This window comes from Mytilus galloprovincialis, chromosome 1 (assembly GCF_965363235.1).
Source record: "Mytilus galloprovincialis chromosome 1, xbMytGall1.hap1.1, whole genome shotgun sequence".
Classification (NCBI taxonomy): Eukaryota; Metazoa; Mollusca; class Bivalvia; order Mytilida; family Mytilidae; genus Mytilus; species Mytilus galloprovincialis.
The window spans coordinates 35,196,373-35,299,999 of NC_134838.1; the positions used below are offsets into that span (position 1 = coordinate 35,196,373).

A 103,627-nucleotide genomic window follows, 5' to 3' on the forward strand; every position below is an offset into this window, starting at 1 on the left:
CAGAGATGATAGCGGATATGTTCTTGACGTCGAAACTACAATGCCGTCCCCTTTTCACGCATGTGACCTACCGAATTAGACTTGTTACCGGGTTTGTACTATGAAATGAGCAACACGACGGGTGCCAGGCACATGTGAAACAGGATCTTCTTACACTTCCAGAGCACAAGAGATCATCCCCAGTTTTGGTGGAGTTTGTGTTGCTTTGACTTTATGAATTAGTTTACTATTATGTGTTTTGTGTACTATAATTGTTTGTATGCTTGTCTCTTTTTAAGCCATGGCTTTGTCAGTTTATTGTCGGTTTATAAGTTTGAATGATTCTCTGGTACTGTTTAGATGCTTTGGATTGGTAATCAGTTTTGGGATTGAAACTACGACAAAAGCATTATACATGTAATCAAGTTAAAATGTCGCCCGTAAAACTTTCTAAGAAATGATTAATTCTACATTTGATAGCCCTTGTATTAAGTAGCTTCCTTGCAAGCAACCGTTTACCAAGGAATTCCTTATATTAAGATCTTTTCGTCCTGGAATAAAGTTGAATCAGTCTGATGATTTTTCCCTTTCTAGTTTGTAGTAAATATAGTTTTGGACCAGGATGTGAGCGACAGTGTTCATGTAAAGAGCCAAATGAACAGTGTGATATACAAACGGGGGCATGTTCATCCGGGTGTCAGACTGGTCGTCAAGGAGTAGACTGTCAGATAGGTTTGTATTGAATAGCAAGAACATCTGGGTGTCAAACCGGTCGTCAAGAAGTAGACTGCCAGATAGGTCTGTATTAAAAAGCAATTACATCCGGGTGTCAGATCGGATTGTATTGAAAAATTAATTAATATCTTGATTTAAAACAGTGGTCAGCTGGATATCTGGTAATGTGACTTTTGCTTTGGAGAAGATTTATTAAATCGCAAGTTCGTAATCCAGTGTATTTTCTTCTTGTTTTTTGCCTTGATTTGTTTTGAGATTAAATGATTTAAAATTACTTTTGTCTTGTGTTACAAAGAACATGCTTACTTGCAATGGATTACAAAAAAGGCGTATTATTTGATGCTGAGTTCATTGATTTTGACGTACGACGATGCATGTCATATGTACCAATAATGATTAATAATTTAACTTTGGTTTAATTTACAGAATGTCTTGGATCTTATGGTCCAGGTTGTTCCTATAGCTGCGGTCATTGTTTAAATGGAACTAGCTGTGATTCTATGTCTGGATTCTGTCCAATGAACAAATGTGATCCAGGCTGGGAAGGCAGAACATGTCATAGAGGTAAAGTAAGAATCATGAGCCCATGGCTATGATAATGAAAAGCATTAAAGAAGCATATCGATGTTAGTTCGTATATGATACGTCAAGGTATACATTTAAAAACTTGGGAATGTAAATAATTCGGAATCGCATGAACTCGTAGCAGGCTCCGTGTTTAAGATCGTACTTTGATGGTTTACTTTTTTCAAATTGTGACTTGGACGGATAGCTGTCTCATTGGCACTCATTATCAAACATGCCAGTAGGGCGTTCATTAAAAACAGAATATAGCAACACATGACCATACCAATTACATAGAATGTAACATGTATTTGTAAGATAACCTTTCATTTGTTGAAATAAATTAGTACATTAAATCTTCAGAGAATAGTTCTAACGATCTTATCATACAAAAAACTAACTTGTTTTTATAATGACATTGGCCCCTCTGAAATATCTTTTGCTGCAACTCATCATACAAACAACTAACTTGTTTTTATAATGACATTGGCCCCTCTGAAATATTTTTTGCTGCAACTCATATAAAGCTTTCTACTGCGGATAAAAAGGAAATATACTAGGCATACTTACTGGAATTGTGATGAGATGTTTAAATAGTTATCAAAGGTACCAGAATTATAATTTAATACGTCAGACGCGCGTTTCGTCTACATAAGACTCAGCAGTGACGCTCAGATCAAAATAGTTACAAAGCCAAACAAGTACAAAGTTAAAGAGCATTGAGGACCCAAAATTGTTTAAAAAAAAATGGCTCTTTTTCTTGGTTAATATTTATGTACGTTTCAGAAATAAAGTTTATCGTCTGGTTAAAGTTTTTTTCATTGGACACACATTGTGCCCTTTTTAAAAATAACAGACTTATTTTATCATTGATTTTTGATTTTGAAAAATAAAATAAATATACAGTTATGAAAACTTATGGTGAAACATTTTGTTGATACTTTATACTTATGTTTTGGCATTGCAGAAGGTCAGCTTTTGATTTTTTTCATATTTTGCCATGCCGGGTCCTTTTACGAAAAGCTCAATCCTATACGGTACATGTGTTGTTTATCGTTTAAGATCGTACTGCAACTGTTAGACCTGTCGTTGATTGCGTACTCGTCCCTTGATCTCTGGTAGATGATGTCTTATAGGAATATTTATTTTAGTGTAAGTGCTTTCAATTCATACAATGACTAGACAAAATTACGGTCGTTTTATCCATGTGTATAGTAAGTGGATGAAATACATTATACCATTGAAACGATTTTATAATACTGTTATATTTTTATTTACTACTCTAGAATGTAAGGTCGGTTTCTATGGATACAAGTGTTATAACAGATGTGGGCACTGCAGCGATAACTTGATGTGTCATCATGTCAATGGAAGTTGTCCTAATGGATGCCAAGCTGGATGGAATGGAAAAACCTGTATGGAAAGTATGAAATACAGCTTGGTTGTAGGACTGTGTGATATACCTTTACTATGTCGTTCTTATAAAAGTTGTTTATAATTTTCCTCCAACGAAAATATTTGTTTTTTCAAGACAATAAAGGACTCATTGGATGTCGTCTCGTACGTTATTCTGACTGTATCTCATTAACCAGTGAAATTACCCCCATTAACCTTTTATTAGTTATTCAGTGGTTGATATTTTATTGTTTCACATAGAAAACGTGGCTGTTTGGTATTTTTATCAAATTGAAATGTGCACGTCCAACCTCATCTCTTAAAAAAGGCCACATCAGCATACCGCTAATCAAAGTTTTAAATCACTTTAGTGAAAACAAAGCCGGGTTACAAACAAAAACCTACGGAAATTATAAGAGGAAAACAAAAGAATAATAACAGAAAAACTGAAGTCCAACAAAAATAAACGCCAACATACATAGAAACAAACTATTTAATAACAACTGCCATAATCCTGACTTGGTACTAATTTTAAGAAACACAGTATGTTGAATTTGAGGTTTTTTTGTCTAGCCAAACCTCCCGCTTATATGGCAATGTTAAAAATATGGCTAAAATGACACTACATGACATAAATACAGCACAAACTCACGCAAGAACACCCATCATCGAGAAACGCACATGTCATCACAAACAGTGACCTATTTTTGTGACGAATACTAGTATGTGATCTTGAAATTCATACAATTATTCTCACTATACTATTTCAAACAATCATCATGTTAGGGACAGTATTGAATGGCTATTTTATAATTATTTGGACTACAAACGATAAGACATAACACATTATTTAACCAATTAAAAATAAGTTTACGTTGATGAGACAGCAAGACAACAGACCAAATAGTCAAAAGACATCTTTGTAGGTATACTAACATAAAATATATTTCAAAAATTTAAATGGAATTTCAGAATGCAATACGACTCATTTTGGTAAAGATTGTTTACAGTCGTGTGGAAACTGTTTTGATGGATCATGTGACAAAGAGACTGGAGAATGTACATCTGGGTGTAAGCCTGGGTTACAAGGGGACAGATGTGATACAGGTATCGGCATATGTTTACTAAGTGCAATGATAAATGTTTTACACTTATGTGATGACAGATAATATTTATTATATTTGAGCATGCAAATATTTTAAATAGTTTCATATTCTACAGTACTATACTTATGTAAGTATTATGATTGTGCAAAATTTTCTACGATAGTATTCTAATTTTATTAATATGACCACAGTCTTAGTCATCTTTTCGTGTAATGGAATTCTTACGAATTGTTATAATAAGGTATAAAACCCTGAGACAGTTAGAAAACCTAAGAACAGACAAAACCCTGACAGAAAGTACAAGCAGTAAAAACAATCAACAGGTCATGCATGTATAAATAATAAGATTTTGTATGATGAGTATCAATGAAACAGCTCTCCATCCTACTCACAATGTATAAATAGTTTACAATATAATAGGTCAAATTACGGCCTTCAACACAGAGCCTTGGCTCACACCGAATAGCAAGCTAAAAAGGACCCCAAAATGACTAGTGTAAAATAATTAAAACAAAACAACGGTTTTATCTACAGTATATAGAAACGAGAAACGAGAAACACTTATAAACAACACTTAAAAAACAAAGATTAAGGAAAATGAAGTCCCCTAAAACTTTGATGAAAGTAGATCAATATCAGTATTAATTGCTGCACAACCATATCAAATACATAGTTCTACGAAGCGACGGATGCTTAGTTGAGAATCTTCTTATTCCAAAGATTCAAAATGTTCAGTTGCTCTAGATAAAAGTTTAAGGCGAAACAATGAAAGAAGCATGAGTGATCAGTTTAGTCAGATGAATTAAAAAAGCATTGACAACCTTGTATTCTTTTTCTATAGAATGCTCTCCCGGTAGTTGGGGTTTAAGGTGTGGAGAATTGTGTGGCCACTGTCGCAAGAAAGGTTGCGGTCTTGTCAATGGTACATGCAATAGTGGATGTGCATCTGGGTGGACGGGTGTTAAATGCTTGGAAGGTAATTAAAAATATCAAAGGAAAGCTCAAGTTTTAGTATAAAAACAATAAAGAAGAGCCAAAAGATACCAAAGGGACATCCAAAGCTATAAGTCGGAAAACAAACTTACAACGTAATGACAAAAAAGAGACTTAAAGACAAAAAACAGTACCCAAAACACAAAATAGAAACCAAAGATTGAGCAACACGAACCCTACTGATCTCAGATGCTGCGGAAGGGTAAGCAGGTGCTTTTAAAGTGTACCATGAGGTACTTTGAAGCCTGGATATCCCTAAGACATATAAGTCTATTTGTCATGAGTTTCTCCACAAAATGACTGGATTGATGATGTCTATGCATAGCACCATCCAATCATACCATTATTCCATTTCAAAAATTAGGATGGAAAACGTGAAAAAAAAGATATTTTGATAAGGTTCAGTGTGAAATCAGATCAGATACTAAATGATTAAAAAGTAACTATTATCTAATCATCCTTAAGGCATAACAAGTAATAACTCCATGTTTATGCAGTGATGTATGTCATGCTGATATCAAAATTAAACCCACAGTTGGAAGTATTATCAGCATTTATTAAACTACTGTATGCCTCTCTTTCCTGTAGGATCTTATTTTTGATAAATCAAAGCATTATAAGCCAATTCACAAATTAATACAAAACTTGTATATAATTGACAACTACATTGTATTACAGAAGTTGTAATCTCTGATTTAAATGTAGGTTTCAGTTTTATACAATATTGTTAAAATAACATCCTCTCTTTTGTTACCCAACATGCATCTTTAATCACAAGGTGGTTATTTGAATAAAACATTGTTTTCTATAGAATGTCCGAGTGGAATGTTTGGAATGAATTGTACAGAGATGTGTGGGAAATGTAAAGGAGCTGTGTGTAATGCTACTGATGGGAGATGTCTTCATGGGTGTATGGATGGATTTACAGGCGAAAATTGTACACCATTGATATCTGCAGGTATATATTTAAGCGTTACAATTTTAGGCATACCACAATTATATACATCTCGCCATAAGTTAAGCACCACCTTAATATAACTTGCAATACTTGTTTAACTATTGTGAAAAAAATATGAATATTTGGTGTTATGAATTGCCTACACTATACTCCGATAAACCTGACAAGCAACTTTTTATTAAAGGTCATCTGCACTTTTACAAATACAACATTTCGAAACCTTTAAATCAACTTTCTACTGTCACGCGTACAGGTGAAATGTGACCTTCATCAAGTCATTCTATAATAGGACAAGACGTAAGTTAACTGTGTCTAAAAGATGGTAAGCAATTGGCGTGTCAAATGCCGGTAAGAGTACTAGAGGCATAGTTAATCATTTCAATGTAAATGACACCGTCATTGTCAGACGTTTACAACGTCATGTAATTGACACAGGAACTGTAAATGATAGACCAAGGTACGGAAGACCTCGTTTAACTACCCGTCGTGATGACAGACTGCTTATTCGTCATGATAAAGCCAGCCCATTTGCTCCTGCCACACAGCTTAGACACAACTAGCCTCAAGGTGGTCGTAACAGTGTTCGCTCATTGATCCGTCGACTTCATAGAGGCAACCTATGAGCACTTCTTGTTGTCAAGAGACCTGCCCTAACAGCCAGGCACCATATAATCAGGTTTCAATGGGCTCATGACCATTGACGCCGGAACACGAGAAGCTGGCAAAAATTTCATTGGTCAGATGGGAGTTTGTTTCTGCTACGATCAGGAGACGGCAGAATACGGGATGGCGGGAAAATAAAACTGCCTATGACCAAAACAACATATTCTCAACGACTGCATTCGGTGCTGGTGGTGTAATGTATGGGGTTGCTTTTCCATGTTTTCATACTGTTGTAATACGGGTATGCATAATTTGCAAGGTAACATGAACTGACAGACATACAGGGATTTGGTGCTTAGTCCCTCATTTTGACAATCTTCTACTTGTGTCAAGACCCTTGTACATTGACGTCAACGCTAGCCCATACAGGGCAAGTATTGTAACCGAGTATAAAGAGCAAGAAGCCATTGACACTATTTTTTTGGGCTTCTATGTCTCCAGACATGAACCCTATCGAACATGTCTAGGATGACATTGGCAGAAATCTCAATCGAAAAGATCCACCACTGCTACATCTTGGCGATTTAAGTGTGGCAATTGTTGATAAATGGAATAGTTTTCCTCAACTAAAGTTCAGAAGACTTGTTCAGAGTATGAAACTCCGTTTTAATAACAGTACCGAAAGAGAGGTGGTGACACATCATATTGACTCAAATGAATGTAACCCTTATGTATTTCCCTCTAGTTAATTAACCTATCTCTTTTTTTTTACAGTCCCTGCATTCGAAGAAGAAACCACAAACACATTACAAGTATTTCTTGGTGTAAGTGTAACCGTAGTGATCTCCGTTATGGTCTGTCTAATATTTTGTCTTGTTTCCAACTGGAGAAGAGAAGATATTTCTAAATATGATAGACAACTTGTAGTAGACGATAAAGACATCAGACTGGAAGAAACGAGACATTTGAACTGTAATGGAGATCTTCGAAGTTAATAAAGCAACATCTAAACTTTCTATTATGATTTGTGATGATTATTTTGATTCCAGTTACTGCACACATTTTTTATATTAACTTTTATTGATTGGTAGCGATGTGATGGCTATGATCACTTATCAACTATCACAACCAACATAATCTTTTATTGATTGGTGGTGATACCGGTATTAGTGGGTAAGATGCATTATCAAATATCAATACCAACACATATAAAAGCTAAGATACATTAACATAATAACATAATATACTATCACAACTAATGTAATTCTCCACTGAGTGGTAGTAATGTAAAGACGAGGATATACTAATCAACTATCGCAACCAAAATAATCCCCTACTGATTGGTAGTGATAGAAGGATATGATACACTAATTATATACAACTATTACAAGCAACCGTTACCAACATAATCTGTTATTGAATGTCAGTGACACGATGGGTATCTCTGAATGACAGTGATAACGGTATAATGAGTATTTTTTACTGAATACTTACTTACTTATCCCCTTCAACTTTAGTGGGACACAAGGCCACAACTAACTGGCTACACTTTTCTCTGTCCTTAGCCATGTACTGGGCTTGACCTCAGGTGTAAATAAACTCATCATAGATACTAGGATTGAAATTTTATAATTGCGCCATACGCGCATTTCGTCTACAAAAGACTCATCAGTGACGCTCGAATAAAAAAAGTTTAAAAGGCAAAATAAAGTACGGAGTTGAAGGGTATTGAGGACCTATTTCTTCCAATTTTGCGATTACTGTTCTACGCCAGGTAATTTTGGGATCTCTGGTTTCCTTTTTCTTGGTGGAGTCAATTAAGAGTTGTTTTATGAGTGCGGTGTTGAGGCATTCTCAGCATATGGCATAACCATCTAAATCGTCGTTGTTTGAAACCTGCTGATACGCTCTTTGCATTACATTTTTCCAAAAGGCTCTTGTTGCTGATCTCATTTGACCAGAATATTCTATTGAACTTTCCTAGGCAGCTAGCATGGTATGCATCTACTTTTTAAAGTGCACTTACTAAAGCACGGCAAGTTTATGAACAATAAATAAGGACAGATTTTACATTGCTGTTGTAGATTCGCAGTTTGGTCTTGGTTGGACTTCCAAATTGTATGAAGTCCTTCAAATGTTGCACGTGCCTTATCTAATCTTTCCTTAATAATGAGTTTACATTCTTTCTTGTCCCTATTGTCTTCACTTATGATGCTTCCAAAGTAAACGAAGTCTTCAACACTGTCCACTTGCAGATAACTGATGATAATTGATGTTGTATTTCTGGTGTTTATTGACATTATATTGGTCTTCTTGTTATTTACATTCACACCAGTTTGCTCTGCATAGTTGTTTAGTATGTTGGTCTTCTCCTGGAGGTGTTCGCCTCTTGTTGATGATATGGCTATGTCATCAGCAAAATCAAGGTTTTCTAGCTGGTTAAACATGGCCCACTGGAAACCCATGTAACCTGTCTGATGTAATTTACCTTTGTATGTAGTCAAGGGTCAATAAAACAGGATTGGTGACATGATGCAAAATATCTTGAGTATAAACCAAACTCTTCTGCACCTAGCACACAAGTGTAATAATCAGAATACTTTATAGATCTAACTTTCGTTTCAACTTAACTTTCTTGGTTTGTTATATTTGCATATGGTATTTTGTATTATGAAAGAATATCATCCCTCTCAAATTGCCACAATTGCGTAGATTTCATTCTTTAGTAATTTCACAATGAGGCCTTTGCTCCAGTCTGGTAGTATGTTGCCTTCTTTTTAGATGACAAGGAAAAAATTGTGAAGTAATTTGGATGATGTATCTAAAAGTCTACCTTAATACCTCAGAGTAGATGGAATCAATACATTGTGTTTTCAATGATTAAATGATATTGCTTACTTATTCTATAGTTGGTGGTTCTGTGTGGTAATTAAAGCATCTTCTTGTGGTTCGGGGTTAGCTATGACATCAAGCTCAGGGCAGTTTAAACCTCTTTGAAATATTGAACCCACCTTTCTGCTTGTTCCCCTACTGTTTCAACGATTTGACATTTATTTTGTCGTTTACAACAGCGGTCTGGGCTTTTTATGTTCTACAAAGATGATTTGTTGATTTTGTAAACTGTACTCATCAGCGAGAATGGCTGCCTTTTCTGCCTGTTTTGTAAGTCATCCAGATATTGTCTTATCTTTTCTAGCAATTCTTTTAACTTCTTTGTTTTATGTTTTGTATGTTACTTGTAGTTGATCTTATACCTTGTTGACTTTAACATTTACTTGTTTGCAGTTTTTCTTTTTTTTTAATTTTGAGACCAACTGTCTCTTCTGCAAATCTTTACATTAACATCTTTGTTGTTATCCCCTTACTCTTGTAAAGGAGGAGCGAAAGATTCCAGAGAAGTCAAATTCATAAATCGAAAATAAACTGACAACGCCATGGCTAAAAAAGAAAAACACAAACAGACAAATAACATTACACAAGACATAACATAGAAAACTAAAGACAAAGCAACACGAACCCCACCAAAATCTGGTGTGATCTCAGGTGCTCCGGAAGGGTAGGTAGATCCATCTCAATCCTCAGAGATGTTTAGCATACTAAACAAATTTTTCAGTTCTAAGCAAAATGCTTTCTTGACATTGGTGACTTTATCCCTATGTGTCTAGTCACTTTCTGCTCTGATTTTCAGTTGGTCCCTTTTCAAGCTTTAAATAACAGGGAGCTTCAGTAAAACTGTTTACGTCTGCATCCTATAGTACTCGTCCAAATGATATAAACTACTTGGTATTCACCAATATGTGGTCAATATGGTTTACTGTCCTTCCAGTCTGTGATTTCCACGTTAGCTTATAGATGTTTTTATGGAAAAAGATGGTTCCTCCTATCAACAATTTATTGCAAAGACAAAGATCGAAAACACGTTCCCCATTTTCGTTTTCAACATGCCTTCGAATGCCATTTTCCGTATCAGTGTTGTCTGTCCCTACTTTTGCATAAAGAACTCCCATTATTACCAGCATGTCGTGTTGAAGTACATAAGCAATGGCAGTCTTCAGCTGTTCGTAAAAATCATCTTTTGTTTCAACTTGGGCATCGTTTGTTAGTGCGTAACACTGTATGGTAGAAAGCTTCCAACATTCTAAATTAATCCTGGTTGTTACTTATCTTTCACTGATTGGTTCCTGTTCTAACAATGTTTTCGATTTTCTTTGCTTTTAATGATTGCTCTACAACAATATGACTGTCTTTCTGTCCAAAATGTAGTATACTGTTTCAACTATTTGTTCTGGTCTTTCCTGAGCCAGTCCAATACATTCGCTCACGTAAAGAATGTCCATCATGTAGAGCTGCATTTCTTCGATGACCTATGTAGTCTTTGATGTTTCATACATGGTTTGAACATTCCAGGATCCTATATTTATTTGTGCTTTGTGCCCCAGATGACTCTAGATTGGAATGTTGGGCATGGGTTTAACTCGCCATCCTTTTAAAACTAATACAGTTACAAAAACCACGACTAATGAAATAAGATTACCCTCTGTTACAGGTTCAACAGGGGAGTCAAACAACAGCAAAATTACTTCTCCTAGTGAAAGCCCTATTGTGAAAATAGGAAAATGAATATCGGTCTTCTTACTGAATGGTAGTGACATATAGAATAAATGCAACAGTAGTATATCGCTGTTCAAATGTCATAAATCGTTTGAGAGAAAACAAATCCGGGTTACAAACTAACACCGAGAAAAACACATCTACTATAAGAGGAAAACAACGAAACAACAGAACACTGAAGTGCAACAAAAAAAAAAAAGAGAATTCAACATACATAGAAACGAACTTTAAGATAACACCTGCCTTATTCCTGACTTGGTACAACACATTTTAAGAAAACTAGTTGTGGCTAGCCAAACCTTGAAGACACTTTTCTTCTATCAATGCCAGCCAAAATCAAATATTGGTAATGGTATAATGGCAAAAGATCACCAAAAGGTACAATTTTAAGATGAATCTACTGAAAATTGTGAACATCTAGGAATGTTGTATACAGACCACTTTCCTTCTTACTGTAAACAATATCTTATCTCAAATTGGAAAAGAAAAGATACAAGGTTAATATTTACGACTCAACAACGTCATAAAATACTAAGAAATAGCCAAAACATTATCAAAAACAAAACGCTATTGTTATACTTCATCTTGATCAATGACTGGAAAAAAGAATTCAATGATAAACGAAAGAATATACTATATAATACACAGTAACGATAGTCCTGATCTTTTAAATGATTTTCCTAGAAAACTGCTGCATAAATCATGTTACTAAATAAATTTTATTTACAAACATATATTTATAAGTAAAGTTGTTCGTGTTTGTAAGATATGAGTCTTGTAATATATGCAAATGAGTTTCATAATTTTAAACCAATCTGATTTTAAACCAATCTGATTCAGGATCTGACAATGATCCAATTAAAGTACTGTAAATTCAGAAATTATTGCGAGCATTTATTATTGTGATTTTGTCATTTTAGACTTTAATGCGATTTTTATTTTTACGATTTTGAGAAATATCCTGTTTAATTCATATAAAACATTTCAAAATGCGAGTTTAAATTATTGCGTTTACAAAAGAGGGACGAAAGATACCAAAGGGACAGCCAAACTCATAAATCGAAAATAAACTGACAACGCCATGGCTAAAAATGAAAAAGACAGACAGACAAACAATAGTACACATGACACAACATATAACACCAAAGAATAAGCAACACGAACCCCACCTAAAACTAGGGGTGATCTCAGGTGCTCCGGAAGGGTAGGCAGATCCTGCTCCAAATGTGACACCCGTCGTGTTGCTTATGTGATAACAAATCCGGTAAATAGTCTAATTCGGTAGGTCACATTCATGAAAGGGAAGGGGATTGTAGTTACGACGTAATGATCATATCCGATATCATTTGTGAAACGGTTATTTTATAACGGTCAACCAACTCGTGATAGCGTCTGTAAAATTTACGAAGGGGTGATTTCAACTTCACCATTTGGAACTCTTGGTTAAATAGCTTCCTTGTGAGCAGCAACCCTCTATCAAGAAAATGATGATACGAAATGCAAGCACGGGAATATCGTATCAATTTAGAGATATATACCCCGTATGCAGGTGCTGCTGGAATGTTGCTACTTAGAAATGGAAAGTTCACAATTGGAAAGCTGAAATCATCTCTTTTGTCGTAACGTTTTGTTTTCAACCGACCCTCATTGTCAATTTCTAGATGTAAGTCAAGATATGAGGCCGACTTAACTGTATCTGTAGTATCCTTTATCTCTAGCTCGATTGGATAGATGCGTTCCACATAGTCACCAAATTTTAAATTATTTAGTAAAAGAACATCATCTTTATAGCGGAAAGTAGAGTTAAATGATATCGTTAACTTCTTATGTTTCTTCCTAAGAAGTTCCCGCATTAAGTCAGCCTCATAATAATAAAGAAACAAGTCGGCAAGTAGAGGGGCACAATTTGTTCCCATTGGAATGACGACAGTCTGTTGAAAAACACGTCCTCCGAACGTAACAAATATGTTGTCATTCAAGAAATCAAGCATCTTGATAATGTCAGTTTCAGAGAATTTTTTGTTTGAATCAGAGTGATCCTTTACAAAGTAGGATTTATCCCTCCCTAAGACAAGATACTTGTATTTACGTTTTGCCATTCTTTTTTATGAAGCAAAGCAATACCAACTCTTTCAGTTTGTCTTTTAGTTTGGAAAATGGAATACTTGTGTAAAGTGTAGAAAAGTCAAATGTTTTAATACTATTACAAGATGAAAGAGAGTTAGATTGTATGTACTCTGAAAGATCTTTGGAATTTTTAGTATCCACATCTGATTCACGCCACCTCTTGAATAGGCAGTTTCACAATAACTCTGAAGCCCAGTTTTGATTGCTGATAAAACAGATGTTAATAATTTAGAAAGAGGTTTCGTGGAGCACTTGGAAGACCCAGCAATATACCATTGTTTGTAAGGACACTTATGTAGTTTAGGTATCCAATACAGTGATGGGACATCCAGTTCTTCATCTTCGGTTGAAATTTCAAAGGAACATAGAACAGACCTATGCTTAACAAGGATTTCCTCTTTAGTAAGTGTAGTGAGGGTATATATTGAGTTTCCAAGTGAATTGTCAAAACTTATTAATTTATCAAGCAGTTTATGTAATGAGATTTCCACACAAAAACTATGTTGTTTGGGGTTTTATCTGCGGGGACAACAACATATTTGTCATGGAGGTAGGATAAGTGTTTTGCAACATTTGGGTCTTTAAAGATTGACGTAGCATGGGTATTGATAGACCCATTCAGTTTCTTAATTCTGATTTGTATCAACGACCTCAATGCTTAATCTATTCTGAAAGAGTGTCTACGTCTTCCTTCTCGCGCTTAGCACATTGCCTAGCATAATCCTCGACTGAATCCATCAAAATTTTAAAGTTGTATTTCCAATTGATGGATTTAGGCTCACGATATTTCGGACCTTTTGATAACACATTTCGTAGGGAAGTGTTAATGTTGAGATCACCGTTAATAACGTGGCAAGCCGGATTATATATGAATTGGGAACTAGAACAAGTGCAATCAGGAGGTTTAGACTTGAAGTCGTCAATATTGAGATCCTGCAAAACCTGTTTGTAATTGAAAATGTTAGTTGCAATAGGTTTAGTATAGGTATAAGAAATAAACTCATCATAGATACAAAGGACTAAATTTTTTATATACGCCAGACGCGCGTTTCATCTACAAAAGACTCATCAGTGACACTCGAATCCAAAAAAGTTAAAAAAGCCAAATAAAGTACGAAGTTGAAGAGCATTGAGGACCAAAATTCCTAAAAGTTTTGCCAAATCCAGGTAAGGTAATCTATGCCTGAGGTAGAAAAGCCTTAGTATTTCAAAAATTCTTAATTTTGTAAACAGTTAATTTATAAATATAACCATATCAATGATAATTCATGTCAGCACAAAAAGTGCTGACTACTGGCTGGTGATATCCTCGGCGAAACAAATCTCCACCAGCAGTGGCATCGACCCAGTGGTTGTATATAAACTCATCATAGATACCAGGACTAAATTTTGTATATACGCCAGACGCGCGTTTTGTCTACAAAAGACTCATCAGTGACGCTCGAATCCAAAAAAGTTCCACATTTTTAAATGCATTATTGGAAAACCTGAGGGCTATGTTTAACAAATTTTTTGAACATGACCTTCAATCTACATGTTTCTTCCATGGAACAACTGACAAGATGTAGTTTAAAATCATGTGAAATGTCATAATTTTGAATTCGAAGAGATTTTTAAATGAGAGTGCTGATACTGTTTGGATCAATGTTAAGACAGTAGGTATATATTATAATATGATTTCAATCATTGTTTTGAAATCAACCTTGTACCTTGTATTTTTCACTATTTTGTAAACTTATAATTTAAGATAAGAAAAGATTAATTGTGGGTGTTATAGGCTACTTCAACGTTATTGTGCTATTAATTTGGCAGTCAGTTTTTATTGGTTGAGGAAGCAAGAGTGCCAGAAGAAATTAAAGAGATGATAAAAGAATACATTAATGATTGATATAATTTATTGCTAATATTTACAGATGAAATTCATACTAGGATGTACATTTATTAAAATGAGAACCTAAGATAAAACTGGAATACAGATATCACAATAAAAATAGTTCATGAATGAAAGCACAGCTCTCATGGAAATAAAAAAATCTCAACTTATAAAACAGAAGTTGTGACAATGAATAATGAATACGTATGTGTTTCAACGCAATCAAACATGACACAGCCATTATGGAATGACATCTTTCAATAAAACAGGAAACTATGATGTGTGTATATATCTATATATCTATATATGCTTAAGACCAAAAGAAACACAACTCTATTTCATTGTTTAACACTGGTATTATGAAAACTATTGATTGTTCAATAAATTAAAAATATAATGAAAATTTGATCAGCAAGACATTGCTTATAATAAAAATTATTGACCAGATTTGTTGACTGAACTAAAAAACAAAAAAAAATATTGAGGAAAAGAAAGTGTGAAGCACTGGGATTTCAGAACTGTCAATGTTTCAAAAATAATTAAAGCATTAAAATTCTGAATATAACCAAAAAAATAAACATGTCATAATACTCAACTGTTGTATCTTTCAAATACTTTATATGAGAGTGTTGTATTCTACTTGCTAATCATAATACTGAAAACATTAATTATAAGAACTGAAAGATCATGCTCTGTTTGAAACTTTTCCAACACATTCATGAAACTAGGTTAATTTGAGCTAGAGGAGAGGTAAGGCAGACACAAAAAGACACAAAACACAAAAACACATTTTGAGGTTGTCTTTTTTCCCAATTAACCATGAAACTCTGGTTAAGTATACATTTTTTAAAGAAAATGTTCAATGAATCTTTGTGATCATTATAACTTGTTTTCTATGCCATTATCAAACTTGATAAATATTGCAAACATTTTGTCATTTAGCCATTACTTTAAACAAGGTTGGCCATTTTATCCAGCATCTTTTATATTTAAGTGTAGTTCACTCTCAAATATTCAGTTCCTGAACTTGACACATTTTCTGTTGACAGCATTTGGGGATTTTCCATTTTACATAGATTTTTTGTATTTTCTTTTGATGAATCACTCATATGCTTGTAAGCAAAATCTGAGAACAGATGTGAGAGAATTTGTTTAAATAGTCTTCATTTTAAAATATCATGGGACTTTACTTTTCTATAAGAACAATTTTTGGGATATCCCAAATAAAAATTCCATTCAAATCATGTTTCTTTGATGGTTGAACTGTCATATAACAGCTATTTTAGTCATAAATGAAAACACTTCTATGTCAATTAATAGTTATGAGTCAAACTTAAACAACGTACCAAATACCTAAAGATGAATGGTTCAATATAAAAGGAATTTATACTTTAAACATTGTTATGTGCAAATACATAAGGAATAGGTGAGTGTCATCTTCATGAGATTATACAAAAATTTGGATGAAAATAGTTAATGAATTGTGTTCCCCATTCCCCCATCTCTAGTGACTAACAATAAGATAATAAGTCACAAGACTAATTTCAAAAACTTCCTACAGTTGTTTTCTAATTGTCATGACAACACATGTATTCCAAATAACCAGGATGTAAACAACATTACAATGTTCTTACTACATCTAAAGACAATACAACACTTAATATATCAATACTTCAAGACTACTTTATAACTAATGTAACAGATTTATCAGTTATTTTCATTAATATCAAACAAGAAGAAAATGTTTTACATTCTTACTTTTTGTCAACCACTGATAAAAGATTAACAGTAATTTATTGTGACAAATGCCAGACACAACATATTTATATGTTAACTACACATAAGGGTTGAAAGTAGTATCATTCTAAAAGTACAAGTTTTACTTGATATTAAAGTCGATTAATATCCAATTAAAAGCCAATTTACCATTGACATGGCCTGTGCTGAGTATATAACCTTGAATGAAGATATAACCTTGAATTTAATTATCAGGAATCAACTGACTACTCATATGTTATACATAGTATAATAAAAGATTTATAATTAAATTGAACACAATGTTTTATATATTACTTATAGGGTAAAAACCCGTAACTTTCTATGACTTTTAGTAATAATTCATGGTATTTTTAAAACATTTGCATAATAAACAGTTTGGCACATTAATACACAACATCTCTACAAAAAATGGTATACAACATGTTTGGTTTCAAAAAGCTGTGCAAGAAAAAGACAAATTTTCTTTATAAAAACCTTGCTTTTTAGATCACTGAAATTTCAAACAGCATCTTGCACTGTCACTGTAAAACCTTTATGAATATTTTGTTTAAATGATATAATTAGTAACAGATAATTACTGTTTTTGGTATTGACATCACAAATCAACACTTCATGTTGAAATGTACTGGTTTGTAATGTAAACAAGCTCACTGATAACAAAAACAATACACATCCTAACCTCGTATACAACAATTAATAATCAATATTGCACGTGTGGCAGCACGGGTGGGTAATAATTGGTCCACTTATGATAAGATACAGATTTCAGCTTCCCCAAGCATTTGTATCATCAAACTGAAAAACAGATTAAGAATTCAAGATTAAAATACAGTATCAAAGATATCCTTATTGCACTAAATAAATATCTTTCAGTTTCCAATCGTTATGAGCAAGACTTTTCAATAATTTGTCAATTTTTACATTGTGAATACTTTTAAGCAGCAAAATTCCCATCACTCTTTTGTAGATATGCAGTAACCTTTGTAGCATTGAATTGTATGTGAACTTGTGACCCTAAATGTAATACATGAGGTTTTATCTTGTCTGTTTTTTATTTTCTGCCATTTGAAAATTTCCATACAAGCAAATACTTTTTTATAATCAATTTATGTTATAGTTATTCTCAGATCTACATTGGTCAGCATTGGAATATGACATCAAATTTCTTCTTTTTTCTTGAAATTTATTATTGTAAAAAATTGGACAAAGGTGACTTTGTCTGATAATGTCACAGATAGAACATATTTTTTTGCATATTATCAGAAAAGAACATCAAAGTTTGCTTATATAATCATATTGTCAAATACATAAGAGAAACATAACATAACATATTGGATGAATGTGGATTCGTATGGCGGGTGATGCATGCATAGCAGGAGGAACTGGCCTTGAAGTCATAAAACTTTTTAGTCAATTTTTTGTACTCGTACTCCAAAATCAACCAATCAAAATGCTGGATTTCTTGTTTCAAGCATGATTTGTGTGCTCCAAGCACTGAGCAAAGTTTTATGACTTCAACCCCTGGTTTCAATGTGTTTGGAGTTCATGTCATAAACTTATATGGTAATAGTGCTACTTTTTTATTTTTTATTTATATATTCTTATGGAATAATGAAATTTGAATTCTGTTAACTACTGTTACCTTCATTCTACCACAGCATTTTGTACAATACTTTAGTTTTCCTCCTTTAAGAGATAAAAAAACTTTGCATGCCTTGAAGTTGAATTGAAAATTGAATTTAAAATCAAATTGTCTGTATTATAGACATATTGTTTCTCACTTCATACAGTAAAAGTATCAATACTTAACTTGGGATTTAAATTCAATTGTGTCTAATGGGATAATAATACTCATACCTATTCTAAATACATCACTTCATTTAGTCTGGTACTTGTTTATAACTTATTTACCTTCTATGTTTAACCTTATTTATTCCCAATACGTCAAATAGAAGAGATGATGCATGGGCAATTATTTTTTTAAACAAACTATAATTGTTTAGTACTTACTTTTCCAGGACTAAAATCAGCAAAATTAGCAAACGCATCATTTCCTGTTGCCTTTGGTGCCCCTGATCCAGAAAATGGATCGGACCCAGCAAATGGATCATTCCATGCAGCAGGTGCTGCTTTAATTGGATTAGGACTGGTTCCTCTAGGAGGTGCAGGTCGTGGGGGTGGTTTCTTTTTATCTTTGGATGATGAAGCAGGTGATGGGGAACTTTTTTTAGATGGGGATGATGACTTTAGTGCAAATGGGTCAGCATCTGCAAACAGTGAGCCTGGTTTCTAAAAATAAATAGAAAACAGAAAATATGAAACAACAAAGTCTTTTATTCATAATATAATTTTGATTGTTTTATCACAACAAACATTTTATATCTAAACAAAAATGTGTCCGAAGTACACGGATGCCCCACTCACAGTATAATTTTCCATGTTCAGTGGACCGTGAAATTGGGGCCAAAACTTTAATTTGGAATTAAGTTTCAAGTTGATGTGACTTCAAGTTCATCAAAAACTACCTTGACCAAAAACTTTAACCAAAATAGCAAACTCCATACTAAATTTAAAAAGTTTATAACAAGAATGTGTCCATAGTACACGGATGCCCCACTTGTGTCCATAGTACACGGATGCCCCACTTGCACTATCATTTTACATGTTCAGTGGACCATGAAATTGGGGTCAATACTTTAATTTGGCATCAAAATTAGAAAGATCATATCATAGGGAACATGTGTACTAAGTTTCAAGTTGGTCAAAAACTACCTTGACCAAAAACGTAAACCTGAAGCATCTTCTTCTCTGGATCTTTACAAACCATACTTTCGTATGTCGAACAGATCAACCACCAAAAAAAATAAATGAAGAATAAATTAACAATCGTAACATAACAACATTATATACACTATTTACATTTTTTATGTGTTTTTACAAGGGTGGTTTACAGGTTTTATTTTAACTTTTACATGGGAAGCAGGAAGAACGGACGGATGAACGGACGGATGAACAGACGGACTAACAGACAGACGGACGCACAGACCAGAAAACATAATGCCGCTCTATCGTAGGTGGGGCATAAAAACATTCTCTAAAACTGCTCATTAACTTTACAGAAATGTTTTTAAAATTTTCATACTAATCAGTTCACGAACAATAAGTTTGTCTAATATTTGTAACAAATTGTAAGTTTTAAAAAAAATTGACACCTGGAATCAATTTGGAATAGTTTATTATATCTGTAGACTAAATTTGACTATTACCTGAGCACCAAAAAAATGTTTCTCAAAGTTTTTTTTTTTTTATCAAAAACATGTTGTTCAAATTTGATAAAATTGTTATTGATCTTCTTTCCTTTTATAGGTATTAACAATGTACATATATGTTTTGGAAATCAGTTAGGGGAAGCCAGAGGGATTTTTATATAAGACACTGCCATCTAGTGCACAGAAAGCTTTAGTCTTATGGTAGAAGAACTATTTTGGAAATTAATGTGTTGACGAAAACTTACTGATGGTTTTCCGCTTCCTCCAAAAGGATCAAAAGAATCATTAGCTTTTTTACTACTAGACGATGATGTTGATGAAAAAGAACCGCTAAATGGGTCCGCATTACCAAATGGATCACTCTGAAAGAGATTAAAGATAACCAGAATATTAAATATGAAAGTGTTTCAAAATATAAATCTGTTAGAGATACCCATGAAGTAAACATGAAAAAAAAGAAACTGAACAGAGCCTGTATTTCTCACCTTACAATTGTACCCAATGTTGAGAAAACCCAAAATAGACTCTTTCCTTTCCATAATTTTAACAATTTTATACAGTAGAATTATTTAACACTGTTAAAATTTTGAGAGCATGATTTAATTATACCACTTTCACAATTTGAACATGTTCATATTTTATTGTCCTTCATTTTTCTTTTTTTCAAGACATAACACATGTTGAGTGTTTGTTAACATGGTAAAATAAAGTGACTCAAATAAAAAGAATGTGTCCACAGTACACGGATGCCCCACTTGCACTATCATTTTCTATGTTTAGTGGACCGTGAAATTGGAATAAATTCTCTAATTTGACATTTGAATTAGAAAGATCATATCAAAGAGAACATGTGTACTAAATTTCAAGTTGATTGGATTTAAACTTCATCAAAAACTACCTTGACCAAAAACTTTAACCTGAAGTGGGACAGACGGACGAACGAACAAACGGACAGACAGACGGACCCATGCACAGACCAGAAAACATAATGCCCCTTTACTATCGTAGGTGGGGCATAAAAAGAAAGATTATGAGTGTCCCCTTTCAGGAATTACCAGTAATGAGTTATTGCTACAAACCTTATAAACAATAACTTATATACTGTCTTAGCGTTGGCTGAAGAAATAAAAAATTTTTTATCAAGTCCTATGTTGTCTACGTTGACTGACTAATTTAGATCTGATAAAATATTTTTTTTAAAACTAATTAACCAATATTTACCTTACTTGAAGTTGAAGTATCACCAAATGAACTTTTAAAAGGATCTTCAGCTCCAAAGGGATCTGAAGAAAATCCATTACCTTTAAATGGATCACCTGAAAAATAGATAGAGTTGTGATAGACATGCTTTCTTATAGTAAAATACATAATTGAAATTCCGGTACTGAAATATGTATGCATTTTACAAGTACTATCTAACCGGTATGGCTCATCAGGCATTTTGCATTAAATTGATACAAATCAATGAAAATTTATCAACTTGTTTCAGAGAAATTTCATATTTTAAAGGCAATAACCAATATAAAGAGTCAAATGATGATTTTCAGCCATGTGATTTTTTTTTCTAGATCATGTCCAGCTTGTAAGTTTTGCTTTGTATAGTTTCTCTCTTATCAACTATACTTTCTCAAAAAAATAAAAATAAAAATGGGTAAACAAAAATTGTCATCCAAGGGAAATAAAAACCATAAGGAATGATTGATTATTACACCCAGGTGAGCTCAAAAAGGGGTAACAAAAAAGGGAAAACATCATTTAACCAGACACCAAAACTTTTAACATCTCACATATTTACATTTATATGTCCATCACCCTTTCATTTGTCTTACCTAGTAAGTTGATATTACTTATACCATATTCTTCAATATAGAATTTTAAATCTATTTCAATATTTTTTTCAACAGTGATTTTTATCTGCATAAAAAGTATGATAGCCATTTCATTTTCCATATGGAAACTTTTCAACTAATAGTTACAAATTTTTGTCTTATATCCTCTATACACCCTTCAACTTATTTAATTTTCCTTTCTTCCATAAGACTTCTGATAAACTTTCTTCTTCTAAATAAAAGATTTGATCTCTTGCTTAAGGTGGTACCCAACACTTTCACTAAAATTAATTTGGCTTGTTTAATTTTCATAAAAATTTGTCAAAGTATTTACTTTGAGACTTTAATAAAAATATAATAATTTAAAAATTTTTGAACCAACCGTTTTGTCAGAAAAATTACACTGGTTATATAGCAATTTGACAAACACCAATTTTGATCATTGAGAAGCTTAATATTCCTTTTACAACACAACGTAATTAAAACGTTAAGCTGACTTTACAGAGTTATCTCCCTGTAGTGTTAGGTACCACATTAATTGCAATTATGTGAATATGATTCATATTTTTGATGCTTTTAAAATAGTGTGCCTGAAAATAAATTTAAAGATAGAGCACACTTACTTTCTTTAAATGGATCTTCACTTTGGAATGGATCAGCTTGACCTGCACTTCCTCCACCAAAAGGATCTTTGTGTTTAAATGGATCATCTTTGAAATCGTCTAATCCTGATGCTGCACTAAAACTACTTATCGTACTATGTGGACTTCCAAGCTAAAATAATAAAAACTTCTGAAAAGCTGCTGATGGCTGATTTAAAGATAAAAATTTTGGTACCAGTATTCAAAGATAAAGCAGAAATGTAAACTATGAAAACATACAATTTATTGGTAAATAATTTCTCTAATCTGACAAACATTTTAATTAGAACTGGAATAATACTTCATTTTTTAAGTAAAAGCATTTTGCTTTTGATTTGTTTTAGTTTTTAAATAGGAAGTGAATTGTCTTTGCTATCTTATACAAGGATATATTTGGTTTCACTGGTCATGATATTGAATTCATATGTATGAAGCAGAAACAGGTTATATATAACTTTTTATTAACTAACTACACTGTTATTGGACTTAATATGATTAAAACTGCCAATGCAATATAATGTGGAAACTGGGCCAATACAGAATAACTCGGCCAATACAGATTTTTTCCTGTATTGGCCGAGTTATTCTATATTGGCCGAGTTGACACAAGTGCAGGATTTCGGAACGTCTCTAGATTTTACATCGAAAGACACGATAAACACAAACTGAAAGTAAACAGTTGTTTCGAAGACGCAGTTGTCATTTAGTTATCTTAAACATGCTGAAAATGTCAGTATGGCATACATTTCAGGCGAAAGACGGTCACATCAATTTAAAAAGTATTTGAAAGCAGACGATAGAACTATTTCAGGTTTGGGGAACGAGTTGATTATCACAAAGTTCATTTCTTGACCACCTCATAATTTCACATCGATTTTAAATTAGTTTCTGCATAACACATGCAATGGCAGTACCTTTCCAATTACTATTTATGTGTTGAGTCTAAATTTAAGTTGTAACACTTTATAGTGACTGAAAAGGGTAGAAAAATTCATCTGATGAGAAAATGCTGAAGACACCTGGAAACAGCACGAGATCATTATGTATTGCATCTAATAAAAAGAAACAAACTGAGATTTGGATAGTTCCACTTCAAGGTAAAAATATTTATCTCTTTTGAAATGAAATTAAAAAAATATTGTAACACTGTAGTTAATCAATAAAGATATTATTACGTGTATTTCTGTATTGGCCTTGTTATTGGTCCTCGGCCAGCTGTATTGGCCTTCGGCTTCGCCTCAAGCCAATACAGCAAGCCTCAGACCAATAACAAGGCCAATACAGAAATACTTACGTAATAATATCATAGTAAATAATAATTGTATGGATAAAGAGAAGAATAGACTAGTGGTAACAAAATCCTATCACATTTTAATTCAAGCAAATGAAGGACAGATTTTTCTAGATGTACAATCAAACAGATAAAGGACAGATTTTTCTGGATGTACAATCAAATAGATAAAGGACAGATTTTTCTGGATGTACAATCAAACAGATAAAGGACAGAATTTTCTGGATGTACAATCAAACAGATAAAGGACAGATTTTTCTGAATGTACAATTAAACAGATAAAGGACAGATTTGTCTTAATATGCAACATACAAACAGATGATTAAGCTTGATGTTTCTATCACAGGATAAAACTTATAACAATAATATCATCACATGTTGGAAAAAAAGACTTTTACTGTATGTGGGTTTGCTCATTGTTTTATGATGTAGGGTGACATATAACTGCTATGTTCTATCTAATTTGGTCTCTGGTGAAGAGTTGTCTCATTGGCAATCATACCAGTCTGCACTGTTAGCCACTAGTCAGATGCCCCACACTAGTAAATATTGCTTCGGACTAGTGAAAATTTTCCAAATTTTTTTTTTGGACTAGAAGATAAAAAATTTTGGCACAGACTGCCATACCAAATCTTCTTATTTCTATATAATATAACAGAAGGTATGTAAACTTACTGTAGCTTGAGTACTCATGTTATCATCCGTTATCTGTGAAGCAAATATTCCTGACACTTCACCATTAACACCTCGAGATCCTGTTTGGGCCCCTCTTAGTTTATCTTCTAAATGTTGTACTTTTATTTTTTCCTGATTTAATACAAAAGAAATCACCATAAATATTTAGTTACAATGGTCATAGAAAAAACTTGCTGTCTTTTTTAAAACTACATTTTCCACTCAACACCTCACTATAGCTGTTATTTTTAAACATGAGATATTACTGGCTTGGAATAAACTATTTTTGTTCACAAATGCATTTTGATAATGGAAACAACAATATTTTGTCAATGTCTGTAAAGGATTGTCATTGCTAAAGGGAGATAACTGATATTTATAAAATCCCTGCAAAATTGGATGCCAACTATTTCAAGTAATTGTTTAAAAAGAATTTAAATGTCAGTACATACGACTGGGGTGGATGTGGACATATAAACTGCATGCTAATAAGATGTGCCAACACTTATACAACTATACACCAAATATCATTGACTTATCATGAGTGGTTTCACTTAACATATAAAAGGTTTATCATGTAAACTATGCAAAGGATTTAAATCAGTGGACCATGACTGATAGTGAAAATGAAATTTCTATGGAATAACAAGAGCCAATGCTAATACAACTGTATACCTAATATCATTGACTTGCTTATCATTCTTTTCTAAAAAAATATATTAAATAATTAATTTAACAAATTGTTTATCCCATTTGTTGTATATATTGTCTTGGTTTTAGATTATCTCCCTTACCTGTGTGACAGTTGGTTCTGAATAAAATGGCTAGCTGATTCTCCGCCAAAAAAACGAGCTCAATATAATATTCTATTCCAATATTAGGAACTATAATCCAATACTATAATTCATTTTTCATTATTTCTTGAGATTTATAAATAGTGAATTAAAATCAAAGTTTAAATCAAATTTGAAGACTTAAAAAAAAAATGCATGAAATTGATAAACAGATTGTCTCCCTTACCTGATTACTTTGTTGATGTATTTCAGAATGTCTCTCTTATCTGATTACTTTGTTGTTGTATTTCAGAATGTCTCCCTTACATGATTACTTTGTTGTTGTATTTCAGATTATCTCCCTTATCTGATTTACTTTTTTTTGTTTTTGTCTGATTGTCTCCCTTAACTTAATGACTTGTATTTCAGATTGTCTCCCTTACCTGATTAACTTGCTGTTGTATTTCCTGTTTTGATTTAGCAAACAATGCTATCTGTTGTTTCCCGCCATCAATGTTTTGTTCTAATTTCTTTTCTTCATCTCTTAAGGAACTTAATTCTATTTTTAATTTATTAAGTTCTTCTTCTTGATTCTAAAAGAAAGCATTCATTTTTTTAAAAATTACATATTTCAACATTTGAAAAACAAAAAAAGACATTTTATGTATTTTAATGATTTTTTCTTATCTGTTTTGAAGAATCAATCCTAGTTTATTCTAATCAATGCTTTGACAAACTGAATAAAGGTGTACATAAAAACTTATACAAGTACATGGTGGACAATGTTTTTTTTTCAATGGTTACAACTTTTTTTTTATGATCCCCTCAGCTATGTGTTATTTATTTAATAGCTTTATGCCAGTCAGTACCTAAAAACTGACAAGCAGTTGGAGCATAAAAAAACCCCACAATATTATGTAAATGTTCTGCTTATATCAAATGCATTTAAACTTGCTTAGAAACAGGTAAGAAAAGCCTTCAACCAGATTTGTTCTACCATTTTTCTTTATCTTGAAGTTTTCATATTTGCTAACAATGTTAAATGTATATAAGGTAAATAAATAAATTGTCTGTAAATATGGGTATTTCATGTAAAGTCATAATACATTAAATGGGAAGTAACTCAAATATAAATATAAATACCTTCACGAAAAGATCTTGATTGTCAATCTGTGATTTTAGATTAAATATTTCTTTTTCTTCTTTTTCACATTTTTCCTTCATATCTGATACATTTGCCATTAAATCTGATTTCTGAAATTGATACACATTATTCTCAAATTATAAATAAAGTAAACCTGTTTATATCGCAAATCTTAATTAAAAGACAATTGTATCTTTATAATAAAAAAAAATCATATTCATATATTGTGCAGGATACTGATATCATATATGACTAGAACACACCCGCGAAATCGCGGACATTTAGAGCGTGGTTGAAAGTATTGTTATGTGTTGAAAGATGAACTTTGTATAAAATATTTAATGAAAGGTATCAAAAGTCATAGGTACTTGGGGACAGGACAATTGTTATTCTACCCCTCCTCCCCACTTTTTTTTCCAAAATTCGCATTTTTTTATTTCCTTTAGAGGAAAGGTATCAAAAGTCACAGGTACTTGGAGACAGGACAATTGTTTTTCTACGCTTCCTCCTTTTTTCCAAAATTCCCATTTCTTTTTTTATATTAATTTCAATATGAACATACATTTAGTATTTTATGAACATTCATTTCTGTAAATTAAGTCTGTTTGCTTTATACTATCAATTCTCAGTTTACTTTAATATGGATCCACGGCGGTCATTGATAAATTAAATAGACCCTCTCTATCTAATAAACTCTGTGGCCGTCGTGGACAGTAAACTTGAAAATGATAGCAAATAGCAATACACTTTTTCATGTGTTAGTATACAGAAAAACGCAAACCGGAAGTCTAGTCTGGCTTAAAATTCCGTCCAATGACAGAAATAATATCCGGACACCTTTTTTTTCATTTTTCTCCCAAAATAACCCAAACTGAATAATCATAAGAATGGATGACAAATGCGACTATGCGCAGTACCTAGAGGACACAGAGGCATGCTGATTAGTTTATTGTGTTAAGAAAAGAAGCTACACACAAAATGAGGTCTTCTCCTTTAATAGTATAGATTACATCAATTTTGAAAAGATTTATAGGATCCATAAAAAAACATCTTTTCAAAAATGTAAGCAAGATTTTGTTGTTCGAGTTGTGTCCTAAGACCTACCTCCCAAACGACATTAGATTTGACCCTACACCTGCAAAACTCAAGTAAAAAAGGTCATAACAAATAAAGCCATTATGCATGCCTCAATTACAAAATCTGGACTATCTGGATTTTGTTGATACATAAACATAAAATATTTTTTTCTTTCAAATCAATTTTTGACACATTGTTGCCAGAGGCAAGAATACATACAGAAAGGAAGCAAAAATAAGTTTGAATGATCAGAAACTTCATATGTAATGCTTTAGCATATGCTCATTAACAACAATCTTATAAAAGCAAAGTTTGCCTAAGTATAAAAGACAGACCTTTTCATCTAATTCATCAAGACATTTCTGAGCATCTTTCTTTTGATTTTCTAGTTGACATAGTGTTGCTGTAATACTGTCTAATTCTTTCTGTAACATCTGAACTTCTCCATTACTTATCTTTATATCAGCCTCAGTCTGTAAGTCATCTCTTTCTAAGTTTAATTTCTCCCTGAAGATAGATATGATAAATGTTTAAGATAAATGTTTATTTTCTCCCTGTATCATAGATATGATAAATGTTTAGGAACTCTGTTATTACAACTGAATACTTTACATAGCAAAGAAAAATGGCATTTCTCTTCCACGCATAAGTCTTTGGTAAAAGAAATAATTCTGTAAAATAACTTGTATGATTTGGGTCTATCTCTTTCTAGACTGGTACTTGTCCCTTATTTGACAATATGTCAGTCTTGGATAAGGGACATAGCCCTTCAAAATCATTGGTATTTTTGGGAACATCTCTTTCTTGAAAAGTACCTGTCCTTTATTTGACAATTTTGAAGGTATACTGTATCTTTTTGAGGAGGGTGCCAACCTAATCTCTTTTATGTTGTGAATTTAGAAATGTGTGTGCCTTTATTATTGTGATTGCTGAATAATTACAATGGACAAAAACAACAGATTTGTTATTGTCATTTCAGACTTTGTTGAATTAAAATTGTTGCTATTAAATTTAAAATGCAAGGTTTTATTTTTGCTAATTCAAATCTGTTGCAATTTTTGCATAAACCAAATATAGGATTCCTTGTTAAATGTGATACAAATATTAAATTTGGCAAAATATGGCTCAAATCAATTGTGGATTAAAGAATCATAAAGACAAACAGAGAAACACAACAAATGCACAGAAATTATTGTTGTAGGGTTGCTGTCTATGACATTTGTAACCCACATATCTTTTTATCATATGTTGAAAAAATATACTATATGAATAAATAAGTAAATTATTTTAATAAAGTGTAAATAGCAAAATGTATCCACAATCATCAATACAAAATGCTGTTAGGTACTTACAGCGTTAAAATGTTTTTTTGAAATCACTGACTTATTTAAAAGAGTTAGCAGGTAAAAAGTTCAGAAAAAGGCATTTCTAGACTATATACCAAAGTTTACTGACCCAAAGAGTAAGAAAAGAAGAAACAATAATTCTTTTAAGCAAAAGGATAGGTCAAATTGTGAGCTGGGAGTATGTATAGAGATATCTTAGGTAACCCAACTCTTCCGGACCTAACATACAAATGTAATAATCTGAATTCTTTATATATCTATCATTCATTTCAACTTTACTTTGTTGGTTTGATATATTTGCATATTTCATTTTTCAAAGGGAAATAATTTTGCTGATACTACACTTATCTATTTTTAGGTCAGGGGCTTTCTACATACTTACTATAAAGAAGGAAACAATTTGGGGACTTAAACAATACTGTAACCTGTCAACAATGAATTATAGTTAAATCAGCAATGAGTTAAAAAAAAAAAAAAAAGGTTTAGTGAAAGCAACCTTATCAATAATGCATTCAATATGGAAACTGTGTGAATTTTATTTTTTTGTGGTTCAAGTTTCAGGGTGACAATTCAATAAATATTGATTAATGGAAAATCCCTTATCTATCTAAATTAGCTGTTTCAAAGTTAAAATTCCCCTTATCTAAAAACTGAAGTTGGAGAATTATGTCCCTTTAACCACAGAATTTATATGCAAATATCTTGTACCAATGATTTTAAACTTAAGTAGAAATGAGATATATATAGCACTCCACATAATTTCCTTGTAAGTCAGGTCTGGAAGAGATGGGTTAACCCTTTCCTCTATAATGACGCTTTTTGACGCCACCCCCTTTACTCCATAATGAAGCCTTTTGACGCCTGTATAGAACCTCAGTTGAAACACTTTGACTACAAAATATCTGCATCAGACTTAAAAAAGTTTGTATCCAATTTATGAGAATATCTGACTTGTATTTCATAGATGAAATATTCGTTTTTCACAGTGCATTATAATTTTAAACCTGATAAAAAAAAATTATTGAAAAAATCCTATGCGAATCAAGTATGTCAGAAAAAAAAATCCATGGAGGAAAGGGTTCCAATATCAAATAAGCAATGCTATATTCCCAACTCACCAGTAGACCAGACTTCCATTTTTGTTTTTGTTTTTAAGTGTGATAGAGAGACTAAAAACACAAATATAAAGAAGCTAACTCAAAAGTATCATTGATGCATTGGCATAGCAACAGTCATTAGATTTACAAACACAATACATGCTGAAATATTCTATTGATAAATGAATGTTGTCTTTCTTTTAATGTATTAAATATATAACTGCAATAAAATATTTTATCAGATAAAAATACTCAAATCCTAATCCTATTTGTATTCAAAATTATGCAGTCTGTTTAAAAAAAAAAAAGCAAGACATATCCGCCGCAGTAGCTCTCAACAGGCTTTAGCTTATCAACTGAAATGACTTGTAAAAAACAAATTGTTGAAAGAGAAGCATTAATTTCAATTGTTTTAAATATTTAAATGGTTATAGTTAATAGATTCTTTGTGAAAGTTTTATTGAAATCCACTGATTAAAGAGGGATAGCAGGTATAAAGTTCATAAAGTGGATTTTTAGACTTTAAACCAATGTTTACTGGAAATCAGAACAAAAAAAAGAAGAAAATCTTTCCAAAAATAAATCAAAAGGAAAGGTCAAATTATGAGTTGGAAGTTTGTAGTGTGTATAGAGTTATCTTAGGTAACCCAACTCTTCCGGACCTAACATAGAAGTATAATAATCTAAATACTTTATATATCTAACATTTCATGTCAACTTTACTTTGTTGGTATGATATATTTGCATATTTAATTTTTTCAAAGGGAAAATAATTTTGTTAATACTACATTGATTATCTATTCTAAGGTCAGGGACTTACTACATACTTACTGAGAAGGAACAATTGGGGATTTAAACAATACTGAAACCTACCAAAAATGAAATATAGTTGCTTAAACCAACAATGAGTTTAAAGATTTAATTGTTTTGTGACAGCAATCTTATCAAAAATGCTTTTAATATGGAAACTGTTAATTCTATTTATCAACTTTTTCATTGTTCAAGTTCCTGTGTGACATTTACATAAACATTGATAAATGAAAAATCCTATCTATCTATATCAGCTGTTTAAAAGTTGAAATTCCCCTAATCTAAAAATAGAAGTTGGAGAATTAAGTCCCTTTACAAACAGAATTAATATGCAAATACCCTATACCAATGATTTAAAACTAAAGTAGAAATGAGATATATATATAGCACTCAACACATTCACCTTATATGTCAGGTCCGGAAGAGTTGGTTTACCCAATATCAAATAAACAACACTATATTCCCAACTCACCATTTGACCAGGCTCACATTTTGTTTTGTTTTTAAGTGTGATATAAATTAAAACACAAATTAAAGAAAGCTAACTTAAAAGTATGATAAAACATAGCCATGGGAAGGATAAAACATTCTTTAGATTTACAAAAACCATTACATGCTTAAATATTTGGGTCAATATCTTTCTAGACTGGTACCCATTCCTTAAATTACTTGACAAGTTAAGAGTATACTGAATATTTTATGAAGGGAACCTACCTTATCTTTTTTTATGTTGTAAATTCAGTTTTCACCCAAAGAACCGGTTTGGCAACAACATAACAATTTCAAGTTTATTAACAATTTACACTGTGTGTATATATTAAGTATGTTTAAATGTAGATATGTTCCCCTAGTTTAGGAATTTATTCATTATAGGTTGAAAAATATAGGCAAAGATAAGATTTTTTTGAAGTGTCCTATATTTTGACTTTAGTGGAACCTTAATAATGGCATTATGAATAAACCAAATACAGGATACCTTGTTAAAAATGTAACAAATCTGACTAAAATCAACTGTAGATAAAGGAATCTTTAAAGAGAAACAGACAAATGCAACAAATGTTTTAAAAAGGAAAATTACAAAATGTTTATGAAGTAAAATATACTGAATGTTAATAGGTACTTTCAACTCTGTTGAAATCCACTGACTGATTAAAGAAGGTCAGTACGTAATTATCAGAAGTTCAGAAAAAGCAATTCCAGGACTTTATATCCAACACTAAAAATAAGGGCCCCCAAAAAAAAAATTCTTTAAAAGCAAAAGGATAGGTCAAATTGTGAGATGGAAGTTTGTAGTGTGTATAGAGTTATCTTAGGTAACCCAACTCTTCCGGACCTAACATATAACTATAATAATCTGAATACTATATATATCTAACATTTCATGTCAACTTTACTTTGTTGGTATGATATATTTGCATATTCAATTTTTTTTTAAAGGGAAATAATTTTGCTGATACTACATTGATTATCTATTCTAAGGTCAGGGACTTACTACATACTTACTAAGAAGGAACAATTGGGGGCTTAAACAATACTGAAACCTGCCAAAAATGAAATATAGTTGCTTAAACCAACAATGAGTTTAAAGATTTAATTGTTTTGTGACAGCAACCTTATCAAAAATGCTTTTTATATGGAAACTGTTAATTCTATTAATCAACTTTTTCACAGTTTGAGTTCCTGTGAGACATTTACATAAACATTGATAAATGGAAAATTCAATATCTATTTAAATCAACTGTTTAAAAGTTGAAATTCCCCTCATCTAAAAATAGACTTTGGAGAATTAAGTCCCTTTAGAAACTGAATTTATATGCAAATATCCTATACCAATGATTTTAAACTAAAGTAAAGATAGAAGTGTATATAGCACTTAACACATTATCCTTATATGTCAGGTCCGGAAGAGATGGGTTACCCAATATCAAATAAGCAACGCTATACCCCCAACTCACCATTCGACCAGACTCTCAGTTTTTGTTGTTTTTAAGTGTGATATAAATATATAATGAAATCACAAATAAAAATAAAACTTTCTTTAGATTTATATCAACATTACATGCTTAAATATTCCATTGATAGATAAATATTGTCTTTTCTAGGTTACTGCAATATTTAACTGCAATAAAATATGTTTTTTTTTTTTATTGAAATACAGTTACCACTTCTGATGGTGTAGGATCAGCTAAAAATACTCAAGTCCTAATTTTGTTCTTATTCAAAGTTATAATATCTGTTAAATTCAAGATAAAATCAGCCACAGAAGCTCTCAATAGCCTGTGTAGCTCATCTACTGAAATCACTTGTAAAGGAAAATAGAAAAAAAAAAAAAAAAATTAATTTAAAAATCTGATTTTGAAAGAGTAGTATTAATGAAATGTAAGTTAATAGCAACTTTGTGAAAGTTTTATTTAAATCTGCTAATTAAGGATGGATAGCAGGTAGAAGTACAAAAAAGGGATTTTAAGACTTTTAACACAAATTTGCTGATGTTAAGGACCAAAAAATTAAAACAATTAAAAACAAAGAAATCAAAAGGATAGGTCAAATTGTGAGTTGGAAGTTTTGTATAGAGATATCTTAGGTAACCCAACTCTTCCGGACCTAACATACAAGTATAAGAATCTGGATACATTATATATCTATCATTTCATTTCACAGGGGCGGGTCCAGGTAAGGGCGTAATGGGCGTACGCCCCCCCTTTAAAAAAAAAAAAAAAAAAAAAAAAAAAAAAAAACTATCGTTATAATCTGCTAGTATTGTATTGAATGATGGCAATTTATCATATTCATTAATTAAACACATACTCTGATTTCTTTTTATACTGATTCCCCAATTTGATGGGTCATCATCAACCGTAAAATTTCGTTTCTCGGAGTCCGGCGTGTTCGACTCTGCGATTAGTATCCATTGTTGTTGATGTGATAAAGAATTCGCAAAGATGTCGATGTCAAAAACAAAACGTCAAAAGACCTTAAAATCGTATCAAGGTGTCTTGGACACCTTTTTTAAACAACCAAAACGGTAAGTAAATCAGTATAATACATGAATTTTGGTTGTTTTGTGTGACACTAACTTCGATTCCCCATAGCCATTCTAAATATACCAGGGGGGGGGGGGTATATTACTATATATACGATACTGGGTATATTCTGACAAAAGGGGTTGTATTTTCAGCTAAATTGTCTAAAATGGGGTTATTTTTTTACGCGTTGCCTTGGAAGGGGTCACTCAGATTTGACTATGATATCCAGAACGGGGTTCAAACCTATGATTGCGTTGGATAAAAACCGCAATTTTTATACGTGTGCATGCAAAACAAATTTCTTGGTAGAGTGGTATAAATACAGCACAAACAACATTTTCCGTCGGTCCGTCCATCCCGGTGGTTTTAATACAATAACTCGAGAACGGATACACGTTTTTAACATTTGCACAGTTCAATGTAGTTGTTTAGTTTTAATATTAAATCCATGTTTAGCAAAATCTACGAACTATTTTTGTGAGAAATTACAGTTTTATAGTACACTATTTGCCATCCCCTTATGCGTGGCGAGGTATCACTTGTATATGTTTTGTCAGTATACTATATAATTACCCTTTAAACCTTCTCAGTCTTTATATACGCAACTCCTGCTACATTAGAGACATTCAGGAATATCTCCCCTGCATTGTCTTCCATCGGCCACGCGTCAGAGGGGCATGGAAATGGTAGCCTTGACACTTTAACTATAAAATATACATGCTCCAAGTCAGGAACCGTTACATTAGTGCAATTCTCTATTATTTTATGTTTTTAAGCCAAAAAAGGTCCAAAAAAATTTTCGCCTCGCTACGCTCGGCAAAATATTTTATTCTACGCCCCACCTTTCAAATATCCTGGACACGCCCCTGTTTCAATTATACTTTTTTGTTTTGCTAAATTTGCATATTTAATTGTTCTAAGGGAAATAATTTTGCTGATACTACACTTATCTATTTCAAGGTCAGGGGCTTTCTACATACTTACTAAGAAGGAAACAATTGGGGACTTAAACAATACTATAACCTACCAAAAATGAATTATAGTTGTTAAAATCAACAATGAGTTAAAAGATTTAATTTGTTTGGTAAAAGCAATCTATCAATAATGCTTTTAATATGGAAACTGTGAATTTTATTTTTTCTTGTTCAAGTTCCTGTGTGACATTTACATAAATATTGATAAATAGAAAATTCCTTATCTATCTGAAATTCCCCTCATCTAAAAATAGATGTTGGAGAATTATGTCCCTTTACAAACAGAATTAATATGCAAATATCCTATACCAATGATTTAAAACTAAAGTAGAAATGAGATATATATATAGCACTCAACACAATATATTTATATGTCAGGTCCGGAAGAGATGGGTTACCCAATATCAAATAAACATCGCTATATCCCCAACTCACCATTTGACCAGACTCCCATTTTTTGTTTTTTCAAGTGTGATATAGTGAACATAAACACAAATAAAAAGATGATCACTCAAAGTATGATTGAAGCATAGCAATGGGACTGATTCTTTATATTTACATAAACATTACATGCTTAAATATTCTATTGATAAATAAATGTTGTCTTTCTTTTACTGTAATATATAACTGCAATAAAATATTGTATTCATCAAAATACAGTTACCACTTCTTATGGTCTATGATCAGATAAAAATACTCAAATCATTATTTTATTCTTAATCAAAGTTATAAAGTCTGTTGAAATCAAAGTGGTGGAAATCACTCATGGAAAGATTGGAATAGTAGTTGGAATAATTTCATATTAAGGTAATACCGTATGGTGGGAACAAAAGAACATTAATAAAGCACTAATGCTGGAAATTGCATTAACAGCAGGTTTTTAGAAGGAAAGTGCTTTTCCAGTATAAAGATAAAATGAGCTCAAATTAAATAATATGGGTCTCTTAATTTGCACAATTTAAAAAAAAAGTTTATATCTTAACCAAATACTGTTGCCTGTTTTGAACATGTTTCAAAAATCAAAAAATTGAAAATCCAAAATTCTTCTAGTAAATTCTACTAACTATCCTTGTAAGACATAAGACCAACAGATAAACTTGAAGCGAAGAACTTTAAAGTGTCAACAAAAATAATCTAAAAATGTTGTTTTGGGTCATTTTGTAAGTTGAAACATAGGTTATATGACATTGAAGATTAAAATTTATAAAGTATTTTTCAGCACAGGGCATTGAAAATGTACTTTTTCAACGTAAACAAATTAAAAAACTTATTTAATTGAAATGTGGATTCTTTCGTGATGGCAAAAATATATATTCATTTCTTCTAAATATTCAACCAACTAAAATTGTTAATATACATTTGATTGGGCGTACACTTAAAAAAAAAATATGGTTTGATATAATTAAAAGTTTTAAAATTTTACTAACTGTTTCAAGCCAATTACTGATAAAAAAATTTAGTGAACTAACCTAAATTGTTGATATAAAATTACAGATGATTATTGGAAATTTAATTAGTAAATTATAGACCTTACTTGAATACCTTTTATACAATGATTTAAAAAAAGCCTGCACATCAACACCCCTTAATGAATGAACTGCTCCAAAAATATACCCATTTTTTCAGTTTATATGTGTATTATGTGCACATACAGGAGAACTATAGGGAACTAATTTCAGTGTGAATACATTTAGTAGCTAACACGTCGTGCTGTAAGGGAGGCCAGTGCCTTAACATGCTTAAGAAAGATTTAAAACAAGTTCCAATCTTTCAAAAAAATAAAGAAAAATCTGCAACAGTAGCTCTCAATTAAAAAGTTCACAAAAGGGGTTTCAAGACTTTAAACACAAATGTACTAGAGATAAGGACAAAAAGAGAAGAAAAATCAAAAAAAAATCAAAAGAATAGGTCAAATAGTGAGTTGGAAGTTTTGTATAGAGATATCTTAGGTAACCCAACTCTTCCGGACCTAACATACAAGAGTTATAATCTGAATACTCTATATATCTAACAATTTATGTAAACTTCACTTTATTGGTTTGATATATTTGCATATTGTATTTTTTCAAAGGGAAATAATTTTGTTTCTTTACTACATTCACCTATTTTAAGATTGGGGGATTTCAAAAGACCTACTACTGATAAACAATGACTAATTTTGCAAATGAAAAAAAAGGAGGAAGTAATTGGGGACTTCAACAATTATGACTTTTTATGTAGCTTGCTAACAATAAACTACAATCAGTTTATCAATATTGATTGAAAAGTTTTTTTCACAAAAGGTAATTAATTAAAAAAAACCATTTTAGAAATTGTGAAAATTTATTCTCTAAGTTTTCCTAGTTCTTGTTCCTGTGTGACATTTGAATAAATCTTAAAAAATGGAAAATTTTAAACCTAAGTATACAAGCTGTTTGAAAGTTAAAATTCCCCTTATCTAAAAAAAGAACTGGGAGAATTATGTCCCTTTTCAAACAGAATTTATATGCAAATATCCTATACCAATGATTTAAAACTAAAGTAAAGTTGAAATATATATATGGCACTCAACACATACACCTTGTATGTCAGGTCCGGAAGAGTTGAGTTATCCAATATCAAATAAACATCTCTATATCCCCAACTCAACATTAGACCAGACTCATTTTTTTATATATTTTATATATTTATTTTGATGTAGTCAATAAAAGCATAAAAATGCTTCATTAAAAGTCTTATTGAGGAGCATTGATAGGATAAATACAATCAAATGTAGAAAAAACCATATTGTCCTTTTTTTTACTGTAATAACTACAATAAAATAATGCTCATGTATTCATTAATTACAGCTATCACATTTGATGGATTATGATTCAACAACTATGCTCCAATTCCTATTCAATTTATATTAAGATATATGCAGAGGGGCGTAAAGGGGGGGGTGGGTATCTGCACGTCAGAACGCGAAATAAAATTGCCATTTCACGATGAACGAACAATTAAAAATTTCTTGCACGATGATTTTTTTACCGATTTCACGAAACACGGTGATTAACGAACCTTTTTCACGGCTGCACGTGAAATAAAAATGGCAAAACACGTTGCAAGAAAATAACCCTTTACCACCCTCTGTGCAGTCTGTTATAAAAAAAATCGAAATATAACTGCCATTGTGACTGAACTTATAAGGTGTAAAACTAAAAGTAAAAAATATGGAAATTTTTCAAAGTAAAGTTGAAATGATATAAAGTACACAAATGTATTAAATTAAGATTAATTTACTAAGATATCTCATAATTTTACCTACCACAAGAGCACTGATGTGGTTATTATGCTTCAGAATGCCAATTTATTGTTGCTTTTTTGATACTATAGATTCATCTCATGGTCATGCAAAGAACAATTTACAAACTGGTGCCTGATGTTTACTTGACAACAATTTATCAAATAGGGGTAGTTATGGCATTGACAACAGCTAGAAGAGTTGAGAATGCATAGTTCATGGTCATTAGATTCTCCTTTCTGAGGATTGGGCTTTTGAACTCATCCAATTTACAGATGAATTTGGTTTTTAATTGTTTTATTGTGTTGTCAACTTACTCGCAAATGCACTGCTTATATTGAGCTCTGTGGTTTCATTATACTTTGAAGGAAGCTTTTTTATGTTTGAATTGTCAAAATATGTATTATTATATCAAAATAAACAAAAATAAACAAAAGGAGAGTCTAATCTAATGGCCAGTTGGAGGTATTATATATAGCATTTATCTAATATTGGATAACCAAACTCACTCCTTTGGACCTAACTATAACTGGAAAGTTTTAAGTGCTACATGTATAACTATCTCATCGTTTTCATTTATCAATATTCATTACATGGCAGCCCGGAATATCAACAAAGAGAAGATGGTGAATAACATTTTATAATATCTTATATACTTTAATGTTCTGTGATGCACACAACACTTTCTATCACAAAGAAGATAGTACATTTTTAATAGAAATTACTGTGCCGTGCACAACACTATCTTTACAAAATAAATTGTATGGAAAGTGTTGTGAAATACTTAAAACATTACAATACCAAATAAAAATGGAAATTGATAAAAATTTCAAGCACAAGAAATTATGCAAATTCCATAATTAAAAATAATTCCAAGTTCAAATAATAGCCTGTTATAAGACCTTTTTAAATCAGACTCTTTTTTTTGGGAAAAACTGAGTGCACTTTATTGTTGGAAGGTTAACATGATTGTTAATGTCCCCAATTGTTTCATACTTTTATGTAAAAAGTTATTATTGATCAGTAGTAAGCCTTGAGAAAACCCTTAACCTAAAAAAGATGAGTGTAGTTATTTCCCTTTCAAAGATAAAATATGCAAATATCTAAAACCAACAAAGTGAAGTTGACAGGAAATGTTAGATATATAAAATTTTGAGGTTAATTAACTTGAATGTTAGGTCCCGAAGAGTTGGGTTACCTAAGATATCTCTATACAAAACTTCCAACTCACAATTTGACCTATCTTTTTTAATTTCAATTTTCTGATTTGAGAAATCAACCAAATTTTTCACACAAAGAGACTCTCCCCCCTCCCCCTTTATAACCAAGACTTCAATTCACTATAGCATACTTAACAAGCGCTCACCTTAAATTTTTTGCTTAAATCTTCCATGAATGATTATTTTGGGTTTTCAATTTATATAAATGGTTCTTCGATTCTGTCATATCTTCTTCAAAAGCAAAAACAAGAGTGGACACACTGAAATGTCTCGTTTGTCTCGTGTTCATAATATAATTTATGATGAAAGTATAAAAAAAACATTGTATACCCCAAGCATTACATTGTTGCTGTTTACAGTTTATCTACATCTATAATAATATTCAAGATAATAACCAAAAACAGCAAAATTTCCTTAAAATTACAAATTCAGGGGCAGCAACCTAACAACGGGTTGTCCAATTCATCTGAAAATTTCAGGGCAGATAGATCTTGACCTGATAAACAAATTTACCGCCGTCAGATTTGCTCTAAATGCTTTGGTTTGTGAGTTATAAGCCAAAAACTGATTTTACCCCTATGTTCTATTTTTAGCCATGGTGGCCATCTTGGTTGGTTGGCCGGGTCACCGGACACAATTTTTAAACTAGATACCCCAATGATGATTGTTGCCAAGTTTGGTACAATTTGGCCCAGTAGTTTCAGAGGAGAAGATTTTTGTAAAAGATAACTAAGATTTACAGAAAATAGTTAAAAATTGACTATAAAGGGCCATAACTCCTAAAGGGGTCAACTGACCATTTCGGTCATGTTGACTTATTTGTAAATCTTACTTTGCTGAACATTTTTGCTGTTTACAGTTTATCTCTATCTATAATAATATTCATGATAATAACCAAAAACAGCAAAATTTCCTTAAAATAACCAATTCAGAGGCAGCAACCTAACAATCGGTTGTCTGATTCATCTGAAAATTTCAGGGCAGATAGATCTTGACCTGATTAACAATTTAACCTCGTCAGATTTGCTCTAAATGCTTTGTTTTTGAGTTATAAGCCAAAAACTGATTTTACCCCTATGTTCTATTTTTAGCCATGGTGGCCATCTTGGTTGGTTGGCCGGGTCACCGGACACAATTTTTATCTACATCTATAATAATATTCAAGATAATAACCAAAAACAGCAAAATTTCCTTAAAATTACCAATTCAGGGGCAGCAACCTAACAACAGGTTGTCCAATTCATCTGAAAATTTCAGGGCAGATAGATCTTGACCTGATAAACAATTTTACCCCACGTCAGATTTGCTCTAAATGCTTTGGTTTGTGAGTTATAAGCCAAAAACTGATTTTACCCCTATGTTCTATTTTTAGCCATGGTGGCCATCTTGGTTGGTTGGCCGGGTCACCGGACACAATTTTTAAACTAGATACCCCAATGATGATTGTTGCCAAGTTTGGTTCAATTTGGCCCAGTAGTTTCAGAGGAGAAGATTTTTGTAAAAGATAACTAAGATTTACAGAAAATAGTTAAAAATTGACTATAAAGGGCCATAACTCCTAAAGGGGTCAACTGACCATTTCGGTCATGTTGACTTATTTGTAAATCTTACTTTGCTGAACATTTTTGCTGTTTACAGTTTATCTCTATCTATAATAATATTCATGATAATAACCAAAAACAGCAAAATTTCCTTAAAATTACCATTTCAGGGGCAGCAATCTAACAACGGGTTGTCTAATTCATCTGAAAATTTCAGGGCAGATAGATCTTGATCTGATAAACAATTTTAACCCTGTCAGATTTGCTCTAAATGCTTTGGTTTTTGAGTTATAAGCTAAAAACTGCATTTTACCCCTATGTTCTATTTTTAGCCATGGCGGCCATGTTTTTTGATGAAATGGGAATTAAAACACAAACTTTATTCTAGATACCCTAGGAATCAATCAGATGAAGTTTGGTTTGAATTGGTTCAGTAGTTTCAGAGGAATAGATCTTTGAAATAATTTACGACGACAAGACGGACGACGACGATGGACGGACGACAATGGACGCCAAGTGATGGCAAAAGCTCACATTTCCTTTTGGAAAGGTGAGCTAAAAATGCAAAAGTGAGAGCCTGGTCTAATGATGAGTTGGAGTAGGTATTGCTTTGACTTATTATTAGATAACCCAACTCTTCCAGACCTGACATACAAGTTTAGTGTATTTATATATCTCATCTTTAAATTCATTGGTATAGGATATTTGCAGAAAAATCTTTGTAAAAGGCTATAGTTCTCTATTTTTTTATTAGGGGAATTCATACTTTTAAACAGCTTTTATACCAAGACAAGGGATTTTCCTATCATCATTATTTTAACTGAATGTCACTCATAACATGAACATGAACTTGAACAAAGTTACACATTAAAGATGATGCTCATTTTGGACAAATAAATCTACTAAATTAATGTTAATAAACTGCTTGCAATTAATTATTTGCAGGTTACATTATTTTTCAAGTCTCCAATTGTTTCCTTCTTTATTGTAAAAGTTATTTATTAATTTTGTGAAAGCCCTAAACCTAAAAAAAGGTGAGTTTAGTATCAGCAAAATTATTTCAAAAATATAATATGCAGGTGGATTTCAACAAAATCATTGTTTGAGATGTATTATAGTACCTAACAGCATTCAGTAACTTTTAGTTTGTATACATTTTGCTATTTCCCCTTAGACCAAATAAAAAATGTATGTATTTTAATGGTTACATCTGTAAAAAAAAAAAAAAAGGCCATGAGGCTTAAATTAAAATATTGGTTCTTTGCCCTTTACTGACCAACCCTATAAATTCGTTCCGCCTGAAAATCTTTTATTTGTATTTACCAGAAAGATTTTATTTTATCTATTTTTTTCATTCCTACCAAAAATCTTTTATTTGTATTTCCCACTCAAAACTTTTTGACCGGAATCCTCAGGTTTTATCTTTTCTGTATACGGTCTAGTCTGTTTGGTATCACTTGAGCGTTTGGCATGAACACTTGCATTTGGAGTTTCAAAGCATTTGTTTGAAATCTATGTTGAAAGCTTTGAAATCATGATATGACAAACGTTACTCTGTGTCTTTATACTCGTCCAACACAAATTTATCAACATGTGTACAAAATATTTTGTAAACTGACGTTGTATCCTATGTAGAGATGGCCTTTGGTGATCCGTAAATCAGGATGATTATGTTAATGATGCCTTCAGCCAGCATTGACATATTATTTATATCTGACATGTACCAAACTGCAAAGGTCTGTAAAGTGGACAATATTTGGCAGTAAAATCGCCAAGTTTTTCCATACAGATCATTTATAAATGCGATGTAAAATACGTGACATGTAGCATTTTTATTGGAAACACAGGCACACACGATAATTTAAACACTCTCAATGATAGGGACTTTTTCTACTAGTAATGTATGTCTGCCCGGACATATTTTACCAGGAAAAAGTTTTATACTGCAACTAGTTGTGTTTATTTTCTAAATATAGTAACACAGCTATATTTTGTGCAATGTCAATTTCATCGTTGAACACTTTTTTCACAGTCAGGGGTTCATTAAGGGATGAAAATAAGTTTGAAATTTGAGTTACAATTTAAATAGCTATGAATTTATTTAAGTTGCAGTAGAAAAACAATATTAGGTCAATGTCAGAAAAATATCAACTTTTTTGTACTTGCCCTTCCCCAGTTTCTCAGCCTCATACAAAAAAGTTGATATTTTTCTGACATTGACCTAATATTGTATATATCTTGTACAGAAAACCTTTAAATTCCAGGCATATAAAAGTTGAAAATATGCTGCACAGCCCTATATTTTGATATTTGAAAACAAAATGGTAGTGCATATGAATTAACTTCACATTCTACATGACAATATTTATTCAAAACTTCCTGGGACTATTTTACTTATAGTCACAAACCAAAATGAAATCATGCAGATTTTGTATCAATGAAATAAAATATTATACCTACCTGCCTACCCATGACAAAAAATGTACTAAGCTAAGTTATTTTTTTGGAAAGAAAAAGAAAATATTTTACCTACCTACCTACCTACCCTGTTTCAAAACATAGGGTTGGAAAAGGGCAAACAAACAATATTTAAATTTAGGCCTGAGGTTGGTATTTCCATTATATTTTTTGTGCCATGATTTTGAGCCATGATTTTGAGTCTTGCAGTCAGTCTTTGGAGCCCATTAACCTGTAGTCGTATTTCTAATGATTGGATTAAATCTAAGGTTGGTCAGCTCAGAGTAAACAGACAATATTTTTTGGCCTTATAAAAAGATTTACTTTTTGATTTTATAATAACCAGTCTTAGCATATAGTTCTATCATAAAGCAGGGTATATTCTTATACCATTATCAATATGCGTGTAATATTTGTGACTGGAGGTTAAGCTTCAAACAAACAATTACTCAATCAATCTTTGAGTATTAAACCTTTTCATATTTATCTTACTTTCATGATTTTGCATTGATCTGTAAATGCAATTCCTGAATACAAATACTTCCATACATATATTTTCAATTGCACTTTGGTCTGCAATCATTTGTAATGAAGAATTTGCCCATAACACCAAAAATCTGTTCAACTCAAGCAGAAGTAGCAGGTATAGTGAGATATATTGAAATATTTCTTTTACGTTTTTGGTAGATCCCACTGTGATCCCTCCAGTTCTGAAATGCATTGTAATGGATCACATGCATCATCACATGGCTGAGGCTCAAGAAGATTCATTTCAACTATATTAACCAATGCATGTTTTTTTTCTTAACTCTGGGTCAAAGATTTAAATGGCTCTGTTGCAGTGGCCCAATTTTTTTGCACACAACACCTTTTTGTATAGAAGTATATATTTACCTTTTCATGTCTTCAATATCTTTTTGAATGATATCCAATTCTTTGATAGCAGAGAAATCAGCCACATGACTAAATGGGCCTGCATTGGTAGCATCCTACAAAAAAACCCAATTAAGTCATTTCACTATTCCTGAAAAACTGACATGAGTAATTACCATGTACATAGATTAGAGATTTGATGTAATGTGTAAAACTGTACCACGTAAGAATTTCTAAAAATCTATTTATTTTACCTACATAAAACTGCTTCTAAAAATATGCCCAAATAGCTATATCGTAGATACTAAATATTCATGGTATTTTCAAATGCTAAATACAGGATTCAGTGTGAATAAACTTTGTAACTAAATTCGTGATTGAACTCAACTGAAAAGTGCAGAAGCTAATGAATAACAGCACTGTATTTGAAGAGATTTCACTAGAATTGTTATCTTTTTCTTATTCAATACTGGAAAATTTCTTTTAAAAGAAAACATTTTAAAACCTTGGAAAGTCCATTGAAAATGCAAAACATTGTTGCAAATGACTCCAGTTGGCACAGTTGAATAGACTACAAATGTCAACCAATCAAAAGTGGTGTAACATGTAAAAGAAAGGATTCTGTTAAGATACTTACTGTGATGCCAAAGGCTGCAGTATCTGTGCCACTTCTCATGGAAGGGGGGATCATCTCAGGTGTTAACTGTGTTGGTGGATCTACACCTTTCATCTTCAGGTTGATTAGATACATTGCTAAAGCAAACTGTTCAGAATTCAACTTTCCTAACCCTTTAATATCACATAAAGACCTGAAAAAATAATAATAATAATTATGCCATCAAAAAATATGATTAAAATAACTCTTTATGTAAAATGCCTGTACCCAAGTGAAGTGACATAGCATGATTTTAAACACATATAGTAATTATAATCAATGGAAGTTAATTCTTATCTGCATTTTAAACCTTATACAGATAAGTTTATAAATATTCATAATTTTGGTAATGGGAGACAACTCTAGGATGAAATTAATTATGAATTAGAATTATTCCCATGTGAGTCTCAAATATACTTTCCTCCATATTTTCTTGATATTTTATGGACATTTTTAAAAGGTGTATATGACAAAAAAAAATGGTATATTCACTGCAAGAGATAATTCTAATCAAAATCATAAAAATTGTATCTATTATCATATACTGTAAATTCAGAAATTATTGCATGCATTTATTATTGCAATTTGACATTTTAGCCTAAAATGCGATTGTAATTTTTGCAATATTCAGAAACATCCTGTTTGATTCATATAAAAAAAAAAAAAATGCAAGTTTTAATTATTGTGAATATAACCCTGTCGCATTTTCGCAATAATAAAAACATCCCAATAATTTCTGAATTTACAGTATTGACATCTTGTCCATGTGAAAGACTGGAATACTGGGAAGTTGACATCTCAAATCATTTTGCCTTACCATATATGAGCAAGAACATTATTTGGAACTCCACTCTGTACAAATATATCTCTGGTTTCTTGTCCTGTTACATAACCATCCATATCTAAATCAGCTGTTTTAAACATGGCATCAAATCGACTTTTGTCAGCAGCGTTAACAACCCACTGTCCACTCATCTGTAAAAAAAAAATCATTGGCACTTAATAGTTTTCTTTTAGAACATCTAATCATATTTTCAACCCTTTTACAAGTTTTTACACAATTTGTTTAGCTATATTTACATCCACTACTTCATACTAAGAAATTGTTAATCTTAATAAAATAAATTTGAAAAAACATAAGTAATACATTAGCTTACATTAGGTTACTTATTTTCCCCATGTTGACTTGATAACACATAAAAAAAATATCAGTTGTACATCTCTTACTTAACATGCTAAATGACATTTTTGTACATTTCAACTTATAACTGATCAACCAAACAGATTGATTTTCAACCATGACCAATACAAAAAGAAATTTTAGGAAAATTAAACAAATAAGCAGTACTTACCGAGGGAGAATCTGACCTCATTGTTGGTGTTGACCTCCCACCCATCACGCCTGGGAGAACAGGAACAGATCCTGGTAGTGTAGGTATTGCCCCTGGTAGAACTTGAACACCACCTGGTACTGGATTATGCTTTCTTTTTGAGGGAGGTATAAGGGCTATTGGTAATATTGAAGGAACAGGTTCTTTTTCTATAGCTCTGTACACTAGATGCATTGACTGTAAAACAAAGTTACATCATTCGTTGATGCAATATATTCTCATAAACATAAAATTTACCAACATAAATAGTTTTCTTTAATAATTACATACCATGGCTGTTTCATAACAAATCAATAAGTTTGATTCATATGGTGTTTACACTGATGGTTTTTGTCCAAATACAAACAATATTCATAACAGCATGTGCTGTTCATATTATAACAACAGTGTTTGGAATATTTAAAAAAAAAGCTTGATTTAAGGTGGCTCATGGGTACAAAATTTTCAGCAAGAAATTAAACCTTTATTTTTTCATTACAAATTTTATTTCTTACATTATTAGTTATAACTTTATGATATGGTACAAAAATCAACCCAAAAAAAACGATTCGGTTTGGCCCCAGATGACTTTTAAAATGTTTATATCATTGAAAAAGCTCCAAATTATCTCCCTTTGGTGCAAATATGCCATTTTTTGGCATTAAATGTGAAATATCTTTTTTTACTCATCGGTGACCTATATTTTTTATTATTGTTTTCAAATAAGCTGTACATAAACTAAATAATTGTAAAATTTAAGCGATTTCTATAATTAGGTTATTTTTTTATTTCGATATTACCTCTATTTCTCCTATTAGCTCAACAGAAAAAAAGGACATTAACAAAAATGTATGCTTCTTCCGGAGGCAGATTGTGAGCTTAAATGAACAGTGACCACATTTTTTTATTTCATTTTTTTAAAAAGTATATGATAAAGTTCATTTATAAAAAAATAAAGCGAAATCCTATATTAGAAAAAAAAATTGATTTATACCCAGGAGCCCCCTTAACTCCCTGGTTTTAGCATTAAAATGAAACTATAACTGAAAACTTTGATCAAGTACGGCTGTTTAATGTACAGCAAATTAATGCATATTCAGGACAAGAACATGTTAATGCAATATGAATATTAATTTTGCTTTTTATTTATATATGGACATATTGAGCTGGATTTTTAAGGTGCTAATTCAAAAGGTGCTAGTCTACAGGAAGACATGTCAGCCTATCCAGACACATTAATCTGATTCCCAGCCAACCAGTCTCTCCTCTTTATCCATGATGCTGCTTGCTTAGAGAACACCAGGCACTCAAGGTGCATACAATACCACAAGACCACAGAAGCATTTAATTGAAAATAACACTTTATAAATTTTGTGTGTCAGAATTGTGTATAAATTTTGTGTGTCAGAATTGTGTATAAATTTTGTGTGTCAGAATTGCTTTTCTGGATTAACCATCAGTAGGAAGGCTAAAAAAAATTTGAAAGACAAGAATGTTAGGGACGACATCAAAAGTTCAATGAAGGATAAAAAACTTAATTCACATAGTTTTTTCACTGACCCCCACACCGCCCCCTCTTAACTTAATTTGGGATAAATTGATTGACCAATAGGGATATATGTAAAATCGATTTTTAGATAACAAAACTTGCAGCAACGTTGACCCCCCACCCCCAAACTATTTGATTTAAGTTTTTTATCCTACATCGATCTTTTGATGTCCCTTAGCCTCTTTGTAGTTATAAACAAGTGTTAAATATTTGTTCTGTCTTTTTGGTTGTGTACTACTAACCACACAAAATTCATCTCTGTCAAGGTAGCCATCTTTGTCTACATCACTTAACTCCCAAATATTTTTTAAAACATCTACAGGTAACTTGGAATTCATTAACATCTGAAAAATAGAATAATAACATACTAGTCTATCATACTCAGAACAAAGTTACTCTATATATTCTACAAGTTTACATGAAGCATCATCTAATCATTACATTTTATTGCAAATAATTTTAAATTATATCTTAAATTTATGCTTATCAGGTTATATTTTTTTCAGATTTTGACTACAGGACGTTGAATAATGCCAACACAAGAAAACTTATGAAGTTGAAGGAAATTAACTGATTCAAAATTATCAGGATAACAATTTTAATATTTTATATTATCTACAAGTCTAACTTTGTCTCCATTAACACTGAGCATATTCTCTGTGAATACTTACGGGTCTAACTTTATCTCCTGACAACAGACCATTAACTGTGAGCTAAGTCTCTGTGAATACTTACGGGTCTAACTTTGTCTCCTGATAACAGTCCATTAACACTGAATACTTACAGACCATTAACACTGAGCTTATTCTCTGTAAATACTTACGGGTCTAACTTTGTCCCCTGACAACAGACCATTAACAGGTACCAAACTATCAAACAACTGATCATATTTGGTTTTCTCTACAGCCTACAAAACAACCAAACACAAATTATTCTCATAATATCGTTTGGAACTACATGTTTATTATTTTCAATATTTAAATTCATTTCTTGATCTTTCTAATCTAAATGATCATATTTTTAATTGAAATATGTATTAAGGTTTATGACCCCTTCTGTAGCCATTTTTGTACGAACTTTTCAAACTTCAATTGTATCAAAACTACAGATATAATGAAAAATAGAGATAGGCCATTTTGTATATATACCAAGGGGAAACTTGATGCAGAGCATTATTATTTACTGTTTTATTGAATTTAATAGAAAAAGAGTACTTTGTGGCGAATAAACCAAGATTTTTAAAGAAAATCCATAGCCTTTAATACAGAGATTTTTGTTATAAAATTTGAAACATAGATTACTCACTTGCTTTTCTATGATGTGCTAGTGTTTATTTTTTACAAAAAATTCTAACCAACCTGTAAATTTCAAAATACCTCGTCCGGTGTTACTAAAGTGGAGCGCACCCTAATAGGTGTACTTGATTTGGTCCATATTTTTATTTGTTTTAACCAATAACTACAGCAATACACTTGTATTAAGGAAATCAATGCTAGCACTGCATTCAATAATCCTATATCTATCAGTCATCAAATTGACAAATATGAGAATACAAGGATAAAGGCTGTGGATTTTCTATAAAATTTCTATATGTTTAGCATTGAATCAATATAAGGGTACAAAATCCTTAAATGTGTTCCTTTTGGTTTTCATACTTTGATACAAAGAAATACTAACTGAAACCTTCCATGGTACACTGGTAGCATTCTGTACAGCTGGCTCAGGCTTTGGAGTCAAATCAACTGGTCCCTGAAAATGTAAATCATAAAATACAAGCCATTGTCATTATTGTATTGTGTTAAAATGTTATTGTATGATGTGTGTTGATGTTATTTTTTATGTGTATTAAATTCTATTAGTGAAAAAGATTGACTGTATTGGAACATCCAAATAATAGCAGAATAATTATCTACTAGTATCACTAAGATAAGTTTTTTTTTTTACCTCAAGCAAACATGATAACAGCAATGACTTAAGGGACTATGTCATAAAAACCTTAGTTTTAAGATAAACTGGTGACTCTACTAAAGAGAGCTACCCCTGTAAAAGTATAGATCACCATAGGCCCTACAACAATGAGTAAATCCCATACCATATTGTAAGCTATGAAAGGCATTCACATATTGTGCCAGTATGGAGTCAGGCTATCTTAACCATGTACATATGTTATTCATTGTCCTTGTCTGTGCTTCTTTTTTCATAGAGTTGGGTGTCAACTGTATGCATAAGCAATGAAATTTTAAACTTAAATAAATAATTTTATACATACAACATTAGGTTGTGGTGCATCAATTATCAAATTCTGTAAATTTAAGTCCTGGTTGCTCTGTGATAATGCCACCAACTTTAAAGCTACATAAAATCCTGGTTTTTCTAAGTATCCTTTGCCTGTTGGATCTGATAAGTCCCATATCTGCAAAAGTATAAAATTTATTCTTAGTTATACAAACTTCATCAATTGATTGTAAATGATTTCTTATCAGATCAGCTGTACACATGTTGTAATTATTGCATTTCTACTATAATGGCTGAAGTTTTGAATGAACAACATGTTCTATAAGTTATACCACTAATCACACCCATTCCCTATCTCACATAAAAATGTACCTGACAAACTACATCAGACTTGGACTTCTTTTAAACTGAGTTTTACCCTGTGTATTGCTATGTGTTTCTTTATTCTACATTGGCTAGAGGTATAGGGCGAGGGTAGAGATATCACAAAACATGTTTTACCCCGCCACATTTTTTTGCCTGTCCCAATTCAGGAGCCTCTAGCATTTATTAGTCTTATATATTTATTTTTAAATTTAGTTCATTTATATGTTTTTGAGTTTCTCGCTGTGATGGAGACTCATTGGTGGTCTTTAGCTTTTTTTTGGTTGGATTGTTGTCTTTTGACATATTCCCCACTTCCATCCTAAATTTGATATATATCCTAACTGAAAGACTGTTGGGCTTGAACCTGTAAAATTTGTCACTTAATGGTATGTTTTGAATACATATCCTAATTCATATCAGTTCTATCAAGTAAGGGTATCCTTAAAATATAATAATATGGTCATCCAAGCTAAAGCTGCTGGAAGTACTATAATTTGTAAGATGAACCAACTAATTCATTTACCAAAAGATGGTATAATGGTATTGAGTTTGATGGATTTAAAGATTATTCGTTTACTTTTTGAAGATAATTATTACAATACCTGTCCCAAAACTGAGTCTTTGAGTCCAGATTTCTTTAAGAAGTTTGCAGCATCTAAAGCCCCTATGCTCCCTGTTCCTTTTGGATCAGCCTATAAATACATAAATTTTATGATCATTTAGAAATATAATTTTAAGTGCCAATCTTTTTAAGAATCAGGCAATTCAAATAAAATCAAAATATGGTCAGGAAGGACTTACCAACCTAACTATGCTATTTTGAACAAACCATCATCCTGAGCTAGAAATAGTATGTCTTTCGTTTTTGTATGTCTGGTAATTCGAAATAACTCCAGTTAAGTTTTGATAAAAATGATAGAAAATTACGGAGTTATCTTCCCTTAATTATTAATTCTGACATAGTGCATTTCAAACAAATGATATCTTCTACTACTAGAACAGGAAACGAAAAAGAAGTTATGGTCATGCATTTCTACCTCTTAATATGAACTGAAATCAATGTTAATTTCTTTGGGTCTTTATTTGTCAAGTTTTACCACTGCCTGATTGTGATAAAGTTAAATGTTGTTCAGTACATGTATAATCTAGTTCTTATGTCATGTATGTTTTTATCTTTAAATCTGTTGCTAAGCTACATTGTATACATCACTTTAAAATAGTACTTTGCTAAGTAATGGTATCAAATGTAAAATGTAGTGATCTAACATTAAACAATACCTGATTATAATATGCTTCATAAACTAATGCATGGTTACCAGCAATCTGAAATTAAAAAAATACACAGTATCAATAAATGAAATTCAAACTATAAATTGTGTTTAATATCAAAGTCTCAAAGACTTTTTTTTCTTAGATGTACATAGAGAACTGGAAATTTCAAAAGAGTCTGTATTGCTCATTCAGCATCAATATCTTTGTCTTATGAACCATTATATTCATCTCACAAACTTACATAAGTTTTTCTTATGTGTTTATATACTTTTTACCTTTTTATTTATATGTAAGAAATAAAAACATGAATATACATGTTTAAATTTATAAAATTAAAAGGCGCAGTAATCCAAAATGTATTTCAATTATTTTTAAGTAGACAAAGTTTTTATTATGCAACGGCAGTAACCCTGAGGTAAAAATCGTTGATTACCAGTATGTTTGACAGCCAAGTGAAACATCATGTGAAGCTATATAATTATACAAGCTCTTTGATTTACAGGTACAGGTAATGTCAGTTACACTGAATATGTTCGGTACTCTCTGGTTTTTACCTCTTCAATAATAAACATTGTAGTAAAAAATAATCAAAAATGGCAGCTGAAAAATTTCATTCATGAAATATTTCATACACAGGATTTTTTCTCTTCAACAGGAGGACTGGAGGAAACCCCTGAAAACAGGATTATTGTAGTCCCTTCGGGAGATTCACATGTATGTGAACTAATTATATAAGTCACCTTGACACAGAAAAAAATATCTGGTAGCAGAATTACGATATTTTCATCAAAATTTAACATACTTACTTTAAAAATATTTTACATTATCAACAAGACATGCAATTATTATAAACAGGATATTGAGGCAAACAGATATATGAGGGAACAGGTTCAAGGGAGAACAAACAAGGATTCGTTCAAATCCTGCCAAAGAAATTTTAGTTAAATCAGCACCTAGTTTAATAAATCGGCACCTGGTATAGTCAAATAGGCACCCGAAATAGTCATTTCGGCACCCATGTTAGATATGTTTAATATATGGTTTTTTTTCGGTATTTTAAGCTAAAAAATTAAAATAAAGCAAGGGTTATCCAAGTTGTATTGACTTGTTTACATTTTTGCAGGGTTTTCATATGTATTTTTTTTTTTGTACAACTTAATTTGTATTCAAGGTTTTCGATATTTTTATGCATACACATTTTAACATTTGAGCATTTTGCACGATTGTTGGTTTAATACTGTTTGAAATTACTTGAAAAAACACCTTTTTAATTGCTGCTAATCATTTTGCATTTTGAAATTATATGATGATGTACGGTGCAGTCTATGTATCCGCACACCTAAGACTTATGACTTCACTTCATTCAACTGATAAAATTAATAATTGGATAATATTGTGTGAAAACATTCATATCATACTTTTATTTCATAAAATCTTCTGTTTATATGGTTTTATCCTTTAGATTTTGTGTAATGTGTGTCCAAAATTAGGGAAACCCCTGGTTTGAGAGTTCCTCCAACCACACTACCAAGGATGCAGAGCAAAAATTATTTTAATCTGATATGAATTTTACTTAAATAAAAACTTTTATCAGATGATGTAATTTTTTTTAATGGAAATTGGCCAAATATGGTAAAAAACGGGATTGCAGTAATTAATTAACTCTTGAACTTATCAATTTTATTCTTTTTTATCCCTTCGAAAGGCTAAAACAATAACAAGATCAATTTTATTTGTGTTACTGTGTTAATATGACGAAATCAGCTAATGCGCGATATCACAGGCCGCGCGGACACCATGGACCCCACAGTACATGTATACTGAACAAAAATGTATTTTTAATAGAGATTGTTTTAAAGTCATTTTTGTTTAACAATGTTTAACATTCACAAATGGTTACTGTCTTTTTCTCCACTTTTTCTATGCCCCCTGCTGTAGCAGAGGGGCATTAAGCTTTACCCTTGATTAGTGATGACATCGATGAAAAGGACTCATTGTTTTCCCTTTTATTGTTCTAATTTTTTCACAATTAAACAACAGCTTTGGTAAGGGCTTCATTGTTATTTATTACGTTTTTGAAGAAAAAACAGCAATAACTACCTGTAAATAGTTAAAACAACGAAAATGTAAATTATGTTATTCATAAAAGTTTTTAATTTATTAATTAAAAAGAAAACTAATCAAAACATTGGTCATATATGTTGAGACAACTTTAAACAATAAATTTATGAATTTATTTTTAACAATGTAATGAATGAATATATTCAACCTCAAAAATAATTTAAAATAGAGAAATCATTTATACATTTATAGAATTATTTCTATATGTACATGTATATTGTATAAAATATTATTGGATGCCGATTTGATTAGATGTCGATTTAACCAGTTGCCGATTTGACTTTTTCTTTGGGTGCCGATTTGACTTGTACTCCTGCTAATATAAAGCCATGGGAGAACCTAAATTTGCATAGGCAAATTTGCTCATCTAACGTTGTTGGGCTAAAATTTGAGAAAAAACAAATAAAGAGTAAAGATGTATTTTAATTTATTCTTCTTCCTAGTTATGAGTCAAACTCTGTCCTTAGTCTTAAGTGTAATTGACTATGAGGATGAAACAATTCATCTACTTGAACTAGAACGTACATAACTTAGAAGGGGACATGATAGCATCAGAAAAAAAACATTGTGTGTTGGGATATAATGTATGGCAGCTAAATTTGTTTTGTAAGATTCTTCAACAATTAGACTTTCTTTATGAAGTGTCAAATTCACAAGAAGAAGAAAGAACAAATATCTAACGCCCAGAAGGAGTTATAATTTGCGTGTACTTGAGGTCAATTGTCTAGTGCAAAATATGATAATCGACTCGACCATTGAATTACATTTTCTTAACATTTGCTTAATTATTAACGACAAAGTGTGCAAAATGGCGAAAGTATCGCCTTTTGATTAATAACAGAGTTTCAAACCTGTGGAAGTGGTGGAAAATTTGACATCCTTAACCGGAAATGTTCGTGTGCTGTCTAATTTAATGTGAAGAAACAGTATCGGTCCAAATTGAATTTCCGGGGGAATTCGATTCAAATTCGTGTTCCTAGTAAACTGTAAATCTTAGCGAGAAAACCGATTGATTATATCAGAGAAGTTTTGTTCTTGGCAATCTTAGTTATTCAAGAAATGACTGTTAAATTTATTTTCTATCTACGAAAAAATAACCTAAAAATGTGGTGCACGCGTGCTAACAGCGTATACGTAGCACTAAGGTTATTTAACAGTTTGCACCACTTCTTTTATATTATTTCGAAAATACACAAAACGTTTTACAGTTATTGCTTATAATGTAATTCTTAATTCCAAATTCTTCCTATATCTATTAAGGAGTAATTAAATCATGAAAACTGAAACGTGACATCATGATTACTTGACAAAAACTATGTCAGTTAAGCCTGAGACTACTGACATGTGTTATAGAAGTATCAGGTTAAGCTTATCGACAAAAACTGTTTCATCAAATCAGAGAAAGTGTTACGTCCAAAATTAAATTATTTAATGTTAGACATAAAAAAAAACAAAGCAAAGTTTTGAGAGTCAGACAGACTATAAGCCAAACAGGCAGCTGTTTGCTTTTATTCGTGATTTAATTATAGTGTTATATATCTGCATGTTGAATCTGTATTTTCCGGAACTGTATTGTCTTAACCATGATTGTTGTGATTATTACATGTATCAGCCTTCTTTTTTTTTGACGTTTGAATCCAAAGTAAAAGGATCATAATTTGAAAGTTCTTCGTTTTATTTACATTATACTTGTCAAAATCCCTTAAACCTAAGTCAGGTATATCAGTGGCGGATCCAGGGGGGGGGGGGGGGGTTCGGGGGGTGCGCACCCCCCTTTATTTTTGCCGATCAATGCATTTGTATCGGGACATATGTTTCGCACCCCCCCTGCACCCCCCCCCTTTGCCCTGGGTTAGCACCCCCCCCTTTCGAAAATTCCTGCATCCGCCCCTGGGTATATTACATGGTGGAGGACCCGGTTTACTTGTCTTTAGTCCCCAAACCTAAGTCAGGTATATTACAATAGTATATAATATGGTTCACAGTGGCGGATTTAGGGAGCAGAGGCCCGAGGTCCTCCTTATTGGGCTAAATATATAGTTAATGCAAATAATTTTTACAAGTTACACTCCAAATGTTGCCAGTTGTCGCCGGTCCCCTTTATTTTAAATTCTCGATCCGCATCTAGCTCACTGAATGTATTAATTCTTTATGATGATTTTTTTTTCAATGGTCAAGTTTCAATGGTCAACTATCGTTAAGGTGGTATGGGTTTCTTTCGCCATCTTGGATTTTTAATAAACAGAGAATCTAAGGTCCCGATTTTCAATCAAGTTAGCAAAATTTGTTGCAGAAATGCAGATAACTAATGTAAAGTTGCATTTCAAAGAACATTTATAAGATTATAACTTATAAATATGAATATTTTTACAAGTGCAGAATATTGTTTGCTTGATTTTTAATGGTTTAAATTTGGCGTTTTAAGGGTAAATCTGAAATAGTGCATTTTCTGAAGGAATCTACATGGAATTTAACTATTTTTTATTTTAGCCAGAAAAAACGCATGGTTACCCTATTTTTTTTTGATATTCTCAAAGCATTTTCTTAAAACTATCTTTTCGTGTTTTCTTTTACAATTCTATCACTTAGTTAAGCTTCTAATCACATAATGATGTTTATTCATGTATAACCCATACACATTCACAATGTGTCATTTTGTCACAACCTGTAGGTTGAAAAAATGCGTGGTGACCTATCATTTTTATTATATTTTTGAACATGTATCAATATATATTACCTTTTGGCAAAGTATGAACAAATTCTATCATTTTTAATTTAGACTCCCATACCACCTTAATGGGTATTTTTAATTGGCCAAGTAGCTTACATTCCGACAGCGAGAGTTACCGTCGGTCGTTCACCAAACGGCTTGTCCAAGACGGAATAAGGAAGGTTCAAGTGAGATAACATATGCAACCTTCATGTATATCACATAGCTACTGTATAAAATTAAGATGGTTAAAAAAAAATTGACCCCAATAGCTTTACATACGTATTCCTCGTTTTTGACTCAAAGATAGTTCATTTTTGTTTTATGAAAGTGACTAATGTATATTTAAATAACATGCTATAAGAACGGATAAATAATATCCTTTATAAAATAAAACATTGATGTAACCAAGATGTTAAAAATGCAAATGTATACATATTATGTCTGTTTGTGTCAATATAATGGAATCTGTATACGACTGTCAAACAAGTCTGAGGTTTAGCTAGAGGAACGAAAGATATCAGAGGGACAGCCAAACTCATAGATCGAAAATAAACTGAAAACGCCATGGCTATAGAATAAATTACAAACAGACAAACAAAATTACGCAAGACACAACATAGAAAACTGAAGACTAAGCAACACGAACCCCACCAACAACTGGGGGTGATCTCAGGTGCTCCAGAAGGGTAAGCAGATCCTGCTCCACGTGTTGCTCATGTCAATGCAAACCCGGCAAATAGTCTAATTCGGTAGGTTACATTTGTGGTGAAAAGGGAAGTGGATTGTAGTTACGACATAAGGAACACATCTGATATCATCTGTGAAACGGGTATTCCTTAACGGTCAACGAACTCGTGAAGGCGTCCGTAAGGGATGATTTCAACTTCACCATTTGGAACTCTTGGTTTAATAGCTTCCTTGTGAGCAGCAACCCTCTATCAAAGAAACTTAATAGGAAATACAAGCCCGGGAATATCGTATCAGTTTGGAAATGGAAAGTTCACAATAGGGAAGCTGAAATCATCTTTTGTCGAAAAGTTTTATTTCAACCAACCCTCATTGTCAATTTCTAGATGTAAGTCAAGATATAAGGCAAAATTTACTGTATCTGTTGTATGTTTTATCTCTAGTTCGATGGTATAGATGCGTTCAACATAGTCACCAAAGTTTGAATTATTTAGTGAGGGAACATCATCTATATAGCGGAAAGTAACGTTAAAAGATATTGCTAACTTCTTATCTTTCTTACTAAGAAGTTCTTGTATGAAGTCAGACTCATAATAATAAATAACCAAGTCGGCAAGAAGAGGCACAATTGGTTCCCATTGGAATGCCGACAGTCTGTTGAAAAACACGTCCTGAAAACGTAACAAATATGTTGTCAATCAAGAAATCAAGCATCTTGATAATGTCAGTTTCAGAGAATTTTTTGTTTGAATCAGAATGATTCTTTACAAAGTAGGATTTCTCCACCCCCAAGAAAAGATACTTGTATCTACGTTCGCCATTCTTTTTTATGAAAGAAAGCAATACCGACTGTTTCAGTTTGTCTTTTAGTTTGAAATTGAGAATACTTGTGTAAAGTGTAGAAAAGTCAAATGTTTTAATGCTACTGCAAGATGAGAGAGTCTTAGATTGTATGTACTCTAAAAGATCTTTGGCTTTTTTTTGTATCCACATCTGATTCACGCCAACTCTAAAATAGGCAGTTTCGCAATAACTTTGAAGTCCGGCTATGATTGTTGATAAAATAGACGATAATAATTTAGAAAGGGGTTTTGTGGAGCGCTTGGAAGGCCCAGCAATATATACCGTTGTCTGTAAGGACACTTATGTAGTTTAGGTATCAAATACAGTGATGGAGAATCCAGTTCTTCAGTTTCGGTTGAAATTCCAAAGAATCATAGAAAAGACCTATGATTATCCAGGATTTCCACTTTGGTGTCGTGAGGGTATTTACTGAGTTTCGAAGTCAATTGTCAACACCTTGTTCATTTATCAAGCAGTTTATGTAATGAGATTTACACACAAAAACGATGTTGTTTGGAGCTTTATCTGCGGAGACAACAACATATTTGTCATGTGTTTTGCAATATTTTGGTCTCTAAAGATTGACGTAGCATGGGTATTGATAGACCCAATTCTGATTTGTATCAACGACCTCACCACCTCAATCCACTCGGAAAGAGTATCTACGTGTTCTTTCTCGCGTTTGGCCTATTGCCGTACACAAAAGAGGGACAAAAGATACCAAAGGGACAGTCAAACTCATAAATTGAAAATAAACTGACAAAGCCATGGCTAAAAATGAAAAAGACAAACAGACAAACAATAGTACACATGACACAACATAGAAAACTAAAGAATAAACAACACGAACCCCAACAAAAACTAGGGGTGATTTTAGGTGCTCAGCAAGGGTAAGCAGATCCTGCTCCACATGTGGCACCCGTCGTGTGGCACTCGACTGAATAGCTAGCTATAACACCAGGTTTAATCCACCATTTACTACGTAAGAATATGCCTGTACCAAGTCAGGAATTTGACAGTTGTTATCCATTCGTTTGTTGTGTTGAGCTTTTGATTTCGTCATTTGATTAGGGACTTTCAATTTTTGAATTTTCCTCTGTGTTTTTGTTATTTTACTTTTATGTGCTCTCATTTGAACTTTTATACGATCATATTACCCACAGGCGTTTAAGTCAAGCAAGCATACATGTACCGATCGCTTTGAATGCAGTAATACAATTATTTGCATGTAAATGATTCAATTAAACAATTCAGTGTTTCTGATGGTTCATTTTCCCCCTCTTATATAGTTGATGTGTTTCCCCGGATTTGTTTCAGTTGAATCGATTCATGACTTTTAACAGCGGTATTCTACTATTGCATTTGTTTATTTTCATTTTTAAAAATCTATACTACAAAACCAAACCAATTGACATTCATATGAGTTTCTTTTGTATTTTTCATGATGAAACATGTGAAATTACAGACTACGTATACAGTATTAGACACAAATTATGAAAAAATAAGAAACACTTGTCAATTTGTTTGATGTGTTTGAGCTTTTGATTTTGCCATTTGATAAGGCATTTTCCGTATTTAATTTTCCTCGAAGTTCAGTATTTTTGTGATTTTACTGTTTTTGCTAGATTGTAGAGTCAATACAGATATAATACGATATATCAAAATTGATTTGGTTAGTTAAATGCTGCTTTCACAATTACCGCTTCTAATCTACTAGTATTTTAACTTTTTTTCACAGGGGTAATGTTTTTCTATAATGATCTCAATATTTCATATATTCTATCTCACCCGATTATGCGGTTGATAAATGAATTCTTTTGGGTTAAATTAAGAACTAGAAAATGGTCACAATTTCTAATCCAATCTATCATGGATACCCAGAAATTTTGTATAAAATTACATTCCCCAAAATTTCTTTTACTCTGATTTCTGAACAAAGGTTCCGCGTTGAAGACCGTACTTTGACCTATATTGGTTAACTTTTTTCAAATTTTGACTTGGATGGATAGTTGTCTCATTGGCACTTATACTTCATCTTCTTATATATAAAAACTACATTGTTCAGTTTCTTTTAATTTACATTCAGATAAAAATAAATACATGGCATAATCCTATGAACAATTTTCAAACGGAAATTTTGTAAAAACAAATTTCTGACTACAATAAAAGGCCTGCATTAATATTATTCATCAATTTGCATATTTAAATATTTTCTTATTTATTACAAGCAGATAAAGCTAATACTTAATTATTATCCAAAAAGAATGTATAGAAAGATTAAAGGACTTTGTCTCCCGTTTAACTTCATCTACCAAATTGATTTTCAATATAGTCCAATTAAGAACTACCTTCTATCATACTTTTCCATCTATTTGGAATTACGTTAACAATACCAGAAAACTCAACAAAATAGAGTATTGATAAAAGTAAATCCCTTGTTAAATTGCAAACTCAATATTTAAACACATCAAACGATGTATTATTCTTTTTTTTTTAAATATTCATATGAGAATAATGTATGACACAATTTATAAAGAGTACACAATTTAATTTTTCAATATATTTTAATTTCAAAATGATCTTGCTACCTCTTTTGGTGTTTGGGTTTAGACATATGGATTGGGTCAGAATATCAGTAAGGATTTCCATTATCTTTTTTTGCAACATGGACAAATTTAGCAGGATATCAAGCCAAAAGGGATGGACTTTCTTAGCTAATTTAAGTAATCTATCTTGAGCTAAATTGTAAAATGTTTATTCGTTCATTGTATGTTAACTTGTTTTTGTAAATATGTCTTTTATTTTTAGTTAATCCATTTCAATAGGTATTTTATAGTGTGTCTTTTTATGTTATTTTGTTACACTTCTTCCTCAGGTTAGGGTGAAGGTTAGTGCCTGTTAAAACCTTTAAACCCGCTGCATTTGTTTGCAGATGGTTGTCGTTTGTTGATGTGGTTCATAAGTGTTTCTCATTTCTCGTTCTTTAAATATATTAAACCGTTGGTTTTCCTGTTTTAATTGTTTTACACTAGTCATTGTGGGGCTTTATTGCTGCTGTTAGGTGTGAGCCAAGGCTCCGTGTTGAAGGCCGTACTTTGACCTATTGTGGTTTAATTTTACCAATTGTATCTTGGATGGAGAGTTGTCTCATTAGCACACATACCACATCTTCTCATATCTATCTTAATAAAAGTAAGAAACTAGCTTTCATAGATCTGCGCGAATACTAACCATTTTATAACATGATGACGATTGCATGAAGTGTAGTATGCACTGGTGTTTCTCTTTATATGTTATTTAAAAGTATTAAACAAGTGTAGATAAGTGTGGATAGTATGTTTAGATGTTTGACAGTGTTTTCTGACAAAAATATTGCTTTGCTTATTTAAATAAGGTTCTATGTTTAACTGTGTTGCACAGTGAAAGTCAAACAGATTCGTTTATTTAGTATCTAATTTTATGTTCAAGACTGTCATGGAGGAGACATTCATCTGATGGATTACCAGATGATTCTGATAAAATATGTTCCACAACTTTGATTTGGAAAGAAGCAAAAACTCTAGTTTAGAAAAAAAAAAATTTAGTTAGATGCATTTCTGCATGATGTGCTTTTATATATGAGATGGTATTTATGTGATTGCATCTCCCAATCCTCTACGACTGATAATTTAGCTAGTCTGCAATCACTTCCATCGTCATGCCTAATATACTATACTGTGTTACAAATTTGCGGATATAACATTGTTGTGCATTATAATTAGAGTAATTATGAATATAATATGTGTTTGAAGCCGTGTATCCCCTTCACTGGTCATCCAATGGATCTTTAGTAGAGTTGTCACTTGTTTAGACGTACTTAGACCCCTCTACAACGACATTTGTTTTACATGCACACTTTTAAAAATTGCGGTTTTTATCCAACGCAATCATAGGTTTGAACATTGTTTTCAATTTAGACTTGTTTATATATACTAGTATATATATATATATATATTGGTGTTTAACGTTAAGGATAATCAGAAGACTATCAAAATGTAATAACCGTTATCCAGTTGTTTCAACCCGTTTGATAATTAGGCCAATATATATTTATAAATAAATACTAACATTTGGACATTTCTTACAGAGGCTTAGTTATTTAACTGATATATGTTTTACTTTTTTACCAAACAATATAACTGCTTTGGGATTTTATCATAGTACTTATGTAGGACTGTACAAATTATCATTTGTTTTCCACATTTATATTTACTAGTAATTGATAACGGAATACAATATTGAAAGGTCACTTCGAACATTCCTGACTGAATGAGAAATTAGAAATTACGGAAACATAATAAGCTCCTTATGTGATACTAGTATTTAAAAAGATATGTTTCACGATAAGTATAATCAGTATATCACATGAATCAAGGCAAGAACCAAACACTGAGATAATCGCATGAGCTCCAAAAGAGAGGCGAAAGATACCAAAGGGACATTCAAACTCATACGTCGAAAACGAACTAACAACGTCATGGCGCCAAAAGGAGCGAAACAGGTAGCGTCTACAGAGTAAACATCTCCCGTTATGCATGCATTATCCGCAATTGGTATCCTCACTCAGTCAAAATGTCACTATTGGGGAATAGGTGTGGTTGCTTTTTAGCATTTCTTTCCTTACGAAAAGGTTTAATAAAGACCATAAGGCATGCCACGTACCAAAGACATATGAAGTCCATATAACATATATGTGGTCTATTGGAGTAATTACTATCCTTGGACCGATGTTTAGGGTGCGACATTGAAAATTATATATTCTGTCCATTAATGTTTAGGTTGGGTTTGATTTAAAGACTATCCTGAATAACCAGGTCATTTTGGAACCTCGGTATTTCTCTGGATAGTTGTTTGTGGTGTTCATTGAAATAAATCATTTACTTTTTGTAGTCAATGTTGTATCTCCTTTGTAGGTGCGTTTTTGAATTCACTACCTCCTGGAAGGGTGATTGAAGGATACAGCAAGCTATAAAGGGCCCCCAAAAAAATACTAATGTAAAACCATTCAAAAGGGAAAACCAACCAGTCGGAAACCAGGTTGAAATAGAACAAAAGAATCGAAGCTCTCTATTAGAGAAGGCGATAAATGTTTACTGTATTGTTTACTATAGTGACAAATTTTTAAAAAGTTAATAGAAACAAACAAAACTGCAATTTTCTTCTCAATTACGAGGTGTTTTATTTCAAAAACACCATTTGCATAAGTTTTTAATTTATCTAGTACATAGTTAAACAGAACAATTAGATATCAAGTCGACGACATGGGTATCTTTCAAGTTGGATGACAAAAATGCATAACCTCCGATTTTTTTGAAAAAATTACCACGGACGGAAAAGATATCAATCTATTAGTTCAGTAATTTTCGTGTCTGCCCTTCCATTATGTGACTGAAGAAAAAATTCCAAAAAATAGGTAACAATTGTATCGAAAAGAGAAAATCGAGTGCACCTTTTTATGTTAGGGCGTGTTTGAGTTGAGTATTTTGTCTTGATATCGTTCAAAGTAAGAATATTTCATACATCGTCTCGCTTCAGATTCTATCATTTTTATATATTAAAGCTACAGGTTGACTTTATAACACAAAAAAATAACAGTACTAAAAGATGAAATATATGGGTCAAGTGAAATACCTATCTAATGAGTCACAAAAACAGGGAAGGTGTGTTCGAATAGCTATTTTTTTTACTGAAAGTACTTGACGACAGTCTTACAAGTTGGATGATGAAAATGCATATCTTCGAAAAATTCTAATTTTTTGTGTGTGATAACTAGGGTTTACAGTCTTCAACCACTAAAAAAATCTAGTCTGCCCTTCCACGAAATATTTAATTATTTTTTTTTTTAAATGTTTATGATTTTTCGAAAATTCCACCTAACAACCGATCAGACAATAGTTTTAAGTTGAATCAATGCAGACAATATCATTAACTGATGCTCATTAGCTAGTTGATACATTTGTCTTTTAAAATATAACTGACATATAAGGATCGTATTGGTGCAATGTGGATAAATTTATCGGTTTCCAAGAGCAAAATTGGTAGCGCGTCATCGCTACAATGGCTTCCATTTTTCGATTGTGAAAATGAACTGACGTAATGGGGAGATAATTTTGACGAAGTAGGATCCTGACTGCAACAGTCTAAGCTATATAAAAACTAGAAACGAGAAACACTTATGAACCACATCAACAAACGACAACTACTGAACATCAGGTTCCTGACTTAGGATAGGTGCAAACATAGAAAGACACACTATAAAATATCAATTGAAATGGCTTAACTCAATCAAAAGACATATAAAGGTCAAGTTACAGTAAATTGGCTTTGTCACAGATTTCAGTAAAATTTTGCATTACAACTTTGGCTCAATGAACTACAACCGAAAATCGAATTCTACTCCATAGATTTTTCTTAAAAAAACTATATCTTGTTGATACATAAATTTCCGTTTTAATGGTGCAAAATAAAGATAGGGTCACCGACTTTGTTTTTACGGTATACATCCTTCACAGTCGTGTTCTTTGTGAAAAAATCCCACGTCGGTGACCATAAGATTATTTTATATCATTAAAACAGAAATTTATGTGTCAACAACATATAGTTATGGAGTAGAATTAGAGATTTGATGTTTTTAAGCCAAATTGTATCTAGATTTTTCGCCGATTTTATGTGCTATCTATACAAATAATAACTTATATTGAAAGAAATCAATCTGTAATATTTCAGGTAATAAAAGAGATAAATGCATTATTTTTTTCGATTTTCATTTTTAGTTCATCGAGTCAAGGTTGTATGCAAAAATTTAGAAAAATCTGCGACATAGCCCATTTACTGTTCCTTGACCTTAACACAAGTGAACATACACTGAACGAATAAATTTGATATATGGTACAATGTAAATACAAAATCAATAAAATATGGGATGAATAATTAAAGTAACAGTATTATACCGCTGTGAAATGTTAACGATTTCAGAAAAACAACAATAACCTTGAACAAAAATCCGCCATTTACAATAATATTATACACCGGTAAATGAAAATAAGTTTTTTGTTAGGTATACAGTATAAAAAGAGAAAGAAAATATTTTTACAAAATAAATAATTTTGATGTTCACAGTACGAAGAAGTGAAAATTTATAGTAACACCAAACACTTATCAAAGCTGGTATATAGACCAGATATAACCCTGAATAAGAAAACATTAAATAACCAAAAATAATTAAAAATAGTATCAACAGGTCAAATTAACAAGAAAGTACGATTTGAGAGTACTCGCAGTTACTGACAGCTAGTTAATTAAAAGCCAAAAACAATTAATGATTAAATCATGCACCAGAGACTAAAATCAACTAAAACACATCCCAGGTATTTAGTATTTTAACGTCATGGACAGTCAAAGAAGACAGGATGTGTGCAATGCCAAAAATTAATGTATCGACAGGTAGTAGGATAACCTCTTTATAGATAAAAATGAACGTGTGTGTGTCTTTATATATCCCGTTTGAAAAGAATACAAATTTAGTTATGTTTTAATTTGCTGATGACAAAATCGATATTAGTGCCAATGTAAACTATATTCAAAGATCTAATTACAACATTGGTAAGATAACCTTTACTAATATGTTTGTGAAATGGTTCGATGAGTTTACACGGATCACATATAAGCCTGGTACCTTTGCTAACTATTTACTTCTCTTTTTTTTATATAGATTATTTGCCTCTTACGGTATGTCTTACTGAAGGGTTATTAGAAAACAAACTTTACAAATGCTTTTTCGTTAATTGCTACGGTGTAATTTAAGTTATGGCTAAGTCGTTTCCATTTACAAAAATTCAGAAAAAAACAATTTAACCTGATAATTTGTTCGAATAATATCTGAACATCTTATTTTATGAAATACGTATAACTTTCTGAATCATAATCGTTCAAAAGAGGGGCGAAAGATATCAGAGGGACATTCGAACTCATATGTCGAAAATAGAAAGACAACGCCATGGCTTAAAAAGATAAAAACCAATAGGCAAACAATAGTAAACAAAACACAACAAGGAAAACATGAGTTTAGGAAAGTATTCTCATACTGCTAACATATTTTTATTTATGAAAAATGTCATTAAATGGCATTCGTAGGTCACCAATATTAGTGTCTATAGGTAAGTAAATAATTGTAATGATAAAAAGACGTTAAATCAATAGATAATAAATAAGACAAATGAGATCTTTTGACGAACCAACGCTTATCCATTGTATCTCCGTTATATAGGCAACTGTTCGACTAGGAACGAGGAAAAGTGTTTATTAATCGTGAGGTCGACGTGTTCATTCAAATGGTGAAGTTGAAATCACCCCTTCGTAAATTTTACGGACGTCATCACTTGTTGGTTGGCCGTCATGGAATAACCGTTTCACAGATGATACCTGATATGTTCCTTATGTCGTAACTACAATCCACTTCCCTTTTCAACATGGATGTGACTTACCGAATTAGACTATTTACCGGGTTTGTAATAACATGAGCAACACGACGGGCGCCACATGTGGAGCAGGATCTGCCTACCCTTCCGGAGCACCTGAGATCATCACTAGTTTTTTGGTGGGTTCGTGTTGCTTAGTCTTTAGTTTTCTATGTTGTGTCTTTTGTACTATTATTTGTCTGTTTGTCTGTTTGTCTTTTTATTTTTAGCCATGGTGTTGTCAGTTTATTTTCGATCTATGAGTTTGACTGTCCCTTTTGTATCTTTCGCCCCTCTTTTACAGTAACCTGAGACTACTATTACTGTTACAGTAGTCTCTACAGTTACAATGTAGAAAATAAATGTTTCACTGCTAGTTTTGCGCACACATTGTTGTCATTATTTTGGAATTGTATACGACTGTCATCCATTTGAGAGGTTTAGCTGGCTATAAAATAAGGTTTAATCCAACAGTTTCTACACAAGGATTTGCCTTTACCATGTCAGGAATATGAAAGTTGTTTTCATTATACTTGATGTATTCAAGCTTTTGATTTTGTCATTTAAAAAGGGACTTTCCGTTTTGAATTTTCCATGAAGTTCAGTATTTTTGTTATTTTGCTTTTTCATCGGCGGATAAATGGGGAAGCCCACAATATTTGTGTACTATACTGGTACTGTGACTAGAAATTAGAAAAACAACAAACTCCGCCTCCTCTTTAGGCTTATACCTCGAATTTGGCATAAGCGGTCATCTTACTACCAGAATCTATGACAAACGAGACGATTTTAATTTAAAGTTGTAAATTTTCCTCCACCTTAACAGCAATAAACCATCTTCACCTGCATATGACATATACATGTCCCAACTCATTCGACATTCTACAGATTACAGCTGCCACTCAGACTTTATATAACATCACCAGTGTTTGATCAAAAGGTTGATAAACTAGGGTTATTTCAGAGACATCTCGTCTTTTTTCCCAAAAAAAATGTTCCTCGGAAGATACCACGACCTTGTTGATAAATATTTCGTATCAACTTCACAAATGATACACGATGGTCTTATAGTATAGATTTTTTGTACGGACGTTGTAACCATCTTATTAATTTTTTTTTGTATATTTCTAAGTTTTACTATTTGGTCATTTTTTTTGTAATATCCTTTTGGTGTTGCTAAGTATTTTTACCTCTCGATATTGTGTAATATTGTACGATGGTCATTTTATGTATTCTTGTCTTTCTAATGCTAATGTGCTTTGACTTTATGCCATTTGGTTTTTCTTTGTTGACATAGTTGTTTTATTTTATAGTGAATAAGACTACAATACAATGTTGAGTGATGTACCATATCGTTAGACATATTTACTTAGTATGTCTGTTTTACTCACACATTGTTGTCAATACATGTACAATGAAATTATATGCAACTGGCATACACGTGAGAGGCTAACTATTAAACCAGTTTAATTTTCTGCATAAGGAAATGCCTGTACCATGTCAAGAATATGACAGTTGTTTTCAATTTGTTTGATGCGTTTGAGCTTTTGATTTTGGCATTTAATAGTCAAGGGACTTTCTGCTTTGAACTTTATTTGGAGTTCACTATATTTGTTATTCTACTTTTTATTCATTTGGAGATATTTGAATTATTTCGAATATTTTTTTTTTATTTAAGAATAAAATAATTAAATAATACTTGATCTGATACCCTTCTGGAGCACCTGCGTTTTTGGTTGGGTTCGTGTTGCTAAGTCTTTAGTTTTCTATGTTGTGTTTTGTGTACTATTGTTTTTCTGTTTGTCTTTTTCTTTTTTAACCATGGCCTTGTCAGTTTATATTTGATCTATAAGTTTGAATGTCCATCTGGTATCTTTCGCCCCTCTTTTAGATGATGTGACAATAATCTACTCAGTATAGTAATTTATCTCTTTAATCAAGAGATAACTAATATCAATATAAGGATTGCAGGATAACTCTGTCCGTGTAATGTTTTTGAATAAATAACACTATTGTTATAACCAATATTTGTATGTTAGAATGTAAGAAAATATATTTAGGCTTAACCTGCTATATTACCCAAGAATATAACTTGAAAATAAATAATAATTTCAAGACGTTTTGAAAGAAGACATTTTTTCTGACAGATATTGTACTATATAACTGGTACCTCACCAGTTATATGATTAAAATTGAGAATGGAAATTAAAATGTTTATTTTCATTAGCTATATTCAGACCCTTCCCTAAATAGATTATAATAAAAAAAAGGAGTTTATTCTTTCAATAAACTGTTTTGTTTATCATAGTCACCAGACGTTCGGATGATATCCTTTAACTGTCAAAGGTTTTCCTTTTTAATTCTGTTGATTATTGAACAAAAACATACTTTCAGGGCACTGACGTTGTTTGTCGTCTTAAAAACGTGTTATATTATTCCTATATTTGTCTTTATGAATATTACTTTTACTGTTTAATCTGTATTTGGTGATATTCATTAGACGTGATTCTTTACTTATTTATCTCTTATTGTGTTATTGTTCTAATAATTTTTGTATTCTTGTCTTTCATTTTTGCTAACGTGCTTTGTCTATATGCCATTTTGTGTTTCTTTGATACATATGGCGTGGCTCTGTACTTATACATCTCGTCATTATGTTATTGTGCTATTGTATATTTTTGTATTCTTGCATGTCTTTCATTTTTGCTAATGTGCTTTGTCTATAAGACTTTTTGTGCTTCTTTGTTACATATCTGTTTTGTTTTTAGTGATTAAGATTATACATATACAATACTAGGTATATGTCAGAAAAAATATATGAGGCTGAGAAACTCGAAAAGGACGAGATTTAACCGAGCCCTTCCCCAGTTTTGTGCCGAATACAAAAAAGTTGATATTTTTCTGACATTGACCTAATATTGCTTTTATACTGCAACTTAAATTAATACATTGATAGCTATTTAAATAGTGAATTTTATTTCAAACTTATCATCATCCCTTAATAAACAGCTGATTTTTAATTTTCCTCTGAGTGATTTTACTTTTTACAGTTAGAATGACCTAAAAACTTTTTAATTCTATTCATTATTAAACAAAAACTAATTAACAGTTAAAATGACCTACAATATTAAATATAGATTACAGTTTTGCCAGCCATAATATGATAATATGATAATTAATCAAAATATATTTTCAAACCTACTTAGTAACTTTCCATAATTATACAAAACGTGCAAAGAGCGTAACACCCTCTTTACACGAGGCATCGGATTGAAAGTCCATATTCTGACCGGAGGTGTCTGCAAACTTGTTCATCCCGCACAACCAAGAGGACGCCCTAACACAAAACCAACAAAAATAACAAAAAAAATTAATCATCTCTTTCAAACATAAAGTAAAGATAAAGTATTAATTCAAATTCAGTATTTTTCTTTAGGTTTATATAATCATTCCTCACTATGGGCAACGTGGAACGGGGCAGAATTCCCATCTAAAATCTGGGTTTGTTGTATAGCACCACGGACGGCCAGACGATGATGGATCTCTGCAATAGTTAGAAGCTAAATCTTGTGGAACCGTGGGACGGTAGTTAGACCTGTGAGGTGTATTCTTGTTCCAAAATTGACACGTTATACCAGACACAGTGCAGTGTACTTTTCCTTTGTATTCATCGCTTTTCGTGTAACAGTCTTCGCCTGATATAAACAAAGTGATTATATTTATTCTGTGTTCATATTAAAATGAGCTGATAATATATCCTGAAAATTCTTTTTTATTTGAAAGAAACATGAAAAATGAGTTGAAGATTTAAAATTCAAAGACTTTTTTTGTTGAATATATTTCTTTTATTCCCTATATTTCAAAGTTGATAATCCGGCGTATTTGTATTTCATATAGACATATGTTTTAATCAATTACTATGATATATAAAAGTATGGTGTTACCTAATTAAAGCCACTGCGATTTGACATCATAAATCTTATGCAGTTCTATTTCTCGGTATTGTGTATATGATGGAAATTGACATAACATTCCGCTATCATATATCATCGATGTGTTATTAAAACAAACTTCTACAATAATATTCATGATAACATGTTTATATAACTTAATTAATGCTAACATGACAACTTGTTGTGCTTTCAACACTGATACTCACTTGTACACGAGATATTATACATCGTTGACCACTGGTCATCGCTTCCACATGAGGACACTGGACAGTGTTCAACAGACTTTCCAAGTGTAACGAACAAACACTGAAATGTTACCACTACAACATGGGTAAATGAAACGGCCCAAGTTGTATTTGGAAGTTCAGATGGTGGCGACTTTAGAACACCACATGCAAAACCTATTGAAATGAACTTATTTATCATTAATAGTTTCAGTGTCCGTCTTCAAATTATACATGATTGCAAATGAATCTAAAAAATATGTAACAGAAATTTAGATATTGATATAAACTGAATAGTAAAAAAAAAACACATAACGTCGAAAAGTTAATTTAGTCCCAGAATTAATTTTATTTTGCTATACACTTATTTCTAAACTTTGTACACATCCAGCAGTAGTTTTGATTCTTTACAAGTATCGAACGTTTCTGTGTCAACATTGTCATTATTGGTGAGAGAGAAACATTTAACGGTTTTAATTATGACCTTATAAGACCTTTGTTCTGACTTAAGTTACCCTTTGTCCTTATAGTTTACTTATATTCGGCCCTTAACCGTACATTTTTAAAAAAATATATTAGGTATCAACGACAACATGCAGCATTGTTTCATTTCGTAACGTAATCATAAAGACTGTGTGACTGTCATACAAGTGAGAGGTTTAGCTTGATGTGTTTGAGCTTTTGATTTTGTCTTTTGATTAGGGACTTTCCGTTTTGAATTTTCCTCGGAGTTCAGTGATACAAATCAGTAGCAAAGAATAGATATCATTCAACAAACGGTCCCATAATTTTATACCATATCGCTTACAAAGAGAAGATTTCTGAATTGTATATGCAACACATCTGTTCGACGCTATAACAACAGCAACAACAACAACAATTTGTATTCAAGACGCCCCGAGGAGCAAAACATTTACAATTTAAATTAAAGTGTACAAATAATTGGGATGATTATTTTAATCGGAAAATTTCAATAAAACTCAAACTATAGGAGTCACGGTCATCGAAACTATACCTGGAATTCACTATGCATGAAACAAATTGTTTTCATACCATTACCAATGTTCAAATTAACTATTTATTTCAGAGGCCCAAAGTCTCGCCCAAAGTACTTTTGTAAGTGAAAACCTGCAGATTGGTTGCCATAGATATGGACGTTGCTGATTATATGCTATTTAAACTTGTGACAACTACTTAAAAAGATAATGTAAAACGTAATTTCTTTCAAGTATAATCCGCTAACGAAAGTTTTGATGTCATCCTTATAAACAAGATTCTTAAAAAAAAATGTGCAGAAATGAATTCAACATTTACCCGACATCTTTTACAAAGAGAGGATTTAAGAAAATCACAAATCTATCCTTTTCTCTTTTGGTATACACATTAATAAAGACGATGAATATATCCACTCTTAAACCTGAAAAACCTTTACAAAAATCCTCATAAAGAAAAAAATAAAGCCGGATATTCAAGATAAATGATTTAGCATCTTTCTAAAGTTCTTACCGCCTATCTGTCTACAGTAAAACAATCTTTTCAATTTTGTAGTATATCAAACAAAATAAAAGAAGATATTGTATTAGTGCCAATAAGACAAACTTCATCCAGGTTAAAATGTGTAAAAAGTAAACAATTATAGGTAAAAGTAAGGCCTTCAACACGGAGCCCTGGCTCTCACTAAACAACAAGCTATAATCTTCATACTAGTTATTTTGAAGCCCTTTAAAAGGGCTTCAAATTAACTAGTGTAAAACAATTCAAACAGGAAAACCAAAGATGTCAACTATATAAAAAACGAGAAACGATCGAGAAACACTTATCAACCACACCAAAATACGACAACCACTGATCAGGCTCCTGACTCACCTATTGGCAATCATACAGTATCATAGTTTTGATTAAGACAAAACGATAAAAAAAACGGTTTTATAGTCAACTGCATTAATAAAAAAAATCAAAGTCATTTATAATCATTTCTCTAATTCTTCGTATATTTATCCCTTTCTGCACCCATTGTATAAAAAAAATGTAATCAACGTCTGGTTCGTTTGATCTCAGTACTTCATTGTTTAACATCCGATTATGACGTCGAATTTTCTTGCTTTCCTCTGAAATTCCTATTGTGACGGCATGAGAAAAGTCGACCATGCCTGATGACGTCACATAGAAAGAACACATCTTTTTGCAGATTTTAATATAGTTTTAAATACCGGTATGATAAATATAGATTCTACCACTGAATATAATTCGGGCAAGCCTCACGTTTTAAATTTGAAAATTTAACTGTCTCGAGTGGATAAATATCGTATTACACTCGATGCAGTGGTAGAATCTATATTTAGCATACCGGTATTTAACTATGACATTGTTAAAATAAAATTAAGAAGATATGTTATATATAGATCAACGTACTGCTTTCAAAAATAAGAAAACAAAACCATACCGTATAGTCGGCTATAAAAGGCTTCGACATGAACAATTGGAAACAATTCAATTGAGAAAACTAACGGCCTAATTTATAACAAAACAATTTATGAAAAACAAATATTACAGACATGGAACAATGACGACAACCATTTAACTACAGGCTCCTAAACTGGGACAGGCATTTAAAGAATGTTTAGGGTTAAACATGTTTGTGCGCTTTTAACCCTTCACTAACCGTAGACAATGGTGTTACAGGACAACATTAGAACAAACTATCAAAATCAGTTGAAAAGGGCTGAAGACATCAGATCGATTCAAAGCAGATAAGATAAACATATTAATATAACAAAACACAGATCAGACGTGGCAGGGTATTTATACATCCCTAAAGATAAAAAAAGACACGAACTAATGATCTGAGAGTACTCGAAGTTACTGACAGCTAGTTCAAAGCCAATAACAGCTGATTAAAAAAATCATGAATCTATAGCTAAATTATCTATCATTACACATCCATCTTCCAATAAAATACAGTATGAAGACGTCATAAACAGTCAGAGAAAAATATGACCATATGCAATACCAAAATCTTGGTATCGGCAGATTGCATTGCCGTAAATTCCATATGTGAGTAACATTTATATTAAGTATGGTTTTAGTTTACTGAAAACAAAATCAATATTTACCAATACAAAAAAAAACAAAAAAAAAAACAAAGATATAATTGCAGTGTTGAATTGGTAACTTTTTAGATTAAGTTTGTTTAAAGTTTATCCGGATCGTATCTAAACTTCCAGTTTGTTTTCGACTTATGAGCTTGAGTATCTATTTTGTATCTTGCGCTTCCCTTTTAAAACCTGTATATTCTAACTACTCACATGGAATAATAGGACAATATTCATATCGAAAAACTATGTCTGTGTCCGTTGTGTAACACCACAATAGGCCCTTGAACGACGAGGCACGACAGTAATTTGTGGAGTGGTCATCTTTATTCAATGGCTTAACGCTGACGGTATGTGGGTAATTTTTGTTCCATCCTTGACAATCTCTGTTGGAAACGGTTTTGCTGTAGTTTCCTGTGTAGTTATGGCTACTTCCAATATAACAATCTGGTGCTTTATGATTAAAAAACAAGCTTTTGAGAATAAAGATAAAAACATTTAAAAAAAATGAAAATTTGGATATATTTTCTATAGTGAGTACTGATTTGCAGATCTAATGGAACCTTACTATAGAGCATAAAATTTTAATAAACCATGTGGAACATATCATTTGAAATCATTTTATATTATCGTTGCACATATTCTTTATTCATATATAATCTGCTTCTTCTTGTGCAGCATATTGCCAATCACTGCTGACCCGATATCTTTTCAGTGTGTTTGATGGCTCATGAGATTTTTGATACATATTATGTTGTTCAAATCAGCTATCAATTTATATCAGGTGTGGATAAAAAAAAGAACATAAATGTCTTTTTGACGATCTAAGCAAAAAAAAAAAAAAAAAAGGAAATAAGAAAGCGAATTTTATCATTGTTTAGTTCCCGTTTAAGTATGCAAGACTTCCCTATTCCTCAACAGTTCCCAATTTACATGTTTATTGATGAATCATTCACAACAAAGAAAACATAAATGACGAAAAAGATCTCTTTCGCATCTCAAAAGGAATTTACCACCATACGCCTTATTAAATTTCTTTCGATTGTAATATACCTCCATACTTCATCCAGCTACCACTAAAGTCTTCAGTATGTAAATCTGAAAAAAATAGGATTAATTATCATAGTTCACATTATTCTACCAATCTATTAGAAGAAATACAAAATCTTGAATTTAAAAGATTTTACTCGATTTTTATTATTCTGAGACAAATAATCAAATTAATCACAACACCTATAGGGAGCTTCTAACACTTTAAAACATAAAGAAAATGTTTGATATAAGATTGCATCTTATGTAAGTAGATTGCATCTTATGTGTAATAAGATGCAATCTATAATGGTTTACTTTTTTTTAAATTGTTATTTGGATGGAGAGTTGTCTCATTGGCACTCACCCACATCTTCCTATATCTAATAAGATTGAAACATCTTTTTTTTTCAATTAGTATACATACTCTGGAATAACTTTTGGGAAAGAAAAAAAATCAAGACGTTATAAGTTTAAGCATGGAAAACTGTTAACTATCATGTTTTAAAATATTATGAATATTTTTTTCCCAATCCAAATACATTGATGATGTCTTACCCCCCTAAATTGCAAGACAAATATAATTCACAAAAGGAAAGATCTGTTATAAAGAGAACAGTACTACAATGTCAAAAGTGTATATAAAAAATTATGAAGTGTATTTCTTCTTCAGATAATGTCAAGTAAATTTAATCAGAGTTTGTTATGGAATATATTTAAAGCAATTGGTTCTAAATTTTACTATTTTGAGTTCAACTGAAAAATGTTGACATTACCCGTAGCTTGTAGTATTATAATAATATTATATAGTATCATAACTGAAAAACATAAACTAGTATGTACTACCTAAAGTATAAACCTTACTTTTATTATTGGCGTGAAGGAATAGCTATTGAACGGCTGATACGGTGCTTTTTGTCCGCAATTCGCTTTTTGTCCGCTTTTGCTTTTTGTCCGATAATTTTGCTTTTTGTCCGAAACTTTTGCTTTTTGTCCGTTGCTTTTTGTCCGTTTTGCCTTTTGTCCGATTATTTTGCTTTTTGTCCGAAACTTTTGCTTTTTGTCCGTTGCTTTTTGTCCGTTTTGCCTTTTGTCCGATTATTTTGCTTTTTGTCCGAAACTTTTGCTTTTTGTCCGTTGCTTTTTGTCCGTTTTGCTTTTTGTCCGATAATTTTGCTTTATGTCTGATATAAAATGTGTATATTTTTGGCAGGTTTCATTTTGAACTTCAAAATACCATGTCCTTTTAGGAGTTAAATACAGACCATACTCACATTATAAATGATTTGTACATGAAATTTCATGTCTTTTACAATATATCGCATTACCTCTAAAATGGCTCGAAGCACTAATATCCTAGACCCGTAGGTGTTGGTCAACAGAGGGCAATGGGAATACTGTTGTATATCCCTAAGTCTAAAAAACAACTATTGAAAGCTGGCTAAACTAAGACATACTCCAGGTAGGCCATTATACCAGAAGAAGAGGTAGTCAAACCCTTATAAATGGCTTATAGCACTTATGTCCTGGATCTACACGAGTTTATTAGCAACGAATTAAAAGGGGCATGAGTTTCGCCGGTATATCACGAAGTAAAAATAAACCTCATTATTGCCAACTCTTCAAACTAAGAGATTCTCCACGTTGGCCATTATACCAGAGGTATAGGTAGGCAGTGCCTCTTAAATGGTCCATGGGCCATGGCACTTATGTCCTCGACCCGTACGAGTTGGTCAGAAGAGGGTAAGGGGAATACTCTAGGATATCACACAGTCCACCAAAAATAGTGACGGCTGCCCAAACTAAGACATTTTTAGGTGCGCCCTTATACTAGATGTTGGAGTAGTCATTCTCTTAAAAATGGCTCATAGCACTTATGCTATAGACCCGAACGAGTTTGTCAACAATGAGTTAAAGGGGGATGAATTAGCCCGGTATATAACGAAGTTGAAATAAACTGTTGCCCGCTGGCTAAACTAAGAAATTATCCACGCGGGCCATAATATGAGAGGTAGAGGAAGGGATTGCCTCTATAAAATGACCATGAGCACGTATGACCTAGACCCGTACGAGTTAGTCAGCAAAGTGTAAGGTTGGTACCCTAGTATATATATTAAAGTCGAACTAAACTATTGCTGGATGGCTAAGAGATTCTCCGCGTGGGCCATGATACCAGAGGTAGAGGTTGTCATTGCCTCTAAAATGGCCTAAATCACTTATTCCCTAGAGTGTACGCGGTATCATCAAAGGGTTTAAAAGGGAGTTGGAACCTCTGTTTACAAAGAAGTCGAAAGAAATTATTGCCGGCTTGCTTAAGTACGAGATTCTCCAAGTTGGCCATTAATCCTAGGTTAAATGTGTGCATTGCCTTTTAAATGGCTGATAATACTAACGCCCTAGACCTGTACGAGTTTGTCAGCAAAAGGTTAAAGGGGGGATGCGATGCCTCTTTTTACAACGAAAATATAAATTAAGCCGACTGGCCTAACTAAGAGATTCTATACGCGGGGTATTATATCAGAGGATGAGGTAGGCATTACCTCTAACATAGCCATAACACGTATGTCCCAGACCCGTGTAAGTTAATCAGCAAAGGGTAAGGGGGGTACCTAAGTATATCACAAAGTCGAAATAAACTATTGCTGGCTGGCTAAACGAAGAGATTCTCCACATGGGCCATGATACCAGAGGTAGAAGTGGCCATAGCCTCAAAAATGGCCACTTATGCCGTAGACCCGTACCAGTGCTTCAGCAAAGTGTTAAAAGGGGGAGGTGGTATCTATGTTTACAACGAAGTCGAAATGAATTATTGCCGGCTGGCCAAACAAAGAAATTCTCCACATAGGCCATTATAACAAAGGTAGTGGTGGACATTGCATCTAAAATGGCCCATACTTCTTATTCCATTGATCTGTACGAGTTTGTCAGCAAAGGGTAAGGAGGGTACCCTGGTATATAACAAAGTCGAAATAAACTATTGCCGGATGGCCAAAAATAAAAGATGATCCACGTTTATCATGATACCAGAGGTAGAGGTGGGCCTTGCCTTTAAAATGGTTTATAGCACTTATGCCAGCAAAAGGAAAGGAGGGTATTCTAGTATATCGCAAAGTCGTTATGAAATATTGCCGGCTGTTCAAACTACGAGATTCACCACATGGGCCATGCTACCAGAGGTATAGGTGGTCATTGCCTTTAAAATAGCCTATAGCACTTATATGGCATATACCGGTACGAGTTTGTCAGTAAAGAGCTAAAATGAGGAGGTGGTACCTCTGTTCACATTAAAGTCAAAATAACTGTAGCCGGTAGGCCAAACTCCGGGATTCTCTACGTGGATCATTATACCAGAGGTAGAGGTTTATTTCGACTTCGTTGTAAACAAAGGTAACACCTTTTATTTTTAACCCCTTGCAGGCAAAATCGTACAGGTCTTTGGAATTAGTGTTATATGCCATTTTAAAGGCAATTACCATATCTATCTCTGGTAAAATGGCCTACGTGGAGAACCTCTTAGTTTGGCCAGCCGGCAATACTTTATTTCGACTTTGTTGTGAACAGAGGTACCATCTCCCCCTTTTGATTCATTATTGTCAAACTCGTACGGGTCTAGGGCATAAGTGCTATAAGAAATTTGTATGGCAATGCCCTCCTCTATCTCTGGTAAAATGGCCTACGTGGAGAATCTTTTAGTTTGGCCAGCCGGCAATTATTAAAGTGTATTTCGACTTCGTTGCAAACAGAGGTACCACCTTACCCTTTTAATTCATTGTTGTCAAACTCGTACGGGTCTTGGGCCTAAGTGATCTGTGCCTTTTTTAAGGCAATGCCTACTTCTACCTCTGGCATCATACCCCACGTGGAGAATCTCTTGGCCAGCCGGCAATTGTTTATTTCGACTTTTTTATATACCAAGGTACTTCCCTTTGCTGACTTACTCGCTGGCTTATCCCTTATTGTAAGTAAGTAAGTTCAATAAATATAAGACTATATGCCAGGTCTTTCTGACAACCAATTACAAACAAATTGGGGTTTATCTAATGAGGCTTTTCCCAGGATGCAATTGCTCGTAGACTGTATACAGTTGACCAAATAATCCACAAATTCCGCAAAAGGATCTTTTAATTATAGGCCATGTCCATTTAGACATTAAGCAACAAAAGCCCAGCATGACCGATGCATTTGTCTTTAACATCTCCGATATTGATTCCGCGTGGCCTTCCAATTGACATGAGTGTCCATTGGTGTTCATTGTTAAACCTTTGGAGCTATATCAGTTTGTGTGGAAATTAAGAGCACGATGACCTTCCCTTGGTGATAACAACATGACCAACAACCATATCGTGTGTTACCAAAAGCCGTCAGCGATAGTCACACCGACAATTTGCTACCTTCGTGGACAAAAGCCTGGCTTTTCGCTGGATCCTAATTAACATCTAGTGTTGTCACTACCATTTGCTGTAGAGACTTAGTTGCACAACATAACAGAAACATTCTTTGTAAATACTCTATGTTGATATTTTGACATTTGGATGGTTCATATACCAATTGTAGCCGAAAAATGATAATGAAACATTTCTGTTTAATATCGATCTATTGTTGGAATTGTAAATTTTCATATTCAATTTTTGTTTGTTTAAAGATGACCATTTTAAATAAAGATTTTAATTTTTTAAAAAGCAAGTGTTAGACTTGTGCTTTTATTGCCACTCAGTTTATATAACCTGTCATTTTAGTCGAGCCTGTAACTTTTGTTGCAGAAAGCTCGACATATGAATAGTGATCCGGCGGCGGCGGCGGCGGCGGCGGCGGCGGCGGCGTAAGTTAACTTCTGAAAAGCTTAATATTTTAGAAGGTGAAAGAATTGGATGCTTCATACTCTGTATATAGATGCCTCATGTTACGAAGTTTCTGTCAGTCACATGTCCAATGTCCTTGACCTCATTTTCATGGTTCAGTGATCACTTGAAAAAAAAGTTCAGAATTTTTGTAATGTTGAATTCTCTCTTATTATAAGTAATAGGGTAACTATATTTGGTATGTGCGTACCTTGCAAGGTACTCATGCCCGTCAGACAGTTTTCACTTGACCTCGACTTAATTTCGTGGATCAGTGAACAAAGGTTAGAATAAGTTTTGGTGGTCAAGTCCACATCATAGATACTATAAGCAACAGGGCTAGTATATTCGGTGTATGGAAGGACTGTAAGGTGTACATGTCCAACTGGCAGGTGTCATCTGACCTTGACCTCATTTTCACGGTTCAGTGGTTATAGTTAAATTTTTCTGTCTTGGTCTGTTTTTCTCATACTTTATGCAATGAGTCTACAATATTTGTTGTATGGAATGATTGTAAGGTGCACATGTCTAGCGGGAAGATATCATCTGACCTTGACCTCATTTTCATGGTTCAGTGGTCAAAGTTCAGTTTTTGAGTTTTGGTCTTTTTATCTAATATTATATGCCAAAGGTCACTATATTTGGTGCATGAAAATATCTTATGATCTATATATAAGTCTCCCAGGTTTTATTTGACCATGACCTCAATTTCACGGTTCATTGCACAGTGTTAAGTTTTTGTGTTTTGGTCTGTTTTTCTTAAACTATAAGTAATAGGTCAAGTATATTTGTTGAATCGAAGAATTGTTAGCTGTTCATGTCTGCCTGGTATGGTTCGTCTGACCTTTACCTCATTTTCATAATTCATTTGGTCTTTGTTTAGCTATCTTGGTAAATGTTAAGTTTATGTGGCAGTTGTAATAAATCTTTATACTTAGGGCTATCAACATAATATTAATGATGAGTAAAGTAGGCGAGACATTTCAGTGTGTGCACTCTTGTTTAAATGTGCTTATTTATCCGAGTCCTGGACTGCATTCCAGTGGCTTTCATTCGTTTACTTTTGTGTAAATTTTATACAGATCAGTATTTTTTCAAATGTTTTACCAATATTTTAGCTGCATGTAACATCTTGAACACTCAGAACAGCAAAACAAAATTTAGATTTCAGAAATAAATAGCCTTTAGTCATCGACGAATAGCCGATGATTTCAAGAGTTGTTTCCGTTAAAGGATGATTCCTTTTTTTTTGTGCAATACTTGCTCTTTCGGAGGCTCGAGGGTAATTTCAGCAAAAATTTTATCATTTTTGTTTTCATTACAAATTTTATTTATTACACTATTAGTTATAACTTTATGAATTGGCTCAAAAATCAACCCAACAAATCGAATGATTTTGGACTCAGATTTATTTTTCAAATGTTTATATCACTGTAAAATGTCTTTTTCAACTCATCGGTGACCTATAGATATTTTTCAAATATGCTTTACGTAAACTAAACAGTTGTAAAATTAAATCGATTTCTGTAATTTAGTTCTTTTTTTATTTCGATATATATATATCTCTATTTCTCCTATTAGTTCAACTTAAAAAAAGTACCTTAACAAAAATGGTTGCTTCTTTCGAGGGAAGATTGTGAGCTAAAGTGAACGATAACCCCATGTTTTTATTTGATTTTTCTATTTAGTATATGATAAAAGTTCATCTATAGAAAAACAAGCAAAATCCTACATGTATATTTAAAAAATAATGGATTAATACCCTCCAGTCCCCTTAACGACAAAAAAAATAAATAGAACATTACGTTTAAGTATCACCTACAGTATTTTACAACCTCCATTGGTGATACATTATATGTATTTCTGCTGTTGTTTTATATAAGTTATTGTCCTGAATAAACATCTTTATGCGTTTTTGCGTTTTTGCGTTTCAGTTTTTATTGTGAAATTTCTTCAATCAGCCAAGACAAACTTTAAATTTCGCCTTAACGATGTTTTCGCGAGAAATCCATGTATTATTATCGAATTACTACATTTAATCATTGTCTAGTGCCCTAAAATGAGATTTTCCGAGACGCTGGGTTTGAAATGGGATACCCTATTTAATTTAAACAATATTTGCAATCTTTTCAAAAAGATGCAGATGGAAATTTTCGTTCCTTATGAAAGTGTTCGCAAGGAGTTAAATTATAAACTCCTTATAGGATTATCAAAAAGCAACTTTTAAGGACCCCCTTGGAATAAAGATCTTCCAAGACAACGTGTTCGAGAGTTTGAGTTTAATACATGACTTTTTAAAACTTAATGGACGGAGCAGGATTATCTTACTCTTCCAGTTAACCATACATCATCACAGTTGCATTGGTTCTTGTGGCTAAGATTTTAAATTTCAATGATTTCGTCCGAGACCATAATTGTCGTCCCTTGATTTTCGTTATTAGTCCCTAGTGATAACAGTGGGTTACTTGCCAATAATTTTTATACCCCTTCCAAATTTATTTCTCCTTGTTTAATGCCTCACATTGTAAGTAGGGGGGGGGGAGTGAAATTACACTGTAAAAAAATTTGGGTCCAGAATTTTACAGGAAAGTAGTGATTTGGTCCAGCTGAAAAAGGTTAAAAATTAGCACTTCGGAAGCTGTCAAAAGATTTCAAGACACCCTAAACACAAAATTGTCCATATTTTGAGTTAGACGCGATGAAGTTTTCTATAATTTTGATATAATTTGTCCCAAAATTAGTACAACACACTGTAAAAGTTTCATTGAGAAAGCGCAGGTGGGATTTTTTTAATTTTCATTTATGTTCTAAAAGAAATGCACTACGAATTAATTGTGTTCTAGGACCATTTGTTTTGTGGACTGTTGTGTATCTTGTTGTTTTTCATTCAGCTGCGGCTTTGTTGGTTTGTTTCAACCCTTTTTAGTGTGATTATCCTTTGGTACACTTTGCCTCTCTCTTATATATGATATCGCAATAATTATATATATGTAAGCGTTCATATACATTTATATGGATACAATATTGAATTAAAATAGATATAATAATTAGATGAGTGAAAAAAAGAAAATGAAGTAATAATTGTACGTGTGAGGAGTTGGCATTCTTATAAAAAAAGAAGATGTGGTACTATTGCAAATGAGACAACTATCCACAAAAGACCAAAATGACTCAGACATTAACAGCATTAGGTCACCGTACGGCCTTCAACAATGAGGAAAGCCCATACAGCATAGTCAGCTATAAAAGGCCCCGATAAGACAATGTAAAACAATTCAAACGAGAAAACTAACGGCCTTATTTATGTCAAAAAAAATTAAATGAAAAAACAAATATGTAACACATAAACAAACGACAACCACTGAATATATAGGCTCCTGACTTGGTACAGGCACATACATAAATAATGTGGCGAGGTTAAAGTCTTTTACGCTAGAAATATTTTAGATCTTGTTATATAGACTAATTCTTATTCATTCTGGTCGTAAGTTAGTCTGTCATCCTCAAACGTGTGAGCAATGGTGTACGTACACCAATTTGTAGAATACATGGGATATTCAAAGACTTAAACGAACGTTAAGTCTCAGAGGCATGAATTTTTATTAGTTGTTAGTGGCTTTGAAATAGCTGTCAGATAACTGCGAGTACTCTCAGATCTGTTCATTGTGACTTTTTGTGTCGGGATGTATAAGTACCCGGCCACGTCCACTTGTATTTGTGTCTATCTGATGAGTTAAGCCTTTTTCAACTGATTTTTATAGTTCGTTCTTATGTTGTACTGTTATACCACTGTCCCAGGTTAGGGGGAGGGTTGGGATCCCGCTAATATGTTTAACTCCGGCACATTATTTAAATCTGTGCCTGTCCCAAGTCAGGAGCCTGTAATTCAGTGGTTGTCGTTTGTTTATGTGTTACATATTTGTTTTTCGTTCATTTTTTTACTTAAATAAGGCCGTTAGTTTTCTCGTTTGAATTGTTTTACATTGTCTTATCGGGGCCTTTATAGCTGACTATGCGGTATGGGCTTTGCTCATTGTTGAAGGTCGTACGGTGACCTATAGTTGTTAATGTTTGTGTCGTTTTGGTCTTTTGTGGATAGTTGTCTCATTGGCAATCATACCACATCTTCTTTTTTTATAAGAATGCCAACTCCTCACACGTACAATTATTACTTCATTTTCTTTTTTTCACTCATCTAATTATTATATCTATTTTAATTCAATATTGTATCTTTTTTATATGCTCGAAACTTTAGAATAGTTTAGAAATTTATCAAATCAAATAATCCTTGAGTGATGGTTTCGTTATTGAAATTCTAAATTGATGTTAAACCGCGCTAAATATTATATATGATAATCATACGAATAAGTCAGGAACGGAGTTTCAATCTGTAATTCAATAGTTGTTGTTTGTTTCTGTATTTGTTTGTCGTATAGTGTTTTGTAAATCAATAGTCACCATTTGCACTTATATGCAAATGGCCGATTAACAGTCGCTCCAAAATATTTTGCAACATTTCAGTTAAAAAAAAAACTTTTTTAAGTCTGGTAAATATTTTCGTCATATTTCCAACAACTTTATTTTTCTTAAACATTACAAATATTACAAATATAACAAACAAACAAACTTCATTTTTGGAACACTATCACAATTTTACGTAATACATGTGTAGCTATTTATTTAGATAAACTGTATTAATCCATACATTTCGGAATTATTTAGCAACTATATCCAAATGACGAGGAAGTTCGAGGTTATTCAAGTAATAAGATTAAGGAAACTTTGGTTAACACAACAGCATTTTCAACAAAGTAGTTTATTTTTGTTTGACAAACTCGAAAAGAGGGGGAAAAGTAATAAAATGGTTACTTAAGCATTTACTTAATTTCTATCACGAAATAAATGCGTTTAATATTTTAGATACAGATACAATATAGTGCATTCGTAAATGTAAAACACTTTTTAATAGAAAATTTAAAAGAGATACATCAACAGTGTTTATTTTAGAATTGCTCAAGTCTGTAGGGCTTATTCCCGATTGTCCCACTTTTTTTTTAAATTAAGAGCTCATATTGTCCCACATGAAAAGTTCTGACTGGTCCACATTATTTTATGAGGCGAAATGTTCTTATCCCTTGTTAGATTGTCTCTATGGTTTTGTTTCAGATATATTAGCCAAAATCTACATTTTATGCAATGCTCTTCTTTTAGACATTGCGGCCATCTTAATTATTGGGCGGGGTCATCGGATACTTTTTTGAAACTAAATACCCTAAGGATGATTTTGGCCATGTTTGCTTTAATTTTGCCAGTAGTTTCAGAAGAGAAGATTTTTGTAAAAAATAATGACGACGACGAATAATGAGAAAATGAGAAAAGCCCACTTAGTCCTATGGTCCAGGTGAGCTAAAAAGCAAAACGGACAAAAAGCAAAGGACAAAAAGCAAAAGTGTCGGACAAAAAGCAAAATTATCGGACAAAAAGCAAAACGGACAAAAAGCAACGGACAAAAAGCAAAAGTATCGGACAAAAAGCAAAATTATCGGACAAAAAGCAAAACGGACAAAAAGCAACGGACAAAAAGCAAAAGTATCGGACAAAAAGCAAAATAATCGGACAAAAAGCAAAAGCGGACAAAAAGCAAATCGCGGACAAAAAGCACCGTATCAAACGGCATTACTGACCTAGCTAAGGCATGGTACATCTACTTCTTATTCAGATCCTCGGTATTTAAAATTGACTACAAAACGCAACATATTCAGGCAAATACCCAGTCACAATTAGACAAAAGAAATTGAACACTTTGTTAGAGAAGGTAAAAAAAATTTGGTATATTTGAATTGTTTACATCTGTTTTTATTGGCTTTAAAAGTCTAACAAACGGGCATAATTCAGAATTGTATGCATCTTATATACGTTTTGACTTAAATTATAGTATGGAGCTTCAATTATATTTGTGAACTTTAAGATAAAAGAAAAATAAAACAGTCGACTGTGGTAGGTGCAAATGCAAGTGGGTCTTTTTTTTAGCAGTAAACATAAATTCCACCGAAAAAAAACACACAAAGCTGATAGATGGATCTTTTTTAAAGCATTTATTTGCATCTGCAACACCGGCCACATATTTGTTCTCAGAAAAAGACAAATAGTGGGCGTTTCGCTCGTGTATGTAACAATGTTTTAAATTTTAACGAGAGAAATTTATGTATTACTGAAAAATTATTACACCAGGGATATCACAAACTAGTCAAAACATTTACTAAATTTTATCATCGGTATAAGGACATCATTCGTAAATATAGCTTAACATGCAGACTTCTTATACGTTTAGGTATTTCACATCCAATTTTTTATGGAAATATTCTTTATCAAGCCCAAAGGTGTCAGTATTCACCTCAAAAACTAACAAAACCTTTGAATAGACTTATTAAGAAGGGATATAGTTACGATACTGTTGTCAGGTCATTAAAGATTGCATATTTTGGCGTTAATATTGATTCACTTATAGGGTCTTTGCATCGGAACTAAACACATTTATTCAAAAATCAGTTGTTGTCATGATACGGGTTATGTTCTTCTCATATATGTTATGATGGTATTATACTTAATCCATAACGGGAAGGATTGTGCCTGATGTTCATATGATGAAATCATAATCTTTCAGTCAATTAAATTGAAGTCTGGAGCTGGCATGTCAGTTAACTGCTAGTAGTCTGTTGTTATTTATGTATTATTGTCATTTTGTTTATTATCTTTGGTTACATCTGCTAACCTTCATAAAATATTCATTACTCAAACAATTTTCAAAAATAAAAGACCATTTTACTCGTATTAGCAAGCAGAACAATAAGTTAAAAGGGAGAATTTGAAAATTTTTTTACTATTAAGGTAGCAATACGCAGTTAGGAGTTTAGTTTCGCATTTTGGCCCCTGTGGATTTTTCAAATAGGAAAGATGTGTAATAAAATTCATTTTTAGATAGATTAGTGCTAATTTAGCCTTCAAAGATGGTTTATAAGAGCATCAAGATTATTTTTTACATGTTTTATGGGCTGTTTTCTGTTTGACAATCCGTATTTTCATAGCTAGACCGGCTACTTCCGGTTTACACACGGTCACTTTCGGTTGATTTTTTCAAGGTTAAATGGTTTGATACCTTTTTGCCAAAAGTCTCATGGCTCTATCATGTATACATATGAGGTAAAAGCAAAGGTCAAAATCGAGAACGTCAAATTAAGCTATGACCTTGAGATCAATTTCAAGTTCATACACCAAGGAACTCATATCAAAACCCCTTAGGTCTTAATTATATTTGGTTAATGAGTTATATCACCATACACGTATTTTTAGATACAAGAGGAGAGAAAACTCCCTTTTCATTCAACGTACCATTGCAATCAAAATGTACGTGTTACGACATGTCGCAACTATCAATTAAGTAAAAATAATTTGTTGATATCTTATACGGTTTTTGGGGAAAAGTGAAAATAAGCCAAATTTAAAAATTAGAATATGACCTTGACTTTTGACCCTGACCTAATTTTCATTTTTTTTAACCAAGGACCTAAATTCAAAAGATCCTAGGTTTCTATCACTTATGGTTCACAAGATAGAAATGCATATCACTTATATCAAATGTATAAGGGGAAATAACTCTCATATGGAGCGTTCATATTGATTCGGTCAAAATAAGACAAATCATGCGAAGGATATAACGAGCAATTTTATAAAATGAATTTGTCGTAATCTTTTACGGTTGCTCAGGGGTCGTGGACATAAGGAAAACAGTGTTTGGGGAGATAACTCTTACAAAGAAAAGTATTCGGAAACGCAGGGTAAATTTTAAAATCGCATAAACTGTTCAATATCATATACCAAATATCTAAGCGACAGATTGCGAAACAAATATATATCGCAAGAACAAAATTAGGCGGAATAAAAAAAAAATAATCAGAAGAAAAACAATAGGTCTTTCCACAGAAAAGTGGAAAGACCTAAATATATAGGTCAATTGGAGTATCTGACAATGAGTCATAACAATAGGGTAGGTGTGTTCGAATAACAATTTTTTACTAAAAGTACTTGACGACAGACTTTACAAGTGGATCTTAAGAATGCAAAACTTCCAAAAACCTCTATTTTGTGTGTGTATTATCTAAGGTTATTAGTCGTCAACATCATAAGTTTTTAGTCTGCCCTTTTACGGAGTATTTAATTATAATGTTTTTGAATGTTTTTGAACTTTCGAAAATTCCAACTGAAAACCAATAAGACATCAGTTTTGTGTTTACTATATGCAAAAGAGTACATTAAATGATGCTCAATAGTTCATGTAGGTAGTTGATACATTTGTATCTAAGAAAACAACCGGCATATACGGATCGTTATGGTGCTATGTAGAAAAAATTGTCGGTTTTTGTTAAGAGATAAATGGGCAGCGCGTCATCCTTAAAATGGCTTCCTTTTTTTACGATTGTAAAAATTAGTTGGTGTAATGGGTAGATAGTTTTGATAAAGTAACATCCTTGGTGATTAAAAGCTTTTAATCACTTACCACTCTTTACAATGACTACACTGCTGTTTTCAGTCACCACCATAATTGGTGTATGCACATTCAATATTTGGTGTAATTCACAATCCGCCTTTGTTGCGTCAAATTTCGCTGCAACACATGCAGGTGTTACAAGGCATTTCATCGAACAACGCACTGCCGAAAAGGAAGTAACCTTTCTAATTGGCCTTGTATTACTGTGAAACTTATAACCCTTCCATTCTGTATAATAGTCATCTCTCACAGAATCGGCAAATAACACCCTGATACAAACAAAAACTATCTTTATCGTCTCAACTTTATTCATTTTATGTTGATTTATCAATATTGTTCAGAAACAACGTTGATTCTAAATTATGCTACAAACCCACTTTACAAACAACTAAAAAGTATATCAATCAATATTTTAATTAAGTCCTGTAGGTCTGTCTTTATGATAGGTTAATTTAGTTGAATTTAATCAATTTACAGAATACGCCATAATGTTAAAAGCGAATAAAATTGAACCCAATGTTATTAAGAACTAGGCCAGTGTCCATTAACTTAAACCAATGTCCAACAATTAAACTGTCAAATTGGATGACATAGATTTTTTTGTTCTATCCCGATCATTAATCCGTCGACGTGATTCGTCGACGTTACAGGTTTAAACGACAATTTTGGAAATTAACAGATTCAATTTTACTGTACCATTAAAATAAAGTTTATTATATATTCATTTTTACCTAAAAATCACACAGAAAACATCATAGAATATTTCATTACAACACGACGGGTGCCACATGTTGAGTAGGATCTGCTTACCCTTTCGGAGCACCTGAGATCACCCGTAGTTTTTGGAAGGGGTTCGTGTTGCTTAGTCTTTAGTTTTCTATGTTGTGTGTTGTGTACTATTATTTGTCTGTTGGTCTTTTTATTTTTTAGCCATGGCGTTGTCAGATTATTTTTGATCTATGAGTTTGACTGTCCCTCTGGTATCGTTCGCCCCTCTTTTATTACTTTTTGACATGGTGCAACGAAGAAAAGTATGTATTTTTCGTACTGTACACAATTTTCCCTTCAACTTTAAACTTAATCAACTTGAAACATAGAACAAATTGCGAATTGAGATTTTAAAAAACCAAAACACTGATATAAAAAAAGCCCATTATTTTTACTCATTGAGAATAAAAAATTGCACACTGAGAATTATTTTTTCGGTCGCTTTGTATAATTTCAAAATGAGTTCAAGAGAAGTCTTTAATAAACATTTAGAAGATGTTGGTGAAATCATCTTTCGAGATGGGTCTGTCAGTGCTAAACAAGTCTTCGAAAAAAGATATAAGTCATTGTCATAAGATAAAAATGGAAAATGTGAATTGATGGAGTTAACGCCGTTAAGTTGTCTTCTTCCGGCCAGCAAAAAGGGCAACCTCGAAAATGTGACCTTGATTTCCCTAAAGTAAAAACAAATATGATTACCATTGATATTATAAAATCCCCAACATTTGTAATAAGTCGTAAATTAGGAGCAAAATTGCGATATTACCTATAACTTTAGTTCAAATATTGTAAATAAGGGATAACTTACTGAATCATTATCATTAAACATGAATTTAGGGAAGTATTCTCATACTGTGAATGTACTACTTTATAGTTAGTGTATCATTAAATAACTTTTAGTGATTATTTTAGTCCTCCGATTTAAATGTCTTGTAAAGTAAATAATCGTACTATGAATATACTTTAACGCAATAGTTCAAATAAGAGACATGATTTATTTTAACGAACTTTTGTAGCTTTTGTAAACTTCTGATGACCGAACGAATCAATTGAATTTACTGAAACGCAAACACTTGACGCTGTTGTTAGTAAAAACTATATATCGGTATACAAAACTAATTCTCATTTTCACAAAATTGAAATATATATTATTTATTTGTGTTTGATCCTTTTGTATTGAAATTAAATAAAAACTTACTTTAACCAATTAAACCAGCTGACTTTGATTGAATTAGCACAGATCAAAGGCTTCGATATTGATTTCATATATTTGCTTGACATGATATCATTGAGACAATTTTTACAATAATTGATATTAGATAGACTGATCTCCCATTGGACACAATATTTCTGTATTAACAATTTGAACTTGAGTTGGATATGTTACTCTTCATCACAATACATGTATAAAAAATCATTTTCATCAATAATCGAATTAGTCTTGTTATAACTGTGATCTCATATTTTCTTCTATTATTTTTATGTCTATTTTCCAATATTGGCACAAAAATACCTTTTTTTCAGCAATTTTAATGCATTTAGAAACAACTTGAAATAAAGGTAGACAAAAGAAAGGAGGTCAGATATTGCACGGTCATTTTAACATTTATTTATAGATATTTCATTTCTTTTGGATAGTTGTGCGACGTTTCTTAAATTATACCATAGCTATTGTTGAAACCCTCACAGGACGAAGTCGTGTGAGGTTGCCGAGGGATTTCAACAAAAGATTTGGTATAATTTACGATACAACGAAAAATTATTCAAAAATATTGAATATCTGTTTTAACCTTTAGCGCCATCTTTTGCAGTTTAAAATTTCGTTGTTCCTATAGTTATTGTTTGTTTACTTTTAAAATATTTTATTTAAGAATCAGTTAAATTATCCTTTTTGTGACATACACATAAAGCTCAACCTACTTTCTAGAAGAAGCACGTGCCTCTGAAATAACGGGAATATCAGTCATAACAAACATGCATAAGCCGAATATATAGGACTGTAAGGCTACAAGATAGATTAAGGGGTAAACACGAATTTCATAGCCGAAAAAAACTACAGATCTAAACAGCATGTTTCCTAGTCTAGATACTAGCAGTGTAATACAACTTATTTTAAAACCTATAGCTGTAAAATATAGCCTATGGGCTATACATCTGTATAAATGAAAATCAACTTATATTTTTAGTACAATATATAACACATATTTTATATTTCTTTAATGTGTTTTTGTTTGTTCTTGTAACGAATTCTTGTTCATTTAAATGTACAAAAATGTATAGGACATTGGAGTTGGCTTACGTTGGTTCAATTCCCACTCTAGGTATTCATTTATATCGGCTGGTGCAAAGCTGGCAATTTAGCTTGGGGTCCCCGAAATGACTCTCTTGTTCCTAGAGATTCTATGTCAAAAGATTCAACAGACCACGGTCAGGTTTTGCTTGCTTTCCTTACTTTCTTTCGAAGTCACGATACAACAAAAGCTATTATATAAAAAATAAATTATTGAGATTTATACTGTTGTTGCATTCCCGTAGGCTTCATTGTACAGCTGTAGGTTAACACTTGCTTATAAATAAAGGCAACAGTAGTATACCGCTGTTTGAAAGTCATAAATCGATTGAGAGAAACAAATCTTTGTTACAAACTAAAACTGAGTTAAACTATAAGATGAAAACAACGAAACAACAGAAACACCTGACTTAGTACAGGACATTTTAAGGAAAAATGGTGGGTTGAACCGGGTTTTGTGGCTAGCCAAACCTCGCGTTTTTATGGCAATGTTAAATATAACACTTTAATGACAACATTACATGACAGGACTACAGTACAAATGAAATGTAAGAACATTCAGGACATTGAAATACACAAATAAACATTTCAATAGGACATTTCGACATGTTAATAGTTATGTTAATAATCTTTCAAACTGGAAAAAAGTAAAATCACAAAAATACTGAACTCAAAAAATCAAAAAGGAAATTCCCTAATCAAATGGCAAAATCAAAAGCACAAACACATCAAACGAATGGATAACAACTGTCATATCCCTGTAAACACAAAAAGGCATATAGGCAAAGCATATTAGCAAAAATGAAAGACAACACTACAGAAACTATAATAGAACAATAACACAATGACAGGATGTATAAGTACAGAGCCACGTCATATTTAACAAAGAATAACAAAAAGGCATATATTGAAATACCTCTGTTTCGTCAACTTTCTGCTGAGACACCGGTAATGTTTGACAAGTTCTGAGTAGTTGCAGCATGCTCTTGAATACCGAATTGGTTAGGAAATGTATATCCCATAATGCAGGTGAAGTATATTTTGATCCTAAATTTGATGGAAAAAAAATATGCTGGTCAGGTAGATGACAAAAAAAGTATTCTAAATGCTAATTCCCCCCATACCTTCTACTGTTAGATTATGAAACAAAAATAATCTGATTGATCGCGTCGAAAACCTAAATATTTTTCTTCGCGTTTGCGAAAAAAAACCACCATAATCCCCCCTTGAAGTTAAATGGTTACTCCCTTATAAACGAATTAGGTATAGACAATTCACTTGGAAACTCAACATATACCCTCACGACACTTACCAAAGAGGAAATCCTGGATAATCATAGGTCTGTTCTTTGTTCCTTTGGTATTTCAACCAAAGATGAAGAACTGGATCTTCCATCACTATATTGGATACCTAAACTACATAAGTGTCCTTACAAACAACGGTATATTGCTGGGTCTTCCAAGTGCTCCACGAAACCTCTTTCTAAATTATTAACATCTATTTTATCAGCAATCAAAGACGGGCTTCAAAGTTATTGTTTTCTCTATTCTAGAGGTGGCGTGAATCAGATGTGGATACTTAAAAATTCCAAAGATCTTTTAGAGTACATACAATCTAACTCTGTTTCATCTTGTAGCAGTATTTAAACATTTGACTTTTCTACTCTGTACACAAGTATTCCACATTCCAAACTAAAAGACAAATTGAAAGAGTTGGTATTACTTTGCTTCATAAAAAAGAATGGCCAACGTAGATACAAGTATCTTGTCTTAGGGAGGGATAAATTATACTTTGTAAAGAATCACTCTGATTCAAACAAAAAATTCTCTGAAACTGATATTATCAAGATGCTTGATTTCTTGATTGACAACATATTTGTAACGTTCGGAGGACGTGTTTTTCAACAGACTGTCGGCATCCCAATGGGAACAAACTGTGCCCCTCTACTTGCCGACTTGTTTCTTTATTATTATGAGGCTGACTTCATGCAGGAACTTCTTAGGAAGAAAGATAAGAAGTTAGCAATATCCTTTAACTCTACTTTCCGCTATATAGATGACGTTCTTTCACTAAATAATTCAAAATTTGGTGACTATTTAGAACGCATCTATCCTATCGAATTGGAGATAAAGGATACTACAGATACAGTTAAGTCGGCTTCATATCTTGACTTACATCTAGAAATTGACAATGAGGGTCGGTTGAAAACAAAACTTTACGACAAAAGAGATGATTTCAGCTTTCCAATTGTGAACTTTCCATTTCTAAGTAGCAACATTCCAGCAGCACCTGCATACGGGGTATATATTTCCCAATTGATACGATATTCCCGTGCTTGCATTTCCTATCATGATTTTCTTGAGAGAGGGTTACTGCTCACAAGGAAGCTATTAAACCATGAGTTCCAAATGGTGAAGTTGAAATCATCCCTTCGTAAATTTTACGGACGCCATCACGAGTTGGTTGACCGTTATGGAATAACCGTTTCACAAATGATATCGGATATGTTCCTTACGTCGTAACTACAATCCCCTTCCCTTTCATGAATGTGACCTACCGAATTAGACTATTTAATGGATTTGTAATCACATAAGCAACACGACGGGTGCCACATGTGGAGCAGGATCTGCTTACCCTTCCGGAGCACCTGAGATCACCCCTAGTTTTTGGTGGGGTTCGTGTTGTTTATTCTTTAGTTTTCTATGTTGTGTCATGTGTACTATTGTTTTTCTGTTTGTCTTTTTCATGTTTAGCCATGGCGTTGTCAGTTTGTTTTAGATTTATGAGTTTGACTGTCCCTTTGGTATCTTTCGTCCCTCTTTTATACATTTATTTTGATTGGAAAAAAGCTCAAAACTTCTTTTGATCCAATAAATAAAAATACACAGAATCATTGGCACAAATGAAAATTATTGATAAATATAAATATATATAGAACTCGTCTATACATCAACCCAGCAATGTTAGATCTGTAAATTTGCTTTCTCAACTTTTTTGTTCTTAAGATCTGAGATATCGTTGCACCAAATCGCATTGCACTGTGACCGACGCGCTAGAACACTCGACCACCTAGTCTCTAAGTAGGCTTTATTTTTGTTAGAGCCTAGGTGGTCGAGTGGTCTATATATATTAGTCGGAAAATTACACCCGACCGTGTTAGAGTTAGATTTATATATATATATATTGTTCTTCCCTCCCAGGGATTCGAACTCATGCTACTGAGATATCGTGGCACCAAATCGCCTGCACTTTGCCCGACGCACTGGACCACTCGACCACCTATATATATGTATGTGTTATATTGTATGTGGATACATTATAATTAAGAAATGTTAATATTTCAGAATTAAGAATTTTAATAAATGCTAACCAAATTGAATTATTATATACTATTGATGTTTAACGCAGACGGGATAAGGTACCGGTATATTTTGTATCCTACAAACAAATGTCAAAACTTTCAATAAAGTATGATAAAACAAAAATGATTTATTGATGTTAACATCAATCCGTATAACTTTATGAAGATTTATACTTAAAAACCCTTCTAAATAAGTACACAATATAAAAAATTGATAGTGATCTCTCTCATGTTAACATTAGTTGCAAAACTATTTCTTGCTTTTACCATTATCTATGTTTATACAAGAATGTACATAGATTTTCCTAATGTTTTACTTCTCAAATTTAAACCGTTTCTTTTAAAAAAAATCATTTTGTTTTTTTGTTTTTATATAAATAAAAAAAGGACGTTGTATTGGTGTTAGAAATCTCCATCAAAAGAGTCTTTATTATCAACTCATTATATATAAACTCATTCAAGATACTTGCTTTTACAATTTGTACGCAAGACATGTCAAAAGTGTACTGTTACCTTTATTTAAAAAATATGACAAAACTATGACTTCAATTAATCAACTGATCCTAACACAAAACCATCAAATATAACACAAAAAAAGACATCCATAACATCTCCAATCTAGACCTGTAATATCAATTCAATTTTAGTATTTTTCTTCAGCCTTATAAAATCATTCTTCATTCTGGGCAGCGTGGAACGGGACAGAATTCCCATATCACATCTGGGTGTGTTGTATAGCACCATGGACGACCAGTCGATGATAGATCTCTGCAATAGTTAGATGCCAAATCATTCGGATCTGTGGGACGGTAGTTAGACTTATGAGGTATATCCGTGTTCCAATGTTGACACGTTATACCAGACACCGTGCAGTGTACTTTCCCAACGTATTCAGTGCTGTTTGTGTAACAGTCCTCACCTAATATAAACAAGATGATAATATTTATTTTGTGTTCATATTAAAATGAGCTGATTATATATCTTGAAAATTCATTTTATTTGATAGAAATAATGTGAAGATTTAGAATTACAAGAATATTTATGAAGAATTTATTTAATTTATTCCCTATATGTTAAAGTTGATATTCTGACATGCGTGTATTTCATATAAGCACATGTTTTAATCAACTAGTATATAACCGTATGGTGTAACCTGAACAAAGCCACTTCGATTTGACATCATAAATTTATGCAGCTCTAATTTTCGGTAGTGTGTATATGATAAACATTGACATAATATTTCGCAATCATATTTTATCGATGAGACAGCAATTAGATTACTTTATAGAGTTCAAACTTGATAACTAGGTGTTCTTTAAAATACTGATACTAACTTGTACACGAGATATTATACATCGAAGACCACTGGTCATCGCTTCCACATAAGGACGCTGGACAGTGTTCAACAGACTTTCCAAGTGTAACTGACACACACTGAAATGTTACCACTAAAACATGGGTAATAGAAACAGCCCAAGTTGTATTTGGAAGTTCAGATGGCAGCGACTCAAAAACACCACATGCAAAACCTATTGAAATGAACATATTTTAACATCTATTATTTAAGAGTTCGTTTTCAAATATATCTTTAAAATTGTAACGGAAATCTAGATATAGATATAAAATGCAAAGTCGAAACAAGTTTACTTATATTCGGTCCAGTACCGTACAACTTTCAGATATATTAGATATCAGCGACAACTTGCAGCATTGTTCCATTTCAAAATGTGATCGGAAAACAGAAAACAGTTCAACTTACGGTTTAATCATAACTCTTACCTGTATTTAGTAAACAGGCATTCGAATGTTATAAAACACGTGTTCATAAAGATCTGTCAGTGAGTGGTACTGTTTCTAATCGTGTGTTCTATATACAATAGTTGCCTGTATGAGGTCAATACAGTGATATATTGACATGAAAGAAGTATATTGACTGCGGACGAAGTCCAATGTTGGTATACTTCTTTGGATCAATATATCCTGTATTAACCTCATACAAAGGCTATATTTTTTTAAAGTTATTACCACTGATCTTCCAAAGTAAAAGATGACCTGTTGGAAATATTGTGATGAAGTGTATAGTCTCCCAGCGTTGTTCGTCAGATGTGGATTCATAAAATCAATTTTGCAGCATCAACAAAACCTTTCATGTTTAGTTTCACCTGCGTTGAAAGTCGCGGAAGGCAAGAATAATCTTTGGCTTTTCAAGTGTCTTTATCCATTTATCGTATAGAATATTAAAACATGTATATTCAAGCTACTCACATGGAATAATCGGACAATATTCCCATCGAAAGGCTGGGTCTGTTGTGTAACACCATAACAGGCCATCAGATGACGAGGCACGACAGTAATTTGTAGAGTGGTCATCTTGATTTATTGGCTTATCGTTGACGGTATGTGTGTAATTTTTGTTCCATCCTTGACATTCTCTATTAGAAATTGTTTTGCTGTGTGTTCCTGTGTAGTCATGACTACTCCCTATATAACAATCTAGTGCTAAACGAAACATAAACTGTTTTTATTTTATTCAGAATAAAGTTAAAACATCTCATTTAAATATAAAAAAAAATCATTATTTTGATAATTTTTTTTTAGTTAGTCGTAGTGTTAACTGATTAAATAAGCAACGGTACTGATACAGACAATTCATATGAATTGATATCTTACTGAAAGAAAATATTTCGTGAAGTACTAGTATATCGTTGTGCATAATTTTCCCATTGCTCTCCAAGTTCGTTTTTTATTTGGCCTATTTATTTTTTTTTGAGCGTCACTGATGAGACTTTTATAGACAAAACGGGCGTCTACAATCCTTGAATCTATGAAGAGTTTAATCGCAATAAAAGAACATTTTTGATGAAAGTTGTTTTTTACATTTATCAACAAACGCCCGATTAAATATCTTTTCACGTTATTATACCTCCATACTTCATCCAGCTGTCAATCAAAACATCAACTTGTAATTCTGAAAATAATAAGAATATCAATAATCATGAACAAAAAGTGGTAAAAATCTTCCTGGAAAGTCAAGTACTCATGTCAGGAGTCAACTGACAGTTTATGTCATGTTGTCCTATTTGTAAATCTTGTTCCGTTGATTTTCAAGAAAACAGACAAAGAGAAAACATTTGGTACAAATCGGGATAATAACTTAAATTAAAAGTCGACTGACTATTGTTTCGGCCGTGGAACTATTTACAGATCTTGTATTGCTAGTGTTTTTCTACCCAAGTTTCTCTTCATCTACTAGTATCGTACTTAACAAGATGATAGGAAAAAATGGAGAGAAAAAAAAGAAGAAATTCATCATTTAAAGTCAATAACTCCTATAAGAAGTCGTCTGCCAGTTTTGACAAAATGGATAGAAGAAATACATGTATTTCATTATTCTGTACATATTTTATCCTGTCTGATTTTTTCTCTCTACTGCGGTATCTAGTTTAACAAATGTGTCCGATGACACTGAATCAAACAACATGACTGACATGACTAAAATAGAATGTAGGGGTAAAATGAAAAGTATTTCTTTTATTTTAAAAAACGATGTAGATAGAGAATATCTGACAGGAGTAATATTGTTTTCAATGGTGAGATATACCTGCTGTCTACTAAAATACTGAACTGCAATATGACTCCTTTTACGATTAATTACCCTTAAAGTCTTAAGAAACCTCAAATCAAAAAAAATAATGCATATGTTTTTTTTATAACTCAATGGATAGTTTTCATTATAAAACTTATGTACATATACTTTTTTCTGCAGAAAATTATTTAATTTGTTCATATTTAGAAGAAGTTTACTTTTTTTATTTTTTATTTTATCTCCTTATGGACTCATTATTATTATTAAAGATATACTTGATGGGGGCTTGAATTTAAACTGATTGTTTACCACGGGTTGGTTGTTTGTGCCTAATGTTTAACACGAGCGACAGCAAGGGGTAACATATCGGCATATATAATGGGGGAAACCCGTGGTAAAATCAGTATAAATTCAAGACCCCATGAATTATTTCTTTTGTAAAAGGACAAATACGGCAATTCGTTTGAATCGAAGCGCTCTAGGTGGAGGCAAATATTTGCCGAAACCATAAATAAACGGACTATATAAAAAATATATGACGTGAGTGTACGATCGGAACAGCACAAACAATATATTCATATTTTTTTTTTACCACGGATGTCTACTCAAAGAGAGGCGAAAGATACCAAAGGGACAGTCAAACTCACAGATCAAAAACAACCGACAATTCAAAGCGTTTGAATAACGTCATGTTAGAATAGTCATTTTCTCCTTGATAAATTCTGCCTCTTTACAAATAGACGTAATAACATTATTTGGAACTATTTGAATTTTTTTGGAAAGCGCAACAGCAGAAATATATGTGAATATTGTGAAAATATCTATGATCTGGCAACTGATCAAGTATACTTTTTTCCACTATTTTAATGTTTTCTATGAATGCATAAGAACGCGTTTCAAAACAATTATAAAATCGTGCACAGAAGACTTAGTTTATGATGTTTGTATGCATTGGTTCAAGAATTGGAATAACATTATTTTTCACCGGTCACTCGTTTCTTATGACTTAAACACAAAATTTTACATTCTAATTTTATTTTTCATCTTGAAAACCATAACAGACATATGGCGAAAAAGATCAGCAAAAATGTAAAGACAAGATCTACAAATTAGTTATCACATTGTCTGTCGGCTTCTTATTGGAGGTATTGGCCTTTAATTATGATTTTATCATATTTTTTTCTCTTAGTTTTGCCTATATTTTGGAAACTTAATATAAGTATTGAAACTTCAAATAGCAAACATTATAGCACGATAAGATTTACAATTTTTTTTCAAACATTACTGAAATCGTTAGTCAACATCGTATTTGTTCAATGACGACCCCTATTGGCTTTTCCGAATACTTAAAAAAAGTTTGATACCTGAGTATATTGAATTTTATGTTCAATAACGAAGAATGAAATATAGTCGTTATGTTTTTCAATTATTAAATATACTCGTAAGTAGTAAATGTTATAAAAAAAGGAAATTAGTACATATAAACGTGTAATAATATTATGTTTTAGTCATGGAAAAAGCTTTAATTTGTTCATTTGTTCCCTCCCAGCTCAAATATATCTCCCATATGGATGGATTGTATAGTGTGAGTGTGTTTCATTTTGTTCTCCACTTGAATTGTTAAATAATTAAAAGTCATAAAAAAAAACAAAAAGATTTAGAACAGTTTTACAATGTCATCAGTGTAAAAAAGGGGATTTCCTGTAATGTTTTTTGACTCATTATTATTATTAAAGATATAATTGATGGGGGCTTGAATTTAAACTGATTGTTTACCAAGGTTGGTTGTTTGTGCCTAATGTTTTAACACGGGCGACAGCAAGGGGTTAAATATCGGAATAATGGGAGAAACCCGTGGTAAAATCAGTAAAAATTCAAGCCCCCATGAACTAGTTGATTTGTAAAAGGACAAATACGGCAATTCTTTTGAATCTAAGCGATCTAGTTGGAGGCAAATATTAGCCGAAACCATAAATAAACGGACTGTATATAAAAAAATATGACGTGGGTGTGCGATCGGAATAGCACAAACAATATATTCATATTTTATTTTATCACGGATGTATACTCAAAGAGAGGCGAAAGATACCAGAGAGACAGTCAAACTCGCTGATTGAAAACAACCGACAACGCAAAGCGTTTGAATAACGGCATGTTAGAATAGTCATGTTCTCCTTTGATGAATTCTGCCTGTTTACAATGAAAGACGGAAATAACATTATTTGGAACTGCTTGAGTTTTTCTTGGAAAGCGCAACAGCAGAAATATATGTGAATATTGTGAAAATATCTATGATCTGGCAACTGATCAAGTATACTTTTTTTCTACTATTTTAAACGATCAACGTTAGATTTGCGAATTGGGGTGGCATGGACATTCTGTTAATTTTATAATAATGTACTACTCTTTTCTATTGCTTAACTCAAATAAGGCGACGCAAAATTAACAATTTCAAAACAACGATTATGAAAGCAGACAGTCATTATAGTAACCTCTTCTTAATTGAATAGATTCCAATAGGCTTCACGAAAGCATGAACTTTGAAACTTGTTTTCTCAACAAATCTTTATACCCTAATTGCATTTTATTTTGTAATAGATTTTTATTTCGGGCAATTAAGTGTTTTATTTAAATTTACTAATTAGCAACATTTTACTGCGCAATTTTACAATAAATTTCTATTGTGATATTCAACGTTGTTGAGAATATACAGGGGGGGCAATATTAAACAAGCGTTAAAGAGTTGATAAAGTCTAACAAAAAGGCAATCAGAGCTTTTCCATGAGGAAGATACATGTACATTATTCATAAGAATAATTTCTAAAACTGTTAAACAAAATGCATTTCAATTCAACAGCAACCGTGTTTTCGTGCCAGTACCAAAGTATTTGCTTCTGGACCTGGTAGCCTCGAGGACTTAAAGTGTACCTGGATAATTAACGACTCAGTAGTAGTAATACAAACAGTTCAAATTGTAATGCAATTTTCCTGCAGCAGATGTGCATCCCTCTTTATTTTATTGGATCGGATTATGTGTGTTTTTGGACTTTTATATCAGTTCACGTGGTTATATATACTTGTTATATTGTTTTGGTATGAAGATGAAACAGATACGTCATACAAATTTAAGGTTTTAGTTTGTAGAGCAATATTTCTTTTTAAACCTCATTCGAATAAAATAAGGTTATGTATAAAAACGCTAAGCATGCAAAAGAAACAAAAATCCAAAAACAGTTACAGCTGTGTTCCTCTGATTTCATTGGCTGATAATGTTTGATATTGTCAGTTTTTCTTGACTTCCCCTTTTTCTAATTTACCTTTAAATTCTGTATTTTTTATACTTTTTTAAACAAATGTATTTCTAGCCTACTTATGATATATTGCATCTACGACCTATTGTAGATATTTGATATTTCAAATTGAGTCAAAAACTTTTAATATTAATAAATTTTACCGACTTACCACTTTTAACAACGACAACACTGCTGTTTTCAGTCACCACCCTAATTGGTGTTTGTACGTTATATACTTGGTGAAATTCACAATCTCCATTTGTTGTGTCAAATTTTGCTGCAACACATGCAGGTGTTACAAGGCATTTCATCGAGCAACGCACTGCCGAAAAGGAAGTAACCTTTCTAATTGGCCTTGTATTACTGTGAAACTTATAACCCTTCCATTCTGTATAATATTCATCTCTCACTGAATTGGCAAATAAAAATCTGATACAGACATAAACTATGATTATTGTCTCAACTTTGTTCATTTTATGTTGATGTATCAGAACTGTTTTTAACAAGAAAATACCAACATAGATTCTAAATGATGGTCTTGGTGAGTAAATAATATGCTGCAAACCCGTTTTTATAACAACTGAATAAGTATATAAATCAATATTTTCAATTTTGTTTTATGGTTATGTCCTGCAAAATAGATAAAGCGTGGAATTTTAATCATTTTACAGAATACTCCCTAACTACTATAGGTTTTCCCCAATGTAACAAACCACTCCAATTTCATAAGTACTGTTCAAGCATCAATGCACTTCAAACATTGTCTAACAAAACTGTTGATTGATATATCCTACTTCGATCAAAAAGCATTAACAGTATCAATTTTAAAAGTTAAAGATTAATACATTGTTATTTCTTTCATAATACAAAACACAATTGAAGACAAACTATTTTAAAATTACTTGTTAATATTGTGTAATGACGTTACCGTAATGCGAGATATTTAGATATGTATTATCTTTGTAAGCTGCACAATTTTTTCTGATTCAACCTCTCAAATTAAAAAATATTTTGCTATTTTTGTTAAACATAAAATGCATACCGAGATTTAAAAACTAAATATACACTGAGGTTAAACAACTTAAAACACACTGAGGTTAAACAACTTAAAACACACTGAGGTTAAACAACTTAAAACACACTGAGGTTAAACAACTTAATATACACTGAGGTTAAACAACTTAAAACAGACTGAGGTTAACCAAATTAAAACACACTGAGGTTAAACAACTTAAAACACACTGAGGTTAAACAACTTAATATACACTAATGTTAAGCAACTTAATATACACTGAGGTTAAGCAACTTAATATACACTGAGGTTAAACAACTTAAAACACACTAAGGTTAAACACTTTAAAACACACCGAGGTTAAACAACTTAAAACACACTGACGTTAAGCAACTTAATATACACTGAGTTTAAACAACTTAAAGATTAAGCAACTTAAAACACACTGAGGTTAAACAACTTGAAGATTAAGCAACTTAAAACACACTGAGGTTAAACAACTTAACACACACCGATATTTAAAAGCTTAAAATAAACACGACGATTAAACACCTAAAAACAATGACATACATAACTTAAAACACACTGAGGTTTACAACTTAAAATACACACCGAGATTTAACAGCTTAAAACAAATCTGACTATTAAACAGCTAAAAGTAATTACATAAACATCTTAAAACATAAACTGAGAATTAGAAATTGCGCATTGAGATTAAAAAAAGACACACACCTAGATGAAATAATAAAGAATACATGCTGAGCATTAAAAATGACGCATTGAGAATAAAAAATTACAAATCGAGAATTAAAATTACATACTGACATAACGATAATAACAGGTTAGAGCTTTGACACTATTATACTGAGTATGATAGTCCTAGCTGAGATTAAACATCATACACGGAAACAAGGAAGTCTGATAAGACAACCAATGTGACCATATATTTAATAGCAACGGCGATTTTATTTCATCGGTCGATTTGGTTTCAAAATGGGAAAAATGTACCATGATGATAGAGAAGTTCAGAGTATTGGAATTTCTAATGCCTTGAAAGCTTTTATTCTCTCTCTTAAAGAGATTCATAACACCGTACTTGTTGAGCATAACTCCAAAGTTTTTGATGTTCCAATTTTAATTACTGCACTTGAAAAAAAATGGTCTACTTAATAACTTTATGTCATCAGTAAAAGGAGTCTTGACACACTTCCTCTTTTCAAAAGAGTGAATTCTTAATAACGTGTTATAGTATTCTTTTATTTGTCTTTATTAATATTACTTGTACTGTTAAGTCAGTTTTTT

The 103,627-nt window shown here is 32.2% G+C and overlaps 3 protein-coding genes and 1 long non-coding RNA gene across 5 annotated transcripts in view; 1 reads left to right on the plus strand and 3 right to left on the minus strand.

The window, feature by feature from the left end:
- The window catches only part of LOC143076008 (uncharacterized), a 9,746-nt gene extending 2,397 nt beyond the window's left edge, over positions 1–7,349 (plus strand). Inside the window, exons 5-11 of the mRNA XM_076251653.1 lie at positions 574–711; positions 1,141–1,278; positions 2,565–2,702; positions 3,646–3,780; positions 4,621–4,755; positions 5,584–5,730; positions 7,108–7,349. Of these exons, the coding sequence (XP_076107768.1) occupies positions 574–711; positions 1,141–1,278; positions 2,565–2,702; positions 3,646–3,780; positions 4,621–4,755; positions 5,584–5,730; positions 7,108–7,328 (1,052 nt within the window). The 3' untranslated portion in view covers positions 7,329–7,349. The remainder of the gene's footprint in view (positions 1–573; positions 712–1,140; positions 1,279–2,564; positions 2,703–3,645; positions 3,781–4,620; positions 4,756–5,583; positions 5,731–7,107) is intronic.
- Positions 7,350–14,948: 7,599 nt separating this feature from the next.
- On the minus strand, positions 14,949–54,517 carry LOC143072835 (uncharacterized). 2 transcript variants are annotated; one of them, XM_076247954.1, is made up of 21 exons: positions 54,448–54,517; positions 51,482–51,526; positions 50,806–50,895; positions 49,872–50,015; positions 49,280–49,351; positions 48,426–48,509; positions 47,845–47,946; positions 46,036–46,251; positions 45,501–45,658; positions 44,666–44,837; positions 44,050–44,144; positions 27,758–27,929; positions 26,345–26,455; positions 25,645–25,794; positions 24,429–24,560; positions 22,445–22,595; positions 21,214–21,308; positions 20,238–20,354; positions 18,734–19,012; positions 18,366–18,409; positions 14,949–17,518 (listed from the first exon to the last, which is right to left on the minus strand). In XM_076247954.1, exons 1-20 carry the CDS (start codon positions 54,472–54,474, stop codon positions 18,398–18,400), a joined length of 2,424 nt encoding a protein of 807 aa, XP_076104069.1. In that variant the 5' UTR covers positions 54,475–54,517; the 3' UTR covers positions 14,949–17,518; positions 18,366–18,397. The 2 variants fall into 2 exon arrangements, with proteins under 2 accessions (XP_076104069.1, XP_076104060.1); XM_076247945.1 differs by lacking the exon at positions 18,366–18,409.
- Positions 54,518–69,365: 14,848 nt separating this feature from the next.
- LOC143076090 (uncharacterized) lies at positions 69,366–88,310 on the minus strand. The gene is made up of 5 exons (XR_012978533.1): positions 88,025–88,310; positions 74,657–74,701; positions 73,817–74,056; positions 70,494–70,688; positions 69,366–70,029 (listed from the first exon to the last, which is right to left on the minus strand). It is a non-coding gene; the product is annotated as an uncharacterized LOC143076090 (long non-coding RNA).
- A 6,623-nt stretch (positions 88,311–94,933) lies between these two features.
- Positions 94,934–102,231, minus strand: LOC143072733 (plasminogen-like). Its single transcript, XM_076247829.1, has 5 exons — positions 101,483–102,231; positions 97,358–97,402; positions 96,700–96,933; positions 95,769–95,963; positions 94,934–95,353 (listed from the first exon to the last, which is right to left on the minus strand). The coding sequence occupies exons 1-5, from the start codon at positions 101,784–101,786 to the stop codon at positions 95,112–95,114; spliced, it is 1,020 nt and encodes a 339-aa protein (XP_076103944.1). The 5' UTR covers positions 101,787–102,231; the 3' UTR covers positions 94,934–95,111.
- Positions 102,232–103,627: the final 1,396 nt, after the last annotated feature.

Excerpts from the sequence above, each read along its gene's own strand:
- LOC143072835 (XM_076247945.1), bottom strand. The coding sequence starts at position 54,474 with ATGTCAAATTTTCCACCACTTCCACAG. Across the intron at positions 48,510-49,279 it reads GTGTACCATGGAAGGTTTCA|GCTGTAGAGAAAACCAAATA; the intron begins GTTAGTATTTCT and ends GTTGTTTTGTAG. Across the intron at positions 21,309-22,444 it reads TGAAGATCCATTTAAAGAAA|GTGATCCATTTAAAGGTAAT; the intron begins GTAAGTGTGCTC and ends TCTATTTTTCAG.
- LOC143072733 (XM_076247829.1), bottom strand. The coding sequence starts at position 101,786 with ATGAACAAAGTTGAGACAATAATCATAGTTTATGTCTGTATCAGATTT. Across the intron at positions 97,403-101,482 it reads TGTTGTCGTTGTTAAAAGTG|AATTACAAGTTGATGTTTTG; the intron begins GTAAGTCGGTAA and ends TATTATTTTCAG. Across the intron at positions 96,934-97,357 it reads CAGCTGGATGAAGTATGGAG|CACTAGATTGTTATATAGGG; the intron begins GTATAATAACGT and ends TGTTTCGTTTAG.